Raw genomic sequence first — 144,179 nt, 5'->3', positions numbered from 1 at the left:
TATCAAATCAATATGGCATGTTAGAAGGAATACAGGAAAAGTAGCCACTGGTGTAGGCAGTATTACTATTAAAGTGAATGCGACAATCCCAACCAACAGTACACAAGTAGCTAATGTATTTAATAACCATTTCTTAAGTGTAGGAGAAAAAATTGGTGAAAATAGTTCAAAAGAAAAAGTCAGGCAGTACATAGAAGAGACAGTTTTGAGAAATTTTGGTGAGATTAAATTTCACCTAACAACCTCTTGTGAAATAAGTAAAATTATTAAATCTTTCAAAAGTAAATGTTCTGTTGGAGTAGATGACAGCTCTAATAAGATATTAAAACAATGTGGAGCCATTACAGCTGATGTTCTGAGTCACATATGTAATGCATCACTAACCCAAGGTATTTCCACAGGCAGGCTAAAACTTGCCATTGTCAGGCCTCTCTACAAGAAGGAGGACACCACAGACGTCAATAATTATCAGACAGTATCGTTACTTAGAGAATTTTCAAAAATCTTCGAGAAAACAATGTACTTGAGAGTGGTTAGCCATCTCAACAGTAATGGGATACTTAGTAAATCACAGTTCGGATTTCAAAAATGCTGCTCCACTGAGACAGCAATATACAATTTCACTGTCCACATAATACAGTCTTTAAATAGTAAAATGTCACCAATAGGAATATTCTGTGACTTGTCCAAAGCATTTGATGGTGTAAACCATGACATTATGTTACAGAAATTACAATTCTATGGTATAAATCGAATAGCATGTGAGTGGTTTGAGTCATACCTATAGAACAGGAAACAAAAAGTTTCTTTATATGGGTCAAGTGATTTATAGGTGTTCCACAGGGTTCAATCATGGGTCGCCTTCTGTTCTTGATGTGTATGACCGACCTCCCTTCTTATAAGAGACAAGAAGCTGAACTGGCATTGTTTGTTGATGATACAAGCATCATTATTAATCCAGTAGAGGAAACTCCTATTGAAAGTGATACAAATATGGGCTTTGGAAAAGTCATTAATTGGTTTTCAGCAAATGGGCTTGCTCCAAACTTAGAAAAAACACAGTAAATCCAATTTTCTGCTGCAAAAAGTACAGTTCCTTCAATACGTATAACATATCAACAGAAGTCAGTAGACAGGGTAGAGCATATTAAGTTTTTGGGTGTCCTTGTAGATGAGAATCTTAACTGGAAAATTCATATTTTGTCACTTCTAAAGAGACTGGGTTCAGCAACGTTTGCAATCAGAATTATCGCCAATTTTGAGAATATATAGAAGTTAGTAAGCTAACATACTTTACATACTTTCATTCTCTGACGTCATATGGAATAATATTTTTGGGTAACTCAACACTTAGACAAAAAGTATTCACTGTTCAAAAGAAAGTGTTTAGAATAGTGTGTGGGGTAAATAGTCGCTCGTCTTGTAGGCATCTTTTTAAAAGATTAGCAATTCTTACAATGGGCTCACAGTGCATTTACTCACTAATGATATTTGTTCTAAACAACATGGACAGGTTTAAAAACAACAGGGACATTCATGATTATAATACCAGAAAAAATTATGCTGCTATAAGAATTTTTGACAAATTACTAGATGAAATAAAAGGCAGTAATAGCTTCAAAAATAAACTGATATTATATCTCCTTGACGACTCTTTCTATACCATAGACGGATTCTTGAATAGGAATAAATAAATCTATTAATGTAGTACATGCATGTTGTGCCATTTAAGGGAATGGGGTAAATAATAGAAATATTAATCTTTAACACTACTGCAATATACATACATGAAAACATCTTGTATCATATGTGCATTTCTTGGCACTCGACACATTCCACATCATAATGGCTTCCGTGCCGTGCGATTGATCAATGGAACACGCAACCTATTAACTAACTCATGGATATGAAAAGTAGTTAATTTAGGACTCTGTGACATATTAAACCAAACAGAGTAAACTGAAGGAGCGATCATTGTTTGTACCAGTGCACACATCTGTTAGTGACATTATGAAACTCATGGTACAGCAAACAAACAATGGCAGTAAGAAACCCGTGGCGCAAAGACTGAAATATGCTCGTTTTCTATGATACAGCCATCTGTTGGTGACAGAACCAACCGGGATGTGAAAGAGGACTTGGTTTCATTTCGCGTTTTCCGAGTTTTCCATACATTATTTATGGTAAAACTCACGTTCAGCAAGTACAAATTCCTAATTTGGTATTTATGTCTTATAAGGCAGTGTCTGTTTTCAATTATTTACAGACAAATATGCTACCTACTAGTTGCAGTATTCCGTGGAATGATATAAAGTTTAATATGAATTTTACCTACATGACAGTCCGTCCCCTGTAGCTGAGTGGTCAGCGCGACAGACTGTCAGTCCAAAGGGCCCGGGTTCGATTCCCGGCTGGGTCGGAGATTTTCTCCGCTCAGGGAATGGGTGTTGTGTTGTCCTAATTATCATCATTTCATCCCCATCGACGCGCAAGTTGCCGAAGTAGCGTCAAATCGAAAGACTTGCACCAGGCGAACGGTCTACCCGACGGGAGGCCCTCGTCACACGACATTTCATTTTTACCTACATGACTGATGAGCCAGTTCGGAAACGAACTTTTGGAAGTCGGTGTGGCAAACGTAGTTGGCAGATTTTCAGTATTTTACGCTGTTCAGATACTTTACCATATTTTGTGACTATGTCAGCATTATGAGTTTTACATATTAAATTATTGTCTTAACGTCAGCAGATCACAGTTTCTCTACAATACAGTGGTAGGAAAAACGGTTTGCGTGTGAGGGTGAGGGGACCAAGGGGCAAGCTGAGTGGGGTTGCAGAGGGAAGGCTTTCAAAGTGCTAAGAAATGATGAAGCTAGGATTCCTAGAATGACCTTGATGATAAGGAAATGTTGATACTGATGTTAGAGAAATATAACACACGCAGTTGCCTGAGAATGGTAGGATACATGGAGTGGTCTTGAAGATAAGAAAGTGCTGATGCTGCCGGCAATGAAGGTGGTACATCGGCCGATGTTTAGTTTGGCGTGAAACCGCAGTGACCCATCACTTCTCTTGCTCAACGAAAAGTAGCACATTTTTCTTCTGTACTGGGTAAACAACAAAGCTGCAGATTTGCAGGCGAATATACTTAACATGGGTTTGTTGCAGAATTCTTCAACATATTTGCAGTCTGAATATAATAAGTTCCAATGAGACAGAAAAGCTACTGTCCACTAATCATTAAGGTTTTCGAAAGCATCGCTTCTACGAAACTCAGCTTGCCCTGTTCTCACATGACATCGTGTGAACCACGGATAGAGGATAACAGGAAGGTTCCATATTCCTAGATTTCCGGAAAGCATGTGACATGATTCGCAGCCATGTGTGAACCAAACGTTGAAATAACTTCAGCGGCTCTTCTGTGCAGTGTAGGATGTTGTTCTTCGGGTAATATCTTACAAAAGTCTTGTCAGTTCCAGGACTGGACAAACAGGTCGCTGAGCTTGGTACTAGCCAGTATGTCTGTCGTCTCAGGTTGTTTCTAATGAGGGAAAAAAGTAACAGCTAAAAGCGAGAACGGTCTAATAAGTAAATTGCAGTCCGTCTGCAGTCTTGCGATGTTTAGGAATGTCGTGGAGAACTCATGACGAAACGTTTCAATTGAAAAAACATAGTCAATAAAGTCAGGTCCACAAATGGCTGTTTTAACTTACGGAAATGTTCCATGTTATGAAGGTGAGGCTGATTTTTCCGTAGGATTAATTTTTGTTTGATAACATCAATATTTCCCGCCATATCTGTTACAAAAAAATTCTCTCTTTCCATTGAAATACTTAACAAATTTAAATAATGGATTTTATCATCACTCTGCTAACGCTTAACACAATTTTATTTCTCTAAAGGCCACCTTCAGTTCAGCTCACATTCACTGTCGTTCGTTAGCAGACAAGTGCATCACATCGTCTTTGTGGCTGTTGTCATGACGGTCCTATGAATATTTTTCGAGCACATAGTGATGCGATAGCATATTAAGCACTTTCTAAGGTATTTCAACGATACGAATAGTAAGGCAGTTCCCATTCGGCACTGAGACATGTGGCCTCTCCACGTTTTCTTTATCAGACTTGTGCGTTGACGTTGTTGTATTTCTAATGCACCACCTAAATTTAGCGCAGATAGTACTGTCGTCAAACTGCTTGGCGTCTGGCAACGCGAATGCTACACTCTAGCAGCGTCTGGCTGTGACCTTTCTCGTCTCCCCTCAGCCCCACTTGCTACTGCACTCGGAGTGTTCTTTGGCCTGGCCTTATCCGCCACAATAAGAAACAATCTTTTGGCAGTCATAAAAGTTTTGTTGAATATAAAACTAATAATATTGCATGAATAACGGCTTTTTATTTCGCTCCTTACAAAAAATCCTGGTACCTCTAATTAACTTATTGTATCATTAAATTGATGGACTTGGTTGGCTTGTTAACACATTAAGTCACTGACGTTCTGTTACAGGCGATGGGACTCCCAAAGCAGGGCAATAAATATTGCTTGATGGTTTTGTTAGGGATATTGGCGGTTGTAGTGGGTGACAAGGTCTGCTGCAGAAAGGCTTCTCTTGTGGGATATCGTCTTCTTGCAGGACGGTTAGGAGTTACTTCCTGTCTAGGTATCTATTGATCCACAGTATGCACTCCACTTGGTGTGGGAGCTGCTTATGATAAGTCTTGTATGTTGATTGGGATGGGGTGCATGGGGATCTCATAGCGTAGTAAATGGTTAGGAAAACCAGTACGTGGGTACTCCCAATTGGATTGAGGACTTCTGCTGTGAAGGGTCCACGAAGGGTGGGAGAAACTAGGACGATATCTAGAGTTGTGTTGGTTTCAGGACAAGTGTGCTGTCGGATGACAACAGTGTCACCTTGGTGAGAGTCTGCCTACTAATGCCACGGCTGTAGTTCTGTAGGTGTTCAATGGATGCTGAGGTAGGTGGCAGTAATAAAGGTGCAAAAGGTTTGGTTGGTGTGAATGAGAAAGACATAGGGAATGTGGTGATTAGGTTGGATGTAGATAGTGGCGGAGTTAATGGCACAGCTGTTGAAGTGAAGGGTAACTATAAGCTGGTTCGTGGGAGAATTACAGAAGGGTTGTGGTTGAACTGGGATACTCTTCTGATGACTGTTTGCAACCCAACCTCAGCCACAATTAGGGAATTATCCGTATATTGAAGCATGTATGGAGGGATTCGAATGATGTGATGTGATTGAGGGAGCGTTTCATGAACGACATAGATATCGACGATGTGTTGAGACAGGATAAGCATTAAAAAGGGCTTGTTTGCAGGTTGGTATGGGATTTTGTGGTAGGGGATGCTTTATTGCTGTTGGGCGCTGAAGATAGCCTATGGAGTGGGTTGCATGTGTGAGAGGAGAAAAGGTTTTTAACAAGTGCATCGAGATAGGTTAGTACTAAGCTGACTTGGTTTCCGGTGTAAGTGGCTTGGGTATTGGAGTAGAATATGTAATGGGCAACGAGGACAATTTTGTGAAGACTATACGGTCGTGAGAAGAGGTGGATATTTAGATGACAATGGTGAGGAAACTGATGATATCTTCAGCAGAGGTAGCTGGACGGAGGGGGTGATGAACAGGATTATTAATGGGTCGGAGGGGTATGGTTGATTATAGTATAACTGTGGTTTTGCATTTGGCAGAGTAGGATGAGTGGGTATCGTTGCAGGTGTTTCGTGTGGGAAAGGAGGCGACACTGGGAAATTGTTTGAGGATGTGGGAGGCCTTACAGTGAGGACAGCTGGATGTATTTTTGCAGTTGGGAGCGGGGTAGCTGTTGTAAAGGGTGCGCTTTTGACAACGATTGGATTGTGGTGGTGCTTGAAGGTTTTGACATTGTAGCGGTGAATCATGGTCCCTCTATAAGGAGGTGACCAAAGGTGGGAGCAGTTTCAGTGAAGACGTGCGTAAAGAACTTGAGACCGAAGTCAGTGTAGATGCAGAGGGCTGTGTGTACTTCTATGGGAGGGAACTAAGCAAGGAGACCGCCTCCTCTGCCATGATCTAAGGGCCAACCTTCGTGATCATGGCAGTGAGGGTGGGTGCAAGGTGAGGAGGCTGAGACTGTTTTGATCAGGAGGCGGTATTGAAGGGAGCATGAGGAGCGTGAGGGCCAAAGATGATGCGTGAGGATTTCAGTTACACATCTGAGTGGAAGGTCGGGTTCGTGTGTTTCATACGGGCAGAATCGTCGTGGGGTATGATTTGGGTGATGTTAATGTGAGGGATGTATTTCCTGATTTCGAGGGTTAGATATTTTGAATGTAGCAATTTTTCGTCATGGTAGTAAGGATGAAGGAGTGAAGCGCTAGCTGAGGAAGAGGTTATAAGTACGGTGTTGGAGGGGGGGGGGGGGGGGATGCAATACCCATGTATTCAGTGGGATCGGAATCAGTTTGGGTTTTTTGGTTATAGAGCTGGTTTAATTGTATCATGTTAGGATGTTTCTGTCGTTTTGATGAGAGTGGGATCAAGTTGGTGAAGGGGAATTGGAGGAGCTGGAATATGTAATGGTTTACGTCCTTCTATTTGACTTGAGTTAATTTGGTTGCTTGTTGATTTGGGGCTGATATTGTGGTTTCTGGTGATGCGACAATAGCACAGCGAGATGTTTTCCTTCCTGGTGTTGAAGCTGGGGAAATGACTGCTGTGGGACATGTTGGAAGCGGGTGAGAGGCAGAGAAAATGATAGAAGGCGAGGAAGAGATCGTGGGAAGGATTTGGCAGGTAAAGTAAGTGACTGTGTGTGGGTAAGAGACTGTGAGAAGGGGAGGTTAGACGCAGGGTGCTGGATTGGAGGGAAGTGCTAGATGTAGTGACAGCTGGAGTTGGGAAGGTCTGGTATAGATGACTGATGTAGTAGTAGTGTTCGCAGAGGGACAGGGTGACAGAGGACACCTTGCAGATGGTGATTACTGGGGAGGAAATGTCGCTAAAATCATGGGGAATAGTAGCTACACCAGGGGCGATGTGACGATAATGACACCAGCTGAAGGTCGCAGCTGTGTCGAAGAAGACGGTGGCGACGACGACTACGGTGGTGGCGACGTAGACTCAATCGATGACGAAGATGGGGGCCATGAGTGAAGGTGGTGGCTTAGAAAGTTGCTATATGACTGATGATGAGGCGACGAAAGGGCTGCAGTGAGAATTACAATGGTGTATGTGGAGAGATGAGGAGAATGATCAGCACACATTCACAGAAAAAGACTCGAACATACAGAACAGACACACACAACAGGCGCTGATACGAAGTGTAGGAGAATACTCCCCCTCCCGGCCTACACAGTACAGATCAGCGCAAAGTACTGATACAGCACTACACAGCACCCTAGTCAGTCTATTGTAGCAGCTGTTGGAGATGAAAGACTTCAGTCCTTGGAAGAAGGGAGCCATCATGCACACGAACTTATGTGCACCAGGCATACGTCATAGAAATTTGAGAATATTGATTTACATATGTGGCGTCTTTTATTTCGGATATTTCCGAAATAACAGACAGCTTGAGTGATCCAGTGACCATATAAATACGTATTTAATGATTTTCAGTGACTTTACCTCATTTTGGCAATGAAATGACTTGAGATGAATTCAGTGACAACCATAGACATGGGTGAGCCCTATCTACAGGCTGAATTCTGAACAAAGGAGTTCTCAATGCTACCTGTAGTTGACAATAACTCGCCCTTACATAAAAAAGTTCTGTAGTTACGACTCACGCGGCAAGGCAGACGCCACATAATCCCTGTGCCGGCTCTGCCCTCTCCTAGAGCGGCGGCGGCGGCCGCAGTACTCTCGATCTCTTAGAACTAAAGCGGTGTCCTTACTTACGCTAAATTATACACCCCTTGAAACGCCCGGGCGTTTAATTACTCTTTAACGCTACCTGGGAGTGTATTATAGCTTTGAAGCACGTAAAACTTTGACAGTACTGTTGTAATATAACATCATGATGTTTTTGCAATGAAAGTTATCGGAAAATGACAAAAATGTGATAGAGGCTACAGTTTTCTCCTCTACTAAAGTGTTAACATTACGTGATAGATTTTCCAACGAGCCAGTCGGACAAACCGAAAGCAACAAAACAATTGAAAGATGTGTACACGTTTATTTCATGAAATATGAATTATGGAACATTTTGTATACTGAAAAGGTATGACGTTTCTGGAGAAGGAAAATCTTCTCTATAAATATCGACATGGATTCCGCAAACAGAAATCTAGCTGAATCGGCTCGCTCTGCCTTTCTATGAGCGCTGTAGACAAGGCACTCAGTTTGATGCCGTATTCCACGACTATAGGAAGACATCTGACACCGCCCCTCACTGCCGTTTAGTGAATAAAAACACGAGCCTACCCAGATTGCACCAGATTTGCGACAGAAGCCAAGACGAGCAGGTAGATCTCGGAACGTCGCTCTTAACGAAATAAAATCGACAGGTAGAAGGTAATTTCCGAAGTATCGCAAGGAAGTGTGATAGGACGCTTACCGTTTAATTGCATAAAAATGGTCTATCAGAAAGTGACAGAAGCTCCTTCAAACTGTCTGAAGATGATGCGGTGGTCTATAAGAAAACTGCAATGCTAGAAGCCAGTATCGCCTGCAGAATGACCTACACGTGATTCATGAGTAGTGCATGCCCTGGCAGTAGACCCTGAACGTAAATAAATATGACTTACTGCGCGTACATAGGAAACGAAATACGCTCCTGGATAACTATAATGATTGTGATAAACTGCTGTAAACATTATCTGCCGTAAAATATCTAGGAGTAATTATGCAGATCGGCCTTAAATGAAATGACCAAATAAAACAAGTAGTAGGAAAAGCAGATGCCGGACTGAGATCCATGGGAAGAACCTTAAGGAATTGTAACTCATCTACGAAGGAAAAGGCTCAGAAGACACGTGTTCGACAGATTTTTGATTGTTGTTCATCAGTCTTGAATATTTAACCAGGACGGTGTGTTTCGTCAAGGGATCGTTCAGTCAGCGCGAGAGCGTTTCAGAGATGCTCAACAAACTCCAGTACCTGACGTTACAGGGTAAGCCTTGTGATACGCGAAGAGGTTTACTACTGAAATTTCGGGAGAGCACTTTCTGGACTGATTCGGTCAACATATTACTTCCTACTACATATATTCAGTGAGATGGCCACGGGAATTCGAGAAATTACAGTTAGTACAGAGGCCTACCGCCAATAGTTCTTCAATAGTTCTTCTTCCGCTCCGCTGCTGAGCGGAACAGGTGAGGAGGTATAAGGTAAAGGTGATCACTTAGTGGTATGAGAAGCACCCTCCGCCCAACACCTTTAGTTGGCTTGCGGAGTACGATGTAGTAGAAACATCAATACTTAACCTTACGGAACCTACAGTAGCGACAGGCGCCACAAATATTCACATTTGACGTAAGGACCACAATAAAGAACCGCTACTCGATGGTTTCATGTGTTTTACGCAAAAGATGGTATAAGTCGTATTCACTGGATTTGTTGGTCGGATGTCGAAATATCGCGAGCAAATCAATATGGTCTCTACAGAAATCGGAAAATATGAAATATTTACTGCCAGTTCTTAAAAAATTTGGCGTGGCTGCTGAACACCATCTTCGCATACATTACGTAATCGATTCTGAATCATACGAGACGAGAATGTGTTGTGTTTTAGAGAGCACAGAGACATTAGGCTACTGGCCTACTTTTGCTTCTATTCGTTTGATGTATGTTTATTTAATTTGTTTATGTGTTTAATAATGTGTGTTAGAGAGGGTTCATGGTCCAGCCGTAGGAATATTTATTTAATTTCAAGCTATTTAAACGTAAATCCAGTGTTTCGTATGTGTTTCAATATGTTTGTGAGTCTGCGTTGGCTTGGAGACATGGCGAGAGCGCTCTAGCCAATCACAGCGCTCGTTACTACGGTAGGCGACTACCGAAGTCAATGGAGAGACTGGAGGGAAGTGGGGAAGTAGCATCGTGTCGCACAGGTCATGAGAGTGCTCGACGGGGAGGCACGACGGACGGTCCCAGGGATTACTTGGAGAGTGTTGAGGAGGTTGCACGTGGTCACGGGAGATAGAACTACTTCGTAGTGCCGATTTGTGCACTTGTGATATTTCCGTGGCTTCTGCAGTGAAGATGTAGTATGTGTTTAGAAGTGAATATCTCGCTAATTATAATGTTGCCCATAACTAATTACGTGAAGTAGTAGTATATTGTTTCCCTGTTATTCAACTTATGTTTTATTTAGTTGCTGGACCATCGACACCAGTGTGTTCAGGAGTAATAAACAGCGTACTTAAAGGCACATTATAGTTGTTAAAAATAGTACAAACACATTTTATTTAATTGCAATATTTCATTTATAAATTTCAGTGTTACATTCAAAATTCGCAACTGACGAGCGATAGGAACCTTGGACCATTCGATTCATGTGTATATTCATATTTTATAAGGTAGACTCAGCAGTATATGGCTTGTAATGTGGAAACTACGTATTCTAGCCCCTTGACAACGAAACCAGCCAAAACTTTTAATATTTCAACTCTGAGGGTATGTAGCTGAGGGTTTTATTTTTATTGAAAAGCCAGCAATTTGGGGCTCGTCCGGGATTTGTGTCCTGCAAAGTGGTAATTCCTTTGCTCTCTGTTATACTGCGTACTATGTGAAGTGCAAAAACCTTTGCGAAACCAGCTGAGATTTCTGTAGAGTGAAACTGTCACAAAACACAGTGTGAGATCGGTTCTTTTATTTCGCAAGTAGGTTTCTGGATACAGTGACATTACGCAGTAATTTTCACAACTAACACATGCTATCGATAGAGGTCCTAATCTATCATGTTAAAGGCAGTTTGCATGAGTACTCAGAGTCTATGTAAGTTAAGTACAGGGAACGGTAACAGTTAGCGCATTTAACAGACAGCAATATCAGAGACAGTTGGATCACAGGGTAACTGGCAGCAGCTGCAGTTACATCAGGCGACTTCTCCAGTGGCGGATGCAGTTCAACAGCAGTATGACAGCAGCGTCTTCGAGTACTCCAGGACAGTCTTCAATGTCGACTTCCACTACAACCTACAGCATCACCATGGCAGAGGGAACCAAATCAGATCTGGTAAGTGCCTGCGCATATACTGAGATAGTGTTTAATTCTGAAGTTCATGGTCCACTTATAGATCTCGCTAATATAAAACAGTCACCCATTATGTGTAATTTTGAAAACGGAAGTGAGCCGGTCAGTCCGAAATCAGAGTGCGCATGTGGAACTAGTGGAATTCTGGCAAGGGGAATGAATGTGAGAGAGATATGAAGTCTCAGCTAATGCTAATGATCCAGGGAATAGTAAATAATATCAGTACAATTCAAACAGATATGTGTACATTGCCAACAGATATGGGCACACTGCGAACAGTTACGGATACAATTTGCACTGATATGCGTGCAATGCCAACTTAAATAGGTTCCGCTATGAAAGAGGAAGTAGAAAAAATTATGAGTAACCTTGAAAAAGCAATTGATGAAAAATTTAAATGGGTCGGAATGGATATGGTGAAAATTAGAGACGAAGTAGTAATAGTAAAATCCAAAATTGAATCAGTGGAAAAAGATCTTGGGGAAAATGGATAAGATACAGACGGAACTTGCGGGCAAGGTAAGCGACTGTATGAAAGCGCAAGATGCTCATAAAAGCAATATAAATTTATCAGTTAGTGACATTGACAATTGTGTAGGTGAGGGAAAACAGTTTTCAAGGAACGTATTCTACAATACCACCTGACAGGGAAAAATCATAAGAGCTACATAATTAATAAAGCTTACACACTGGGCAGCTTGCCGAAACTCGAATATTACTATACAGTTTGGGACCCGTGGGCAAAATTGATAGTTTCCTCCCCAGTTGGAGGATAGTCTCTTACCATGGCCTGATTTTGTATTGCACCTTCGGTCGCAAGGTTTAAAGAATGGGCCAAACAGTGAATATGGTGGAATCGTGGATCAATTTCTCTGATTTTTGCTTGTAATCCACTGACAACAATACTTCAGATGTTGTAGGTTCAACTTTACAGAAATCAAAAAATATTTCATTAACTTGAAAACTATTACCACTAACACATCGAAAGCGAACCGAAACTTGCTCTTGTTGACATAAGTCGCTAGTTTCATCCACAGTTATCGAATAACATTGGAAATAATCTTTACCAAATCCTGTCAGACGTCGTTAGCCATAATAGAACCGGCTCCATTTGTTATGTCATGCCAGATTCATCTGTACTTTGTACGCTGAAACAAGAGGAAAGATCGGAGTATCTTACGCATTTAACTGCTAGAATAAATTACAGTTATAATCTTCATTTGTGTGATCACGGATTGCTAATCCCTGGACCATGACATAACATGACAACAGTGAGGATAACATTTTCCCGCCTTACTCTTAGACGTTAAACACCGCACATTCAAACCTTTATCAACATTACCTTTCCTACTACAGCATGACATAAGATAATATGACTTTTGATGACAAGCAAACCTTTGTAACGCTGTATTCCAAGAAGAAAAACCGACTTCAACGAATGCTTTTATCACCCCTTTGTCTCGTTTAGGTTTCTACACAAAAAGCCCACTAGAGGAACACATGTCCTTATATACAAGAACAAAACACTTTACCAGACTTCTCATCTCATAACATCCACTTATATTCGTTTTTGCATTGTTTCTGGAAAGGACGGCCTAGGCCAGAAGTACCAGTTTTCTTTATTTTATTCGATACAGCAGGTGAACTGGAGCCATCTGAAGTAATATCTGCATATATCGAGCCGATTCAGTTTTCTTCATTGACAAGCGAACAATGAATTTAATCATTACAAATACTATCAATAACAAAGACATAAACAAAATAAATTACAACTATAAATAATTATGAATGATACTTTTATACGCAATAAAAAGAATAAACTAAACATTACTGTTACACAAAGGGCGATACTGAGTAACTGAATATCAGTCGACACTACGCACCTGTTTAAATCGTTGCCGACCGTTGCCCGATGGACAGAACGATCAAAACTTTCGTGACGTTCCCGCGAGAGAGTAGGAAGAGAACTTGTCAGTGGTTTCTGGAGGATTGAGAACCACTAGGCCGTGCTTGCATTGGCAAACGCGAGAGCGTGTTGTCAAAAATAGCATCACTGATAGCTTTGAGTTCTCCCCAATTTTTCTGTAATCGTTATTTATTATATTTCACTGTTCTTCCTTATTCGTACGGATGCTGAGCACCCCAGAAATTTCGGGGAAATGGGTTGGAAGGGGTTAAGAAAAATGGTTGAATTGGCTCTGAGCACTATGGGACTTAACATCTGAGGTCATCAGTCCTCTAGAACATAGAACTACTTAAACCTAACTATCCTAAGAACATCACACACATCCATGCCCGAGGCAGGATTCGAGCCTGCGACCGTAGCGGTCGCGCGGTTCCAGACTGAAGCGCCTAGAACCGCTCGGCCACACTGGCCGGTGGGAGGGGTTCCGCGAACACTGGAACACCCACAGACTCGGCGTCCCTTGTTTGAAGAGAGGTCGTAAATAGAAATCGAAGGTAAGGACCAAGGAGTAATGACAGTTCAAGCGGGTTTTTATTCATAAGGAAATGAAAGGGCTTTTACTGCTAAGTTTAGTTCTATTGACGCAAAATCATTTTACAAAAGATTATGGAAGCGAATGGAAGGTGGACTTTGAAGCTAAGAAGATGATATTACTTCATCCACTAAAGTACTGAATACTTCTCATTGGAATGACGATCCTACAGTAATTTTTGTTGAGGCATAAATTAGAAAAAATATGTCAGAGGTTCAGATATCCTGAAGCAAAAGTAATCAGAGGTTTTTGAGAGTTCATGAGAGAAGAAGTGGTTAGCTTCTCAGCTGCCTCTGATAAGCAAAGTTAATGGCATACAAATATCCACAAGTGAGTGTGAGGGAATTTTCACGAACGAGCCTTATTTTAAAACCAATAAGAGAGCTACAGCATCTGACGGATGTTGCCAACTATATGTTCAGCCAAGTGGTGGACTTCCTTTACAAATGTTCAGTTCATCTCTCATACGTAGACCTGGTTCCTGAAAGAAAGACACCTAACTACAGAATGTTAAAGGACTGACGGAAGTAGCAGAAATATGACAGTGATATTCTGACGCCAATTTGCAACCGTCTTTAAACAGGCAGGTTCATCTTCATAGTACTACTTTTAACTTTAGTACTAGATACCACACACTGAGACGACAAAAGTTGTGGGATATGTTCTACTATCTATTGCGCAGTTGGCCGGCGTAGTGCAGCAGCTCGACGTGGCATGGACTCAACAAGTCGTCGGAAGCCCCTGCAGAAGTAATGAACTATGCTGCCCCTACAGCAGCCCATAATTGCGAAAGTGGTTGGCGATGCAGGGTTTTGTGCACAAACTGATATCTCGATTGTTCCCCATGAATGCTCGATGGGACTGATGATCGGCAATGTGGGAGACCAAATCATTCGTTCGAATCGTCCACAATTTTGTAAAGCCTCGTCGCCAGTTTTGTAAAGGCCTCTTCGTTACCGCTGTGGAGGCCGAGTTGCCACTATTACGGTAGGCCAAGTTTATGAGTTCGTGAAACGGCTTCTGGTGCAGTACAGCGCTAAGACAGTTTATCCCTGCCACTATTACACAGCTATGCCCCAGGGTCAGGTAACAGGATAGGAGAACGGAGGTACTACAATACTCCAACAAATTAGTAACAAAGTAACACAAATGTGTTAAAAAGGTTTACTTACCTTTGTGACTTGCTCAGTGATTAAGTCTGCAACAATGCTTGTGATATACCACAAACAAGGCCCTCAATGGCTAGGTGCAAATAACCGTAGGTAAACGTCACAGTACATATAAAATGCATTTACAACTGTCTGTTCAATTTTAAGAGTTCCCTGAAAAACGTTCCCCGTAGACGTCAGCCCTGGACGATGATCTATAGCTAAGTGGGCAAGAGCTGCTCTTCCGTGTTCCGAGTAGGCTTCTGTCCGTTGTCGTCCGGTCATTGGCGTATTGTACTCAGCCGGCAATTGGCCGAGGCGAAGTCGATATCTTCATCCTCAGCGCCGCCCGTGGTACTGGTTTAACTCGTGAAAGTGGCGAGTCTCTATGCCACTGGCAGCAGTTCGTATCTTTGCGAATGTGGTGTATTTGCCCTGGCTGCGTCTTGTTCGGACAACAAAGCCCACAACGATCTTCAAACCAATTGGGAACAATTATGGCTCCGTGACATGGCACACTGTCATCCAAAAAAAATTCCATCGTTGTCTGTGAACATGAAGTATATGAATGGCAGCAAATGGTCTCCAAGTAACCGAACATAAAAATTTGTAGTCAATGATCGGTTTAGTTGAATCAGAGGACCTAGACCATTCCATCTAAAGAAGCCCACACCATTACGAAGACACCATGAGCTTAGGCAGTGACTTGTTGACAACCTGGGTCCACGGTTTTGTGGGCTGTATGCCACTCTCGAACCCTACCATGAGACGTTACCAACTGAAATTGGTTCTCGTCTGACCAGGCAACGGTTTTCCAGTCCTCTATGGTCCAACCGATACTGTCGCGATGCCAGGAGAGATGATGCGGGCGATGTCATGCTGTTAACAAAGGCACTTACATCGAACGCCGGCAGCCATAGCCCATTAAAGCCAGATTTCATCACACTGTCCTCGTATTACTATCCTTCACATCTGTCCACCTCAGTGTATATTAATCTGAATTATTTACTTACTTTAAGGTACGCGTTACAAGTATGTTATAACATCTTACAGCAATAATCTATAAACAACAAACATTGTCAACAAGTCACTCAGAGCACCACTTAACAATTTTCCATACGATCAGAACTGTGTTCATCATTTGAACGATTGTTTTATCGGAATGATGTGGAAAATTTCTTTTATATTATATGTACACATCATTAGTGTTACCATTAATGAACACATTATTCTAGACTAGAATACACTCTTCGAAATTCTGAAGTTCTCAGGGATAAAACACAGGGAGTAAAGAAATCTGTCACTTGTGTAGAAATGAGAATGCAGTTCTATGACAGGTGGAACATGGAAGGGATGCTGTAATTAAGAAGGCTGTAAGACATATGGCTAAAGTCTATCCTCCATGTTATTCAGTCTTTACACTGATGAAGCAGTAGAGAAAACTAAAAATCAAATGTAAGAAACAGAATTAAAAGTCAAGAAGAATAAATAAAAACACTGCGGCTTTCCGATGAAACTGCAGTTTTACGAGTATAAAACACGACGGTGGTGCTTTTCTCGGAACGGATAGCGTCTTGAAAACATATTAACAGAATTTTCCGTCGGTTCTTGGTAGAACAACATTATAATAAATGAAAAGCACCAGTTTGCTTTTGTTCTACAATATTACTTTTATTGTTAGAGGATGGTTGCTTGGTTGGTTGTGTCGGGGAAGGAGACCAGACAGCGAGGTCATCGGTCTTATCGGGTTAGGGAAGGACGGGGAAGGAAGTCGACCGTGCCCTTTGAAAGGAACCATCCCGGCATTTGCCTGGAGCGATTTAGGGAAATCACGGAAAACCTAAATCAGGACGGCCGGACGCGGAATTGAACCGTCGTCCTCTCGAATGCGAGTCCAGTGTCTAACTTTTATTGTTAACCGGCTTTTGGCTTACAAGGCCATCTTCAGGCATTTACTGAGTATCATCACCAAAGAAGTTAAATGTTACCGGAAAACATTGGAAGAGACGTAACACATTTAGAATGAAGTCGAAACATACAGTACGTAACATCTTTGCAATGAAAAAGTAAAAACTGAACAGTACATAAACAACAATGGAGTAGACAGGAAAACCTTTAGCACAAAATAGGAATATCATGACTACATAACAGTTTCTATTAATATACAAAACTGAAACTTCCTGGCAGATTAAAACTGTGTGCCCGACCGAGACTCGAACTCGGGACCTTTGCCTTTCGCGGGCAAGTGCTCTACCAACTGAGCTACCGAAGCACGACTCACGTCCGGTACTCACAGCTTTACTTCTGCCAGTACCTCGTCTCCTACCTTCCAAACTTTACAGAAGCTCTCCTGCGAACCTTGCAGAACTAGCACTCCCGAAAGAAAGGATATAGCGGAGACATGGCTTAGCCACAGCCTGGGGGATGTTTCCAGAATGAGATTTTCACTCTGCAGCGGAGTGTGCGCTGCTATGAAACTTCCTGGCAGATTAAAACTGTGTGCCCGACGGAGACTCGAACTCGGGACCTTTGCCTTTCGCGGGCAAGTGCTCTACCAACTGAGCTACCGAAGCACGACTCACGTCCGGTACTCACAGCTTTACTTCTGCCAGTACCTCGTCTCCTACCTTCCAAACTTTACAGAAGCTCTCCTGCGAACCTTGCAGAACTAGCACTCCCGAAAGAAAGGATATAGCGGAGACATGGCTTAGCCACAGCCTGGGGGATGTTTCCAGAATGAGATTTTCACTCTGCAGCGGAGTGTGCGCTGATATGAAACTTCCTGGCAGATTAAAACTGTGTGCCCGACCGAGACTCGAACTCGGGACCTTTGCCTTTCGCGGGCAAGTGCTCTACCAACTGAGCTACCGAAGCACGACTCACGTCCGGTACTCACAGCTTTACTTCTGCCAGTACCTCGTCTCCTACCTTCCAAACTTTACAGAAGCTCTCCTGCGAACCTTGCAGAACTAGCACTCCCGAAAGAAAGGATATAGCGGAGACATGGCTTAGCCACAGCCTGGGGGATGTTTCCAGAATGAGATTTTCACTCTGCAGCGGAGTGTGCGCTGATATGAAACTTCCTGGCAGATTAAAACTGTGTGCCCGACCGAGACTCGAACTCGGGACCTTTGCCTTTCGCGGGCAAGTGCTCTACCAACTGAGCTACCGAAGCACGACTCACGTCCGGTACTCACAGCTTTACTTCTGCCAGTACCTCGTCTCCTACCTTCCAAACTTTACAGAAGCTCTCCTGCGAACCTTGCAGAACTAGCACTCCCGAAAGAAAGGATATAGCGGAGACATGGCTTAGCCACAGCCTGGGGGATGTTTCCAGAATGAGATTTCACTCTGCAGCGGAGTGTGCGCTGATATGAAACTTCCTGGCAGATTAAAACTGTGTGCCCGACCGAGACTCGAACTCGGGACCTTTGCCTTTCGCGGGCAAGTGCTCTACCAACTGAGCTACCGAAGCACGACTTACGTCCGGTACTCACAGCTTTACTTCTGCCAGTACCTCGTCTCCTACCTTCCAAACTTTACAGAAGCTCTCCTGCGAACCTTGCAGAACTAGCACTCCCGAAAGAAAGGATATAGCGGAGACATGGCTTAGCCACAGCCTGGGGGATGTTTCCAGAATGAGATTTTCACTCTGCAGCGGAGTGTGCGCTGATATGAAACTTCCTGGCAGATTAAAACTGTGTGCCCGACCGAGACTCGAACTCGGGACCTTTGCCTTTCGCGGGCAAGTGCTCTACCAACTGAGCTACCGAAGCACGACTCACGTCCGGTACTCACAGCTTTACTTCTGCCAGTACCTCGTCTCCTACCTTCCAAACTTTACAGAAGCTCTCCTGCGAACCTTGCAGAACTAGCACTCCCGAAAGAAAGGATATAGCGGAGACATGGCTTAGCCACAGCCTGGGGGATGTTTCCAGAATGAGATTTTCACTCTGCAGCGGAGTGTGCGCTGATATGAAACTTCCTGGCAGATTAAAACTGTGTGCCCGACCGAGACTCGAACTCGGGACCTTTGCCTTTCGCGGGCAAGTGCTCTACCAACTGAGCTACCGAAGCACGACTCACGTCCGGTACTCACAGCTTTACTTCTGCCAGTACCTCGTCTCCTACCTTCCAAACTTTACAGAAGCTCTCCTGCGAAACTTGCAGAACTAGCACTCCCGAAAGAAAGGATATAGCGGAGACATGGCTTAGCCACAGCCTGGGGGATGTTTCCAGAATGAGATTTCACTCTGCAGCGGAGTGTGCGCTGATATGAAACTTCCTGGCAGATTAAAACTGTGTGCCCGACCGAGACTCGAACTCGGGACCTTTGCCTTTCGCGGGCAAGTGCTCTACCAACTGAGCTACCGAAGCACGACTTACGTCCGGTACTCACAGCTTTACTTCTGCCAGTACCTCGTCTCCTACCTTCCAAACTTTACAGAAGCTCTCCTGCGAACCTTGCAGAACTAGCACTCCCGAAAGAAAGGATATAGCGGAGACATGGCTTAGCCACAGCCTGGGGGATGTTTCCAGAATGAGATTTTCACTCTGCAGCGGAGTGTGCGCTGATATGAAACTTCCTGGCAGATTAAAACTGTGTGCCCGACCGAGACTCGAACTCGGGACCTTTGCCTTTCGCGGGCAAGTGCTCTACCAACTGAGCTACCGAAGCACGACTCACGTCCGGTACTCACAGCTTTACTTCTGCCAGTACCTCGTCTCCTACCTTCCAAACTTTACAGAAGCTCTCCTGCGAACCTTGCAGAACTAGCACTCCCGAAAGAAAGGATATAGCGGAGACATGGCTTAGCCACAGCCTGGGGGATGTTTCCAGAATGAGATTTTCACTCTGCAGCGGAGTGTGCGCTGATATGAAACTTCCTGGCAGATTAAAACTGTGTGCCCGACCTAGACTCGAACTCGGGACCTTTGCCTTTCGCGGGCAAGTGCTCTACCAACTGAGCTACCGAAGCACGACTCACGTCCGGTACTCACAGCTTTACTTCTGCCAGTACCTCGTCTCCTACCTTCCAAACTTTACAGAAGCTCTCCTGCGAACCTTGCAGAACTAGCACTCCCGAAAGAAAGGATATGGCGGAGACATGGCTTAGCCACAGCCTGGGGGATGTTTCCAGAATGAGATTTTCACTCTGCAGCCGAGTGTGCGCTGATATGAAACTTCCTGGCAGATTAAAACTGTGTGCCCGACCGAGACTCGAACTCGGGACCTTTGCCTTTCGCGGGCAAGTGCTCTACCAACTGAGCTACCGAAGCACGACTCACGTCCGGTACTCACAGCTTTACTTCTGCCAGTACCTCGTCTCCTACCTTCCAAACTTTACAGAAGCCCTCCTGCAAACCTTGCAGAACTAGCACTCCCGAAAGAAAGGATATAGCGGAGACATGGCTTAGCCACAGCTTGGGGGATGTTTCCAGAATGAGATTTTCACTCTGCAGCGGAGTGTGCGCTGATATGAAACTTCCTGGCAGATTAAAAGTGTGTGCCCGACCGAGACTCGAACTCGGGACCTTTGCCTTTCGCGGGCAAGTGCTCTACCAACTGAGCTACCGAAGCACGACTCACGTCCGGTAGTGCTAGTTCTGCAAGGTTCGCAGGAGAGCTTCTGTAAAGTTTGGAAGGTAGGAGACGAGGTACTGGCAGAAGTAAAGCTGTGAGTACCGGACGTGAGTCGTGCTTCGGTAGCTCAGTTGGTAGAGCACTTGCCCGCGAAAGGCAAAGGTCCCGAGTTCGAGTCTCGGTCGGGCACACAGTTTTAATCTGCCAGGAAGTTTCATATCAGCGCACACTCCGCTGCAGAGTGAAAATCTCATTCTGGAAACATCCCCCAGGCTGTGGCTAAGCCATGTCTCCGCTATATCCTTTCTTTCGGGAGTGCTAGTTCTGCAAGGTTCGCAGGAGAGCTTCTGTAAAGTTTGGAAGGTAGGAGACGAGGTACTGGCAGAAGTAAAGCTGTGAGTACCGGACGTGAGTCGTGCTTCGGTAGCTCAGTTGGTAGAGCACTTGCCCGCGAAAGGCAAAGGTCCCGAGGTCGAGTCTCGGTCGGGCACACAGTTTTAATCTGCCAGGAAGTTTCATATCAGCGCACACTCCGCTGCAGAGTGAAAATCTCATTCTGGAAACATCCCCCAGGCTGTGGCTAAGCCATGTCTCCGCTATATCCTTTCTTTCGGGAGTGCTAGTTCTGCAAGGTTCGCAGGAGAGCTTCTGTAAAGTTTGGAAAGTAGGAGACGAGGTACTGGCAGAAGTAAAGCTGTGAGTACCGTACGTGAGTCGTGCTTCGGTAGCTCAGTTGGTAGAGCACTTGCCCGCAAAAGGCAAAGGTCCCGAGTTCGAGTCTCGGTCGGGCACACAGTTTTAATCTGCCAGGAAGTTTCATATCAGCGCACACTCCGCTGCAGAGTGAAAATCTCATTCTGGAAACATCCCCCAGGCTGTGGCTAAGCCATGTCTCCGCTATATCCTTTCTTTCGGGAGTGCTAGTTCTGCAAGGTTCGCAGGAGAGCTTCTGTAAAGTTTGGAAGGTAGGAGACGAGGTACTGGCAGAAGTAAAGCTGTGAGTACCGGACGTGAGTCGTGCTTCGGTAGCTCAGTTGGTAGAGCACTTGCCCGCGAAAGGCAAAGGTCCCGAGTTCGAGTCTCGGTCGGGCACACAGTTTTAATCTGCCAGGAAGTTTCATATCAGCGCACACTCCGCTGCAGAGTGAAAATCTCATTCTGGAAACATCCCCCAGGCTGTGGCTAAGCCATGTCTCCGCTATATCCTTTCTTTCGGGAGTGCTAGTTCTGCAAGGTTCGCAGGAGAGCTTCTGTAAAGTTTGGAAGGTAGGAGACGAGGTACTGGCAGAAGTAAAGCTGTGAGTACCGGACGTGAGTCGTGCTTCGGTAGCTCAGTTGGTAGAGCACTTGCCCGCGAAAGGCAAAGGTCCCGAGTTCGAGTCTCCGTCGGGCACACAGTTTTAATCTGCCAGGAAGTTTCATATCAGCGCACACTCCGCTGCAGAGTGAAAATCTCATTCTGGAAACATCCCCCAGGCTGTGGCTAAGCCATGTCTCCGCTATATCCTTTCTTTCGGGAGTGCTAGTTCTGCAAGGTTCGCAGGAGAGCTTCTGTAAAGTTTGGAAGGTAGGAGACGAGGTACTGGCAGAAGTAAAGCTGTGAGTACCGGACGTGAGTCGTGCTTCGGTAGCTCAGTTGGTAGAGCACTTGCCCGCGAAAGGCAAAGGTCCCGAGTTCGAGTCTCGGTCGGGCACACAGTTTTAACTGCCAGGAAGTTTCATATCAGCGCACACTCCGCTGCAGAGTGAAAATCTCATTCTGGAAACATCCCCCAGGCTGTGGCTAAGCCATGTCTCCGCTATATCCTTTCTTTCGGGAGTGCTAGTTCTGCAAGGTTCGCAGGAGAGCTTCTGTAAAGTTTGGAAGGTAGGAGACGAGGTACTGGCAGAAGTAAAGCTGTGAGTACCGGACGTGAGTCGTGCTTCGGTAGCTCAGTTGGTAGAGCACTTGCCCGCGAAAGGCAAAGGTCCCGAGTTCGAGTCTCGGTCGGGCACACAGTTTTAATCTGCCAGGAAGTTTCATATCAGCGCACACTCCGCTGCAGAGTGAAAATCTCATTCTGGAAACATCCCCCAGGCTGTGGCTAAGCCATGTCTCCGCTATATCCTTTCTTTCGGGAGTGCTAGTTCTGCAAGGTTCGCAGGAGAGCTTCTGTAAAGTTTGGAAGGTAGGAGACGAGGTACTGGCAGAAGTAAAGCTGTGAGTACCGGACGTGAGTCGTGCTTCGGTAGCTCAGTTGGTAGAGCACTTGCCCGCGAAAGGCAAAAGTCCCGAGTTCGAGTCTCGGTCGGGCACACAGTTTTAATCTGCCAGGAAGTTTCATATCAGCGCACACTCCGCTGCAGAGTGAAAATCTCATTCTGGAAACATCCCCCAGGCTGTGGCTAAGCCATGTCTCCGCTATATCCTTTCTTTCGGGAGTGCTAGTTCTGCAAGGTTCGCAGGAGAGCTTCTGTAAAGTTTGGAAGGTAGGAGACGAGGTACTGGCAGAAGTAAAGCTGTGAGTACCGGACGTGAGTCGTGCTTCGGTAGCTCAGTTGGTAGAGCACTTGCCCGCGAAAGGCAAAGGTCCCGAGTTCGAGTCTCCGTCGGGCACACAGTTTTAATCTGCCAGGAAGTTTCATATCAGCGCACACTCCGCTGCAGAGTGAAAATCTCATTCTGGAAACATCCCCCAGGCTGTGGCTAAGCCATGTCTCCGCTATATCCTTTCTTTCGGGAGTGCTAGTTCTGCAAGGTTCGCAGGAGAGCTTCTGTAAAGTTTGGAAGGTAGGAGACGAGGTACTGGCAGAAGTAAAGCTGTGAGTAGCGGACGTGAGTCGTGCTTCGGTAGCTCAGTTGGTAGAGCACTTGCCCGCGAAAGGCAAAGGTCCCGAGTTCGAGTCTCGGTCGGGCACACAGTTTTAATCTGCCAGGAAGTTTCATATCAGCGCACACTCCGCTGCAGAGTGAAAATCTCATTCTGGTAACATCCCCCAGGCTGTGGCTAAGCCATGTCTCCGCCATATCCTTTCTTTCGGGAGTGCTAGTTCTGCAAGGTTCGCAGGAGAGCTTCTGTAAAGTTTGGAAGGTAGGAGACGAGGTACTGGCAGAAGTAAAGCTGTGAGTACCGGACGTGAGTCGTGCTTCGGTAGCTCAGTTGGTAGAGCACTTGCCCGCGAAAGGCAAAGGTCCCGAGTTCGAGTCTCGGTCGGGCACACAGTTTTAATCTGCCAGGAAGTTTCATATCAGCGCACACTCCGCTGCAGAGTGAAAATCTCATTCTGGAAACATCCCCCAGGCTGTGGCTAAGCCATGTCTCCGCTATCTCCTTTCTTTCGGGAGTGCTAGTTCTGCAAGGTTCGCAGGAGAGCTTCTGTAAAGTTTGGAAGGTAGGAGACGAGGTACTGGCAGAAGTAAAGCTGTGAGTACCGGACGTGAGTCGTGCTTCGGTAGCTCAGTTGGTAGAGCACTTGCCCGCGAAAGGCAAAGGTCCCGAGTTCGAGTCTCGGTCGGGCACACAGTTTTAATCTGCCAGGAAGTTTCATATCAGCGCACACTCCGCTGCAGAGCGAAAATCTCATTCTGAATAAACAAAACTAATAAAATGAAATAAAATTAGTACTAGACAAGGCTGCATCAGGAGGTATGAAACATGGAGAGTGATACACAACTAGTTAAAAGAAGAGACAGTTGTCAATGTAAATACAGAATACATAAGGAACTTAAGCAATATCAATAAGATAAACATAAATTAATTAATGCCGGAAAATGGAGGTGTCTGAGGAAACCTACAGTTTGAGAGTGTGGTGGTACTGCATTTTAACACTAACATTATAATCAAAGCAGTGGCTTTCTACCAGTTTTCATTAAATAAATGAGCAAAATAAAATATGAACAGTATTTGATGAGACAGGTACAAGGGGTGTTAAACATGGACAGTAATACAAGTACCAGTTATAAGAAAGCCTTAACTATTGAAACTACAGTCTATGTAGAATACAGAGACAACTGCAACAAATAAACCAACTTAATGAATACAGGAAAATGGGAATATGTAGGAAGAGAGAGTGTGGGAAGTAATGAACAACAAAGATGATTGCCGGCCGAAGTGGCTGTGCGGTTAAAAGCGCTGCAGTCTGGAACCGCAAGACCGCTACGGTCGCAGGTTCGAATCCTGCCTCGGGCATGGATGTTTGTGATGTCCTTAGGTTAGTTAGGTTTAACTAGTTCTAAGTTCTAGGGGACTAATGACCTCAGCAGTTGAGTCCCATAGTGCTCAGAGCCATTTGAACCATTTGAACAAAGATGATTATATGAAGTTTAGGAGAGGGGAAGTGTTGAGTTATGTCTGGTCATTTAGGATGAGATCTGGACTGTGAGAAAGATGTTTGTTAATATCCAGGGCTTCCAGCTGGCTGAGTTTATGGCCTTTGTTTGCTAAGTGAAGTACATGGGACACTGGCTGGTAATTGTGACCCTCACTCAGTACATGCTCAGCAAATGCAGAGTCTAAATTCTGCAACCTCCAGCTGCGTTCATGTTTAGCCAGCCTTGTTGATATGTCTCTGACTGACTGACCAATGTAACATTTGCCACAATCCGAACAGGTGATATATCCCACTGTTGGCTAATAACTGGATCTTGTCTTTGCTATTAAAAAAACACTGGGCTGTCGTGTTCCTGACATAGTAGGAAAGTCTATACTAGCAGGATTTCAGTGCTTTTGCTACAATCTGTGATACATGACCTAGGAATGGTAGTGTACACCATTTCTTGCAGACAGTGGATGGGGAAGGAGGTGGGGCATAGTGGAGGGGTATAATTATCCGGTTTTGTTTCCTGTGCAAGATGTGGTCAATAAGAACTGGATTGTAGCCACTGGCTGTGGCAATAAATTTTGTTGTATCTAACACTGCTTTAAAATCATCTCTCGACATGGGGATAGACATGAGACCGTGCACCATTGAGTGGAAAGCTACATGTTTGTGAACTATGGAGTGTTGTGAGCTAGAAGGTACTATTGTGTCTGTAGTTGTTGTTGTTCTGTAAATTTTGAAACAATGTGTGTGTGTACTGATGTCAATGGTGAGACCTAAGAAATTTATGGATTTGTTGCACGTTTCCATAGTGAACAGTATATTTTTATGTTGACTGTTTAGGTTTTTCAAGAATGTGCTGAGATGTCTTGTAGTACCAGTCCACATACACAGGACATCATCTACATATCTAAACCAGTATTTGATGTTTGCGCTCAAAGGTTCTGTTTTTAGAAAATTTTGTTCAAAATGGTCCATAAATATTTCAGCCAACAGTGGGCTAAGAGGGAAACCCATAGCTAAGCCATCTAATTGTTTATAAAGAGTCCCTTGGAACTGGAAATAAATCTGTGCGAGGCATGTCTGTGTGGCCAGTCTCAAGTCATTCAATTCCACAGGACTGACATCTGGAAATCTGTCTCGATACAAACGTACCGCGCCACGGCTATTGCCCCGTGCTAATCCATACATCAAATGGGCATCTGCCAACTCCGCATATGTAAACACTGCACTGACTGCAAAACCACGTTCGTGATGAACACTAACCTGTTGATGCTACGTACTGATGTGCTTGATGCTAGTAGTGTAGAGCAATGAGTCGCATGTCAACACAAGCACCGAAGTCAACATTACCTTCCTTCATTTGGGCCAACTGGCGGTGAATCGAGGCAGTACGTACTGACGAAAGTAAAATGAGCTGTAACATGGAAATTAAGCGTTTCCGGATACATGTACACATAACACATTTTCTTTATTTGTGTGTGAGTAATGTTTCCTGACAGTTTGGCCGTACCTTTTTGTAACACTCTGTATAATAACGGTCTGCTTCCCGTTATTGCCAAAGGTGCAGTACCGTGTATGTAAGAATGCCAGTAACAGAAATGTTATATTCTTTACACATATGTCTTTTGAAAAATGACAGTTAAATTGAAGCTACGGTAGATACTGGCTAATCCAGAAATAAATATTTAAGAATTGATTAGCACAGGTAAAACGCATAGCCACAATCACAGGCAAATGGTTACGACACTGGATAAATTCTGTCATATACGTTTCTCGTGCATTACCAGGAAAAAATCCTCTGTGCCAATTTGCATTTCCCACTGGAAATTACTGACCATCAGGCTTTAATCAAATTCAGAGCCCTGTTTCTAGAACGTAAGAACGTAGAATTCTCATTTATTTTAAGAGAAGAAAACAGTTACTTCTTGGTGGACATAACCATATGCTCCTTAAGACAGGGAGAAGTACAATGTAAGTCATTCATTTGCAAAACGCTTATTACACAGACTTTAAATTTTTGGTACGTATTTGGAATAATAACACGGAACTCATTGGTACGTAAGTTCACCTGTTACGAAATCAAAGAAAACAAATGAGGAGACGGTCGCGCAATCAGTAGATCGTTATCTTCCATCAGAAAATAGCTCTTCGTTGACATGGAATGGGGCTCTTGTAACTGTACTTGACAGAGAGTTACTTTGTTTGAGTGACAGGAACGGAGTGCCCCCTAGTTGTGCGCTGTCCTTGTGAAAATTAATTATGATTTTGATTAATTATTATAAGGCAATCGAATTCATACCTACCTCCCAAGATTTCTGGGTTGATTAATTAACAAGCTCAAGGTGGACAGGCGTTACAACTCACAATGAAGTAGGTTATGATCTAAATATTCATATACTAAAACAAATTATTTTCACATTGCCGAGATCACGTTTCAAAAAAGAAATGGACGGAGCCAAGAACTCACAGGCGACAAAGATAATCAAAGCACTGACTCTTAAAAGGAACTAGCATTTTTAATACTGATCACGTGGTAGTTATAGAGTGGTGGAAGATATGCAGTTATTCTGTGGACTAAATTTAACAGCTATACTGCAAACACTATTGGGGGTGAAATTTCGATATGAATCAGAGAGGTCCCCCACTCAACAGAGTCCAGGTGAGCAGGCATAGGGTGATTTTTGCCAAGTGTTTACACTACATGTTGAGGCTGACTTGTAGCATCCAACCTGACGTTACAAATCCTCAAAGACGTTCGCATCGTGTAAAAACAGCGATGCTTTCTATCTGGCGCCATTAGACGTCTCTGTCAAGGTAATAAACAATTAAATTTTGTTGAGGGTTTAGGTATAACGTGCCTGTTAGCCGAATGCGGTAACCGCTGGCGTCATCCGAAAGTGTAACCGCTGGTGTCCGATTAAGGAGAATGTGGCTAAGACGCCTGAATTACGGCGTTTAAGATTTCAGGGAGGCTGGTACTCAGTAAGCTTCCGATCTCAAAAACTAGGTGTCTTACCAACTGTTAAGAAAAGTAGCAATTACTGCATTAATTCCCCAGAGGCTTTCCATCTATATCTACACCCACATCGATACTCCACAGTCCATCTTACAGCATGGGGTGGAGGGTAACCCATACCAGTACTAGTCATTTCTTTTCCTTTTGTACTCGCAAATAAAACGATGGATAGACGACGGTCTACCTGCCTCAGTATGATCCCTAATTTTTCTTGTCTTATTTTCGCAGTGCTTAAGCGCAATGTATGCTGGAGGTAACAGAATCATTCTGCAGTCAGTTCGAAATGCCGGTTCTGTCAATTTTCTCAACAGTGTTCCTCGAAAAGAACGTCGCCTTTTCTGTAGGCATTCCCATTTGAGTTCCCGAATCATTCCCGTAACTCTCCCGTGTTCTTGGAACCCACCAGTAACAAATCTAGCAGCTCGCCTCTGAAATGCTGCTATGTATTCCCTTAACCCGACCTGCTGTGGATCACAAACACTCGAAGAGTACTCAAGAATAGGTCGCACAAGCGTCCCCTATGCTTTCTGCTTCACAGAAGAACCACACTTTCCTAGATTTCTCCCAATAAACCGAAGTCGACTATTCGTATCTCCTACTACAAGCCTCACATGTTCGTTCCATTTCGTATCGCTTTGCAACGTTACGCCCAGATATTTAAACGGGGTGACTGTGTCAAGTATGACGCTACTAATGCTGTATCCAAACATTATGGGTTTATTTTTCGTACTCATCATCATTAACTTACATTTTTCGACATTTAGGTATAGCTGCCATTCATCACACCGAAACGATATTTTGTGTAATTCGTCTTGTATCTCCGTACAGTCACTCAACCTCCAACTGCAGATTGCTGCCCACACTGTGCGCCAGATCATTTATGTATATAGAGAATATCAATGGTCCTATCAAACTTCCCTGGGTCACTCCTGACGATTCCCTTATCTCTGATGAACATTCGCTTTCGAGGACAACCTATTGGCTTATGTGATTTAAGTAACCTTCGAGCCACTCACATATCTGCGAACCTGTTCCACATGCTCGTACTTCCTTTAACAACCTGCAATGAGGCACCGTGCCAAACACTTCTCGGAAATATGGAACTCTGGAACCTGCCTGTGGTCCTTCATCCATAGTTCGCAGTGTATCATATGAAAAAAGGACAAGCTGAGTTTTTCACCATGCTGATTCGTGGGTATTAGCTTCTCGGTCTCACGAAAATTTATTATATTCGAACTGAGAAGATATTCAAGGATTCAGCAACATGCCGATGTTAGGGATAGTGGTCTGTAATTTTGCGCGTGCGTTCATTTGGCCTTCTTGTCAACAGAAGTCGCCTGTACATTTTGCTAGCCGCTTGAGATTTTGCTCTGGGCGAGAGAATCACGATAAATGCAAGCTAATTAAGGAGCCGATACAGTAGAGCGCTCTTTGAAAAACCGGAGCAGACTTGTTTGTTTTTAACTCTTTCAGTTGTTCTTCTATGCTTGGGATGCTTATTACTTTGTCGCCCTTACGGGAGTCAGTTAGATGGTCAAATAACTGTATGTTTGTACCATTCCCTACTTGAGTGATTCCTTGAACGTGAAACTTATAAGCTCGGCTTTCCTTATGCTATTGTCAACTGCAACACGAGAATGGTCAACAAGGAACAGAAAGGATGCTTTAGACCCTTTAGCGATTTTACATCGGATAAGAATTTTCTCGGGTTCTCTACCATATCTTTTGCTATGGTATGACGGTGGTAGTAGTGGTATTCTTCGCGCGTAGATCTTCTCGCAGACGCACGAACCTCTACTAACATTTGCGTGTCGTCATTTGCGGATTCTCTTTTAAACCGAGAGTGTAATAGCCTCTGCTTCCTCAGCAGTATCCGAATCTCGTTACGAAACCATGCTGAACCTTTCCTGTCCTTATCCACTTACTAGACACATAATTATGTAGACCATGGTTCATAATGTCCTTAAACTTTGCCCACAGTTCCTCTGCTCCCATCCTATTGAAACTAAGTGATGTCATTTCACTGCCTAAGTGAGACCATAACAACGGCGTATTTGCTCTTTCTAGCAGAAATACTCTCCTAGCCTTCTTGACTGATTTATTAGCTTTCGTAACCAAGTTGCTTTAATGACATCATGATCACTAATCCCCGTTCCTATACTGATGTTGTGAATTAGGTCCGGCCCATTTGTAGCTACGAGTTCTAAGATATTTCCATTGTGTGTAGGCTCCCGAACTATATGCTTAACACAGTTTCCAGAAACCGTATTCAAAAGTATTTCGCAAGACTGTCTGTCTGTAACTCCTCCAGTGAATCTATAGATATCCCAGTCTATACTCGGTACGTTAAAGGCGCCTCCTACGAGTATTACATGATCTGGGAATTTACGCGCTACTATCCATAGACATTCTTTTAACGACTGTAGAGCTGTCACAGCAGAATCTTGTGGCCGGTAAGAACATCCGACAATTAACTTGGTTTCACCTAGACTCGTCGTACGTGACCAGTTAATTGCACTGTCGCACTCAACTCCCACCTCAATAGAGACTATATTTTGTTAACTGCAGTGAACACTTCCCCCCCCCCACCCCCACTCTCCATCCCCCCACTCCGTCACGTCCCCCTCAGGCCTCTAATCTGTCTTTCCGGTATACGTTTCATGACTCGCTAAAGATATCAGACCTTTCCATTTCGGTTTTAAAATGGTTCAAATGGCTCAGAGCACTATGGGACTTAACTGCTGTGGTAATCAGTCCCCTAGAACTTAGAACTACTGAAACCTAACTAACCTAAGGACGTCACATACATCCATGCCCGAGGCAGGATTCGAACCTGCGACCGTAGCGGTCACGCGGTTCCAGACTGTAGTGCCTAGAACCGCACGGCCACTTCGGCCGGCCATTTCGGTTTTCAGCCAGCTTTCGTTCCCAACAATAATGTGAGCGCGAGAGATTTCCTGGAGAGCAAAAAATTCGGGAACATTGTTACGGATACTTAGACAGTTTACTGATAAAATTTTGGAAGTCTAAGTGTTATATTCTGAAGGTGGTTTAACTTCCCTTGCTGTTTATCGCCTGGCGAGTGTTCATCAGGGTACCTCAAACTACCGTACCACCTAGAAAAGGACCCCACGTGCACTCCATAAGTACTCTGGCACCCGAGTAGCTGCTTCCTTTATACAGTGTACCTCTGACCTATCAAGGGGAGCCCTACAAATCCCCACCCGATAACACACGTCTAGGAATCTGCAGCCAAGACCACGACAGTCAACAAATCCTTTGGTTGAAGCCCTTCACTCGGCTCCAAACTATAGGACCCCGATCAATTTTGTGAACAATAGTACAAATTGTGTGCTCTGCTTGCACCCCGTGCGTGAGGCCATAAATAATCTTCACCGTTTCCTCCAGCCGCCTTTATGAACTGAGAATGGCCTCACAACCCATACGACAGGCATCGTTGGTGCCGACTTGAGTCACAACTTGCAGACGACAGTCGCAGACAAGGCCGCCTCCACATCTCGGATGAGCTCCCCCCCCCCCCCCCCTCCCCCAGCAGACACAACGCGTCCACATTAGTTTTCATTCTAGTCCTGAACACTATCACGTTAAGGGGTTCCATAGCGTGCCTAATGTTGGATAACTAGTAATGCATGTCCCACCCTCCCCCAATAAGCTACTCTGACACTACTGAAAGATTGGTCACCCGTCCATTCACACGGTGAATGGGAGAGGCCAGACGATGAGTCCCCACATCGGTCCACCGCATCGAGCGACGCAGGACGCAGTCACACTACAACCCGCCACTCACTCTGCTGTGAGGCCGGGTCCACCGCGTTGGGTACACTAGGAGGTGCATCAGTAGCAGAGCGGGTGGACGAAACAAGCGCCGGCCGGAGTGGACGTGCGGTTCTAGGCGCTGCAGTCTGGAACCGAGCGACCGCTACGGTCGCAGGTTAGAATCCTGCCTCGGGCATGGATGTGTGTGATGTCCTTAGGTTAGTTAGGTTTAATTAGTTCTAAGTTCTAGGCGACTGATGATCTCAGAAGTTAAGTCGCATAGTGCTCAGAGCCATTTGAACCATTTTCGACGAAACAAGCGACACCTAATGTTTCCCAGGTGATGCGCGAGATTTTCCGCCTCTGATACACGCGAGGGGAGCAGTCTGAAAGACTATCCATAGCCAAGGAGCACTCAGATGTTCACGAACTGTGTCCAGCTCTTCTTGCGTCCGCGCACACCCCGAACACATCCCACCCAAACAAGGAAGACTGAAAAAGTAAACTAAGAGTAACTGAAAAACTAATCAACGAGTGCTACTCGGTAAGTAAGGTCCGATTGGTTGCGAAATGGAAATCACTGTGAAAAATCATAAATGTTTAATTTGCAACAGTTAGCTACACCTTAAAGCGTCTTCTCTACATAGTCACCGCTCCGACTTACGCATTTGTCGTAGCGTTGTGCTAGCTTTCCAACATCCCCGTGATAGAAGAGAGCCACCTGTACTTTCCTCCAATTCGCTACACTGGTCTGCAACTCGTTATCTGTGCCAAAAAGCTGTTTTCACAGCTAGTGGTTCAAGTGAGTGAAGTGATGCAAATCAGAGGGAGCCAAGTCCGGGCTGTATGGTGGGTGATCAAACAGTTCCCAATCAATATGCTGCATGAGTGTCTTCATTGCGCCTGCAGCGTGGCCGAGGAATGTCATGAAAAGGATACACATGACAATTACGTTAAGTGGGCTGCATGACATCAGGCGAAATCTCTAACCAGGCCCTCATACTTGGCGGCAGAAACTATTTTCTAGGCATTTTTACGTGCTCAGTGTGCGATCAAAGCGGAAAGACCAACCTGACGCAATCGACAGACATAATAGAGATACTTCCCAACACATCTGTGCAGAGCTTCATCAGATTTTTACTGTGGTTTATATTTCGCACCCAATCAGACCTTTCTTTCCGAATAGGCCTCGTATAAAAGCAGACAAATCCTAGATATGCAGTTTGCTAAGCTCCCGATATGTCGCCAATGGAGAGTGATGCCTCAGTGAGTTATAAAGCTGGCTGTTCAGAAGAAATGAAAACTCTGCTACAGACTGCCTGAGCCCGCATCTCGTGGTCGTGCGGTAGCGTTCTCGTTTCCCACGCCCGGGTTCCCGGGTTCGATTCCCGGCGGGGTCAGGGATTTTCTCTGCCTCGTGATGGCTGGGTGTTGTGTGCTGTCCTTAGGTTAGTTAGGTTTAAGTAGTTCTAAGTTCTAGGGGACTTATGACCACAGCAGTTGAGTCCCATAGTGCTCAGAGCCATTTTTGGACAGACTGCCTGAATTTACACTTTCAAAATGCGAGCTTACAACTTTTAAAAGGAAACACGCACGAAATTTGATATAATACGAAGGAGCGGCTCAAATTTTCAGCGGATGTTATCGGTTATCTAGTCTGTGGAGAAACTGTAAAGTTCTGTCATAATGATCTTATCATGGATCAGATTCATTGAAACTACTGTGCAATATGTAAGAAATTTGGTCGTGACTGTGACTTTACTCCGATGTTTCTTTGAGGGGGAAATCAGCATGAAATTGTACATTCATTGTAATAAAACTAATATTAAGAAATGAAATAAACCAGAGAATCAATACTAGTATGGGAGTAAGAATGCAACAGGCATTCTGGATAGAAATTGACCGTTGACAACTGTGTTTCCTATACGCAAGTGCCTATCAGCAGTGAGAAGACTGGCGAGAAATTAACACTTGTCCACACTGCGTGCGAGGCACACACAATAGCACAATTATAAACACACACACACGTAATTTTCTCTCCCAATCACAACACAGTATTTTAGAGCCATGAAGAAATGAACAGCCAATCATCATGTACCTAATACCCGCTTGCTATCTGCATCTACTAGTTCGTTCTCTGACCCCCAAAGACGTTACAAAGGTAGTTCGGATCACTGGCCCTCCGTTCCACCACCTTCATTCTCGTAGTTCGACCTCTGACTACCTGACCCTGCTGCCTCCCCATTACTGACATCCACACGGTTGGAGACAAAGCACTTGCGTCACACTTGAAACACTCTTCACAAAACCCACTCCAGAGTACGATGATCAAAGAGCAATGTATGATGCTATTGCAGCATGGTTCCTTCCTTCATTTTCTGTTTGCAATATAGCTACTGCGACCACTATGTATTTGATCTTATATGTTAACCTCGCAGGCGTCGCAAACAGATGACAGTTAATCTCATACTTTTACGAGAAGAATATTCTGAAGCTACAACCAATTCACAGAGCGAGGTGGTGCAGTGCTTAGCACACTGGACCCGCATTCGGGAGGACGACGGTTCAAACCCATCGGGCCATCCTGATTTAGGTTTTCTGTGATTTCCCTAAATCGCTTCTTGCAAATGCCGGGATAGTTCCTTCGAGGGGGCACGGCCAACCTCCTTCCACATCTTTCTATAATCATGTGGGACCAATGACCTCGCTGCTTAGTTGCTCTCGCAAATCTACCAACCCACCAACCCACCAATAGCGCACCAAAATAAATATCATATATTGGTTTTGCTGTATTTCTAAGTATTTGTGACCCAAGTGTTAAATCTGATTGTTTACTTGCTATATATTGTAATTTTACGCTACTACTTCACTACGGTCCAAGTAATAGCCGCGCAATTTTGTTCGTAGTCTTACCTGTGATATGTATCAACACGCTTTATTATCTCCATAGTGGATAGAACCGCTGTTTGCATCGAGCAGGCATTTCTTTTTTTGTGTTCTTCAAATGTGTGTGAATTTCTACGGGACCAAACTCCAAACTACTGAGGTCATCGGTGCCTAGACTTACACACTACATAAACTAACTTATGCTAAGAACAACACACACACACACATGCCCGAGGGAGGACTCGAACCTCCGGCGGGAGGGGCCTCGCAATCCGTGACATGGTGCCTCAAACCGCATGGCCATTCCGCGCGGCTTGTTTTGTGTCTCAAGAGTCACTTGAAGCACTTCGATCCTTCAAAAATGGTTCAAATGGCTCTGAGCACTATGGGACTTAACATCTATGGTCATCAGTCCCCTAGAACTTAGAACTACTTAAACCTAACTAACCTAAGGACATCACACAACACCCAGTCATCACGAGGCAGAGAAAATCCCTGACCCCGCCGGGAATCGAACCCGGGAACCCGGATGTGGGAAGCGAGAACGCTGCCGCACGACCACGAGCTGCGGACTCGATCCTTCAGACGAGTGGTAGCTCTCATAACAGCAGCAGCAACGCACCAAAGTACTGTGAGTTTCGCTGCTTCTCATATGAAGAGACTTACTTTAAATTTCATTAATGTTATTTAGCATCAACCCCTACACTGCCTATGTGTGTGGGTATTTTCAGTTCATCTTTTGTATCGACAGGAAGTGTGATTGCTGTGTTCAGATGTGAGCCGAGTTGGTGACCCGTCACTCACTGTTGCAGGCTGTGTTCCTTTGGTCACGCAGCTTACGGCTGTTGCCAGTGGGCATCACTGAGGGGGGCCAGATAGGGCGATCCAAGGGACCTTCAGTGTTATCCACGTCTCCCGATCGGTCCACTACTGTGGCCACTCTGGGTGCTGCCTGCTCTGAGGTTGATCCCTCACCTGTGATAGAGTGGATTGTCGTTCCAAGGTGTGGCCAGCAGCGAATGGCTTTCCGAGGGACAGATTGGAGGGCTTCCCCAGTTAGTCTGAAGAACAGGTTTCGGGCACTGTCTGTTGATGACGCAGTCCCTGAACCAGATGAAGTCCCCCACCCTGTTCCAGGGGACTCCTCTCAGCCTGCAAAGACCGGGCATTCATAGAGGGTGGGATTACTAGTAATCAGGAGCTCCAACGTTAGGCGTGTAATGGGGATCGTTAAAGATATGGCCGCAAATGAGGGGAAGGAATCCAATGCACACTTAGTGTACATACTGGGAGGAGTCATTCCAAATGTGGAATGGGTGCTTCCAGAGACAACGAAGAGTACAGGGTACATTCAAGTAACGATATGCGTGACCTTGGATTGGAAGTGATATTCTCTGGTTTCGGGTGACTAGCTGAATTAGTAAAGGAGGCCAGTCTTGCTTGCAAGATGAGGGTGCAGCTCACCGTCTGTAGCTTCGTCGACAGAACTGACTGTGGGTTTTTGCTACAGGGCCGTCGAAAGTCAGAATCAGAGGCTCAGACGGTTCAGCGACCGTGTAGGTTGCAGAATCCTCGATGTGCACCATAGTGTGGTGGGTTTACCCGGACCGCTAATTAGGTCAGGAGTCCACTGTACGCAAGAAGAGTATATGCGGTAGTGGGGGCTGTGTGGAGGGACTGGACGGTTTTTTAGATTAAGGGGTCCCAGTATAGTACAGATAGGGCCTGAGATTCAAAGGGTGTAGGACGAACGCAGGAATGGCTTAACCATAGGAACAGTCAATACTGTAGTAGTAAACTGTCCTAGCTGTGTTGCAAAAGAACCAGAATTCCAAGGGCAGATAGGAAGCACTGAATCTCGAATCGTTATACGAGGGTCCCCAGAAAATAATGCACCGCATTTTTTTCTCAGCCGAATACAATGCTACGTATCGGAAGACGTTACGTATGTATTATTTTAAGTGTCCTGAGTGAGCGCACCAACTTACCGTCACTTCCGACAAATGGCGTAGCAGCAGGAAAGTTTCAAAATGGCGTAGTAGGTGATGTACGTTACACGCAACTTGCGTCACTGAATTTTTCACTGCAGATAAGGAAACTGTGGGGAATATACAAAAACGCTTGTGCAAAGTCTATGGAGCATCAGCTGTCGACAGAAGTACAGTTAGGCGCTGGACACGGACGGTGAGGTCATCAGAAGGCGGTTAGCCGGAGCTCCACGATATATACGCCCTTGTTTCGCGCTGGAGGAAATCCGAGATCAAGATGGAGATTACTTGGAGAAATAGGGTGTTTTTATAAAACACCATTCCTTCGTGTGTGCAATTCTCTTTATGTTGAATCAGGAATTGTTGAAAACAAATGCGGTGCACTACTTTCTGGACAAACCTCGTAAGTACAGAAAGCTGACTGAAGCCGGAAATAAGTTCTGTGGAAATTTTTACGAAGTACCCAACTGTGTTCAGAAAGGATAGATTCAATACCGTTTGTACTGCAGTGTTTATTGCTGTCAGAAGTAATTTACCTTGTAGAGAAACTAAAGTAGATAACTTATTTGAGTCAGTATACTGTGGGCTTTCCAGTGAAAATGAAGATGGTGTGATGTGGCCCTCAACGACGTACCCTCAAACTCAAAGATGAAATATTAAAAGTTTTGGCTGGTTTCGTTGTCTGGGGGCTGGGATACGTAGTTGCCGCATTACAAGCTAAATACTGTTGAGTCTATAGTATACAATATGAATATACAGATGAATAGAATGGTCGAAGGTTCCTATCACACGGAAACTCCGAATTTTTATTGGAACATAGTAATTTATAAATGAAATATAGCAATTAAATAAAATCTGTAGGTACTATTTTAACTCCATTAAATGATGACTACGACAGCAAAAGTACCTTTAGGAATGCTTTTTATTACTGTAAAACACTTATTGGTGTCGATGGTCCCGCAATTAAATAAAATATAGGTAGAATAACAAGGAAACAATATATTCCTACTTCACGTAGTTAGTTGTGAGCAACAACATAGCTCACGAGATATTCACTTCTAAACGCGTAATACGTCTTCACAGCAGAAGAGACGGAAATCTCACAAGTGCACAAGCCGGCAATATTTCTATCTCTCGCGACCACGCGCGAACTGCTCCGCTGTCCAGGACTCTCCCCCTGTCCTGTGCGACTGTCCCTCGCGCCACACTGTTCCGCACTGCCTCGTGTCCTCTCCCGTAGCCCCTCACTTCCATACCGTCATTCCACGTGTCCTATTTTGAACGATCGCTATGAGTGGCTAGAGCGCTCCCACCCTATCTTCAAGCCAACGCACAAACATATTGAGCCGGCCGCGGTGGTCTGGCGGTTCTAGGCGCTCAGTCCGGAACCGCGCGACCGCTACGGTCGCAGGTTCGAATCCTGCTTCGGGCATGGATGTGTGTGATGTCCTTAGGTTAGTTAGGTTTAAGTAGTTCTAAGTTCTAGTGGACTGATTACCACAGATGATAAGTCCAATAGTGCTCAGAGCCATTTTTGAAACATATTGAAACACTTATAATTAAATGTTCCCCTGAGACATTTAAGTCTCTTTTTATTATCTCGAATAATGAACGAAACAGACTAAATGAATTAAAATTTGTTGTGCGGCCAAGACTCGAACCAGGGTCTCCTGGGTAGATAGACACAAATTTTAATCGTTACACCACCACAGTACTTGGCTTGCCATTTATACTAGCTGAGTGCTAATTTTAATTCATTTTGTCTGTTTCGATCATTGTCGGAAATAATAAAAAGAGACTTAAATGTCTCAGGGAAACATTTAATTATAAGATCTATAAGGTCACCAATGTTACAAGGACGTCCTATTACGTCCATTGCTGGGGTGCTTGCCAATATCGGAGACCCTTGGCAGCAGTGACAGTATGTAAGGGAAAAATCAACTGTATTTTGTGTTGGGGTGGTTACTCCTCTTATGTAGATAGTGCAGCAATGCTGCCCATCGTACTGCAGTGGTGTAATGGTTAGCATTTCTGGATAACAAGCAAGAAAACCGCGTTAAAATTTGGGCCGCAGCACTAATTTTATTTCATTTCGTCTGTTTTGATCAATATTGAAACACATTCCAGCTACTGGATTTACATTTCAGTAACTTGAAATTAAAGAAATATTCCTATGGCAGGACCATAAACACGCTGTAACACACATTATCAAACACATAAACAAATTAAATAAACATATATAAAAGGAATAGCAACAAAAGGTAGCCCAGCAGCCTAATGTCTCTGTGTATCCCAAAAGACATTCAACATTTAACCAATTTCTTCATGAATAGTATTTATATCAGATTTGAACAAAGACATAGATGAATAAATATATTTATAAGCATACTGCTACCGTTTCTTCGTGTAACTGTGGAGTGCTTATGGCCTGACACGATCGATAGTAATCGGCCACTTTGACCTCCAATAACTCATTAAGTATTCAAGTTACATGCCTGTAATTTATACCAGTTTAGGTTTACACTAATAGTTTTCTAAAGATATGTCGATCGACAAAATCGGATAAACCGTTTAGATTTTACATATTCCTTGCTGGGTGTTACTTGTCTAATTTATCGTCAGAAACTAAACTTTAAACCAATAAAGATACTGAAAATGTGATTACACCATCAGAATAGTCGTGAAAATGATGGTAATGTTCATGTTTCCTTTTAAGTTATCATGATTCCTCAGGCTATTATTAATTTCTAGATGAACTCCGAAATGTCAGTCGTTATGGTTTCACAAAATTCCACCATCTTTGGAACTCCCTGCATGTCTCCTCTGCCGACACAGCATCACCATGGAATTCCCAGCAACGCGGTTGGTGGACCCCGCTAAGGTTCGGCGCCACGTGGCCGCCGACGAGCTGCGGCTATCCCGCCGAGAGGTCCCAGCACAGCCACGCCAACTCCGAACTTAGAATATTTACAGGGCGCCACAACTCTCCTCTTACCTCACACACCTCCACTAATTAATATTCTGGCTTGCCAGAATGTTCAGAAGTAGCATCCTTCATTTCATACAAGTACATATAAAACAAATTTCAAAGAACAGAATTTAGTGATTAAAACGCCAGGCCAATAGTGTTTACAAGATTTTTGTAGTGGTGTGGGAGTAGCATGAATTTCGAAATAACTTAACGTAACACTTATTATGAACGAAACGGCATATTAAATAGATTCCAGCATTTCACTTATTCATAAACAATTTTTTGGACTAGAAATGAAATTTTTAAATGCACTTTTACTTACAAGGAGAGGCCGCCAATTGTGAAATTCAGATTCGATTCATACTGCGCATAATAAAAGCTCATGGCCAGAGGTGTAATGTGGCAAAGCACTAAGATGCACTTCTGAGCCGTTGTCGAGAAAACCGACAGTTAAAAAGAAACCGTTGCGGTGAAATACTCTCTACGATTTACAGTTTTCTACAGCGTTGTGGCGCAGCGGTAAACGCTCGGGTTCGCAATCCGAAAGTCGGCGGATCGAATCCCGCGCCATGCAACTCTCTTTTTTTTTTTAGTATTTGTTTTTTGTAATTCAAATGTGTATATATATATATATATACACACACACACACACACACACACACACACACATATATATATATATATATATATATATATATATATATATATATATATATATATATATATAATTCCCGGCAATCAGTTGCAACAATTATGCATATAATAGGTTGTTGAAAGTCGTTTGTCGTGGAAAAACTGGCAACGTCGAACATCATTATGTTTTCCGCAAACAAAGTAGTATTTCACAAATGTTATTAACTGTCTTCATAATTTTTACCACGTATAGTTAACGGAAGACGTAGAAACGATATTCCGAAACGAATACGTACAGCGTAAATCAAACGTTCGAATTAGATTAGAGACCCCACGAACACAAATTTGCTGTGGCAGGTATGAAATATAAACTCCGTTACACTTGATGGACAGATGTTGAATGGGCCGAAACGAGCCGCCGCATAACAGCGTAGTTGCCTGCTAACTTCGAAAGAAGGTAGATGCGGTCCCTAGCGCAACTTATAACATCGTCGAAAATCAGTGCGGGTGTGAGCGCTTTGGTACACCCTGTTAAACAAACGGAAAAATGGAGGCAGTACAATTGGAGAGCGATCCGCCTTCACCAACATGCATGAGCAATTCATTAATCCGCGGCATGCAACTTTTTTTTATTAAAAAAGTTGCATACCGCGGGATTCGATCCGGCGACCTTCGGATTACGAACCCGAGCGCTTACCGCTGCGCCACAACGCTGCAGAAAATTATAAATCGTAGAGAGTATTTCACGGCAACGGTTTCTTTTAACTGTCGATTCTCTCGACAACGGCTGAGAAGTGCATCTTGGTGCTTTGCCACATTACATCTCTGGCCATGAGCTTTTATTATGCGCAGTATGAATCGAATCTGAATTTCACAACTGGCGGCCTCCCCTTGTTAGTGCGATTCTGTAAGCACTTCTTGTGCCACTCACTCAGCGCTAAGGTTCGTTCATGCACTGATTTTTTCCGTCGCACTAAACACGCTCACCCGGATTTTAGCACGATGTATTGATCAACTCACATCAGTCTTTTGACCAAGTGCCTCGCAGAAATCGTGCCCGCCTCTGAATTCCAAGATCCACCGTTTATCGTGACAGATCTGTCTACAACGAAAACCAAAATAAGAAATCCGTCAACAAACCATTACCCAAAACCAATCAGGATCCTCGCAAAAGATTCCCTCCAGTGGGTAACGATACCTTAGGAACAAAGTCACAAGGCAAATGATTGAATCATAGTATGCACAAATTCCCATAAGTTCTATTTAATTGACTTGAATCGATCCTTCCTAACTCCAGGCACCAAATATTGCGTGCACACACAATTGCAATTTTAATACCCTTCAAATTGACCACTAAATTCTTTGCCCCACTCTTATACAAAGCATAAATCATTACATATTTTACTTAAATCCACTAGGTCACTGACCTCCAAGCACCCTCAATGCCTAAATGGTTCAAATGCCTCTAAGCAGTATGCGACTTAACATCTGAGGTCATCAGCCCCCTTGACTTACAACTACTTAAACCTAACTAACCTAAAGACATCACACACATCCAAACCAGAGGCAGATTTCCAACCTGCAACGGTAGCAGCAGCGCACAGTGCCTCAACTTCCCCCTTTTGCACACATACAGTAGCACAATAAACTAACAAATTACCAATCAATTCCCAATTAAATATGTAAAATTACCCCTCCAAAACTACTACCTCTAATTACATATTAGAACAGCTATTCATTTCTCCCCTCTCTCTTCCACTTCCAGGGGACACACAATGTGTTCTATCCATCCCTCAATCTCATCTTCATCCCAAAATAGTTCATTAAATACTCCCTTTGCTCCAAATTCAGTCCTTCCCTTTTTTAAACCTGTATCAATTTTAAACTTCTCTCGTTTCCACAGATGTGGCGGCAACGGCCGTAACATTCTACCGTACCGACGCCAATCAGTCACACTAAAATCACACCCCTCCTATATCTACCAATTCGTACGAACTTCGTTACATAAACTATCCTCATACACACTATTTTCTTCAGCCCTCTCTTAGTTTTCTGTTATTTCTTCAACACATTTCACCGATTCACTACCAACAGCGTGCACAACTTTACTGTTTTTCCCCTCCAAAATATCGACACTTGCAACTTCAACAGAATTACACATCAATTCACTGTTAAACACTTTATCTACCTGAAATAATAATATGCCTAAGCCATAATCACCATAAATATTCATCTCAGCATCCTTACCCGCTGGTACACCATATAAATCACTACATAAATTCACATCAGAAATCTGACATTTCCCCGTCGACAAATTAACTTTACGTGAATCGTACTCAACTTTATCCTCCGCCGCTACATTACACAAATTGCTGCTACCTTGTCGTATAATTTTGGGACTTCCAGCCTTCCTACATTCCGCTGTGATCGGACAAAAATCAGCGCACACTGCCACTTCTACACCCTTTTCATCCGGATTAAACCCCAATCTTACTTTACATACATTCTTACAGTAATACTTTGACAAACGCTTTAGATCCACCCATTTATTCATAAATTTCGTTTCGACTTCATTCGTGACTAGAAATGCGCAAATTCCTTCCTCCGAAGTATCAATACCAGTAGTTTTTACATCATTGCGTAAATTCCCATTACTTTGTTCCTTTAAACGGAAATCATCTACCTCCGTCGATACGTTTTTAACTTCAATTTATGGCAAGACCAACATTGAGCCTCGCTTAGTAATATCGACGCTTTCCGCTTAAACACAATCACCCTCACCTGCAGCTGGCGAGACCAAAGCTACGCTGCCTTCTTTAACATCGACGCTTTTCGCCGACTCACAAACACTTGCAACTACAACACCTTCCTTACTGCAATTGCTACTGTTTGCTAATATCTCTTCAGAACTCTCCACACAATTTGCTTTTACAAATTTCATCTCCTCTTTAACTTCTTTTTGAACAAGTGAATCTTTCCATTCATCACCATTCACACACTCATTCATTACACATTGATAACTTACATCAATTGGTTTTTCAAAGTTACCCACAATTTTCTCAACTTCTTGTCTCACAGTGGAACCTATTCAGTTCGCTTTGTACCCATAACTGCTTGAATTGTACTGATATAATTTGCCATTCCCTGCATCATTTGCATTAGCTGAGACATCATATCTCCCACACATTGATTCCCTTTGCCTGAATTCCTACTAGTTACGTTTTCGCGCTCTGATTTCGGATTAAGCAGCTAACTTCTGTTTTCAAAATTACACATAATAGCTGACTGTTTTATATTAGCGAGATCTATAAGTGGACATTGAACTTCAAAATTAAACACTATCTCAATATTTGCGCAGGCATTTACCTGATCTGAGATGGTTCCCTCTGCCATGGTGATGCTGTCAGTCGTAGTGGAAGTCGAAACTGAAGACTGTCCTGGAGTGCTCGAAGACGCTGCTGTCATACTGCTGTTGAACTGCATCCGCCACTGGAGAAGTCGCCTGATGTAACTGTAGCTGCTGCCAGTTACCATGTGTTCCAACCGTGTCTGATACCACTGTGTGTTAAATACGCCAACTGCTACCGTTCCCTGCACTAAACTTATACAGGCTCTGAGCCCCCACGCTAATTACCTTTAACGTGATAGATTAGGACCTCTATCGATAGGATGTGTTAATTGTGAAAATTACTGCGTAATTTCACAATATCCAGAAACCTAAATGCGGAAAGAAAACCGATCTCACAATGTGCTTTGTGAGAGGTGTACTCTACGGAAATCTCTACTGGTTTTGCAAAGGTTTTTTACACTTCACATAGTACGCTGCAAGAGGCCCCGGGCAGAAATCCCGGACGAGCCCCCAATTGTGTGCTTTCAAACAAGTGATGAAATGTTGGTGTGTGGCCCTCAACTACATACCCTCAGACTCAGAGTTGAAATATTAAAAGTGTTGGCGGGTTTCGTTGTCTGGGGGCTGGGATACGTAGTTGCCACATTACAAGCCAAATACTGCTGCGTTTACACTATACGATATGAATATACACATGAATCGAATGGTCGAAGGTTCCTGTCACTCGGAAACTGCTAACTTTTAATGGAACATAGTGCTGTATAATTCAAATATTGCAAGTTAATAAATTCTGCAGGTACTATTTTAATGACTTTAAATGATTAGTACGATAGCAGAAGTACCTTTAAGAATGCCCTTTATTGCTGTAAGACACTTATTGGTGTCGATGGTCCAGCAACTAAATAAAATATAAGTTGAATAACAGGGAAACAATAGATTCCCACTTCACGTAATTATTCATGAGCAACAAAATAGCTCGGGACATATTCACTTCTAAACGTTTACTACGTCTTCACTGCATAAGCCAGAGAAGTCACACAAGTGCACAAGTCGACACTACGAAATATTTGTATGTCTCGCGACTACGCGCAAACTGCTCTACTGTCCAGGCCTCTCCCCCTGTCCTGTGCGACTGTCCATCGCGCTGCACTGTTCCGCAGTGCCTTGTGTATTCTCCCGTAGCCCCTCACTTCCATACCGTCTCTCCATGTGTCGTTTTTTGAGCGATCGCTGTGATTGGCTAGAACTCTCCCGCCCTGTATTCAAGCCAATGCACACGCACAAACACATTCCAACTACGGGATTTACATTTAAATAACTTGTAATTAAATAGATATTCCTATGGCTGGACTATAAACACGCTCTAACACACATTATTAAATACATAAACAAATTAAATAAACATATATCAAAGGAATAGCAACAAAAGGTAGCCCATTAGCCTAATGTCTCTGTGTATTCTAAAATACAGTAAACATCTAATCAATTTCTTCATGAACGGTATATATCGGTTATAAACGAAGACATAGATGAATAAATATATTTATAATCATGCTGCTACCGTTTCTTCGTGTAACTGTGGAGTGCTTATGGCCTGACGCGATCGATAATAATCGGCCACTTTCACCTCGAATAACTCGTGTAGTATTCAAGTTACATGCCTGTAATTTATACCAATTTATGTTTACACTAATTGCTGAAAATCTGTTTACACCACCAGAATCCTAGTGCAAATAGTGGTAATGTACATGTTTCTTTTTAAGGTATCATGATTCTTCTGTCTATTTTTAATTTCTGTATGAACTGAGAAATATCTGCCATTATGGTTTCACAAAGTCCGCCATCTTTGGCATCCCTAGCATTTCTCCTTCATCGACACAGCATCACCATGGAATTCCCAGCCATTTGGTCGATGGACCCTGCAAACGTTTGGCACCACGTGGCTGCCGACGAGCCACGACCTGCCCGCCAAGAGGCCGCAGTGCGGCCACGCCAACTCCGAACTTACAATATTTCCAGGGTGCCACAACTCGTCCGTTACCTCACAATACATAGAAGTTATACTTGACAGCCGTAATAAATTAATAAGTGGTAGTTTCTACCGAACCCCAACACAGATGGTACAGTTCCCAAAGAGTACAAAGAAAACTTGAGTCTAATTTCAAATAGATGCAACAATCAAACAATTGTGTTTGGCAGTGGCTTCAATCGACTCTGGATATGGTGGCGAAAATACATGTTTAAAGTCGGTGGTTGGCACGAAACGTCGTCCGAAATCGTACTAGATGCCTCCTCAGAAAATTAATTTGAACAACTAGTTCAGATGCCTACTCAAAAGTGTAATTGGTTGCGAAAACATATCTGACGTCTTAGCAACAAGTAGTCCTGATGAAGTAGGGAGCATCATGACAAATATAGCGATAAGTAACCAAAAGGCTGTTGTATCTAGACTGAATACTGTAACATCGAAATCTACCAAAAACAGACGCAAAGTACTGCTACTTAAACGGCAGGCAAGATTTGCTTGACTCCTTCCTAAGAGACAATGTATGCATAAACCAGATGTGGTCTGCATTCAAAGAAATAGTATCGGCCGCAGTTGAGAGATACATACCAAATTTATTAGCAAAGAAACTAGCACGAAAAATTAAAACAGGAATCCACAAAATCTCTAAGACTGGCTTAGGTTTACAAATGCTCGAAATTCAGCACGAATTTCAACGCGATGTAAGATTTTTTTTTTTAAATTGTTCCATTCAGAGAGAGCTCTGTCTCGAAATCTGGCAGAAAACCAAAAGAGATTCTGGTCATATGTAAAGTACACCTGTGGCAAGACGTAATCAATACCTTTACTGCGCGATAACAATGGTGACGTTGCTGATGATATTGTTACTAAACACGGTTTTCCGAAATTCCTTCACAAAATACTAAGAAGGAAACATTTCAGAATTCGAATCAAGAACAATTGTCCACAAGATTATCTTAGAAGTAGATTTCCTCGGTGTAGCAAAGCAGCTTAAAACACTTAGAAAAGGCAAGGCTCCCAATCCAGATTTTGTACCAGTCAGGTTCCTTTAATTTATGCTGATACGTTAGCCCCATGCTTAGCAGTCCTATACAACCACTCGCTCCTAGAAAGATCCATACCGAAAGTCACACCAACGCCCAAGTAAGGAAATAGTAGTAAACCGCTGGATTACAGACACTAACTTGCAATGGAATGTTGTAACGTATTCTGTGCTCGAAAATTATGGATCACCGTGAAGAACATGCTTTATTGACAACTAGTCAAAACGAATCAGAAAATATCGTTCTTGTGAAACACAACTACCTCCTTATTCTCGCGAAATAATGAGTGCTATCGACAGGGGACGTCAGACTGAGTTTTATATTTCCTGAAGGCTTTCGACACTGTTCCTCACAAGCGTCTTGTAATCAAATTCCATGCCTGTGGCGTATCATCTCAGTTGTGTAACTGGATGCATGATTTCATGTCAGAAAGATCGCAGTTCATAAACACTGATGGGAAGTCATCGAGTGAAACGGAAGTAATATCTGGCATTTCTCGAGGAAGTGTTATAGTCTCTCTGTTGTTCCTGATCTAGATATAAGATTTAGGAGACAATCTAAGCAGCCATCATAGATTGTTTGCATATGATACTGTCATTTACCGTTTACCGTCGTGTACAGTTATCAGATGATCAAAACGAACTAATTAAAAAATTTTGACAAAGTATCTCTATGGTGCTAAAAGTGGCAATAGTTCTTAATCATGAAAAGTGTAAAATCATTCGCTTGAGCACTAAAAACAATGCGCTAAGTTTCAGTTCCACGATAAAACACAAAAACTTTAAGACTGTAAATTAAACTAAATACTTAAGTATAACAATTACGAGTAATTTAAACTGGAACCGTATATAGATAACTTTGTGGGGAAAGCAAACCAAAGACTGATTTACTGGCAGAACAATCAGAAACTGTAACAAGTCCACTAAATATACTACTTACACTACGCTTGCCCGCCCTCCTCTGTAGCACTGCCGTGTGATGTGGGATCCGCATCAGATAAGATTGACGGAAGTCATCGAAAAAGTTCAAAGAATGGCAGCTCGTTTTGCGTTATTGCGGCATAAGCGACAGAGAGCCACTATTGTGATACACGAATTGGGTTGGTTCAAATGGCTCTGAGCACTATGGAACTTAACAGCTGAGGTCATCAGTCCCCTAGAACCTACAACTACTTAAACCTAACTAACCTAAGGACCTCACACACATCCACGCCCGAGGCAGGATTCGAACCTGCGACCGCAGCGGTCGCGCGGTTCCAGACTGTAGCGCCTAGAACCGCTCGGCCACTCCGGCCGGCACACGAATTGGGGTTAAAGCCATTACATCAAAGGCGTTCTCCACTGCGACAGGGCCTTCTCGCGAAATTTCAATCATCAACTTTCTCCTCGAGTGAGTATGTTTTGTTGACACCCACCTATATAGGGATAAACGATCATTATTATAAAATAAGAGTAATCAGAGCTCTTACGGAAAAATTTAAGAGTTCGATTTCCTGGCGCTCTGTTCGAGAGTGGAACGGTAGAGAAGTAGTTTGAAGGTGGTTCGATGAACCCTCTGCCAGCTTAATTGTCAATTGCAGAGTAATCACGTAGACGCAGGTGTAGATGTAGAAGATGCACAAATTAAGTACTGCCGCATCTGCATACTAGTTAACCATAGGTTTTTTTGCAGATCCAGATGGGAATGGAAGCTTAAAACAGATTTTTGTACATCCTTTAATGTATAAAATATTCTGGTATTCATAATTTACTGTAAGCACTACACTGCGATTTACAAAAAATGTTTGTATCTGGCATTTGACGTGTGTTGCCATCTACTGTGTTTAAAGAAATCTGTACCTCTTGTTTACACGTCTGCAGTGACGTGTTCTTTTTCCAATAGCAGTTAACATTCTTCTTTCAGGGTAGCTGTTTTTGTCAAATACTCGAATTTGCATTTTATTACTTGAACATCTTCCATTTGCGGATTGCTATGCTTAGATGTAACACATTATCTGCACATAAAAAATCAATTTTTGTTATAGGGAAAGCTCACAGCCTCTATGCTACACTGCTTCCTTTTCTTAATACCTGCAACATAATATCGTTAGTCGGAACCAGTCCTAATTTGGCCATATTTGTATTTCACGGTGTGGTGGAGAACACTGTTTCGGAGTGAGACAAATACGTTTCTCCAGTTTTAATCTAACACGCATGTATAATAATAACGTGGTCATAGCTGGAGCCTGTGTTAACAGTTTTCATGCAGTTTACTGGTAAATAACTAAAATTAAAGGCATGCAGAATATGTTTTATAATATTTTCTTGATCCTGATTGTCTGGAAGGTATACGTGTAGACCAGTCAACTTTCATATATTTCTGTTATCCCAGTAGCAAAATTGTGGAACACCATTAAACACAACACAGCAGCTGTTCTGTAAACTGTCAAATAGTTCACTCTACTTAAAAACAATATACACAAAGTACATCACAGCACATTGTAAACACTATTTTCTTGGCGTGTAATACAACTAGACAGTTGTATTAGACGTTCTCGGACTTCTTGCAGTGTCAACTCAGGGCATAACCTGAGCTTCCGATCATTACCTCCAATGTCTTCGTCAGGAGCAAATGACTGTCACAGCTGCTCCTGTGCTACCGTTATACAGCCCAAAGATGGCTTCTTATTGGTCAATAATTACGTCATTCTGTCGCAGATGGTTTGAACGCCTGTATGGTGGCGCCACCGCTCCCGCCGTAGCGTAAAGATGGCGACAAATAACTCTGTCTCATGTCTGCATCAAGGGCTCGATTCTATGCACCACCAAAATTACATCTGGTATCACGGTTCTCTCGCACACTCTCATTTCTACAGCCTCCTAAATTACAGAGCCCTATAATTTGGGAGCCTAGGACAAAACTTTTGTTTTGTCAAGTAGTATTTGTTTGTGAGGCTGTGCTCAAATACTGCAGATGTCTCTACTTCGCGATTTTTAGTATGTCTTTGATGTTCTGCAAAGCGGTCTGACACGGCGTGGATGAATGACCTATGTAACTTCTTCCGCACAGAGAACGTATGTAGTAAATCCCAGGAATCCAGAGACCGAGGCTGTTCTTAACAGGGCGTAGACTCTACTTTATCTATTTCGGAGACTGGTAAATAGATCTGATACCTCGTCTTCCCAGTATTTTACCTATTTTTCTGCATGTAACACAGCAGAAAATAGTGAATGCAATCGTTGGCTCGTCACGTGACCGTTCAACATTTTTACATTTCCTACTCATGGAGAACACTGACTTCAAATCAAGTGAACCAAAACCGTCCTTTCGGAGCACATATTTCAGATTATTAATTTCGGAATCGTAGTGGTCCTCGTCTGAAACGGTTCTTGCTCTGTGTACCAGTGTATTTAAAGCTGCTCTCTTCTGGACTTGTCGGTGAGCACTCTGGGCACTGAGCTATTAATCATTCCACCTCGGCTTACGGTACACAGGGTGGGCGAGACGTCGATTCGACTTTCGTTACATCATACCTTCTAAAAATTTCAGCCTTCTCTCTTTCCCTGCCTCGTCGGTGATCTGGATGTTTGGGAGCATGCTGTTCCTCTGTTTCTGGAAGTGCTTAAGAGCTTCTACGTCACAACGTGGAACAAAGATGGACGAAGGGGAGCCGAATTAAATGCGCGTCCCTCAAAATGTTCCATAAAAAATCCACCACTACTGGAGACAACGGAGAGCCCACAGCCCTTTAGTCCATTTTTTCATAAAACCTACCGCAATGCAAGAAGTAGATGGGCGTCTTAACATGTCGGAACAACTTTACCGTTTCAGGAAGAAAATACTCTGCCAACAGTTTCAATGTGTCCTCCATAGGAACTTTATGTAAATAGTGAGACCACATCTAAGATGACTAAGATATCGTTTGGGGCAACTGTAATCTGTTTAATTTTCCAATGAACATCCGAGAGTTTTTGAAGTGTTGTTCACAGCGGTCTACTGTCGGAGTCATCAACTTAGTTACTTATTTGGCCTGCCTGTAGGTAGGAAAACGAATAGCGCCAGCAATTGGCGTCAGTGGAATGCCTTCCTTGTGAAATTCAGGTAACCCGTATACTTTAGGAGGTCTAGGAGCTCAGGCTATAAGACTTTTGATGGCATCTTCTAGTATACCAGAATTCTTCTGGAGCTCCACCGTTTTGCTGTATGACAGAGTTGCGTCCCGTTTTAGGCATTTGTGCTTGCCTTCTTTGAATAACAATGTCACTTTGCTGTGATATTCAGAGGTATTAAGAAATATCGTGACACTTTGCTTGTCGGCCGTAAGTACCACAAGATATTCATCTTTCCATATTGCAAGGAGTCCCCCTCTCTCTCTTCTCTGCTGATGAGGCTTCAATGGGACTGGTGTTACGTATGGCGTCGTCGGCGTTGTCTTGTGGAGGTGCAGTACCACCTCTTCCATTCCATTAATGAACTACACGCCAGCACGCCAGGTACCGTTGGAGGTGAAAGAGCGAACTTCAATCCTTTATTTAGGGCCAAGATGGCTCCTTCGTCCTGGGAGAGAGAGAGAGAGAGAGAGAGAGAGAGAGAGAGAGAGAGAGAGAGGGTCCACGCATTGCGGCAAGATGAAAATCTTGTGCCACACACGGCTGTCGAGGGAAACGCCATGGTTGTTCTAAATAACACTGAATATCACAGCATAGTGGCATCATTGTTGGAATATAGGACGTACAAATGCCTAGAACGGGATCCAACTCTGTCAACTCTGTCACACAGCGGCAACACAGTGGGACTCCCGAAGAATTCTGGTCTACCAGTTGATCTCATAAAAAATCTTAGAGCGCGACTCATACACCTCCTAATCTGTACGGATTAACTAAGGTCAACAAGGAAGTATTCCACTGCCTCCTATTGTTAGCGCATACCGTTCTCCTGCGTACAGGCTGGCCAAATATTTAACCAAGTTGATGACAACGATTTTTGGCCGCTATGAAAATGGCATGAAAAACTCTCAGATGTTCATTCAGAAAACTAAACTGATCAGAGTTGGCCCAAACGATGTTTAGTCAGCTCTGATGAGCTCTCATTATTTACAAAAGTTCCTGTGGAGGAGACATTTAAACCGTTGGCAGAGCACTTTCCTCCTAAAACAATAAAGTGCTTCCGACATATTATAGCGATCAACTATTTCTTGTACAGTGGTAAATTTCATGTAATGACGGACGGAATAGTTGCGGGGTCTCTGTGGTCTTCAGCACTGGTATTATTATTGAATATTTTGAGGAACGTTTATTAAATTCGGCTGGCCTTCGTCCATCTTCATTTGATGGCTATGATGAAGACTCGTTTATGGTGTGGCCACACGGCGCGGAACCCCTTGTGCACTTCTAAGAACATGCGAACAGCATGCACCGAAACATCCAGTTCACTGTCGAGACAGAGAAGGTGGGAAGGCTGTAGTTTTTAGATGTTCTGATGGACCTAAAGTAGGATGGACGTCTCGGGCACTCAGTGCACCGCAGGCCTGCGCACACTGACCTGTCCAGAAGAGAGCAGCTTTAAATACACTGTTACACAGAGCAAAACCACTCGCATTCCGAAATTAATCATCTGAAATACGAGTTCCAAAATAGCGGTTTTCAGTCACCTAATATGAAGTCAGTGTTCTCCATGAAAAGGAAACTTGAGAATAACAATCACGTGACGAGCAACCGATTGCTTTCAATCTCTTCTGCAGCGTTACACCCAGAAATAGGTAGAGTAGTGGGAAGACGTGGTCTCAGATCTATTTTCCGACCTAAGAGGATAAAGGAGACTCTACGCCGTGTTAAGAACCGTCTCGACCTTAGGATTCCTGGAATATACAACATTCTTTGTGAGTACGAAGCAATTACATCAGTCAGTCCATCAGCACCTCTTCCGATCGCTTTGAAGAACATCAAAGTCATATTAAAAAGCGTGAACTGGATAAATCTGCAGTTTCTGAGCACAGCGCCGCAAACAAACACAAAATACTATTTGACGAAACAAATGTTTTATTCCAGGCTCCCACATTCTAGGACTCTGGAATTAAAGAGGCTTTAGAAATAAGAACGTGTGAGAAAATCGTCAACCGTGATAACGGATACAAGTTTAGTGGTGATTGGAAGCGAGCTCTCCATGCAGAGAAGAGCCAGGGGTAGTCGTCGCAATGTTTACCCTATTGGGCAGCCGTCTCCCCTCCCCCACGCGAATCCTGTACATACTCATCCCCTTCCCCCACCTCCTCCTTTTCCTTGAAAGGATACAGATCTTGTACACCTCCCGCAAACTCGATCCTCCTCACCCGCTCGTCTCCCCGATCCTCTCCCACCCCCGCCCGCTGCCGCGCCTGTATTCGCACGTCCCACCCGGTCTCCATCTCTCCACCCTCCTTACCCTCTCCCAAGGTGGCTTCCGCCAGCTCCCCCTCCCTGATGATGTCCTCCTCCCCTGCATCTACCCCTCCTCTCAACTTCGATCCACCCCCCCACCTCCTGTGTCCTTTCCTTTCGGCACCCACCCTCCCTCCCTTCCCTTCCCGTCTCTTTCCTTTCCCCCCTCCCTCCTCCCCTCTCCCCTGGGCTTCCCCTCCCCCTTCCTCCCTCCCCCTCTCTCCTTTGCCCATGGCATCTCTGTTCTCCCCTCTCCCATTCCCCTTCCCCTTCCTCCTCCTCCACCTCCTCTCTTGGCAGGTCCCCAGACTCGTACACGCTCAGTGAACATTCGCGCGCCGGAGATCATCGCCGTCAGTGTTTCGTGTGTGTGCCTTCGTTTGTGTGTAGTGTTGTTCGCCGTCACGCCACCACCGTTCACGTGCTGTCGCCATCATCCATGTTATGTGCACCGTGTCGCCTCGTGTTAGTGATGTTTCTCGTCCAGCGTGAACGGCTCCATGTTTTTTCGATTTTTAGTGTCTACATTTTTTGCCCACCGTTTTTACTGTCTACTCTGTGCCACCTTTATGTACTACTTGTTGTCAAACTCAAGGCTGAAGAGCGGCGTATTGTGCTGCTGACAGCCCGCCTTTGTATAAGGTGTTTAAAATCACAATAAAGAAAAAAAAAATCTTTTTATAAATTGTAGCTTCCAGCCTAGTTATGCTAAATTCTTTCGCCAAGTAAGTTTTATAATTTTATGGTGGATGGATATCAGGGCATGATATTAAATCGATAACATTGTTCCAGTAGCTCGAGTCTCTCCTGGGCTTGTGAGTGGACTCATAAATCTGTCATATATTTTCATTCTACAGCTGGAGCTCACCCACATGGTACTGTTTATTCCAACTATCTTACCATTGTTCACAATGATGTGGTTGTTTCTTTGATGTTCTTCTTGTACACAGAATTCCTGGCTTCATGTTAGGTAGTCACACATCTCCATTTTATTAAGGCTCCCACAAAAATTTTGTGTTGTAATATTTGGTTTCATAGGTAACAGTCATCTGTACTGAAGTGCTGCAACATCGCAGGTAGCTTAACCATTACTACAGCCATTTTAACATCTACTGATTCCACTTTTATGGAACAACAACATGATTTTTATATTTGATGGAAATGATTTGCAGGGCGTCTTTGCTGATTTTTTCTAGTAATTCTTTCGGTGTCTCTTTGCTGTTCCTACACATTAGAAATCGTAGCTTCAACTTCATGCTTTGTCTCACACAGGTGAGCCTGGAAAATTTACTGAGTATATAATTGTGATATGTACTACACATTTTCTTCGTTAACATTTCTGGTAGTCCCTATTCTGATGGTTCTTGACACCCCAGCAGTGCTCACTTAGCCCTCTCTATAAGGAACGTGAGTCATGTGCAGCTGGCATCTGTGTAACGTGAGAAATCAGGCACGTGCAACTTTGAACACATCAGCAATTCTCGACATATCTGAGACTCTGCTGAATGACCATGTACACACATCTTAGCACTGTCCCAGTGACGTCACTTACATGCACCGGTGTGTGTGTGTTTAGAATTTCTAAATTGATTGGATACATAGAATGAAGTATAAGACAAAGATGGTGGATCAGGGGGTCAGAGATCGAATTACCATTGTGACAAATTTGTGAAGCACAGATCAAATTAGCTGAGCAAGGTGGATAGTTGACTGCTGATGGTTACAGATAAAACAGTGTGGATAAGATGATGTAGCATGTGTCAGTAATTGAAGAAAGAGTACAAAGATGGCGGAGAATGATATTAGACATCAAAACAGCGCAACAAGGTAACGGCTGTGAAGTACATAGAACAAGAGATCGCAGTGCAAAACGAAAGATAGCACAGGTCAGATATCGAACAAATTGAGCAAGATGGTGCGTCTGGATTACGGACAACGAAGTATAAGAACAAATACGTTGACGCAGTAGTCAAATATCGAATTTCTGTGATTTTGGTACCAAGTGCGGTACACAGAATGGGTCAGAGATCAGATAATCAGTTCAAAATGGTGGCTCAAGGGTACATTCTTATTGGCTGTTTCATTCTTCGTGGCAGTAGATTACTGGGTTGTGACTACGCGCGCGTGTGTGTGTGTGTGTTTGTGTGTTTGTGTGTGTGTGTGTGTGTGTGTGTGTGTGTGTGTGTGTGTGTGTGTGTGCGTGTGTGCTCAAAATATTATTTTAACCCTGTGCGAGTGTTCATATACGTGAAGCTGGCTTGTTTTATAGCGTCAGGAGCTGACAGTCAGGCAGTTAATGATGTGTGCAACGATGCTGAAGAAAATAGACCATTCAGGAAGGAATTACCTGCTGGGGTGGCCGAGCGTTTCTAGGCGCTACAGTCTGGAACCGCGCGGCCGCTGCGGTCGCAGGTTCGTATCATGCCTCGGGCATGGATGTGTGTGATATCCTTAGGTTAGTTAGGTTTAAGTAGTTCTAAGTTCTAGGGGACTGACGACCACAGAAGTTAAGTCCCATAGTGCTAAGAGCCATTTGAACCATTTGAACAGGAACAAATTATGACAATTTGTCATTCTTAAATTATTTTTTGAACACTGATCTGTACACGTCGAAATCTGTAACCAAAATCCCATTGTAGCTATACATTGAGGGAGTGACATTAAGACGTACCTACAATATTGTTCGAGATGATACTTATACATTACCGAAACTCAATCCACAAAGAAAACTGTATAGCAATTTAGTCACCTCAGAACGTGACATGCAATGTAGCGTACTGTACATTTAGGTGGTAGTGATTTGTGATGGAGAAGCTAAGCGTTTGAGCCTGAAACAGCACAGGAAAATATCCTCGATCTGCAATAATGTTTAGATTTGCGTCATTCTACTTGAATAAAGATGTCCTACATAATGAGCGATTTCACACGACATTGCTTCATGGATTTTCTGTTGATATTGTGGTTAGTCTGCAAAGTTTTGCTATCATATTTTTGTCGTTATACTGCTTTGAAATGGCTCTGAGTACTATGGGACTCAACAGCTGAGGTCATCAATCCCCTAGAACTTAGAACTACTTAAACCTAACTAACCTCAGGACATCACACACATCCATGCCCGAGGCAGGATTTGAACCTGCGACCGTAGTGGTCTCGCGGTTCCAGACTGAGGCGCCTAGAACCGTTCGGCCACTCCGGCCGGCTATTATTAGGTTTCTGTAAAACAGAAAAAAAGTGTGAGAAAGGGCCAAAGTATCAATACGGTGATAGCGACGTTAAAGTTCAATCAGCATCTTGAACAATATGTGTAAGCATTCACAGTGCATGGCAAGGATTACAAACTGCAGTAAAATCCGGGTGATATCTCTGTAGCATTGACTACTATCAAGGACCAGTCACCATTTACAGTAACTTTTGTGGACCTCTGATGAGAACAGGAATGCAATAGTCTCCGTTGGATATTTATTTTGTTTATGTACGGTGGACATGTGCATCGTTGTCACCGTCTCTTGCCATTGAGCCTCAGAAGTAGTGTTGTGTTCCGATTCGGTATTTTACAGTGGTTCTGTTTCCAATCCTGCTAACAACGAATTACGGGCAGGGGTTGTATGACAAAGCGGATCCTGTTTAGTGGATACCATTCGCTGTCTTTGCCAGTACAGTAAGTTATAATATCATGTATATGTAATTAAACGAAAGACCTTATTTGTTCAGTGACTCCCATGGGCTGAGCAATAACCTGACTCGAATGTAATTATGTTTGTATAGCCATCGACAGTAGTGGAATTAAGTTCTACGTATCACGATAAAAGTATAGAGAATTCTCTATAACTAACTCCAGCGGAGCATACACCCAAATAGCAGCTACACTGATGGAAAAAGTCGCAACATCAAAAAATAACTAACATGGAGTAACGAAATTTCTGGATTACGTTTTTCTAGGTAATATATTAAAATAATTAACATTGCAAGATCACAGGTTAATGTAAGTGCGAGGTAAGCCATCGTAAATGTGAAATGCCGGTACATTAATAACCGGTGTAACAGCCACAATGTTGAAAGCAAGCTTGCAGCCGTACATGCATTGTGGTTGTACAGGTGCAGGATGCCAGTTTAAGAGATGGAGTTCCATGCCTGTTGCAGTTGCTCTGTCAACACAGAGGCTGTTAACACTGTTGGTGGATAATGCTGGAGTTATGGTCCAATGACGTCACATATGTGTTCGACTGGAGACCGATCTGGTCATCGAGCAGGCCAAGGCAACATGTCGATACTCAGTAGGGCATGCTGGGTTACAACAGAAGTTTGTGGGCACTCGTTATCCTGTAACAAAACATCACCTTGAATCATGTTCATTAATACTAGGACAACAGGTCGACTGACGTACAGATCTGCAGTCAAAGTGCGTGGGATAACCGCGAGTGCCTCTGCTGTCATTCGAAATCTTACTCCATACCATACCTCCAGATTTAGGTACAGTGTCTAGTACGCAGACAGTTCTTTTCCAGGCCCTCAACTGGTCTCCTTCTACCAACTCACTGCCGTCATTGGCACTGAGACAGAAGCAATTTTCATCAGAAAACACAACGCAACTCGACTATGCCCTCCAATGAGCTCTCGCTTGGCACTCCTGAAGTCGTAGATGGTGGTGGTTTGGGATCAGTGGAATGCACGCTACAGGGTATGTGACTCTGGGCTGTCCATGAAGTAATCGATCTGTAACAATTCGTTGTGTCAATGTGGTGTCAACTGCTACTTATATGGCTGATGAAGTCGCAGTACAGTGCTCCCAGTCACAGCCATACGCAGAAGACAATGGTCTTCCCCTCCTGGTAGTACCACGGGACCGCCCACCGTTCTTGCGACCGTACATTCTCCTGACCACCGCTGCCAGCAATCATGTGCAGTGGCTGCAGTCCTGCTAAGTATTCCTGCAGAATCTCGGAAGGAAAATCCGGCTTCTCGTAGCCCCATTACACCGTTTTCTTCAAACCCAATGAGGTGTTGATAAAGGAGTCTTTGTTGCCTGAAAGGCATTCTTGGTTAATAACAACAAGCTACGTCCAAACTCAGAGGTAACTAACACTCACATTCGTTACAGTGTGTCTTTAAAGAGTACCTGATTTGCATTCTCAAAGTTTCGCCACTAGCTTTATTCTTATGTGACTGATGTGAAGTATGAATAGACATCGTCTTTCAGATGTAGAAACACGCCTACCAAGTTTCGTGTATGTCGCACAACTCCTTGTTGCTGCGAGTTTTTTTCCGTTAGTGTATATGCCTATTTAAAGACAATTCTAAATTATGATTACTTATTTCTCATGTCCTTCTGCATTTATACTGTCAGTGCAAACACAGTTACTCCAGACTGCGAAATTCCGTTGCTTCATTTTATGTTCTTGGTGAAACAACCGATGTAGAGGGTTACTGAAGAATTTCGTAAAGTAAGAGACAGGACTTAATGTCGCATCGACGACGAGGTTATTATACAGGGACAGTAACGTGATATATTTTCCTATAATAGAGTTTATGACTGTGATGGGGACATTTTTTCAGAAGTGTGTTGAGCAGCATTAGATGAGTTAGCTGTACGCATAATAAATCCACAATCGCTTTGTGGAGAAATCACACATCACATTTCCGTCGGGTTCTTTGGAGCTATAGACTTCTGCTGTAGCCGATATACTACCACACACTTATAGCACAAGGCGTTTCACGACACTAATAATTTGCAATCAGGTCCAGAGGAGCCAAAACGTCGTAGAACGTTACCGTTATATTATGCACATAGGATCACCACACTGCTTTCCTTGACGTTTCCACACACCTATACCTTCGAGCCAAAATGTCGCATTCAGGTATCCGTTCAGTTCCTATCATGAGCCTGAGTGGCGCCGTTCCAGTCTTCTCACCAGGTAAAAGTCCAAGGCAGTTTCGGTAATTGAACCTGGGTCCCTCCCATGGCAGTCACATATGCTTAACTCGTAGCTGCGATGTACTTGCCTGTCTTTAGTAGCTCCAACGTAGAGTCACTGGACATAGGTATATGACTGATTTAATGTTCGCTAACTTCGTGTTCCCCTCCATGAACCATTGGCGTTACCGTTGGGGCCGGCCGGTGTGGCCGTGCGGTTCTAAGCGCTTCAGTTTGGACCCGCGTGACCGCTACGGTCGCAGGTTCGAATCCTGCCTTGGGCATGGATGTGTGTGATGTCCTTAGGTTAGTTAGGTTTAAGAAGTTCTAAGTTCTAGGGGACTGATGACCTCAGTAGTTAAGTCCCATAGTGCTCAGAGCCATTTGAACCATTTTTGTTACCGTTGGTGGGGAGATTTGCGTGCTTCAGAGATACAAAAAGCTGTATCGTAGGTGCAGCCACATCGGAGGGGTATCTGTTGAGAGTCCAGAGAAACGTGTGGTTCATGAAGAGGGGCAGCAGCCTTTTCAGTAGTTGCAGGGGCAACAGTCTGCATGATTGACTGATCTGGCCTCCTAACACTAACCAGAACGGACTTGCTGTGGTGGTACTGCAAACGGCTGAAAGCAAGGGGAAACTACAACCGTAATTTTTTTCCGAGGACATGCAGCTTTACTGTATGGTTAAATGATGATGGCGTCCTCTTGGGTAAAATATTCCGGAGGTAAAACTGTCCCCCACTCGGATCTCAGGGCGGGGACAACTCAGGAGGACGTCGTTATCAGGAGAAAGAAAACTGGCGTTCTATGGATCGGAGCGTGGTATGACAGATCGCTTAATCGGGCAGGTGGGTTAGAAAATTTAAAAAGGGAAATGGATAGGTTAAAGTTAGATATAGTGGGAATTAGTGAAGTTCGCTGGCAGGAGGAACAAGACTTCTGGTCAGGTGAATACAGGGTTACAAATACAAAATCAAACAGGGGTAATACAGGAGTAGGTTTAATAATGAATAAAAAAGTATGAGTACGGGTTAGCCACTACAAACAGCATACTGAACCGCATTATTGTGGCCAAGCCCACGCCTACCACATAAGTACATGTTTATAGGACAAATAGCTCCGCACACGAAGAAGAGATTGATAAAATGTATGATGAGATAAAAAAAATTATTCAGATAGTGAAGGGAGTGAAGAGATACTGGGCCACTCGGAAGGGGAAAATACCAAAGAAGAGGACCAGAAATGATTGACTGAAGTGGTCCAATGAGGCCGTAAAAGCAGAAGAAGAAGAAGGGAGACGAAAATTTAACAGTCATGGGTGACTGGAATTCGATAGTAGGAGAAGCAAGAGAAGGAAACGTAAGGTGAATATGGCATTGGGGTAAGAAATGAAAGAGGAAGCCGCCTGGAAGAATGTTGCACAGAGCATAGCTTATTCGTAGCTAAAACTTGTTTCATGAAACATAATAGAAGGTCGTATACATGGAAGAGACTTGGAGATACTGGAAGGTTTCAGATAGACGATATAATGGTAAGACAGAGATTTAGAAACCGGGTTTTAAATTGTAAGACATTTCCAGGTGCAGATGTGGACACTGACTACAATCTATTGGTTATGAACTGTAGTTTAAAACTGAAGAAACTTCAAAAAGGTGGGAATTTAGGGAGATGGGACCTGGATAAACTGACTAAACCAGAGGTTGTACAGAGTTTCAGGGAGAGCGTAAGGCAACAAATGGCAGGAATGGGGGAAATCCTTGGGAAACAGAAGATATATTTAATTTAATTGATGAAAGGAGAAAATATAACAATGCAGTAAATGAAGCAGGCAAAAAGGAATACAAACGTCTCAAAAATTAGATCGACTGGGAGTACAAAATGGCTAAGCAGGGATGGCTAGAGGACAAATGCAAGGATGTAGAGGCATATCTCACTAAGGGTAAGAGAGATGCTGCCTACAGGAGAATGAAAGGTACCTTTGGAGAATAGAGAACAACTTGTATGAATATCAAGAGCTCAGATGGAAACCCAGTTCCAAGCAATGAATAGAAAGTAGAAAGGTGGAAGCAGTATATACAGGGTCTATACAAGGTCGATGTACTTAAGGACAATATTATGGGAATGGAAGAGGATGTAGATGAAGATGGAATGGGAGATACGATAGTGAGTGAAGAGTTTGACAGACCACATAAAGACCTAAGTCAAAACAGGGTCCCGGGAGTAGACAACCATCATTAGAGCTATTGACACCCCTGTCAGAGCCAGCCGTGACTAAAGTCTACCATCTGGTGAGCAGATGTATGAGACAGACGAAATTCACTCAGACTTCAAGAAGAATATAATCAATCCAATCCCAAACAACGCAGTTGTTGACAGATGTGAAAATTACCGAACTATCAGTTTAATATGTCATGGGCAGAATATACTAATGCAAATTCTTTACAGACCGAATGGAAAAAGTGGTAGAAGCCGACCTCGGGGAAGATCAATTTGGATTGCGTAGAAATGCTGGAACACGTGAGGCTATACTGACCCTACGAGTTATCTTAGAAGATTGATTAAGGAAACGCAAACCTACGTTTCTGGCATTTGTGGACTTGCAGAAAGCTTTTGACAATATTGATTGGAATACTCTCTTTCAAATTCTGAAGGTGACAGGGGTAAATACAGGGAGCGAAAGTTTATTTAAAATTTGTACAGAAACCTCATGGCAGTTATAATAGTCGAGGTGCATGAAAGGGAAGCAATGGTTGGGAAGGGAGTGGGACATGGTTGTAGCCTATCCTCGATGTTATTCAATCTGTACATTGAGCAAGCAGTAAAGGGAACAAAAGAAAAATTCGGAGTAGGAATTAAAATCCGTGGAGAAGAAATGAAAACTTTGAGGTGTGCCAATGACATTGTAATTCTGTCAGAAATATCAAAAGACCTGGAAGAGCAGTTGAAAGGAATGGACAGTGTCTTGGAAGGAGGATATAACACGAACATCGACAAAGGCAAAAGGAGGATAATGAAATGTAGTCGAATTAAATAGGGTGATGCTGAGGGAATTAGATTATGAAATGAGACACTTGAAGTAGTAAAGGAGTTTTGCTATTTGGGGAGCAAAGTAACTGATGATGGTCGAAGTAGAGAGGATGTAGAATGTAGACTGGCAATGGCAAGGAAAGGGTTTCTGAAGAAGAGAAATTTATTAACATCGTGTATAAATTTAAATGTCAGGAAGTCGTTTCTTGAAGTATTTTTATGGAATGTAGCCATGTATGGAGTGAAACGTGGACGATTAATAGTTTGGACAAGAAGAGAATAAAGGCTTTCGAAATGTGGTGGTACAGAAGAATTCTGGAAATTAAATGGGTAGATCACATAACTAACGAGGAGGTGTTGAATAGAACTAGGGAGAAGAGAAATTTGTGCCACAACTTGACTAGAAGAAGGGATCGGTTAGTAGGACATGTTCTGAAGCATCAAGGAATCACCAGTTTAATATTATAGGGCAGCGTGGAGGGCAAAAATCGTAGAGGGAGACCAAGAGATGAATACACTAAGCAGATTCAGAAAGATGTAGGTTGCAGTATGTACTGGTAGATGAAGAAGCTTGCACAGGATAGAGTAGCATGGAGACCTGCATCAAACCAGTATCTGGACTGAAGACCACAACAACAGCAACAACTTCGGATTGTCTAATGTACGTTACACACCTGTCGCATTGTCCCAAAAGTGGTTCTATTAAATTATTAACATTGATTAACTGCAAGGGAGAAGTGTGTTGACTATTGTACAAAATAAGGATGTTCTAAAAACCAAACGATTAGGGTTCTGAAATAAAACTGGTTATTTAACCTTCAATATAGTGAAAGAAACTCGACAGTCTGTCAGTATTACGGAAGCACTAAGTGCGGTACACCACATTACTGATCAGTGATAAAGATCCCACGGCTAACTGTCAAAAATTTACAAGTCCGGGTAAAATTTTACGTTTACAAATGCTTTTGCTCTAAAGTTAAAGCAACTGGGCTGGCTCGAGAAATATCTGGAAGTTCAACGTGTATCTGCTTAGATTTTGAGACCATGACTATCCATTCCAACTCTTGCAAGTTATCAGAACTCAGGCGAAAAATTTTACAAGTGCACGAAACCGTACAGCTACAGACACTTCCTGTGATAAATCTCAAAGCGAACTATCCTGTGAAAATATAGCCCTCACCCCTAAGGAGAAAATATCTGTTGTTCCAAAATTCTCAGCGTTGGCTTTAGCTTTCTGCTGCAATACATATTACGTGTTATTTAGGAGAAGAATTGCAACAAATTCCCCGTTTTGTCTGTAGACTAATCTGGGTAGCTTGTTTCCCTGTTATTGATATTTTATCAGTGAGACAATAAATTTATCCGCATGTGCTATTAATTATTATCAGAGATAGTAAAATTGACATGGTTATATATAGCAGTTGTAGTCTACTATCTCATAGTGGCTCTACCTTTACTAATTTGTAATTTATGTCAAAATATGTTTTTAATTCTCGCAATTAGTATACCGGGTCATAGTTAGTAATATATTATGTTAATACATCTTCTAAAACTCTATTTAGATACAGGTGATCAAATGGCTCTGAGAACTATGGAACTTAACTTCTGAGGTCATCAGTCCTATACAGGTGTTCAGGCGTTATCGCTGAGCACTTATGTCTTTAGATCCGCTGAAGTGGTTTAGGAGCTATCAATGTCTTAATTACCTAGATATTATCACACCTTTCATCTACGATATCCTAAGTAGTGTTCTGTCTAGCTAGAGGACATATAGACAAAATTTCTCGTCTCGTTTTTCTGTTTCATTGGGTGCTATTGCCTAACTCGTTACTGTATTAGTGTCGTTTTCATATATTTTGTGTCCATGAAATGAATTTACATCCGATGATTTCGCGCTACGGAGGCACCTTACACCGCCCGCTCCTGCAATGGCCAAGCGCATAGGTTTCCTCAGCTGGCGGCAGCACTCCAGGCCACCAATTGCCCTCCTGTTGGCTGGGTCACTTCCGATCTTTTGAGCCGTCAATTGCGGAGCCTACAAGTGTGGTTTTCTGCTAGCAGGAAGTTCATGTCATACTACCTCTCGAGTGATGCTCGTCTGTCTCAGAGCTCGCGTACCAAGGCGCCACCTCTCAAATCGACGCGCACCTAACCACGCCTATGTGTAATTTTCGAATCATCTTATTACGAGTTTTGAACATTTGTCCTTTATGTCTGTTGTTTTGTGATTAAGCTTTATATAACTGTGGAACACTGCTGACATTCCGTGCTGCTATGCAACACATTTACTTCGTCACCAGAGGTTTTGTTCTCTTGGTTCGGAATTGAGAGGCGCCTACTGCAGCGCAGCCGTCGTGGTTAGCAGGGATGCACACTGGGTTGTTGTGTGTTAGTCTTCGAAGGGGAAGTCGGCTCTTGTGAAGAAGGCACTGATTCCGGTAGGTGGTTAGTATGGAAAAGCATGGACAGCGCCATTTTACTGTATGCGAAGAACGTTGGCGTAGTGTGGTGTCATCTGCAATGTGTCATCGGAGCGGTGACTATATTACCAAAAGTTACCTTTCTCATCAGTTGTCGTGGAACTCGTTTGTACCGCTGTAAGCTGCGGCTAAACTACACGAATTTGTTATCAATGAAACCTTGGTGATCTGTACGATGGCAAATGAATTTGCATGAAGGAACACGTTTCATAGGAGATTCAATTTACTCAGCATATTACTCAATGCATTTTGTTCAGTACCTACATGTATGGTAATTGTATTACTAGAACTTGCGACTGTATATACAGGGTGTTTATAAATGAATATCGGAGTTTTAACGCTTTATAATATTTATTACATTAAACTTACAGTTATAAATGAAAGAGTAACTCAAACAGTTTTGCCAAGCACCTTATAAATGTTCAACGTGAGCACCATTTGTCACGCGGGACACATCAAGTCTATAGCCGAATTCTTCCCAAACGTTGATTAGTGTGTCTTCAGTGATTGCAGCAATAGCTGTTCCAATCTGGTTTCTTAATTCAGAGATTCCTGCTGATAGCGGAGGCACGTACACATGATCAAATGGTTCAAATGGCTCTGAGCACTATGGGACTTAATATCTGTGGTCATCAGTCCCCTAGAACTTAGAACTAATTAAACCTATCTAACCTAAGGACATCACACACATCCATGCCCGAGGCAGGATTCGAACCTGCGACCGTAGCAGTCGCGCGGTTCCGGACTGCGCGCCTAGAACCGATCCCGAGTTCTACTCCCGGTTGGGGCATACGTTTTCAACTGTCCCCGCTGACGTATATCAACGCCTGTATGCAGCTAAGGGTATTCATGTCATTGTATTAATTTAATTATAAATTCACTTGTGCCTGTGCCGAAGGTAGTAGTGAGGATCATTACGTCATCTTTGGACTGGGCTAAGACCAGCGATGTTTAGTGAAGCGGCGCTGCTTTGAAAAGAAAAGCAGTTGTTGGCTGGTACTGCATACATCACATGGCGCAACTTCTTGTCAATGAGTGTCGTTGTCAGTTGTACAATGTCCATTTACAAGTAGTTGTGTTATACTGCATATGTGCTATGTATGCTACTAATTGTGTTAACATTAGTTAAGGCTTTTAATTATAGACATGAGTAAGGAATGTTTATAGACCCCTTTGCAAGCTCACAGCTTGAGGAGGAATTTTGTTTTTGTTACTGTATTGCATATTAGATGTTGGTGTCTTGGGTTTTGAAATTTAAATTGCGCTGTACATGCAATGTCGTTTCATGATGTCACCATTTTCTACTTCTTGATTGGCATGAATGCCTAACTTTTTACCTCCGAATTTGAAGATACATTTTACAAAAAATTAATGTATCTTCAATTTAGAGGTAAAAAGAAAAGTATTTACCGAATCGTCCTTCAAAGGAGGTTATGTATAGGTACCTTAACTTTCCAACCTTAGACTCATTCTAATGTGGTAAGTTTTTCATATGAACTGAGGAGGCCACATGTGTTACGTATTTCAGTTGATGGTGAAGAAGCGTCATACGTAACTGAAGGCCTGTATGTTCCATATGAGGATTTATTACCAATGAATGAACGTAGCTGTTGATTGGATGAATTAAAATTTGTCAGTTACGCTGTGTAAATTAGGCTTAAGTACTAGCTGAGAAAACAATCAATGCCTGGGTATTTATTAAAAGCTGTGCCCGAGACTTCATACGGGTGGACTTCATTTTCGACTTAAAAAGCTTATTTGTATACGATTCTTGAAGTAGCAATATTGGGGACATGAGCGAAGAGCTTCTTTGCTTCACTAACACAGGAGATGGCCACGTAGAGCTGGCTATATGATAAGCAACTGATTGTGGTCATGGCATAACATAAACGGACTGGGACTTGTATACATCTAAGCGTTGGAGCCGCAGTTGTTTCTCACACAAACCACCACTGTATTAATTTTGTTTTGAAGTAACAACCGCTTAGCATAAACCCACCAGTGGTTCAAAAAATGTGTGTGAAATCTTATGGGACTTAACTGCAAAGGTCATCAGTCCCTAAGCTTACACACTACTTAACCTAAATTATCCTAAGTACAAACACACACACACCCATGCCCGAGAGAGGACTCGAACCTCCGGCGGGACCAGCCGCACAGTCCATGACTGCCGCGCCTTAGGCCACCCCACCAGTGGTCCGAAAGGCTTCAGTCAGGACTTTTATAACATCGACGGTTTCATGCTAAAGCACTGCAAGAGGCACTAAAGCTATGAACAAAATTATGGGTTGCTGATAAGGACATTGGAGCTCAAAGGGTTAAATCAAGAGAAATGATTAATTTTTGGGAGCAAGAGGGATTCACTTATAGAATCTCCCTTTCTTTCGCCACTTCACTTCAAATTTTCCGCTTCTGTTAAGCTACATTGGAGAAAAATACTGTAAATTGAGACTTCTGTGAGTGAAGAGTTCTGAAGAGCGAGATAATGCATGACCGCCTCTATCAGAGTTACGTCGCACCTCGCTTTCGGGAGAAGTTTCCGAAGAGGAAGTTAAGGTCTGATGTTTTCGAGCAGCAGTAAGTCTCGCGTCATGACCCTCATTTGATTTTTCTGGCGACATAGCCCTAAGGCTTCTAGCCATTATGGAGTAATCAGAAAGACGCATTTTTTAGTATTTTTATTCGTAAGCAAAATGCAGTCAAATGTAGTGAGTAGGCACGTAAATCACAAAGCACATTTAATAAATACGTTTCTTCAAGCAATAAATATATATAAAACCTATCGAAAGCAGTCATTCAAAGTTAGTTTATATTTGTAAAGAAATGACTGCGACTTTTAATTCTTTCACTGACGTACACTTCAGAAAATAGATCTGTCACTGAGTTAAAGGAAATTATCAAAACCGTCTACTGGATCTTTTATGAACTACTAAAGTAGCAGCGCTGTCCATTGATTTGTTAGTTCAGTGCGCCGTGATGATTAAACATCCGAACTATTAAGCAGAAAAGATAGATGTTTTCGTGTTCTGATTTTTTCATTTTGATGAAATAACGCCTATATGTTGCCTGAAGGCAGACTCAAATTACCTGTGAAAACCGTACGAAAATTCGTCTAATATGTTTGGGGATTAACGTGTTCAAGCAGACACATGCGAGTGCTTTACAGTTGTATTGTTAGTATAGATTATGTTGTTGCATGTAAATGTAAGGTGCTGGTTCTCAGAATTTCTGATACTGAGGTAATAAACTTTATCAAGTAATTTTTCTCAATAATCATCCATTTTATAGCTCCCACTGGCAATCTGTACAACAATACTCTGGGGACGATTCTCTTATTTGTGGTGCAAAAATATAAAGAAAGAAGTGGGACCAACCGTTTGGTAGTTAATGTCCCAGTAACACATGCAATGCTCTTGCAGTGAATGCCATTATGCACACAACTTTTAAATACATATCGCTGCAGAAAAATTTATTGATTGTGCTACACTGCTTTTTCATTTGTTTAAATTCATACCTAAAATTATAAATGAGTTGTATTATTAGCATTTTCCCCGTCGATGTATTACAACGATGTCCAACATCGTAATTCATTAATTTCTAATAATATGATACTGTACAAAGCCAATTTAAGACACAAGAAACATGTGCTCGTTCATCGTCTCGTCAGTGAGTATCAAGTTTGTATACATCAGTATCTATTATAACTTAATGATTATTATTACCTTTACAGATAAACAGCATTATTTTTTACCAGTTACAGAATAAGAAAAATGATTCTGGGATACTCATGTATCAGTGAAGTATATATCTGGATCATGGGAGGGATGCTACAGACTGCGAATTACAAATGTTTCCTTACGATTCTTTATGTTGTTAAACTGCACTTCTATCCCTGACGATGTGATGAAGTTTCCGGTTAGAGGTGTTAAAACTTGAACTACACTTGAAGATGAGCGTCTGCGTGCTAAGGAAACCTGAAAAAAATTGTAAAAATATACATTACAGTTGACATGTCTTATGACATGATTCTAATTTCACTTTTTGTGAATAAAAGCTTTAAAATATATCAGTTGTAAATATCTGTGCTTAATGTTTCTGAGCCTTGAACTAAAGGTGTATTCCCCACCGGAGGTAGCGTTAAATGTGTAAATAAGGCCAGAACTGCTAAAATTTACTGTATGTCTAAGCAATCAAAATTCGATGGGCTAAATATTATTATTTAGTTCCCTAAAGATTAAATACGTATTGCTTAGGACACTGCATTAATTATTCAGTCACTTTAAACTGTTACTACCTTAATAACCTGTCCTTCCCGTCAGTCTACTTCATCACTGAGATAAGCCATAGATTTTCCTTGTCTTAAATGTTTAATTATCGGCAGTTTCTGGAATCATTGTTCCGGTGCGTGTTAAAACTTTACTTCGCGCTCTTACGCCACTTGGCTGCAACGATTAACTTCCGATCGTGCTCGTGTCTACTCAACATCGTAATATTACTTTAATTAACTTTCCCTTCATGCAAATTAGCTTCCAGCCGAGTCTCTGATCTTAAATTCTTAACAGGTCTCCACAATGAGGTCTACTACATTTACTTGCCCTATCGTTCCTTCCGTGTTACTTTGACAAATTCACACTCTAAGACGGATTGTTTGCAGGTTCCTCACTCGCTCCTGTACGGCAGTATTTCATTGCCGAGCCACACGCAATAACGCCGAAATTTGTAAGACAAAGCTGTTTACAGCTAGATGATTTGTTTGGGCACACGTCTCCGTTACTATAAACTGCTTTTTGAGGTGATACGCCCTTACTTAGCTTCGTCCGAGCCCTGTATTGATATGAGCAGCTAAGTGTTGGCAGACTTACAGTTTAACGTGGACTACCAAACAATTGTGTACCTTTGCTGTTTTGACTTTTGCACATCATTATCTGGGGTGACAGAAGCAATAAACGGCAGACAGAAATTTAGGAACGACTGAAGACTAAACACTGAAATACTGGATTATTATTCGGACATCTACCCTTTTACTCCTTGCTTTTACGTAGAACATCATGGGACGAAACATATACGATGTTAATGAAATAGCTCCAGCCGTCGCGGCGTATTTTAATGCAATCACGCGTTTTGCTTAAGCCTAATAAGATTCCGGTCCCAATACGAAACTCGTCATCCCTCCTTTACTACTGCCTCGGAATCACAACATACTTCTTTAAGTGAGCAAGTTACTGCTTTCTAGTTTTATCAAAATGTTCTTAATACCATTTCAACCCCTTCATGATAGAACGTTTGAGATTAAATTGTTTGATTACGGAGCCATGTGGGCTTTGGACATGGTTCACAGGAAGTAGTTCAGATGTTCACTAGATAAAACGGGTTTTACAAAGATTAATTCTCGGCGTTGGCCACTTACTTAGCTCGCTTCTATCATGAATTTCTTGCTAAGTGGGAGTCCCACGCGACTAGGAAAACGCGCAGGCAACTCCTGTTATAAAAAGAGTAGAAAAACAGACCATCCATATTAAGGAAAAATACCCTTAACGCCAGTTTACTGCAGAGTTATTAATAATTTTCTAAGTTCGAATATAGTAAGGCGTCGCCCATACGAAACTCAACTTGCACTTCCCTCGCACTGTTCCAGTGAGCCATCGATAAAGGGTAACGTTTCCGGAAAGCGATTTTTCTTTTACACCAGGTAAAGATTTGGAAAAGTGCCCACTGCAGTCTATTAATGTAGGTCAGAGCGTACGGAATGGGTTCTCAGATATGCAAGTAGCTCGAAGACTGTCCCGATCGTCGTGTTTTCACAGGAGAGACGAGTATCACCAGGAGTGTCCCAAGGAGATGTGATATGGATGCTCTTGTCCTCCATTCACATAAACGATCTAACGGATAGGGTGAGCAGCAATCTGCGTCTCCTTGATGTGATGAATACCAGCTTGTTCTAAACATGGGAAATTACCAGTTAATGCAAGTCAGTAGAAAAACCATTCCTGTAACTTCCAAGTACAGTGTTAATCATGTGCGAACTGACACAGCAATGTCGATTAAATATCTGGACGTAATGTTGCAAAGTGACTTGAAATGAAGCAAGCATGCAATTTCTGCCTTACGGAGAGTAAATTATCGACTCGATTTGTTAGGAGATTTCTAGGACTTTGTAGTTCATCAATGAACGAGAATGATTACACAATACTTGTTCGTCCCATTACTGAGTACTGCTCTAGTGTTTGGGATCCCCACCAAGTCGGATTAAAGGAGGCTATTTAAGCGATTCAGAGGTGTGCTGCTCTGTTTGTTAACGGTCCGTTCAATTAGTGAGCAAATATTACGGAAATGGTGCATAAGATGAAACAGTAATCCCTGGAAGGAAGAACACGCTCATTTCGCGAAACATGATGTGAAAGTTTAGAGAAGCGAGTCTTGCGACTGACTGCAGAGCAATCATACTGCTACCTACTTAAGTCTAGCAGAAGGACCGCGAAGACAGGATAAGAGAAGTCAGCAGGAAAAGAGATTGCTTTCGCTCGTCCTATTTGCGAGCAGGAATAGTAACCAGCTGACTAGCAGTGTAGCAAATTGTACAAATATTTTGTTGTAAAATATGCTTCAAATGGCTCTGAGCACTATGGGACTTAACATCTGAGGTCATCAGTCCCCTAGAACTTAGAACCACTTAAACCTCACTAATCTGAGGACATCACACACATCCATGCCCGGGGCAGGATTCGAACCTGCGACCGTAGCGGTGCCTAACTGAAGTGCCTAGAACCACTCGGCCACAGCGGTCGGCTACTTTGTTGTAGTTTATTTATAAAATGGTTACTATAACGAGTTCTGCCTCAAACGTGGACATTCAACAGGCTTTTAAAAACAAGGAAACTTCGTATCTCATGACGGAAAATCAGTCATCATATTGGATTTATTGTGCCTCACATTCACTTGCCCAGTCTAGGAATTGCAGCTCTTTCTCTATTCATTTGTGAAATTACTTTAGGGTTCTATACGTGAAAAAAAGTAGTTGTCTCGTCTTAGAACGATTGGGATATTATATATTCTAGCATACCAAATAAAACAGATCGATATATAAGAAGCACTGACAGTACGGATGTATCCTTGACTAGATATTTACGTTTACTTGTACAGTATTGTGCGCCGAACGTATTAACTACTTTTTTCCCTAAGCAGGTGTAGAGCGGTTCGACATGCTTCGTAGAATATCATAGTTTATTACTATGCAGCTTATTCTGACATATCGACTGTTAGTTCACGTTGCTCTACCAACCTGTGAAACATTCGGTTAGTTCCTGTTGATGTGTCTAATGTGATCGTAAGGAGTGTGAAAAGAAAGTGAACACATGTTTTCCCGAAATATTCCCACTGTCAGGGATTGTTGTCGGCGTGCAGTACAGCTCAGACAATAAGCCGAGTAACACCTATTTGTTCACTTTGGTGTTAGTGCAGCGTTCTAGCTCTGTGTCAAGTAGAGCTCATTATAATAGGCGAATTTATGTTGAAATTGGGTACCAGTCTAAAGGCTTTATATGCAAACGTTCCAGTGGTTGTTTGTCATTACTGTGGGGGATCTTCCAGATGTGAAAATGGATGGACCAGTCAAACTGATCATAGAACTCTGTTCAACGAGAAGAAGTTAGTTAAATAATGTATATACGTCTCCTCACACAACAATATATTGCAAATATAACACATTGTGATGTCTCTCATATGGCTGCTACAGGGTATTTCAAAAATGACCGGTATATTTGAAACGGCAATAAAAACTAAACGAGCAGCGATAGAAATACACCGTTTGTTGCAATATGCTTGGGACAACAGTACATTTTCAGGCAGACAAACTTTCGAAATTACAGTAGTTACAATTTTCAACAACAGATGGCGCTGCGGTCTGGGAAACCCTATAGTACGATATTTTCCACATATCCACCATGCGTAGCAATAATATGGCGTAGTCTCTGAATGAAATTACCCGAAACCTTTGACAACGTGTCTGGCGGAATGGCTTCACATACAGATGAGATGCACTGCTTCAGCTGTTCAATTGTTTCTGGATTCTGGTCTTTCAAGTGTCCCCACAGAAAGAAGTCACAGGGGTTCATGTCTGGCGAATAGGGAGGCCAATCCACGCCGCCTCCTGTATGTTTCGGATAGCCCAAAGCAATCACACGATCATCGAAATATTCATTCAGGAAATTAAAGACGTCGGCCGTGCGATGTGGCCGGGCACCATCTTGCATAAACCACGAGGTGTTCGCAGTGTCGTCTAAGGCAGTTTGTACCGCCACAAATTCACGAAGAATGTCCAGATAGCGTGATGCAGTAATCGTTTCGGATCTGAAAAATGGGCCAATGATTCCTTTGGAAGAAATGGCGGCCCAGACCCGCCGGTTCCCCATATGCGCCAGTTCTGTTTATTGACGAAGCCGTCCAGGTAAAAATAAGCTTCGTCAGTAAACCAAATGCTGCCCACATGCATATCGCCGTCATCATTCCTGTTCACTATATCGTTAGCGAATGCCTCTCGTGCAGCAATGGTAGTGGCGCTGAGGGGTTGCCGCGTTTGAATTTTGTATGGATAGAGGTGTAAACTCTGGCGCATGAGACGATACGTGGACGTTGGCGTCATTTGGACCGCAGCTGCAACACAGCGAACGGAAACCCGAGGTCGCTGTTGGATCACCTGCTGCACTAGCTGCGCGTTGCCCTCTGTGGTTGCCGTACGCGGTCGCCCTACCTTTCCAGCACGTTCATCCGTCACGTTCCCAGTCCGTTGAAATTTTTCAAACTGATCCTTTATTGTATCGCTTTGCGGTCCTTTGGTTACATTAAACCTCCGTTGAAAACTTGGTCTTGTTGCAACAACACTGTGTTCTAGGCGGTGGAATTCCAACACCAGAAAAATCCTGTGTTCTAAGGAATAAACCATGTTGTCTACAGCACACTTGCACCTTGTGAACAGCACACGCTTACAGCAGAAAGACGACGTACAGAATGGCGCACCCACAGACTGCGTTGTCTTCTATATCTTTCACATCACTTGCAGCGCTATCTGTTGTTGAAAATTGTAACTACTGTAATTTCGAAATTTTGTCCGCCTGAAAATGTACTGTTGTCCCAAGCATATTGCAACAAACGGTGTATTTGTATCGCTGCTCGTTTAGTTTTTATTGCCGTTTCAAATATACCGGTCATTTTTGAAACACCCTGTATTTACATTCGGCAGCCTTAGAGAAAAAGAAAAAGTGTACTTTTGCAGTACTGACTACACAGCGATGGTTCTAGTAATTTCAAAATCCAGAAGTGGTGCCAATAAGAGATTCTGTTGAATAGGTTGGTAACGGCTCTATGTGTAAATTGTCTTCTTTCAACGAACATGCACCACAAGAATTTTCACTACGGAAACTTCACGTGATGCAAAATAGCTCACCCTTCTGTAGTGCGAACGGACGAAGATGTCGAGTCAGAGGCTGTAAAGAGGTTTAGTTCCATCACCACATACGCTTGCTGGACGATGGTGGTCCATTCTTTGTCTAGTACAGATATTTAAATAAGGAAAATACTAGGTGAACATTGACGTAAAGAGAGGATTCCCACCTACTGTTCTCACAAGTTCTACTGGGTAATCCCAGCAGTATCCGTTGTTATGCAGAGCTAGGTAAACATTATCCTAATTGATATGTCATGATGAACAAACGTCCAGTGTCATATAATGATCTGAAATTTTTAAGTAATGAATGCCTGTGACTGTGGTACGAGGTATTTCTCACCAGTCAAATAACTGCAATTACGTCTCTACTATAAGTAATCCATAAGCTCGATAGACGTTCATTATACATTTGCTTATTAGGTGATATTTACTCGATGGATGTACAATAATATCGAAGGAAGTTTTCACAGAATTATCTCTCTTCTGTGAAAATACAAATTGTGGGGAGACTGTCAAGGCGTTTACGATCAAATGCACTGCATATAACGAAGAGTCTGATAAGTTTTTAACGCTAGCTTTTTTTAAAGAAAGAACTGAATTATGGTAGTAAAGTATAACTCGTTGTTGCTACTACAACAATCCTCTATGGCAATAACGTTCTGCAATGGGCAGTGTAGGCTAAACATATGAAATGAATTAGCTAATTTCAAATAGGGTAATAGTTTACTGAAGAGTGTACTAAATATATTTAGAGAGCTTAAAAAAAGAAATCATATAGACAGAGAATATTCTTAGGTGTACGGTGGCACAACGTGATCATAAAACGGTCATAGCCAGGGCAGTAGCCACTCTCGCCCAACCTCTGTTATTTACTCGTAGCTATCAGTCGCCTCATACTAATGGAAATGTAAGGGCAGCAATTGTCATCTACCAGCGTGACTAAACTTTTGTCCATCCCGGAGACTGCTAAGCTTGGCGAGACACTGAAAGTGCTGCCAATCTGGAGTGCATTACTGCGCAATGCCAGCACCACTTAGTAATTAAAGAGTCATTTATGCTGTCGGCATTTTTCTACAAGGATTTACATGGCAAGAATCTCTACCCTGTGTAAATTGCTACGTGTTTTGGGGCCGGTACCGGCATTGGTAAAACTTAAATTTTTCACAAATCCTCTGAAATGAAAATTAGGCGGACTTTAAACTGTTGTTGTTGTTGTGATCTTCAGTCCAGAGACTGGTTGGGTGCAGTTCTCCATCGTACTCTACCCTGTGCAAGCTTCTTCATCTCCCAGTACCTACTGCAACCTACATCTTTCTGAATCTGCTTAGTGTATTCATCTCTTGGTCTCCCTCTACGATTTTCACCCTCCACGCTACCCTTCAATACTAAATTGGTGATCCCTTGACGCCTCAGAACATGTCCTACCAACCGATCCCTTCTTCTAGTCAAGTTGTGCCACAAAGTTCTTCTCCCCCCAATTCTATTCAATACCTCCTCATTAGTTATGTGATCTACCCATCTAATCTTCAGCATTCTTCTGTAGCACCACATTTCGAAAGCTTCTGTTCTCTTCTTGTCCAAACTATTAATCGTCCACGTTTCACTTCCATACATGGCTGCACTCCATACAAATACTTTCAGAAACGACTTCCTGACACTTAAATCTATATTCGATGTTAACAAATTTCTCTCCTTTATTTCTTTAAATTATGAGTATTAAAAATCTTACTTTTAGCAAATTTGATCATAAGTATTTATGAACACTATGCAATACGAGTTTGATCATCTAAGAAGTACGATTTATCGAAATTATGATATATCTCCTGTTCATTTCATCTTCCTTGCAGTCAATCAAAGTGCTGTCAACATAGTTCATTTCAGTCTTCAGTTTCCGCTGCAATAACATACTTCGTTACAGACAACTTATGCACTCGCGAAGTTTAAAGAGGCAACCCGTTCACTGAAATAATTAGTGTGATTCTTGGAATCGCATGGTGTTGAATCTTAGAATTTTGCGTACCGTATCAGCGAATGAGGAAATGCGAGTCAGTGCAAGTTATTTGCTTGTTTTTCGACGGTCCTGTCATCATTAGGGCCTGATTGGTACATTCACACCAATATGCCCAACTTAACGGAATCAGTATATAACTACTTAACCATGTTTTTCGCAACGTCACTCATGATATAGTTACAGACCTTCAGATATGCAGAAATATTTGTGTAGGGTGAGCCCGTTTCGTTCCCGCAGACGAGCACTAAAAGATGAGTAGGAACGTATCGCATACTGTTACTATTGATGAATTCTGAATTTTTCAAGACATATAGAAAACTTCTGTTAGTAATGTCGGCTAACAAACCAGACCAAGAGAAGTCAAAGACACAATAGTAAATTCGAGTACTCGTGACGTCCCTCTTATGAGACAGAAAAGTTTACGTCTTAATGTTTTTATGACACGAGCCACCGTTACACTGACACATATTATGAAACTCTAAACAAATTTCTACCGACGTTTCAGTATCTGTGAAGGTGTAACCATGTGCTGGTATCGTGTTCCACAATGACATTATCAGTCCTCATGCGGCTAACCGAGCGTATCAATTAGTTCAACTGTTTCACTGGAACGAACAGCCCACTTTCCTATGTCATGGCAGGTAAGTAAGAAGCAGAGATAAAAATGCGTTACTTAGGTGTTACATTGTAAATGGGGAATGGCTAACGACAGAAAAAAAGTGTGAGGCTCCGAATGGCATATAACATTTAGTTCAAAATACATTTACCGAATGCGGGCAAAGGGATATAAATCGGAAGGAACAGAACTTTAGGACGGCCACATGATCCGGTAACACAACTCCACAGCGCTGCACATTGGCTGTAGGTAATACCAAAGGTAAAAATTTTAAAAACAGGTGCAATTCATACAAATTAGATTTATGGATTGATGACGATGTCATAAAAATGCCAAAACTAATATCAAAATACGTATAAATAAATAACGCTACTCTAGCCAAAATGGTAGTTCAAGACAAGCAACTGTTAGCTAGAACAGAGATGAATCTACGACATGAGCTTCGCTTGCTTGTGAAAGTAGCAAACGAATTTAATCAAAAAAACCTCCGCGACAGAAGAAATAGTGATTGTAAATAATAACTAAGTAATAAAGCAAATTAACAAAACATCTTACTCTCGGACGTGATATTATTTTAACATCAAATGATGATGTCCGTATAATCCTATGGAAATCCTAATATTATCTGCCACAAGTACGCTGAATTTTAAAAGCAACAGGACGGATACATTGCTTGCACTATACAGGGTGATTTCTTGCAGATGTTACACACTTTCAAGGATGATGAAGAAAGGTGAATGGATCAATGTTAGGTAAGGCGCCCTATTCCGGGAAAGACCATGTCTCAAGTTGTAAGCTAAAATCGCTCTTACTCCTCTGACAGTGTAGTACATATGCCTGTACTGTAGTATAGGATACTTTCAGAGATGGTACTAAGAACCAAAACAAGAGCCAAAGTCTAGTAAACATGGGCCCCAAAATGTATAAAAAATGTTCAAATGTGTGTGAATTCCTAACGGACTAAACTGCTTAATTCATCGGTCCCTAGACTTACACACTACTTAAAGTAACTTACGCTAAGAACAACACACACCCATGCCCGAGGGAGGACTCGAACCTCCGGCGGGAGGGGCCGCGCAGTCCGTTGCATGACACCTCAAACAGCGCGGCCACTCTGCGCGGCCCAAAATGTATACCTTACGGGGTATGAACACTTAATAATCTTCACCACTACAAAATATGTTTATTCTACTGAAAAAATGCCCGTAGATCTTAACGTATCCATTGTAGAGCCCATTTTTACTGGACATTTTTCTTGTTTTGATCCATACTACCAGGCATGAAAGTGGCTTACGCTACAGTCTTAGCAACACCAGTACAGGTACATGTATTCCTCTGTCAGATGCATCACAACGACTTTTACTTATAACTTTCGACTCTGTCGTTTCCGGACAATATTCGCATAACTCTTTATAATCCTTGAAGGTTTGTATAGTCGTCACGGAATCACCCTGTAAAGAAGGAATGCCTCCGAGAGTTGGAAGTTTTCTAAGCGGCACATAAAATGAACAGACTGTCAAGATTAGCTTTCTCGGAGCAGCAGCGAGATACATGATCATATAGAGGACATCCTAGCAGATAGACTCAACACGTCATTCTCAATGGGACGTGTCGCCCGGTTCAAAGATGATACCGGCAGTATCCAGCGGGAGCGTTATAGTACCGATTCTGAATACAGTACACAGGGTGCTCGGAAATGCCAGTTACAAACTTCTAGGACATGTAGAGGGAGTATATAGATAATATTTTTAACTGGGACACTGTCCGGAAACGGCTGCATTTTGAAACGTGTTAGTAGCGTGATCACTTTTACTGGTAATTCATTAGGCGTGACCCAGTTCACCACTTGTTTGACAGTTACACTCATTAATAGCCAAAATATTGCTCGTGTACTCGTTGGCATGTTCTCCACGACGTGATGTACGGCCTCTTCCAGTTGGGGTGAGCACAATCTCCTTGGAGCACTATATTCACGCCTGCCGACGGTGAAGGTACCATTTCTCGAAAAAGATGCGTAATTGCGGCGAAAAGGATATGAGATGGAGTGGGACGTTGTGGAGAACGATCTTGATGAATGTGACGATCACCTCTTCCGTTATCCTGAGCAATGTCGTTCAGAGGTATCTTACATGTGTATTCTGCAAACGAATACTCAACCGTGTTGCTCTAACACTTACCGAGACGTGAATGAGGCTCGAACCAGGTCAGAGATGTAGGACAGACGCCAAATAACATCAGCCGATTCGAGTTAACCACTTCCCAACATGACTCCCCTATTGCATACTTACCTAGCAAACATGTTTTCAAACGACTGTAGCACGGAAACGGTACGTTGCCGGACATGGTTCCTATTCAAGACGTTATGTACTTACTCACCTCTACAAATGGATCAAATGGCTCTGAGCACTACGGGACTTAACTTCTGACGTCATCAGTCCCCTAGAACTTAGAACTACTTAAACGTAACTAACCTAAGGACATCACACACATCCATGCCCGAGGCAGGATTCGAACCTGCGACCGTAGCGGTCACGCGGTTTCAGACTGTAGCGCTCACCTCTACAAGCCCTAGAAGTTAGTAACGCGAGATATCGTTGCGTGCTCAGCTTGGATTTCCCACACGCCGCCGTTGTTTATAGGAAGAGTATAACGAAGTGTAACAAGAACTGCAGAGGATCGTCGATGGTGCAATCAGTGGAATTTGAGCCTGGACGTAAATTCATGTAGCATACTGCTCATACATAAGCGAAAAGATTCAATAACCTTTCATTACACTACTGACGATAAATCATTGCATACATTAAGTACCGTAAAATACCTAAAAGAACGTTAAATAAATTTAATTCATCCTCGAAGGCAGCGGCATATAAGACACTGGTTATACCGGTTGAATACCACTCATTGTTGTATTAATAGTATATATATAAAAGCTACAAAGAAAAGAGAACACTTTTCATAGCGGGATCGTTTAAAACGAGCAAGAGAGTTTCGGAAATGCTCACAAACCTTCACTGGCAGATTTAGCAAGGGAGGCGTTGTGTACCACGAAAAGTATACTGTTCAAGTTTCGTGAGCGTACTTTACAAGAAGATCTTGGCACCATATTTCATCCTCCGTAAAAGTCCCGCGAAATAATGATGACGAGAAGAATTAGAGAAATTAGAGCGCGTTCACAGGTTTACAGAAAATAATTACTCCCACGCACAATTTACGAAGGGAACAGGTTCAAATGGTTCAAATGGCTCTGAGCACGATGGGACTTAACATCTGAGGTCATCAGTCCCCTAGAACTTAGAACTACTCAAACCTAACTAACCTAAGGACATCAGTCACATCCATGCCCAAGGCAGGATTCGAACGGAACAGGAAAACCGGCTAAATTAAGTGGTAACGTTAAGTATCCTTCGTCACACATCTAACAGCGCCTGAACATCGCCTGATGCGGAAAGATATGAAGATATCAGGAAAAAAAATTAACGTATACAATTTAGTGAAGGTGCAGTGAAGTGCCGGAACAAATGTGAAGAAAATATGAGAAGAGTGCAAGAAACAGTAACATGAGATTCATTGCTGAGATATAATCAAAAACAGCAAAAAAGACGATCGGCCGGCCAAAGGAAATATGGGCAGAGTAAAATACTTTAGGTAGGATAAATGACACTGATGGTTTAATCGATGATGGCACTAATATTGTTGAGTGTGCTCCCTGCCGCCGTTGGATAAGCAGCTGCAGCAGCAAGTCGTATACTCCTAGCTCACTCATTTGTTACATAGTTTAATTCTTAATTTCTTTGCGTGTTTTTGGTACTTGCATTGTTTAACTCATTAATTTCGGGCGTATTATAGTATTTGAGAGTTGTAGCATCGCGTTTTAGTACCTGAATAGTGTAAATTCGCGTAGTCTCCTTCCGCCGCCGAGCAATGTCAGCAGTGCGCAAGTAGCAGCATTACTGCATTTACTAGGCAATCTTGTATTTTAATAACCGTTTAAATTTTGTCGATTTGTTTGCGCCCTCTGTAGATTAGTTCAGACGTTCTTTGCAAAACAGTTTTTAGCATGGATAGGGACTGCAACTGCTGTGTTCGGATGCAGGCTGAGTTGGCATCCCTTCGCTCCCAGCTTCAGGCAGTGTTGGCTTCGGTCACACAGCTTGAGGCTGTTGTAAATGGGCATCACTGTGGGGGTCCGGATGGGGGTTTGTCGGGGACGGCCAGCTCGTCCCACGCATCCCCCGATCGGACTACGACTGTGGTTGCCCGGGATACTGCCCGCATTGAGGCTGATCCCTCACCTGTGGTAGAGTGGGAGGTCGTCTCAAGGTGTGGCAGGGGGCGAAAGACATTCTGGAGGGCTGAACCAAGGCCTCTCCAGTTTGTCTGACGAACCGGTTTCAGGCTCTGTCTCAGGCTGATACTGATCTTCAGCCTGACATGGCGGCTTGTCCTGTTCCAGAGGTTGCCCCTCAGTCTGCAAGATCCGGGCGGTCGCAGAGGGTGGGCTTACTGGTAGTTGGGAGCTCCAACGTCAGGCGCGTAATGGGGCCCCTTAGGGAAATGGCAGCAAGAGAGGGGAAGAAACCCAATGTGCACTCCGTGTGCATACCGGGGGGAGTCATTCCAGATGTGGAAAGGGTCCTTCCGGATGCCATGAAGGGTACAGGGTGCACCCATCTGCAGGTGGTCGCTCATCTCGGCACCAATGATGTGTGTCGCTATGGATCGGAGGAAATCCTCTCTGGCTTCCGGCGGCTATCTGATTTGGTGAAGACTGCCAGTCTCGCTAGCGGGATGAAAGCAGAGCTCACCATCTGCAGCATCGTCGACAGGACTGACTGCGGACCTTTGGTACAGAGCCGAGTGGAGGGTCTGAATCAGAGGCTGAGACGGTTCTGCGACCGTGTGGGCTGCAGATTCCTCGACTTGCGCCATGGGGTGGTGGGGTTTCGGGTTCCGCTGGATAGGTCAGGAGTCCACTACACGCAACAAGCGGCTACACGGGTAGCAGGGGTTGTGTGGCGTGGGCTGGGCGGTTTTTTAGGTTAGATGGCCTTGGGCAAGTACAGCAAGGGCAACAGCCTCAACGGGTGCGGGGCAAAGTCAGGACGTGCGGGGACCAAGCAGCAATCGGTATTGTAATTGTCAACTGTCGAAGCTGCGTTGGTAAAGTACCAGAACTTCAAGCGCTGATAGAAAGCACCGAAGCTGAAATCGTTATAGGTACAGAAAGCTGGCTTAAGCCAGAGATAAATTCTGCCGAAATTTTTACAAAGGTACAGACGGTGTTTAGAAAAGATAGATTGCATGCAACCGGTGGTGGAGTCTTCGTCGCTGGAAAAAGTTCAAGGCAATCGTAAAATGCGTTTTAGACAGGTACGTGCCGAGTAAAACTGTGAGGGACGGGAAAAACCCACCGTGGTACAACAACGAAGTTAGGAAACTACTGCGAAAGCAAAGAGAGCTTCACTCCAAGTTTAAACGCAGCCAAAACCTCTCAGACAAACAGAAGCTAAACGATGTCAAAGTTGGCGTAAGGAGGGCTATGCGTGAAGCGTTCAGTGAATTCTAAAGTAAAATTCTATGTACCGACTTGACAGAAAATCCTAGGAAGTTCTGGTCTTACGTTAAATCAGTAAGTGGCTCGAAACAGCATATCCAGACACTCCGGGATGATGATGGCATTGAAACAGAGGATGACACGCGTAAAGCTGAAATACTAAACACCTTTTTCGAAAGCTGTTTTACAGAGGAAGACCGCACTGCAGTTCCTTCTCTAAATCCTCGCACAAACGAAAAAATGGCTGACATCGAAATAAGTGTCCAAGGAATAGAAAAGCAACTGGAATCACTCAATAGAGGAAAGTCCACTGGACCTGACGGGATAACAATTCGATTGTACACAGAGTACGCGAAAGAACTTGCCCCCCTTCTAACAGCCGTGTACCGCAAGTCTCTAGAGGAACGGAGGCTTCCAAATGATTGGAAAAGAGCACAGGTAGTCCCAGTCTTCAAGAAGGGTCGTCGAGCAGATGCGCAAAACTATAGACCTATATCTCTGACGTCGATCTGTTGTAGAATTTTAGAACATGTTTTTTGCTCGAGTATCATGTCGTTTTTGGAAACCCAGAATCTACTATGTAGGAATCAACATGGATTCCGGAAACAGCGATCGTGTGAGACCCAACTTGCTTTATTTGTTCATGAGACCCAGAAAATATTAGATACAGGCTCCCAGGTAGATGCTATTTTTTTGACTTCCGGAAGGCGTTTGATACAGTTCCGCACTGTCGCCTGATAAACAAAGTAAGAGCCTACGGAATATCAGACCAGCTGTGTGGCTGGATTGAAGAGTTTTTAGCAAACAGAACATAGCATGTTGTTATCAATGGAGAGACGTCTACAGACGTTAAAGTAACCTCTGGCGTGCTACAGGGGAGTGTTATGGGACCATTGCTTTTCACAATATATATAAATGACCTAGTAGATAGTGTCGGAAGTTCCATGCGGCTTTTCGCGGATGAAGCTGTAGTATACAGAGAAGTTGCAGCATTAGAAAATTGTAGCGAAATGCAGGAAGATCTGCAGCGGATAGGCACTTGGTGCAGGGAACGGCAACTGTCCCTTAACATAGACAAATGTAATGTATTGCGAATACATAGAAAGAAGGATCCTTTATTGTATGATTATATGATAGCGGAACAAACACTGGTAGCAGTTACTTCTGTAAAATATCTGGGAGTATGCGTGCGGAACGATTTGAAGTGGAATGATCATATAAAATTAATTGTTAGTAAGGCGGGTACCAGGTTGAGATTCATTGGGAGAGTGCTTAGAAAATGTAGTCCATCAACAAAGGAGGTGGGTTACAAAACACTCGTTCGACCTATACTTGAGTATTGCTCATCAGTGTGGGATCCGTACCAGATCGGTTTGACGGAGGAGATAGAGAAGATACAAAGAAGAGCGGCGCGTTTCGTCACAGGGTTATTTGGTAACCGTGATAGCGTTACGGAGATGTTTAATAAACTCAAGTGGCAGACTCTGCAAGAGAGGCGCTCTGCATCGCGATGTAGATTGCTCGCCAGGTTTCGAGAGGGTGCGTTTCTAGATGAGGTATCGAATATATTGCTTCCCCCTACTTATACCTCCCGAGGAGATCACGAATGTAAAATTAGAGAGATTAGAGCGCACACGGAGGCTTTCAGACAGTCGTTCTTCCCGCGAACCATACGCGACTGTAACAGGAAAGGGAGGTAATGACAGTGGCACGTAAAGTGCCCTCCGCCACACACCGTTGGGTGGCTTGCGGAGTATAAATGTAGATGTAGATGTAGACTTACGACAGAATAACTGCATGCATTGATAATAAGCCATCGTATTAAAATGAAGTTTACCGTACTTTCGAAGAAAATAGCACTTTCTAATACATAGCACCATGAACTCACTTCTCAGTTTCTTAATTTTAGCATAGAATTTTCATATACATTTCGGGTACTATTACAGAAAATCACGCTGACCAAATATTCAACGACTGCAACGCCGCCTAAGGTGAAACTATTATGGTTATCTTTTGACGCTTTGCGTTCGCAGCAAGCTTTATCGGAACTAATTTGCTTTGTGGATATATACATTCTCGACATACTATATTAGTCCTCACAGAGACTCCATGCATCCCCCCCCCCTCCCTCATTACCTCTCCAATAGTTCCCAAATTAAGGCCACAACTCACAATTACACGAGCCCTCTTCATATCATCCTGATAGTGTAGAATGTACATCAGATCACTTAAAACATGGTCACATAAGTTAAATTCTTAAATTGTGTAATATTTAGGTTGAAAAGCATTTTACCCAAAGGCTGAAGAGCTGCAGTGTTGCTGCTGTCAACACGCTGTCAGTATGATGACGCAAGTAACCGTCAAATTAGAAAAAAAAAGAACGTGTATACGTAATTAAAAAGAGCGACAACTCCTCCTCTAGGTGGAAACTTGAGCAGGGAGTGAGCGTCGGCAGCTGGTAAGGGGAGGTTTAGCAGGGACATGTGTAGGGGTAGCGATGTTTGTACGGCGCGGGAGGGTGGGCGTGCGGGGGCGGGGCTGGCAATGCGTCAGCGCGGCCACACCCTGGCCGCACGCAGCGCGCTACGCGCCACGCGCCTCGCGCCACGCACGCGCGCTGCACAGCCCGCGCGGCGCCGCGCGTCGAATCGAGTCACTTGGCCGCCGTTTAATGTCGCCGCCAACGGCTCGAATTTCCATTTTTTTGCTCTCTTTCGCCGTCCCTGGTGACCGAGGGCTGAGTGCGACTCGGACGCGGGCCACTGTCGGGATCGATCGAAACTGGCCGAGCGAACCCCGCCCGGCGGCGCGCTTGCGGCAGGCAGCGGCCGTTCCTAACTCGTCTGCTCCCCTCTCCTCTCCAATCCCAACGCGTTGCACGTCGCACTCTCACTACCGGCTCGTTAGTGCCAACTTAGCACTCCGCCCACCTGCCTGCCGTCACAGAGAGGCTGCCTGGCCTTCCATTAGAGCTACAACACACAGCTGCCTGCAACATCGATTTATGTTTCGTATTAATAACAACGAAATATTCAACGATAGCACCTGACACCACGACACTGCATCGACGCTGATATATATCTACAGTCATGCATCAGCTGAAATTTATTTTTTCTTTTTTATCGATATATTTTACAAGAAATACTGCAGACAGTACGCAGATGACGGCCATATCGCTTCCTTCATAGTTCGTAATATTAAAATTATGTACTTAGAATTCTGCTATCTGTTCCGCTATGGGCATATAAGTACTAGCCGAGGTATCTCTGAGCAGTCGCTAAACAACGGTAATCCATAGAAATACAGAATTAATGACACTAATCCTACATAAAGTAACGAAAGTACTTGGAGAAATAACCAGTAATGAGGTATCATCTGCCATAGATTCACCTGATGTGAATTGACACACTTCAGGAACTTTAGGAACTAGTCGTGTGGTCTATTTCAACAAAAATGTCGTATGGAGGGCCTTTGAGGTTTGTTGACACGGAAATAGACTGTGATTGTATCCCTACCTGACCTTAAGATTCTTATCACTTACCGCTTATTCTACCTCTGACAATGTTTATGATGTGTAATATATCGAGTTGTACTGTGGTTTTGCCGGCCGGAGTGGCCGAGCGGTTAAAGGCGCTACAGTCTGGAACCGCACGACCGCTACGGTCGCAGGTTCGAATCCTGCCTCGGGCATGGATGTGTGTGATGTCCTTAGGTTAGTTAGGTTTAAGTAGTTCTAAGTTCTAGGGGACTTATGACCACAGCAGTTGAGTCCCATAGTGCTCAGAGCCATTGTACTGTGGTTTGGAGATCACGTTAAACTGTAGGTCCCAAATATCTGGATCTAAGGTCTGAGTGTCAGCTACATCAGTATTCCACATGTCTCATATATACATAAACCACCTGAGTACACGATATTGTCCAGTCATCTATTTATTCCACCCTTCTGCCGGTCCATCTGCTTACTCCCCCCACCCCCCTCTGTCAATGGTCTCCAAACCCACTCTCTGTCCTCTCCCACCACTTCCCCCCTCCCCCCCCCCCCAGGTCTCTGTCCATCTTCTCCTGGTGCCCCTCTCTCTGTCCATTTCCTCCAGAACATCTCTCTGCCTATCTGCTGCTTCCCATCTGTTCATCTCATTCATCCCATTCTTTTCAACTCCTCCTTCCCCCATCTCCTCTTCCCCCCCTCTTCCTGTCTATCTCCACCTCACCTCCCACTTTTCACCTGAACCTCCCTCATCTGTCCGTCCATCCTCTTTCCGTTCCTGCACCATCACCTCCTCATCCTTCTCTCTGTTTATCTTCTCCTCTGCCTTTCTCTGTCCACTTCCTCCTTCACCATACACTGTCCATCTCTTCCCCGCTGGCCCTCTGCTCATCTCTTCAACCCTACTGTCTCTGTCCATCTATATCTCTTGCTGTGTGTGTCCATCTTCTCATCTCTCCTCTTACTGACCATGTTCTCCTGTCCCTCTCTCCATCCATCTCCTCCCCTGCCTAACACCAATATGAGGCTGATTATTTTTTACAGGTGCTAATATGTGCATCAAATTTAATTGAAATCGTTCCTGAGGTTTACGAAGAGCTTCTTACCGTCATACGCACATGTCGAATATATTTCACATGTATTTCTACAGATATTGCCCCAGAATCTCTAGCGAATTTCGCCCAATGGTTTCATTTTCACCAGCTGAGTATTTATAATGTAATACCTGCTGTACTATGTGCTGTACAATGATATAGTTTTGCAGATAAATTCAGTGGTGCATGTGGCTACTGTCTGCGAAATGTGTTGTGAATATCGGTAGTATAAAACAAGTAAGAAACTAATATATCATGCACGATGCTTCAATATTTTACGACTCTCAGTGATTATGACGTCACATCTCTTGTACTGTGTGTTGTAAAATGTTATAATTTTCTGGTACATTCAGTGGCATACAGTGATCAGCTAGAACATTATGACCACCGACCTACTGTCGATACAAACCCGTCCAGGTAATAGCACCGTCGCCTGATGTGGAACGACTGCTAGTCAGACACACGCACCGTGTATGTAGTATCAGAGAGTGTGCCGTCCGTCTGTAGAATTAGGAAGGCAAGTGCTCCATCTTCGTTTGACTGGCGGCAGACTGTGATGGCCTGGAGGCACCACATGATCACTGCTGAAACTGCATGACTTGTCGAGGGTTCGAGAAGTGCTGTGTAGAATGTCTTCAACAAGTGGCGAAACCAAGGTGAAAGCGAGTCCAGAGGCCATGTGGTTGGGCGGCCACTCCCCATTACAGATTTCGGTCATCGTAGGCCATGGAGCCTGGTAATGTAAGACAGGCGGCGAACTGTGGCGGAACTAACATCAGACTTTAATGCTGGGCAGAGTACAATTGTGTCTGAGCACACACTGCATCGAACACTCTTAACAATGGGCCTCCGAAGCCAACGACCCATACCACCCGTACCATACCACCATGATGTCGGCAGCAACGACTGAAATAAGCACGTGACCATCGGTACTGGACGTTATCGCAGTGGCAGAGAGTTGCGTGGCCTGATGAAACACTATACCTTCTAGATCATTTCCATGGGAGGGTGCGAATCCGGCATCTAGTGAAAAGGAGACTCGAGATTTAATAGCAGTCTGGCACATGTTTCTTAACCTCCCCCATTGATCTAAGTCAACGCCCATTTGCAGCTGGTGTTTATAATTCCTTTTTTTCTCCTCTTTTTGCTTACAAAATTTATTTAGTAACGAAAACGTAGGTTATCTACTTGTAACGACGCTATTCTGAATCTTATGCGTGTTAACTTATGACGAAGAATGGTAGAGTTTTTGTTGTACTGTACTTTACAACAAATCAGCGGAACTTTAATACCAGTAAAGAAACTAATAAATCTTACAACAACATAAACACAAAGTTGTGTAACGCAGCGACAAAAATACTGCTTGTGAGACACAAGACTCGAACCCAGAGCCCCATGTGCTAAAGTCGCTTACGTGAGCCCAGAGTCACACCGACAAGAACTTTGACTTGCGTTAGGATGATCGGGTGTGACAGACCGATTAGCTCAACCGCTGCACGTACGGTGGTGTACGTCATCTTGTGACGTCACACGTTCAACATCTGGCTTCCACTTTTACGATATTTCCCGACTTTTCTATCCCAAGTATCTTATATTAAATTAATCGCCTTAGTCTCATCTATGTCACTTAGGGTTTTTTTAACCATAATAAGAATCACCTTGTATGCCACACATGTATACTTTTTTACCATATGTCTGGATTTCTTGCATAATTTTAGTATGTATGTAAAATATTGATCGATTTACCAGACATATTTTGTAGTATAACTATAAGAATGCATTACTATTGGTTTTTGGCCTGAACAGTAGGCCTCGTTTGGTGTGTAACAATGACACGCCAACGAAAATTGTGTTGGAATATATTGGGAAAGTGGGGGGGGGGGGGGGGGGGAGGGGTGAGGTAGAGAAAGCAGGTGTCGTGATTCGTGTATAAAAGGTGGTTCACGCTTGGTAGCAGATGTAATGGTCTGCCGCTTTATCGTGTGTAGGAGGTTTTAGTACGATTTGGCCGGCCGCGGTGGTCTCGTGGTTCCAGGCGCGCAGTCGGGAACCGTGCGACTGCTACGGTCGCAGGTTCGAATCCTGCCTCCGGCATGGATGTGTGTGATGTCCTTCCTTAGGTTAGTTAGGTTTAAGTAGTTCTAAGTTCTAGGGGACTGATGATCACAGCAGTTGAGTCCCATAGTGCTAAAAAAAAAAAAAAAAAAAAAAAAAAAAAAAAGTACGATTTGTGTTACATTTACGGCTGTCAGTATATACAAGATGTATAGGTACAGATATTGTGACCATCGCAGCTTAATACGTATCAAATTTAGTTCGCAAGGCCCTTTTCCTCTGCGCCTAACAGACTCCCCGCAAATACCTCGCCTAATTTATTTCCTAGTGTTGTTTGCACGATGTTAAATGCACCTCGAAATGGAGTATTCCTGTCCGTATAGACAATTCTTCGGCTCCACGCATCCGCACTTCAGTACAAAACCTGCTGCCCAGGAGAAAATAGCCGACCGGTGTGGCCGTGCGGTTCTGGGCGTTTCAGGCTGGAACCACGTGACCGCTACGGTCGCAGGTTCGAATCCTGCCTCGGGCATGGATGTGTGTGATGTCCTTAGGTTGTTGTTGTTGTTGTTGTTGTGGTCTTCAGTCCTGAGACTGGTTTGATGCAGCTCTCCATGCTACTCTATCCTGTGCAAGCTTCTACATCTCCCACTACCTACTGCAATCTACATCCTTCTGAATCTGCTTAGTGTACTCATCTCTTGGTCTCCCTCTAAGATTTTTACGCTCCACGCTGCCCTCCAATGCTAAATTTGTGATTCCTTGATGCCTCAGAAGATGTCCTACCAACCGATCCCTTCTTCTAGTCACGTTGCGCCACAAACTTCTCTTCTCCCCAATCGTATTCAATACCTCCTCATTAGTTACATGATCTACCCACCTAATCTTCAACATTCTTCTGTAGCATCACATTTCGAAAGCTTCTATTCTCTTCATGTCCAACTATTTATTGTCCATGTTTCACTTCCATACATTGCTACACTCTACACAAATACTTTCAGAAACGACTTCCTGACACTTAAATCTATACCCGATGTTAACAAATTTCTCTTCTTCAGAAACGCTTTTCTTGCCATTACCAGTCTACATTTTATATCCTCTCTACTTCGACTATCATCAGTTATTTTGCTCCCTAAATAGCAAAAGCTTTCTCTAAGTCTACAAATGCTAGAAACGTAGGTTTGCCTTTTCTTAATCTTCCTTCTAAGATAAGTCGTAAGGTCAGTATTGCCTCACGTGTTCCAACAATTCTACGGAAATCAAACTGATCTTCCCCGAGGTCGGCTTCTACCAGTTTTTCCATTAGTCTGTAAGTAATTCGCGTTAGTATTTTGCAGCTGTGACTTATTAAACTGATAGTTCGGTAATTTTCACATCTGTCAACACCTGCTTACTTTGGGATTGGAATTATGATATTCTTCTTGAAGTCTGAGGGTATATCGCCTGTCTCGTACATCTTGCTCACCAGATGGTAGAGGTTTGTCAGGACTGGCTCTCCCTAGGCCGTCAGTAGTTCTAATGGAATGTTGTCTACTCCCGGGGCCTTGTTTCGACTCAGGTCTTTCAGTGCTCTGTCAAACTCTTCACGCAGTATCGTATCTCCCATTTCGTTTTCATCTACATCCTCTTCCATTCCCATAAAATTGGTACATCGCCCTTGTATAGACCCTCTATATACTCCTTCCATCTTTCTGCTTTCCGTTCTTTGCTTAGAACTGGGTTTCCATCTGAGCTCTTGATATTCATATAAGTGGCTCTCTTTTCTCCAAAGGTCTGTTTAATTTTCCTGAAGGCAGTATCTATCTTATTCCTAGTGAGATAAGCCTCTACATCCTTACATTTGTCCTCTAGCCATTGCTGCCTAGCCATTTTTCACTTCCTGTCGATCTCATTTTGGAGACGTTTCTATTCCTCTTTGCCTGCTTCATTTACTGCATTTTAATATTTTCTCCTTTCATCGATTAAATTCAATATATCTTCTGCTACCCAAGGATTTCTGCTAGCCCTCGTCTTTTTACCTACTTGATCTTCTGCTGTCTTCACTATTTCATCCCTCAAAGCTACCCATTCTTCATCAACTTTATTTCTTTCGCTCATTCTCGTCAATCGTTCCCTATGGTCTTCTGAAACTCTCTACAATCTCTGGTTCCGCCAGTTTACCCAGGTCTCATATCCTTAAATTCCTATCGTTTTGCAGTTTCTTCAGTTTTAATCTGCAGTTCATAACCAATAGATTGTGATCAGAGTCCACACTTGCCCCTGGAAATGTCTTATAATTTAAAACCTGATTCCTAAATCTCTTTCTTACAATTATATAATCTATCTGAAACCTTCCCGTATCTCCAGGCCTCTTTCATGTATACAACCTTCTTTTATGATTCTTGAAACAAGTGTTAGGCACGATTAAGTTATGCTCTGTGCAGAATTCTACCAGGCGGCTTCCTCTTTCATTCCTTACCCTCATTCCATATTCACCTACTACGCTTCCTTCTCTTCCTTTTCCTACTACCAAATTCCAGTGACCCATGACTATTAAATTTTCGTCTCCTTGTTCACGGAAGCCTCAACAATACTATCAGGCCATGTCCTCCCCTTTCCTTCCTTCCTACCGACTGCTAGTTCCTAAACACATCACTGTCTTCATTCTTTCTTACCAGTTCTTTCCTACCTTTTCCCCTCTTTGCCTGCCATTTAACTTTCGGCTCACGCGCAATAAGGACGTGCAATTCGATATGGTAGTATGAATTATTTCCAGGTTCCGTTTTCGGCCTGGCGCACAGTCCTAATCTGCCAGGAATCTTATATTCAGTGTGCTCCAGCAGGTCGCGTGTTAATCACTACCAGCGACGGATTGCGCCTTTCATTTTCGTTGAAATACGTTTAGCAGTGTGTTAAGCAGAAAGCGCAGCAGACCTACCTGTCACAGGTCAAGTTATAATACCAGCGACAGAGGACCGTTTCCAGTCCCCTCTGCAACAAGCTGCCCTACAGCAGAATGTAGGAATGCGACAGCAAAAACCGACATCACAACCGTTTCTACAACAGCAGCAACAACAGGAGCTCCATCAGCACGGGGAACAGTGTCAGCAACACTGGAAACAGCAGATTCTTTAGCAACAACAACAGGAGGTACATCCGCAAATGCAACTACGTAAAAAACAGGAGCAACAGTGCTTTCTACTACAAGAGCAACAACAGCACTTGCCACAAGAACAACAGATACAGATAACACAGCAGTATTTACAAGAAGTCGGTCCAGAACACCTTAACAACCCAGAAAACAAACCATGCTTATTTACAAGATACTGAATTATCGCGCAAATGTACTGAATATGACACAGAATCTATGTAAATGATGATATGGTAGGGTAATTGTACCGGGGTTGCGGAGTCAAACAACAGTACTCGCAAGAGACCATTTCTGTTCCACAGTGGCATGTGTTGGATCTGTGTGATGGCATCTTGCAATACTGCAATGAGCTAAAGTCAAAAATGCTACCAGGATAGGTGGTGCAGTGGTTAACACAGTGAACTCACATTCGATAGGACGACGGTGCAAGGTATGGTCGATTTTCTTTTGCATTCTTGAAACAGTCCGAGCTTGTGCTCTGTCGCTAGTGACCTAGGTGTAGACGAGACGTTAAACCATAATCTTCAACCCTTCTTCAAAAATGCTTACCCGGTAACAAAATCCTTTATTACATACTTCTTCCATGAAGGACTCGATGACTGAGGCCAGCAGCTGGGTGGTAGGTGCGGGTACTAAAGCAACGCGTGCCTCCTGAAAATAATAGTGGGTTGCAGCGTGCGTAGCATTGCTGATGCAAGGAATCAGCTCGGCAGTCTGTGAGCTCACAGCTGGACTCGGACGTAGTACAGGCAGCCGGCAAGGGTGTGAAGATGCCCAGGGCTGAACGCTGGGTGCTACAAAACTGGCTGGAGGTTCAGGCGATTGTACCCATGGTCTGGCCACACCGCGATGGTGTCGGTTCAAGACTCAGAGCCATTACGTCTAGCTGGTGTCTCGTAAAGCAGTGGCTTCGCCTAGCTGATGAAGCAACTCGATGCGGCTGTAGCTGCCTGTCCAGGCATTCGACCAATGTCGGCGGGATATGTTGGTTGCGTTGGTCGGGGGAAGGGGGAGCGGTAGAGACTGTTACGGCGCTAGTAGATGTTGGAGGTCCAGGAAAAAGTGCTGCTAATGGCAGAGCGGGAAGTGTTTATACACTCTCTGGGTGGCAGCAGCGGAGAAACTGCTTTATGCCACAGCACGTAGTAACCCAGCCGACCTCCACGGTAAACCGCTGTGTCGCAGCTTTATCTTAGCACCTAGCTAGATCCGAAGATGGCGGGTTGTCATAACACTCCGCTGGCTGCAAAATTATGTCTGTGGCTGATTACGTAATAGTTCCTTTCGCCTTGTGAGAATTTGGTTCTTCAAATTTCACGCTGCTGCTATACGTCGTGCAAACTACCCGACCCACATTGTACCGTCTTGTCTACATTATTTCCGCCGCACTCACTGTGCATTCTCTCTCACATCACCATTTACGCTTTTCACATCGTCTTTCGTTCTTCCCAACACACTCCATCACTTGCAGTATGGCGATTGGTACACCCAGTCCATTAGGATGATAGCCAATGGAGTGGGAGATTGCTGATGTTGGAGACAAACCACCCAACCGACGATGAGGTTTAGGAAAATTCCCATTGACGAAATCCTCATTAACATTACCTAGCGCCGGTACACGCTGCAGTGTTGCTGAATATGCTGGAACATCAGTTCTGCCCTGAGTCACCCACTCTGTGCAGCTATAACCCTGTCAGGAGGTTCAAATGGTTCAAATGGCTCTGAGCAGTATGCGACTCAACATCTGTGGTCATCTGTCCCCTAGAACTTAGAACTACTTAAACCTAACTAACCTAAGGACATCACAAACATCCATGCCCGAGGCAGGATGCGAACCTGCGACCGTAGCGGTCACGCGGTTCTAGACTGACGCGCCTAGAACCGCACGGCTACACCGGCTGGCCTTTGTCAGGAGGATTAAAGATGGTTCTGTCAAGGATATTATTCAGATAGTCTACTGTTACAAAAGCAACGAAAAATGCATGCGAAATTTAAAGGAATGCAACATCTCCAATATTTGCTTCTATTCTACTGAAGTTCGAAACATAGAGAGGACTTCAATGCAGTATGTTTCTAATAGCTTCCACAACGAGACTCTGTCTCGATATCTGACAGAAAACTGAAACAGATTCTGATCGTACGTAAAGTACTCCAGCGGCAATACACAGTCCATACCTTCCTTGTTGGATGCCAATGGTAATGCCCCTAAAGCAAAGTGACCAAATACAGTTTTCCGAAATTCCTTCACCAAAGAAGTCTAATTAACTATTCCAGGATTGGTATCAAGAACAGCTGCCAACATGAGAAATTCGAAGGTATATATCCTCCGTGCTGCGAATCAGCTTAAAGCACTTAATAAAGGCAATGTCCATTGGTCCAGACAGCATACCAGTTAGGGTCCTTTCAGAGTATGCTAATACAATACCCCAAATTTAGCTCTCTAATTCGCTCCTCGCAAGATTCGAACCAAAAGATTGGAAAGTTATCTGGGTCACACAAGTACTAAAGAGAGGAAATAGGAGTAATTCACTGAATTACCTACCGGTATCACTAATGTCACCAGTAGGAGTTTGGAACATATAGTGTGTTCGAACATTATGAATTCCCGTGAAGTAACGGTCATTTGACAAATAGTTTGCACACTATAGGAAATATGGATCTTGTGAAGTACAACTACCACATTATTCACACGAAGTAATTAGCGCCATAGACTGTGTATCTCCAATTTATTCCATATTTCTAAATTTCCAGAAGAGCTTTTCGTTCTTGAGAAGAGACTTCTAATCAAAATGCGTGCCTTTCTTTATACGATTGCTTCAGTTGTGCGACTAGATTCTGGGCTTCCTGTCACAAACGTCACACTAAGCAGTAACCGGCTGAAAGTCATGGAGTAAAACAAGCGTTTCCCAAGAAAATGGCGAGAAGTGACTGACTGCTGTTCTCGATCTGCACAGAAAAAAATCTCAACACCAGAAAATAATTAATATACAGTACTGAAATTTTTGTAATACATTTGTCTACGTTACATATTTAAGTGATTAACATTATAGGATCACAGGTTAATGTGTGCGTGAGATAAGCTGTTGCAAATGAGAAATGTTCCTACATTAACCGGTGGGACAGTTAAAATGTTAACTGCAAGCTATATTGTGCTGTACAGGTACCGGGTGAGCTGTCTGAGTGATGGGGTTCCATCCCCCTTGCACCTTGTGGGTCAATGCAGGGACGGTGAATACTGTTGTGGTTCACGCTGGAGCGGTCGTCCGGTGAGGTTCCTGTATGCTCGACTGCAGACAGATTTGGCAATCAAGCAGGCCAAGGCAACATGCCGACACTCTGTAGAGCATCTTCGGTTACAATATCGGCATGTGAGCGAGCGTTATCCTCTGGGAAATCACCTCCATGAATGGCAGCAGAAGAGGTCGAATCGCCAGAATGAGATACAAATTCGTAGTCAGTGTGCGTGGGGTAACGACGAGAGTTTTCCAGTTGCCATACGAAATAGCAACCCAGACCATTACTCCAGGGTAACTCCTGTGTGCCGAGGAGGTTACAGGCTCTTAAGTAGCATCCGTCTAGTCAACACACAGTCGTCACTGGCACTGAGACAGAACCAGCTGTCATCAGAAAACCTCCACCCCGTCTTCAAAAGAGATCTCGTTTGAAACCACTGACGTCGCATATGGCGATGGTTTGGGAGCAGTTGATTGTGCGCTACAGGGCGTCTAAGACAGAGTCTCTCCTTGAAGTAACCGTCCTGTAACAGTTTGTTGTGCCACTGTGGTTCGAGCTGCTGTTCAGATTGCTGCTGCAAATCGAACACGTTCCGCCAAAGCCATACGCCGAACCCGACCGTGTTCCCCTCGACAGTGCCACGGGGCCATACGGGCCCAGTCGTCTTGTAACCCTACATTCTTGTGACCACCGCTCCTAGGAACAACATACAGTGGCTACAGCCCTGCCAAGTCTTCCTGCAAAATTGGAGAACGAACATCCAGCTTGTCGCAGCCCTATTAGACGGACTCGTTCAAACTCAGTGAGGTCTTGAAAATGGCTTCGCTGCCGCCATAAAGACATTCTTGACTAACATCATCTTACCATGTCGAATCTCAAAGGTAGCAAACGCTCACGATCGTTACAGTGTTTATTTAAAGCAAACGTAATTTACAGCCTCATGGTAGCGCTCTTAGCACACTCTTAAGCCACTAGCGAGAAATCTGAATAGATAGTATCTTTCACATGTAGAAACATGCCTAAGGTCTTTCGTTTATGTAGCATACCTCCGTCTTGGTGTTGCATTTTCTAACCGCCAGTATATATTTATGATTTACGAGTAAATCTTAGAAGCCTTGTTACATTTTTTGCAGACATAGCTACCAGTTACAGTCTAGTAAAGTGATCGCAAGTTCTATATGGTGGGAGAAAGGTACATTTCCTCAGGATAAGGATAATATTGTGGTAATCCACGTCGGTTGGAGTGGCCATGTGGTTCTAGGCGCTACAGTCTGGAGCCGAGCGACCGCTACGGTCGCAGGTTCGAATCCTGCCTCGGGCATGGATGTGTGTGATGTCCCTAGGTTAGTTAGGTTTAACTAGTTCTAAGTTTTAGGGGACTGATGACCTCAGAAGTTGAGTCCCATAGTGCTCAGAGCCATTTGAACCATTTTTGGTAATCCACAATGAAGAGTATGAAGATAAATCCGTTAATTTTCGGTTATACAACGAATTAAGGAAATTTAAATACTGCCAGTACAGCTAAATACTGTAAGGAATTAGATAGATGCTACCTCTAGCGTGACTGTAGAAATGTGTAGCTGAGGTCAGCTGATGGGGTCATTCAGTGAACAGTTATTTATTTTCGATAGTTTAACAATCCATCTCTATTCTTGCTGGTGCGACCTGGCGGTGGCCGTGCTGAGTACGTGGTACACAGAGTCGCAGGTGAGCACCTCAGGGCACCACAGGAAATTCTCTAGAGTATGGCCCTGGCGTTATCTTAGGTTGTAGGAGTGTACGGCAGCTGTCAAAAAAAAAGGATAGCACAGCCTGCAGATCTGCTCGCAAAATAATGCAACAGACAAGTAAACAAAGTGCGCAGGCATCTATAAGGAGTGCTACCCCCCTCAACATGAGCACATATCAAGAAGTCTTGCTCTTGGATGGGTGAGGACTCCGGAAGCTCCATTCACGAGACGTGGAATGTAGCGGTCTTCTTCTGGTCGGTTGCAGATTAAATCGGTAACGGTGCTGCAGGGTGGTTTGGTCAATGACAGTGTGAGGGGATCTTTCAGTCTCCTTACTCTAAGACTGGGAGAATGCTCTGTGATTCCCATCAGCATAGAGATAGATCGTGATTTAACCCCTATGCTTGAGGGATTAGAAATATGCAGAGTGCTTTCTGATATACTTTGATGATGTATGTGTTCGAGAATTAACAATGAATGGACATACTGCATAGTTATCTATCCACATTCGCAATGATACTCGCAAAGTGGAGAAGGGGTGGTTTAGCTATGACACTGAAATTGGTAAAAATGCTGTCCCATCATTTGTTGGCGTGGAAATTTGTGTAAAATTGCTAAAATAGTTCACAGTATCAACTGTGACGCTTATTATTTCAGTACATCGGCAGTGTCTTTTCCATCCCATCCGTCCACTGACACGCTGCTGGTTATGACATAAAGATTGACTGACAACACTTATTGAGTTGGTGAAACAGTATTGTGGAGGGGTGACACCTTCTGGGGACAGCTAGCACCGAAACAGTGATAGCGTACATGACTGTAATATGAGGAATCAGGCAAATGGAAAGCAGAGCCATCAGCTATTCTCTCAGTGTGACAGATGAGTTTAAATGTAAGTTGGAAATCCACCCCAACGCCGTAAAACTCTTCCCATTTCCTTATGTTGTAAATCACTTTTATTTAAATACATCCAGCGTGTGTCATGTTTTATGGTAGCAGCATTAACAGTATGATTTGCACTGTGCGATGTCTAGAGGTAGCCCAGTTGACCAATCTTCCCTCCAAAATTCAAACTTCCCGCCAGGGGGGGCTTGGCAGGGCGGGGTTGTGGCACTTTCCAGCCAATTCGAGTAGCAGTATTCGCGTCATCAGCTGTCGTCACGGCAACCATGCTGAATGACGTCAATCAAATCATCATCTGACATCACAGCAGCCATCTTGAATGACGTCAATTGCGTCGCAGTGCGACGTCTTGGATGACGGTACTTTGGGTTGATGTCCATGTTGTATGTGAGGGGCCATGGATCAGAACATCTTAATGAATTACATCAATCGTGTCATCAGCAGAAGTCACAGCAGCCATCTTCAATTATGTCAATCACGTCACTGTGCGACATCTTCGATAACGGTACTTTGGGGTGATGTCTTGGTTGTCTGTGAGGGGCCAGATATCAGAACATCTTAATGAATGACATCAATTGCGTCGTCAGCTGACGTCACAGCAGCCATCTTCAATAACATCAATCGCGTCACAGTGCGACGTCTTGGATAATGGTACTTTGGGGTGATGTCCTTGTTGTCTGGGAGAGACAGTGGATCAGAACGTCTTAATGTCAGTTTAGAACCTCACACAGACCTGGAAGTCATTGCAGAAAAATAAAATGTTTGGCAGTGCACAAAGTCTGTTAGAGCAGAAAAAAAAACTAAACAATGTTCCAAACAACGAGACAGGGCCACAGGGGGCGTCTCTTGCGACTTACAGTATAGTCCGCAGGGTACGGTCATCCTCCTAGGGTACAAGTGATGTAAATTTAAACTCATCTGTGCAGTTGATCAGTACCTGTATATTTAATAGGATCGTCATATGTGCTCAGTGCCCGCATGCATGCGGTATTTGTTTTCGATATGTGGTAGGAGGGAGATGCGGTAAAAATCTTATCTAGTTCTGTATGGGATGAAGTTATTTGAGCTTTTATAAAAAATAGTTTAAATGGCTCTAAGCGCTATGGAACTTAACATCTGAGATCATCAGTCCCCTAGACTTAGAACAACTTAGACTAACCTAAGGACATCACACACAGCCATGCCCGAGACAGGATTCGAAACTGCGACTGGAGCAGAAGCGAGCTTCCGGACTGAAGCGCCTAGAACTGCTCATCCACAGTGGCTGTCTGAGCTTTTATGATTCGTAGTTTTTCTCTGATGGATGGTATAGAATAACTAAGACAGCATGTTGGGGAGGTAGATGTGAATGGACGTGGATCTGTAGGACTTGTATGTAGTTTGGGGGTGCACCACAGTGCAGTAGCAAAAATCCTTGTCTTTCTCTCAGTTCCTGTTTCCGTCGAATGGTAAAAACACTGTCCTGTCGCAGCTTAGCCTGTTTTTACATGGTATGCAGAAGGTTGTAGGTATAGTTTCCTCCGACTTCTACTCAATTCCGACTTACATTGGAACGATCACATTCGTAAAGCTGCAGGGATGGTGGCATAGAGTCTGAGAGGGCTGCTTCAGGATGCATAGGGACCACCTAAAACGATACTGGAATTTTACTGTAGAGATAGGTTCGAGAGACGTGACTCATTTTAAGACATGAGAGTGCCAGAAATGTGATTCACTAGTGGCTGTAATCATTAAGCAACTCCTCCATAGGCTCCAATGCAGGTATGTGCTTGAATGAAGAGACTTGATTCCAGGTCCCAGACAGCATTTCTAGCGGATAGCATAGCATTAGAAAGTTAGTCTACATTTCTTATGACCTCAGTCAGCACACCATCTACTGTTTGTGATCCTTCTCAATCGACCATCACCTGTAGCCCCGTGGATATATCACAGAACCTCTCTGATGGCATTGATGCAGAATTCGTTACAAATACTGTAGAAATATCTAGCTGTGGTGGCGTGAGGGAGTCGCAAATACCGGTTTCATACCAAGTTCCTTAGCCGAATCACTTTCTATATTGGGTAAGTTTATTACGAGGTTGCACTGTCAGCGATGTGTAAGCGCACTGTTGCTCTGATAATACATTCTACAACGATCATTGTCACGGTATTTGTCTGGACAAGAAACCACCTCATTCAGAGGTAACGTCTTACCTCGATTTATAAAGCCAGTATAGCCTTTAACATGAATACTTGTGTGTACCTGTATAACCAAGACCGCTTGTGACAATAGCATACAGTAGTTGCTGCGATTGGGTTTTTTAACATCTCGCCGTTTGTAAGATGCTTACGCCTCTCTTTCTGAGACACAGTGGTACCAGACGCAAGAAAAACTTATGAGACATGTCCTCCATCGGTGATTTTCTCTCAGTGTTATTTTGTATCGTCTGCAATCATTTATTGACGGAGTATTATACCTAGTAGTAGGGGGAGCGTGACAGGTTTGCCTTCAGCATCAAGCTTATAAAGTATGTGTTTGTGTTCCGATATGTGCAAAGGAAATGACTATGTCCAGTCGTAAGAAAGGTATGGATTTGATATGGAGTACTGTGATAGCAAAGGGAAGAGTATGTCTACTCATAAGAATGGTACCGATATTTCTATTTCCAGAGCCGCAGCAATCAGCAGATTGTATTTCCGATAATTTTCTCATTATCAAATGTCGTTCTACTGAGACCACATTCATAACATTTAGTTGTAAGTACGGGGATAAAATATACATAAAGTCGATTTTTTTCTAGGACAATTCTGTCTATGCGTGTTGGCTTGCATGGATGGTGAACTGTGTGGGAATGATACATGTTTCCCGTTAATGGTAGGAGCTGTCCGAATGGAGAGGTCTGTTGGAGTGTAGGAATGTAGCTGATGTGTTGTTCTCTAGATGGCCTAATAGCGAACTAGTACTTAGTATGTGTTGGTTAGTTTTCATGATCGTGTGGAAATTCGAGATGATTGAATAGGGACATGTGTTCGCATTGGACCATTATTCATTTCCATGTAAATTGTTTGGTTGACTGCTTCTGCATGTTTCACACCTTTATTTAGTTGAGGGAACATCGATTGTGGTGTGTGCATCTAGCAGGTAAAAGACACGTTTGCTGGTTCTCTAGCCACAAAAATTACCTTCGTCGGCTTTGTAAATTATAGGGATGATTTGGAATCTGTTACATCAATGACATCGGTATTCCATGAATGAAAATACCGTTTTCTACTATTTCTTTCGAATTCTCACATAAAGGTCTTCACAGACGGGACAAGTTTCTAGTTACTCAGTGGTCTAGAGCCACCTCGCAAAAGTCTGGTGTTTGTAGATAATTTCCAATCTATATCTTCGAAATTATGTTGCGCTAGCAGTCGGTAGGATAATGCCGTGTGCTTGATATCGTGAAGTACCGCGGAAATGGTATAATATTATGGCAAACCATGGGGAAATACATGTGTTCTTGTAATCCCAGAGTCTGGAGATGGGTGTAGAAAAGCAAGCAAGGAAGCAGGTTCGGACCAAAAACAGTAATGCGATTGTGATGAGCGGGAAAGAATCTGAATTTGTAGAACAGTTGTGAGAGTGATTTCGGTCTGCTGAGGGTTCTGTGGTCATCTGTCGGGGGTGGATGACCGCCGACCTCGCAGGGAAATATCTACTACTGGAGGAGTATATAAGGTGCTATCTGTTTTCGTGGTATATGTACGAATAATGTAAAAGGCTGGTGTTGTGTGGCTTGGGATACGAACTGTATGTTTACTACATCGACATGATACACAGTGATATATTGCCGGGTTCGAGATCAGTTTCGCCCTCTAATATTCAAGCTCCTGTCCTCAGTGGGAGAGCAGTGTAATTGAGTAAGAGTACTTCAGTATTTGCCGAAATGCAGGGGCACTTTGCTCGGTTGAATTGTCAGACCAATATGGCGATGTGCACAAATTATATTTTTTTGCCACTGAAAGCCACGTCTGCAGAAAGAAAAAAAAGGTGGATGGTTCTTCCACACTGGCAGCATCAGTAATTCGGTGGGCCAATTGGTTAAAAGCCAATCATAATGAGCAATTAATTCACAACACATCCTTTGTGCTATGATATAGGAGTCTCCACATAGCAGTGAGAACGTTCGTGTATGTTGAAAGCAGGAAGGGTAATACATGATGGATGGGGTGCCACGTTAGGATCGCGAGGAAGAATACATTCCACTTTAATCTGCGCTATTTTCGTAAACATGTTCTGTTAGGGGAAGAATTTCTGTACATACAAGCCGAGACATCACGAAACCACCTGCAAAACTTCAAGTTAAATATTTCTCAGGCACTATACAATTTCCGAGAGTTCGACTTGGTTCTTATTTTAGATAGCCATGTGGCTTCAGTATAACATTGATGTTGCTAGATGTGCTTTCGATGGTTTGTAGCTACACGCAGTGATGCATCAGCCACACGTTGTGGTGTCACCGCCAGACGCCACACTTGCTAGGTAGTAGCCTTTAAATCGGCCGCGGTCCGTTAGTATACGTCGGACCCGCGTGTCGCCACTATCAGTGATTGCAGACCGAGCGCCGCCACACGGCAGGTCTAGAGAGACTTCCTAGCACTCGCCCCAGTTGTACAGCCGACTTTGCTAGCGATGGTTCACTGACAAATTACGCTCTCATTTGCCGAGGCGATAGTTAGCATAGCCTTCAGCTACGTCATTTGCTACGACCTAGCAAAGCGCCATTACCAGTTACTATTGATGCTGTAAAACATGTACCGTCAAGAGCGATGTTCACCAATTACGGATTAAAGTTAAGTATTCCAGCAGCTACGTACGTTTTTTTTTAGTCTCATTTCCTTGACCTGTTCCAGACCTCACGCCAGCCTGCGTGAGCTAAAACGCGTGCCTTTCGGCTTCCTCTCATACTGGGTTGGCTGTCTTGCGAATCCACAACACACGTCACGCATGTCTCTTTAGTATCGATAGGGAGAAAGGAGCCTCTTCTATTCTGGAACAGATTTCTGCAGAGTCTGTGAGGGTGAGTCGCTCGACAATTAAGTCTTTACTGGACCACAGGTAGAGAGAGGGATCACACCAGCAATGGTGAACACACCTCTGATAATTGCTCTGATTCCACACTTCGTCAAAATTTACTTTACGCTGTTTTCCGCTCTCTCCAACATACATTGACGGAAAAAATAATCACAGCACCAAGAAGGAGTTGTGCGACATAAACGAAGGTTGGCAGTTACATTTCCACATCTGAAAGGTAATGTCTATTCAGATTTTGTGCCAGTTGCATAAAAATGATGCAAATTAGGTTTGCTTTAGAGGAAGGCTGTAACGGTCGTCAGCGTTAGACATCTTTGAGATCGGACGTGGTGAGGTGATGTTAGTCAAGAATGACTTCATGGCGACAAACAGAACTCTTTTGAGGGCAGGGTGATTGTTCTCTGATGAAAGCTGGTTCTTCCTCAGTGTCAGTGATGGCTGTGTGTTGGTTAGAAGGAGGTCAGTGCAGAGCCTGCAACCAACCTGTCTCCACAGTAGGCACACTGGACTTACACCTGGAGTTATTTTCTCGCATGCGATTTCGCGTGGAAGCAGGAGCACTCTCGTGATTATCTCATGCAGACTCACTGCAAATTTGTACGTCTTTCTGATGATTCGACCTGTTGTGCAGCCATTCATGAACAGTGCACCGGAGGGGGGATTTTCAACGGAAAAACACTCGACCACATACCACTGAGATGCTGAAATGAGTGTCGACGTGTTGCCTTGACCCATTCATTCAAAAGATTTTTCTCCACTCAGCACATATGGTATATTCTCGGACGACAAGTCCAGCGTGATCCACAAGAAGCTTTAACCGTCACTCTATTTACCGTCCAAGCGCTGCAATGATGGAACTCCATCCCACAAACTGAAATCCTGCACCTGTACAACACAACGCGTGAGCATTTGCGTGCTTGCATTCAACATTGTCGTGGTTGCAGTCATTAATGTACCAGTATTCCACATTTGCAGTGGCTTAATTCGGGCTTACGTTAATCTGTGATCGTGCAATATTAATCACTGAAAAATGTTATCTGGAGAAAAGTAGTTCGGAAATTTCATTACTCTGCATTAATTATTTTATGATGTTTAGATTTCTTGCCGTCAGTGTATTTTATATACTCTAAACTACTAGTACTGCCTGGTGCCGTCTGTGAATGGTTACTGGTGTTGACTTCATATATAAGTGGTGGTAACATTAATGTGTGTAGACCACGTATTAGAGCATCGCTAGTACGTACTAGTACCCGTTTCCCTACGGTGCCCGATTTCATTGGATAAAAGTGTAGAGTGACACACTGATGCCCGGCATTCAAGCCTACTACGGGAAAACAGAATAGCACCTGTAGTCTTGCACCGAGTGTCCTGACATCGACTAGCGAAATGTGATAAAAGAATGTCCACATCTATTTCTCTCATAGCCAGTAACTCAGCTATAAAATCCTTCTGTGCCTCTCACAGTGCATCTAAGAACCACTGTTGTGGCAGTAGTGTAGCACTTAGTTGCCCGTGAATGACATGGAAAACGGATTCACGTAACGTTAGCTGTTTCTGTCGAAATCCGCAGCAGCCTAGCTACACGTAAGTGCCCATACTTTGCATTATTTGGTTGTATACCCAGTTAAGATCATCTTTAATGTTAGGGGTGGTGCTTTTATATATTGCATTGATCCCATTGCTGATTCATTTACCATCCTTATGTTATTCAGCATAGCCTCTACCTTAGACTCTATAGCATCCACTACTGCTTGTACCGGGCCTAGTGTACTGTTAAATTCTGATTATCTTCGTCATCTGCTATCCCTAACACTGTCTTCAACAGTCTCCCACCTGCATTTATACACCATAACCCTCTCTGCAAGTCAGTATTCGAGGCATCAGATGGATAACTTTTTTCAACTGCTCCTTTAGATTCACGCAGGTAAACCACAGTCCACTGTACTTCACCAGAAGTTCCGCCAGAAATCCTTCCTTCGGCTATTCCCCAAAGTTGTCTCCTAAGCTATGAATCTCATTTCCCATCTCCCACACATTCAGAGTCAATTCAGGTGTCCACCGATGACTAGTTAACAGGACACCAGTCGGTCTTCAGAAAACCACCCCAGATTCAAGAAGCTGGTTCCGTAATTCACCACCATGTCTTCTCTCGATGAGGAGTAGGAACAACAAGATTACCATATTCTACCTAGATGCCCTTTGACACACACCACATGAGAGGGAGGAGTTCCCATCACTTTTCTTCTTCCTTCCACAAGCGTCGGTGGATTATAAAATACTGTCGAATACTACCTACTACGTACTGTAGACAAAAAGTAAACCCGCAAAACAAAGCAGTACGAAAATCAATGATACAAAATATCAATTCAGAATGTACACAATGAACAAAATTAAACTAATCATGCTGTCTTGTTGCATACCGTATCTTGCCTGAACTGTGACTATTTAAAACTTATGCATTATTTACCATCTTGAAAATGTTTATTTCATACCCTTTATGGTGTCGGAATTAGTGGAATTGCAGATACCACTCCACCGAAGGCCTTGACTCACCTCACAGGAATGTTCAATGTCTTTGTTGGTAGCTGGAAGTTGTTTACGGCAATGCGATCTCAATCACTTGGTATGGGATCTGGTACTTAATTAAAAATTGTTATGTTCTTCCATTTGGTGTATAACGGTTCGTTAACACCAAAAAACTGACCCACTCGATATTGTGACAAGAACCTGTACGTTACACGGTCTGTTCCTAACGTGCAATTGTCTTTGTACACATATAAAAAGAAGTTTTGCATCTCCTCGGATTCGAGAGTCCAGGAACTTGTACAGAAATTTGGAATAGAGATCAAAATTAACATCTTTTCCGCTCTTTTTATCGTTTTATTGCTCATGAAAACCACACATTGCATGTTGTACCACCATACAGAAAGACCTTCAGAGGTGGTGGTCCAGATTGCTGTCTACAGCGGTAGTACATCTAATACCCAGTAGCACGTCTTCTAGCATTGATACATGCCTCTATTCGTCGTGGCATACTATCCACAAGTTCATCAAGGCACTGTTGACCTAGATTGTCCCACTTCTCAACGGCGATTCGGCGTAGATCCCTCAGAGTGGTTGGTGCGTCACGTCGTCCATAAACAGCCCTTTTCAATCTATCCCACGGATGTTCGACAGTGTTCATGTCTGGAGAACATGCTGGCCACTGTAGTCGAGCGATGTCGTTATCCTGAAGGCAGTCATTCACAAAATGTGCAAGATGGGAGCGCGAATTTTCGTCCATGAAGACGAATTCCTCCCCAATATGCTGCCGATATGGTTGCACTATAGCTCGGAGGATGGCATCCTACAGTAGTTACAGTAGTTACGGCGCCTTCCATGACCACCAGCGGCTTATGTCGGCCCCACATAATGCCACACCAAGACATCAAGGAACCTCCACTTTGCTGCACTCGCTGGACAGTGTGTCTACGGCATTCAGCCTGGCCGGTTCCCTCCCAACACGTCTCCGACGATTGTCTAATTGACGGCATATGCGACACTCATCGGTGAAGAGAACGTGATGCCAATCCTGAGCGGTCCACTCGGCATGTTGTTGAGCCATCTGTACCGCGCTGCATGGTGTCATGTTTGCAAAGATGGACTTCGCCATGGACATCGGGAGTGAAGTTGCGCATCATGCAGCCTATTGCGCACAGTCTGGGTCGTAACACGACGTCCTGTGGCTGCACGAAAAGCATTATTCAACATGGTGGCGCTGCTGTCAGGGTTCCTCCGAGCCATAAGCCGCAGGTAGCGGTCATTCAATGGAGTAGTAGCCCTTGGGCGGCCTGAACGAGGAAGGTCACCGACAGTTCCTGTCTCTCTGTATGTCCTCCATGTCCGAACAACATCCCTTTGGTTTACTCCGAGACGCCTGGACACTTCTCTTGTTTAGAACCCTTCCTGGCACAAAGTAACAATGCGGACGCCATCGAACCACGGTATTGACCGTCTGAACTACAGACAATACTAGCCGTGTACGTCGTTCCTGGTGGAATCAATGGAACTGATCGTCTGTCGGACCCCCTCCGTCTAATAGGTGCTGCTCATGCTCGGTAGTTTACAGCATTGGGCGGGTTTAGTGACATCTCTGAACAGTCAAAGGAAATGTGTCTGTAATACATCATCCACAGTCAACGTCTAACTTCAGGAGTAGTGGGAACCGGGGTGATGCTAAACGTTTTTTAATGTGTATATACACATCTTCGACCTTCTGCTAAATTCTCTTAATCGTTTCGTGAAATTTTTCAGTGACTCCACATTAACACCTAATTTGCGTTTCAGAACCGCGAAAGGAGGTGGCATCTTTCTACCGTATACCATTTCATACTGTGAAAGACCTGTACTAGTGTGTACTTTAAAATTATGCGCTAAGACGACGTATTAAAGGTAAGTGTGCCTGTTTTGGGCTGACTACTCACATAGTTGCTTAACATTGTCGAAATTGTACAGTGAAGCTTTAGGAATAGCCATTTACTTGTGGATGGAAGGGAATAGTGCTTTTTGTATATCAGGCGACACAACTGCTCGCAGTGGACAATCATAAAATTTGTGCTCTTATCAGTAATTACCGTATGAGGAACATGAAATGTTAGTATTCATTTATAAACCAGCGAGCTAGCGATTGTGTTCACACGATGGTCCGGAATCCTTATCAGTGCCACTAACCGGAAAAAATCATCAGTTAGGATATTCTTATTTCCAGCTTCTCCCCTATTAAATAATCCTATAATATTGAAGCGAAACGTTTCTAAAGGTTTTGTCGCTTCTGGCAATTTTTGTAACGGTGTGCACTGGTGACTAAGATTTCCTCTTTGCGCACAAAAAAATGGTTCAAATGGCTCTGAGCACTATGAGACTTAACATCTGTGGTCATCAGTCCCCTAGAACTTAGAACTACTTAAACCTAACTAACCTAACGACATCACACACATCCATGCCCGAGGCAGGATTCGAACCTGCGACCGTAGCAATCGCGCGGATCCGGACTGAGCGTCTAGAACCGCTAGACCACCGCAGCCGGCTTTGCGCACATGGTACACAGTCTATCACATAATGTTCAACCTCTTACTCTCTGGTTCTTTACCAAAATGTGTCAACCACATCTCTATCTGTCACTCTGTGTCCACCATGACTGGCCAACAGGTGGTCATGAGCCTGTTGCAATATTTTATTTCTCAGTGATGTGAAACGACCACTCATGATCCGTACTATATAGTTTTGCTTAGCACGTAATCGTGTGTCAGAAACAGTGGCTGCAACCTGAAAGCCCGCCAGTTTATATCAGGTACATGTGCCTTCTGCCTCTCTGACAAGTTCTTGCTTAGTTTCATAGCTTACCATGTTAATCTACTGGAAGCGTCTTTCAATCCAAATGGTCACTTCAGGGATACATGATCTGTAATTATCTTAAATATTTGTCGGCAGAAATAATAGTGAAAGTAGTTAATACCATGAATAACAGCTATCATTTCTTTTTCTGTCACTGAGTAGTAGTGTTCCAGCTTGCTCACTTGTCTAGAGGCATACGCCACTTTATGTTCCCTGTTATCCATGATTGGCTCTAAATGCAGCTGACTTACTTATTGCTTGCGTCACAGGATAGGATAAAATCTTGATAAAAGTTAGGAAATACCAACACTGGACTCGATAAATGAAAACATGTTTTAATTTCTCAGATGCAGCTTGATGCTCCGCTCAGCACTCAGATTGCACTCTTTTTCTTAATAGATTATTCAAGGTCTCGACAGTTGATGCCTAAGAACGGCTGTGACTGCTTTGTAGTCTGCGGGCTAATGGCATACCACTGATAATTCACTTCTGTTTGAGAGAAATGGCACTTATTGGCACTGAGTGTTAGGCATGCTGCCGGTAGTCATTTAGAAACTTCTTCCAATTGATTCATGTGTTCTTCCAAATCCACTGAAAATACAATTATGTAATGAAGAAGCACCATGTATTTTTTAGGTTTAAATTTCTCAGCACTCTATCCACGAGTCTCAGAAATGTAACCAATGTGTTTTTCAGTGCTAATGGCATGTTACAGTACTGGTAATATCCCCATAGCGTGCAAAGAGTTGTCTTCGGCTGATCTTCTGGAAATACTTTGAGCTAGTGGCAGCTACCTATCTAACCCACAACATCGAGTGTGTCCGTAATGTTTGGGATGCGATATGCATCAGTGACAGTCTTTGCTTTTAGGAAGCAATAATCACAACAAGATCTGTCTCTTTTGGAATCGTCCAACGACTTTTTTGAGCGCAAGGCCAATGTTTACACGTCTGGGCCTTTCACTATCCCAGCAGATTCCATCAATAAATTGCTGGTCAATGAAAGGCTGTAAACGCTTTGGGACTTTGTAAGTCTTCATATATACTGCAGCATCGGTTTCTGTTGCTATCCTATGCTGTGTTATAGCCGTCAGCGGTAATGGACTCCCTGGACTGGACAAATCCGTTAATCTAGGCAGTGAAGCTTCCAAATCTTCACTATATTTACCTTGCAAGTGTTTGAGTTTGCCATGTAGTGCAGAGTGGCTAACGGTATGCTGGTTGCTGACATCGTCCCCCGACACATCAGTATCGTCTTCTTCGAAGTCACTAAAACTGACAACCATTACTCCATTTGGCAGAATAACCTCGACCTTTCCAGACTGCCCAAACTCATGTGAACCATACGCTCCTGTGCACCATACACATACTTATCTAACTCTACATTGCAGGTCTATAGTTCTATCAAACATAACACCCCCGTTGAAAGTCCGGACGTATACTAACCGATATCAATTTTCTTGCACTTATCAATAATTTATCCTACGAAGTAATCTTTAGTGTGGAAGTAAGCAGTATAACTGCTAACACCTTCTTGACTGGCACACCTTGTGACTTTGATTCACTAGCAGATCTCATCCATAGTAGGAACAGTCCCACCAAGTACAACCTGTGCCGCGAAAGACCAAGTATAGCACGATCGTTATTCAGAAAATCGAGTCCGCAAATTGCACAGTACCTCGCACCAACGTCTGGCGACTTCTCCATACGCTCCTTAAGCCTCTCGACCCAAATGGTAAATGTGAGCATTGTTGTCGTCAATGATTCCACCTCACTGTTACCCACCTGCATAAATTATACCACTGAGAATGAAATATTTTTCTACCTAAGGGGTTCAGCCCAACAACTAACAAATAATGTCACTTATTATTCACCACGCCAATGAAGCAGCCGTCCGTCTCAGCAATCGTCATTGCAGCATACTCGTTTATTGGTTATAATCTCCGAAAGCGAAGGCACTCCCGTTCTCGTTTAACGGAAGTTTCTCCTTAATACACTTTCCTGCTTTCTGTGTTTGCAGTCACGCGACATACGCCCAACACAATCACATTCAAAGCACAGTGGCGGGCTACGATGCTTCTTCACGTGACCTCCTCGTACGCATCTGTATCATTTGACGTCAGAGAAGAAGACACCACGGTTCCGCCGTTTCTGGGTCACAATTTCTATCTCCTCTAGCTGTGTGGCTATTCTGACAGCTGAGGACAAATCATGGGATTTAGTATCCGCACCTGTTGCGGCATATCCGATGATATAACCTTCTCGACTACACCTAAGGTGCTATTGTCTGCCTCCCGCAAAGGGACTATATCGGCCTCTACATTGAGTGCCAGTAATTCGGCGAGTTCACCCTGCAAATTATTTCAGAAAATACGTCGCTGACTTACGGGGCTTTTGCATCAATCCCATAAGCCTTTCCCTGAAAAATCTGGCACTATTTTGCTAGTGATAGCGTTGGGTAAGCCATTCGGCCAGATGGTCCAATGTCTATATCTTATTAAGGATCCCATGGTATGTAAGATACGTTTCATCGTCAGCCGTTAGTCGTAACGTCGCCACAGACAAACAAGTCACATCAGAATAATTCACTAACCGAGCTGTTTCCCTCACATCGCCCAGTAAGGCTGATAAATCATCGGAATGTGTCCCAGACAAAGGCGTAATGAGACTATCTGCCAAATGATCACTGCATTGGACAATTATGTTAGTATTCCCCTATTGCGATTGCGCCAACCCAACTGTGGAATGCACTGCTCATGCTTCCCTCTGCATCTCTTCACCAGCCTGTTTTATTCTGGAGTATCGCGGTTACCTAATGTTTCAAAACCTCAGTGGTCTCAATTAATGTTGCTGCACACGTTTCTGTTCGTCGTATAACTTCCATTTCCCAATATAATATGGAACAGGTAGGAATCTCGTGTACCGACAGAGTATCAAAAAGCAGAAATCATTGCATTAATCATTCCCACGCGTCGTTACCCAGCGGGACTCGCTACACATCACGCTTAGTGACCACAACTTCCACAAGTTTCACACGTTACTGGCACTGCCTTAGTATACGGTAATTCGTGCCCTGATAATTTACAATACTGATATATAGTCGGCCGTAAGTACACTTCCCTACAGTTACCCCGGAACTGTGATAGATCTGCAGGTTCTCGTGGTCTAAACAATGTCACTTTCCAGTGCCTATCAACACCCTTCCGACTCAACATCATGTTTCATGTTGTCTAGAAGCAAGTAGCAACGCCACAAGATAATATAGATTTGCAGAATGACCGGCAGAGAACTGATGAACGGTGCAGGCTGTGGCAGTTGACCATGCATTGCAATGCAACATATTTGGCATACATAGAAAAATAAATCCACTATTTTACAAGTGTGCTATTCATGAAAAATTTGCAGGAAACAGTATCTACTGTAAAATATGTAGGATTAACTATCCAGATCGACCCGAACCGGAATAGCCACATGAAACAAATAGTAGGAAAACCAAATGCCAGATAGATTCATAGGAATAATCTAAAGGAAATGTACCTCATCCACGAAGGAAATGGATTACAAGGCGTCTGGTTCACCGATTCTTCAGTATTGTTCATCAGTCTGGGACCGTCACTAGGTAGGAATGATAGGAGACATAGAGATGATACAAGTAAGAGCGGTACGTTTCGTCATGGGTTCATTACTTCGTTACACAAATTTTCAACAAACTCCAGCGGCAGACGTTGCAAGAGAAACGGCCTGCATCACGGAAAAGCTTACTAACGAAATTTTGAGTGAGCACTTTCCGCGATGGGTCGGACAGTTTATTAATTCCTCGCACATACATCTCACGAAACGACCAAGACGAGAAAATTCGAGATATTATAGCTAATACCGAGGCTCACCGACAGTCACCTTTCCCACGCGTCATTCGCGAGTGGAATGGGTAAGTGGGGATAAGTTAGCGGTACCACAAGTACCCTCCACCGCACACCTTTAGATAGCATGCGAATTATGAAGTAGACGCAAATGTAGAGATTCGGAGGCATCAGAACCTTTCCAACTGTTATATAATCTTAAGACCGTGGCTTCGGAACCAGATTTCAAAAGTAAGACATTATTATGGCAGATGTGAACTCTGACCACAATATGAACTGCAGATTAAGACAGAAGATACAGGAAAACTCTATCATTAAGGACATGTATCCTAGATAAACTGAAGGCATTAGAGCTTGGTGAGGGTTTGAAGGGAACAATATGCAACGATTGGCTGCAACAGTAGAAGTTGAAGGGCAGGCTATGAGGGATGAAATACTGAAGGCAAGAGAGGATCATGTAGGTAAAAGGACCAGACCCAGTAAAAATAGTTCGTTATTACAGGAGGTACTGAATGTAATTTATAAAATGAGAAAATATAAAAATGCAGCAAATGAAGCCGATGAAACGGAATACAAACGTCTAAAAATAAGACTTACCGGAAATGCGTAATTGCTAAGCATGAATTGCTAGTGGACACTATAACGATACACAAGCAAATTTAGTTCGGAGGAAGATAAATACCATACACAGGAAAGTTAAAGAGACGTCTGAAAAAAATACAGCAGTTCCATGGATTTGAAAAGCTCAAGACGAAAACGAGGACTAAGCAATGAAGGAAAAGCTAAGTGGAGGAAAGGTATGTAAGAGGGTAAAACAAGAGAAATTTGCTTAAAGGGTTTACTATACAAAGAGGTGAGGAAGTGAATAAAGATGAGAATGGTGATATGATAGTATGCTAAGAATTTGACAGAGATCTGTAAGACTTTAGTCGTAACAAGGCCTCCAGAGTACATGACGTTCCCTCAGAAGTACTGATATCTTTACGAGAGCCAGCCATAAGAAAACTGTTCCGCTGATATGTATTACATAAGAAGCCGAAATACCCTCATCTTTCAAGAAGAATGTAATAATTCCAATTCCAAAGATAGGAGATGTAATATATTATGAAAGCCGACATCGAGGAGAATCAGTTTGGATTCCGAATAAATGTAGGAACACGCGAAACAGTACTAATCCTACGACTTATCTTCGAATATAGGTTAAGTATAGGCAAACCTATGAGTAAATCTCTCCGTCAGAACAGACCTCGGAGGGACCAACGGTTTCGTCCGACCACCGTATCATCCTCTACCGATATCTGTCACTGTATGCCGCTAGAGAAGGGCATGTGTCTAGCACACCTCTTTCGCGGCCGTTCTCAGTTTTCCTGATCTAAGCCGCCATTTGTTAACGCAGTAGCTCCTCAATTGGCCTCATAAGGACTGTGTGGACCCCTCTTGCCAACAGCGCTCGGCAGACATGGACTGTCATCCATTCAGCTGCTAGCCAAGCTCGAGAGCGCTTAATTTCGGTGAGCTCACTACAACCGGCGTTACCACTGCGGCAAGGCCGTTTGCAAACATACTTGTAGAGCTTTTGTAGATTCGGAGAAGCTTTTGATAGTGTTCACTGGAATAAAGGTAAATGAAGTCCCATGCTACTTGAGAAAGCGTAGGGGAACTGTGCGGGAGAGCCACACCGCCTACGCAAGGCCCTAAAAGAGGTGGTTTGCCGTTGCCTTCCTCCGACGTAATGGGGATGAACGATGATGATGAAGACGACAGAACAACATCCAGTCATCTCGGGGCAGGTGAAAATCCCTGACACGCCGGGAATTGAACCCGGGACCCCATGCACGGGAAGCGAAAGACTACGAGCTGCGGACTCACTGGAATAAACTATTCAAAATTCTGCAGGTAACAGGAGCAAATGGTCTGTATAGAAATCAGACGGCAGCTTTAAGAGTAGAAAGGCATGAACGGAAAGCTGTGGTTGAGAAGGGAGTGAGACAAATGGTTCAAATGGCTCTGAGCACTATGGGACTCAACTGCTGAGGTCATTAGTCCCCTAGAACTTAGAACTAGTTAAACCTAACTAACCTAAGGACATCACAAACATCCTTGCCCGAGGCAGGATTCGAACCTGCGACCGTAGCGGTCTTGCGGTTCCAGACTGCAGCGCCTTTAACCGCACGGCCACTTCGGCCGGCCGGAGTGAGACAGAGTTGTAGCCTATCCCCTACGTTATTCAATCTGTTCAGAAAGCGAGCAGTAAAGGAAACCAAAGAAAAAATTGCAGAAGAAATTAGAATTCAGGTTGAGGCAATAAGAAATTTGTCACAGACAGTAACTGACTTTGAAAACCAATTGAACGCAATGCCCAGTGTACTGATTGGAGGGTATAACATGAACATCAACAAAATCAAAATAATGGTTAACGAATGTAGTCGAACTAAATCATGCGCTGCTGAAGGAATTAAATGAGGAAACAAGATACTTAAAGCAGTACAAGGGGTTTGCTATTTGGGCCGTGAAGTAACTGATGATGGTCGAAATAGAGAGAATATAAAATGAAGACTGCAATGGTGAGGAAAGTATTTCTGAAGAAGAGAAATATGCTAACGGCGAATAGAAATTAAAGCGTTAGAAATTCTTTCCTGAAGGTATTTGTCTGTAATGTAGCCCTGTACACAAGTTAAATATGGACGATGAAACTTTCGGACAAGAAGAGAGTCGAAGCATTTTAAAAGTAGTAATAAAGAATAATATTGAAGATTAAATGGGTAGATCAAGTAACTAATGAGGAGGCGCTAAACAGAACTGGAGAGAAGAGAAATTTGTGGCTTAACTTGACCAAAACATGTAATCGGTTGACAGGACACTTTCTGAGACATCTATGGATCGCCAGTTTAGTACAGGAGGGAAGTGTGGGCGGGATAATATAACAGAGCGAGACCAGGAGGGGAATACAGTAAGCAGGTTCAAAATTATGTAAGTTGGCAATAGCTATTGCAAGATGAAGAGACTTGCACAGAATAGAATAGTGTGGAGAGCTCCATCAAACCAGTCTTCAGACTGAAGACTGCAACAACAGCAGGAACAAATGTGAGCTGTAAGGATGTACTGTATCCTCCTGGTCCCTAAGAAATACTTCTATCTCGCGCGTCCCCTTGGCGGTTTGGTCCACCAAGGACGGACATACAGTAACCTGTTCCCTCTGACATCGGCGCAACTCCTCTCCTGCATCACACGCTACGTTACCTGCCAAGAATGAGTTACTTTTTCACCCAGATTTCTGTCCAAATCTGTATCCTGCATGACTATCCTGTGATACATGGAACAAGGTAAACATTAGTATTTTTAATGGAAAATGTATTCCATTCATTGACGTCAACTTCACTAAGTACATCCGTGTCACTCCCCTCAGAAATCTATTCTATAGTTTCCCAAGAATTAGTTACATTGACAGAATTCAGTAACTGATAATAAACTTGTTTTCCACTGGTTGGGCTATTACGACGCAGAGCCTACGTCTATACCTTCAGCCTTTGTTTAAACTTTTTAATATAGTTTATTTCTTTCCTGAACCCTCCACGATTACAATAATTAAGTTCTGTAGACCCCTCTACCACTCTTTTTTACATCTTATCTCATGGTCTTAATGCGTATGGAAACGTAGGCAAAAATTGTGCAGCAGCGCGTTGCTCACTTTCTTGTGCGATTTTCCCTTCTTCCTCCTCTTTTTCTGTTTTTGGACTGACGCCAATAATGGTGTAAAGCTTTCGGCATGCCATGAAAGATTCGAATATTCCCGTTATGGATGGCAGTCGTTCGAGTCAGAAATTGTAGTTTCGTATGCGGGGTGACCCAAAGACAAAAAAAAAAAAGAAAAAAACATCGCCAAAACTTAGCATGTTGTGGACGAAGGCAAACTCATCGATTTTCGAACAGGAAGGCATATCTGCAAATACGTGACTTGCGTGCTAGAGAGCGTCGAAGTCTGAAATGGGTTAGTGCGTTCCGCATTACGTCAATAAAACTAGCAGGAGCGGCACATTGCTCTGCATACACTTGAAACGAGCCTGGAACTGTATACCTCCTATATCACTGCAGAACCCACATCGGCGGTGCTGAGCCTCAACCACATGAGATAATATCAGAGGCTGTCTCTAAAATATTTCAGTCGCTCCGTGGACTCGAGCAGTAAGGTAATCTGCGAATGCTCGAACTTGCATGCTATGCATGTTTAATATGAAGGCTCTGGTGAATGTGAATCGATAAGCGAATAGCACTACGCTTGTAATTGTGGCTGCAGTATCCATTGTTGTGAATACCACTGCTCAAACTGTACGCTTCGTGGGTAGTCCTTCCGCCGTTATGCCTCTGCTGTCTGCAGAATGTATGGATGCAGCCGATGCTCATCGACAACGCGCCACACGGCATTTCCACCCGTTGGCAGCGCCTTTGTCGCCTGCAGAACTCTGGTGACTGGATACTCTTTGAGCATTGTCAGCAAGACTTTCTCCTACTGTAGTGCTCGAGCCAAGGGTTGACGACCCGCATCACGTGCACGAAGTGCTTTGCAATCCGCTTTGCCATAGGCAAGCACCATGTCGACCATTTTCGCAGCTGTGTGCTGGTACATGTCACACTGCCTCGAACAATGTTACTGCACTGGCAGACCACACAAGGTCCACAGTAAGACGCACACATGGGCTGTGTAGGGGAATGTAGCGCATGCGCAGGAATGGTATTAGGTTCAGGTCGTCCATCCAAAGTACACACATGGCTAAAGGGTAGCACACTGTAAGTAATCAGACACCAAAACAAACTGTCGGAAGCGTTTGCTCTCAGATTTCGACGCTCTCCAGCGCCCAAGCCCTGAATTTCCGAAAAAGTGTTCCTTTTTAAAACCGATCAGTTTTCCTCCTAGCACAACATACTAAGCGTTGTCGACGTTTTTGGGTCAACCTGCATACAGGCGATGGCATCTCGAGCACTTACTACAGACCTTTGCACTCTGATGACATTGAAGTTTCACTTCAATCTTCTATAGATACGTGAGTGGTTGTGTCATGTATGCCAGCTTCTGAAAAGACTTCTGATGGTATTTTGATAGACCTAGAAAACACCGAAAATCCATGTTCATATAGGCTATTTGCAGCTATATTTAATCTGTGGTCAATCTCGACGCAGTTGTGACTAAGTGAATGTCCTAGATACTGTAACGTCTGTAGCATGATGTGACGCTCGTCAACACTAAGTGTTAGGTGAACAATGTGCACTGCGATAAACACTTCTTTTTGTCGTAACTGAAGCTCTTCCATGCCTAACATATAATCGCTATAAAGCTGAATCAACGCGGCACTGAAATGTTTTGGTGCACTTCTAATTCACATGCCATGCCCCGGTACTGATAATGTCTTGGAGGGACTGTAAATGCTCTCTTTGGTTGATACTCTGGCGCTACTTTCTGATGAAGAGAAACACTCCGCAGATCCATTGTAGAAAAATATCTACAATAACCATTATTATCCCATGTTTCCTTTACATTTGGTGCTGAATAATCTTCTGTAATGGTGCAATTAATAAGCTACCTATAACCACAAAATACCATATTCTATCATCCCATTAGAACTTATTTTTGCAATGATAAGCACTGACGTTCCCCAGAGACTGGTATCTTCCTCAACAATACTGTCTCGTGACTGATAATTAATAAATTATTCCATTACCGGTAGGAGGAGATGTGGTATTCTGTGTAGTTTATAACACACATGTAACTCATAGTCCCTTGAGATTTTATGCTATATCATATGAGTTGCTGTAAAGACTCATGAGTTTCAAACAAACCCCGTACTGTAGCAACTGCCACAATGTTAACTTACCTGCTCCTTCCATGTGTGCTAACTTCTTCATCTAACGCTGCATACATAATCCGTAAGCTACCATACATTCCATGGCGCATGGTCTCTTATACCAATACTGGTCATCCCTTTTCCTGTTACACTCGTAACTGGAGTGGGGAAAAAACCACTATCTATATGTCTGCGTATGAGACAAATTTTCTCTTATCTGGTCTTCGCAAATCTTACGCAATCTGATGGCTGGCGCTGCAAAATCGTTGTGCAGTCAGCTGAAAAGCCGGTTCTCTAAATGTTCGCAGTAGCGTTTCGCAGAAAGAACATCATCCTCCCTCCGTGGATTCCGATTTGCGTTGTCTAAGGATTTCTATAATATTAGTGTGTTGATCCAGCCTACTGGTAACATGTCTTGCAGCACACCTCTGAATTGCTTTCACATCTTCCATAAATTTGACCTGATTAGGATCCCAAATGCTCGGGCGGTACACGAGAATGTGTCACACTTGTGTTGTGTAGGTAATCTCCGTTATAGCTGAGCCACACTTTCCCAGATTTCTCCCTATAGACAGGTCACTCGTTTGCCTTAGCTACTACCGGCGATAGGTGCTCGTTCCATTTGATATCGATCCTAGCTTCAAATTTTAAATCTCTAAAAAAATTCTTATTCTTATAAACTAAAATTACAAATTTCGTACCCCGGACTTGGAAGCCTACATCTAACCTAGCCTAATCTTTCAATTTCTTTTAGGAAATTATTTTTTACTTGACAAAATTGATGCAAATTTTAAAAACAAATTTTCAACATTTTAATAACTATTTCAACGTTTTCAAATACAGGTTTCATGAAAATCTTTTGAAGTTATTTTTTCGCTTATTTTATTAAAAGGTACTGCGATTGGTGTCCTTCCATTTAATAATGGTATTTTATCCTGCGTTAGCCCAAGCACATCACTATAGCCGTCACATACATTTCCCTGGTTTTTGATTATGGCACCTTTGCATACCTCCGTTCTCCAAGTATCTGTCCTTCTAGGGTTTACTAGTTACGTTGTCCCTGAAACCATACTTCTGTCTAAGACTACTTTCTATACATACATTCTGACACACAATCAGTTATTATTACAAGGAATTATATAAAAATTTTGTATTTCGTTTAACTTGATTTCAAATAAAAGTAAGTGAACAGAGTATTGCCTTTTTCCAGCTACATCACATGTACTAGAAAGTTTTTTCAAGAATTTATTTCCTTTAGAAGACTTACCGAGTTTTCTTTTTTTCTTTAAAAAAAAAAGTACACGCCATTGAAAGCAAAACTTAAACTGTTTCTTTACTTTGGATCAACTCGAGAAAATTTAATTGTGAAAAACAAATTTCACAGAAAACTATCATTTACAAACAATATATAATACATAGTTACTACTTTTATGCAGTGCCTCTTTGCATCACTTCTTCTCCATATTCTTTTTTTACCACTATTGAACAGAAATCAAAAGTTTTTATTTAAGATTATATATATATATATATAGTCTCCACGATACAAGCCTGGAGAAAGTTAAACAGCCATAGAACACAAGGAAAATGGGAAGAATTCAGCAATATACAGAAAAAAACTTAAAAAATGATCGGTCGAGAAAAAAGAGGTTACGAAAACAGTAACTGAAGGAGACAAAAGAGGACTTCACCAGAATCAACACACGGAATATTCCGAGATAATTTTACAGGATATCAACCTCCAAGCTTACGCTTCAAAAGACAAGATGGAATACTGGAGACAAATCCGAAGAAAAACTGTGAAATATTAGCTCGATACGTTGACACATTACTGAACTGTGATGAACCAAACCAGAGATTACAGTTTACAAAACAGAACCTAACCAAGACTCAGAACTCCCAACACACGAAAAAATAATGAATATAATAAAATCATTGAAAAATAAAAGAGCACAAGGAGACGAAGGACTGATTGCAGAAAAATGGAAATCAGACCATGTAAACATTACACCCAATATACACAGAGTAATCAAAAACAATACTGACCCTGCGACATATCTTAGAAGATAGATCGAGGAAAGGCAAACCTACATTTCTAGCATTTGTAGACTTAGAGAAAGCTTTTGACACTGTTGACTGGAATATTCTCTTTCAAATTCTGGAGGTGGCAGGGGTAAAATACAGGGAGCGAAAGGCGCTTTACAATTTGTACAGAAAGCAGATGCCAGTTATAAGAGTCAAGGGACATGAAACGGAAGCAGTGGTAGGGAAGGGAGTCAGAAAGGGTTGTGGCTTCTCCCTGATGTTATTAAATCTGTATATTGAGGAAGCGGTAAAGGAAACAATAGAACAATTCGGAATAGAACTTGGAAGAGCAGTTGAACGGAATGGATAGTGTCTTGAAAGAAGGACATAAGATGAACATCAAAAAAAAAAAAGAAAAAAGAAAAACGAGGATTATGGAATGTAGTCGAATTTAGTCGGGTGATACGGAGAGAATTAGATTAGGAAATGAGACACTTAAAGTAGTAAAGGAGTTTTGCTATTTCGGGAGCAAAATAACTAATGATGGTCGAAGTAGAGAGGATATAAAATGTAGAGTGGCAATGGCGTTTCTGAAGAAGAGAAATTTGTTAACATCGAGTATAGACTTAAGTGTCAGGAAGTCGTTCCTGAAATTATTTGTGTGGAGTGTAGCCATGTATGGAAGTGAAACATGGACGATAAATAGTTTTAACAAGAAGAGAATAGAAGCTTTCGAAATGTGGTGCTACAGAAGAATGCTGAAGATTAGATGGGTAGATGACATAACTAATTAGGAGGTATTGAATAGATTTGGGAAGAAGAGGAGTTTGTGGCACAACTTGACTAGAAGAAGGGATCGGTTGGTAGGACATGTTCTGAGGCATCAAGGGATCACCAGTTTAGTATTGGAGGGCAGCGTGGAGGGTAATAATCGTAGAGGGAGACCAAGAGATGAATACACTAAGCAGATTCAGAAGGATGTAGGTTCCAGTAGGTAGTGGGAGATGAAGAAGCTTGCACACGATAGAGTAGCATGGAGAGCTGCATCAAACCAGTCTCAGGACAGAAGACTACAACAACAACAATCAAAAACATCTGGGAAACAGAAGGGTGCCAGAAGAATGGAAGTCAGCCAATATACACCCCCTCCAGAAGAAAGGATACAATATCGATCCCAATAAGTATAGAGGAATTTCGTTACTGCCTGTGACATACACAATGCTATCCAATGCTCTGTTAAATCGCCTACATACTCAGATAGATCGACATATCGGAGAGTACCAAGCAGGGTTCAGGAAGGGAAGATCGTGCAGTGAACATATCTGGTGCCCGAGAACAATATTAACAACGAGAAAGTCCAGAAACACCACAATGGCATTTTTTGATCTCAAGAAGGCCTTCGATTCCATAGACAGAGAAACACTTTTCAGTACACTGGAAGAAATTAAGGTAAACAACAAGACCAGGAGACTAATCCAGCAAACATTAGCAAATAAAGAATCCAAAGTGAAGTTCATGGGAGAGTTCTCGGAACCGTTCGAAATCAAGACAGGAGTGAGAAAGGAAAATGGCCCTTCACCTATTTTATTTAATGAAGTTTTAGTGAAAATAATCAGGACATGGGGCAAAGGAGTCAATGGGGTAAAGACGGGGAGACACAAAAATAGAACCACCAACGTAAAATGTCTGCCCTTTGCCGATGATATAGCCATCATAACAAACAATAGAAAAGAAGCCAAAGAAGCCCTAGAGGCACTACATTAAATCAAAGCCAGAACAGGTCTACAAATTTCGTATGGTAAAACCCTGTACATGGACACAAAATCCACAGACAGAAACTCATTGGAAATAAAGTATGGAAAGATAGCATAAGTAGCAAGTTTCAAATACCTGGGAGAGAATATACAGAAAAAAGGACTAAATTCGACAGCCAATGAAGAAAGAGTTGCAAAGTTACAAAAAGCCTACAGACTTACGTGGAACCATCACAACAAAAGAACTATTTCCGTTAATGCCAAATTAAGACGTAAAAAACAGTAGTTTTACCTGAAGCCTTGTATGCCTCAGCAACGACAGTAATCAGGAAAGAACGAAAATCAAGGAGATGGAAGAGCAAGAGAGAAATATTCTGAGAAAGATCTGTGGGTCGGTTCAGAGACAGGAGATCTGGATAAAAAGACCGACAAAAGAACTGTAAAAATAGTCAGAGGAAATTACAGACAACATCAGAAATGGAAGGGCTAAATTCAATAGGCACATTTATAGGATGGACGAAAATAGGCTTATCAAGAAGTAACTGGGCAAAGGAAACCATGGAAGACCTCAAGAAACTAAATATCTCCACAGAAGAAATAAGGAAAAGTGAAAAATACACAGAAAAAAATCAGGAAACAGAAATTCGAGGAAACACCGAAAGAGAAGAAACCAGGAAAGAAGTGGACAGAAGAGAGGAAGAAGAAACACAGTGAATATATGAGAGGTTTTTGGGAACAGAAAAGAAGGAGACAAAAAAATATGCTATGGAAATTAATTGTGTTGTAATGCTCCCCTAAATGGGGAATTAACGATAACAATTACAATAATATAGTCTCCACATTCATTCATATTCCTTTCATTAATAAAAGTTCTTCAGCTTTATCGAAGTATATTTTTCGTCATATTTGTTAAACTTCCTTTCACCTATGTGGACACTGTGTATCCCATTCATCATTACAACATGCCTTTTCCTGACACTACACTTTAATGTTCATTATCGGAATTTCCTTTATTAACTGCACTTGTCACATCCGGTTACTTTCATTTCCCTACATTTCACTCAACCTCCAATTTATTTTTACATATTAAAAAAAATGGTTCAAATGGCTCTGAGCACTATGGGACTTAACATCTGAGGTAATCAGTCCCCTAGAAATTAAAACTAGTTAAACCTAACTAACCTAAGGACATCACACACATATATGCCCGAAGCAGGATACGAATCTGCGACCGTAGCGGTCGCGCAGTCCCAGACTGAAGCGCCTAGAAGCGCTAGGCCATACCGCCCGGCTTTTACATATTCCAACGGGATATTTCTTCTTATCTACTGTTATTTTAATTGATACATTCGTGCTTCGTGCATTTCCAAATACCATGGAATGTTTTCTCATATTAATAAATTCAATCCTTACTGTCAGCCTTCAGCAGGATAATACACCCTTTTCCTACTTTCCCTTTCCGTCAACACCTTCGTACCTTAATTATTTTCCTACGTCAACATACCTATGTCGTCACTTGACTCCATTACAATTTGACCCCCATTTCTCTCACCATAAAGCTTATTTCGTCATAGGACACCATAACACCCTCTGATGCTCTCAAACACTTTACCTTCACTGATGGAGAAGAAAATTAAAGATGATAGATTCTCCTCAGAGTGACAGAAGACGAAGATTGATAATACGAGATGAAACTGAAATAGCATTTTCAATAACTCGAGCACCTGGTGTTCATTAAACACGTGACATTGCATTGGTTGCAACACCTTTTGAGACTCTCAAGCTTAGTTCACATCTAACCTCGGACTAAGCTATCTTTCCAAATCGACTTTTTCTTTTACTACCTTCATTTCCTCAGGGTCCGCCACCACATTATCTCCATAGTCATAGTAGCCCTCTTAAATATTCCATCCCTCTACAATACCTAATTGATATACTGCCTACTTCTCCTTTGGACAAATTATTTTTTCGAAAAAATGGTACAACTACATCTTACCCATTTATTTTAAAAATTACCACATTGTCATTAAAATTTAGTCTCCCCTTGTTCTAGTGAAAGTAGTCTACGCCAATTAGCATTTTTATTCATAAATAAGGGATTATAAGGAAGTTGTGGAGTACTACAACACCATTTATTTTTAATAGCAACAGAACTTCGTGTTTAACAGGTTTTTTTTTCTTTTCCTGTAGCTACAATTATCTGCATCCCCGTTACTGGTAACATCACAAGTTCGTTCTTATTTGGCAACGATTCTAACCAACTCTTGCTCAGAGCACATAAATCACTGCCACTATCTGCTAAACACTGTACTTCTTCGTTACACACTTGCAGACTAATTACAGGATGGCCCAACACCTTTCTCTCATTGCTAGTGTCGGAACAGTCCTCCAACAAATCGTCCACAACCTCCCTTCTATCGAAACCTTCCCTGTTTCCTGAAATTACACAGATTTTTGCAGAATTGCCCTCATCAGTATTCTCCCCCATACTAACTATTCTGTCCATCAACGACAGCTCAAAATTTTATTCCGGCTTTTCTCCATTCTTTTTTCCTCTCTCTCTTCCTTTTCTCCACAATTAGTTGACTGAGCCCCATTTTGGTCACCATTTTCCTGCCTCTCCCTTATAGCATCACAAATGTCGTCATTCATAGACGCTAATACTTCCTTTACACTGCCATCACTAATCTCCCGTAATTTAGTAGCTTCTGTACTTTCTTCTTCCCCAGAACATGACTCGACTTCAACGTGGTTGCTAAAGACTTTGTGCCAGTCTGGTTCTCTTACATTTTCCGCTAACACATCACCCATTTCCTCAGCGATACAGTGCTTATTTTGCTTATGTCTGTCCAAAATATCCCCTACACCTCCGTTAAATGTAAGGTTCTTATGTAGCTTGTTTCGTCTGTTGTTACTACCTTCTTCTGCTCCTCACTTATAATCCCTGCCTGTTTAGTGCTAACATGTACAAAGGGTTTTCTCAGTGGGTTCAAATTACTACTTACCGTCTTGTAAACGCTAGCCCCTTCACAGACGGCCTTTAGTTTAACAGATTCTGAGATTTTGTCCCATTTCTTAGTTTTACCCCCATTTGCTGCCGCCTTGGTGCAACCTCATCTTCTCGCGCCGGAGAATACGGCCGATAACTGGGCACCTGCTCCCCATTATTTCGGCTATCATTTGTTGGTTAGCGTCACCTCCCGGCACATCTCCTCTTGCTGTTTCCACGGTATACGCCAGTTCTGTTAACGTTTATATTCTACCGCGGTTCTACATTATTTGGTTGTTTAACATTACGATTTGCATGCACAACAACTTCTCAACTCTCTCCAAATAAATAATGAATTTATGGCTTGGAGCAGTAATATATTTTTTTTCGCCAGGCCATGGTCAGTTTACCTTCCAGACCCGTAATAATTTGTTCTGGCTCGACTTTATTGTTTAAAAATGACAAATTTGTCATCCACATTAGTGCAAACTTTCTTAGGCTTTCGTTTCTGGGATTAAATTTTTCCCCAGCCCAGAAGCTATTTAGCAACTCCATTTGGTTTTGCTTGCCTCAATATTCCTTAAATAGGTCTCTTTCAATTTATCTAGAGTATCATACTCTTCAGTAGCGATAATCCCCCAAATTCTAGGCTCTCCTAAGAATTTAGAAGTAATAAACCCTACGTTTTGTCTGCCTGGCGATAAACTACGTAGAAGCCCTTCAAAGTCATTTCTTTTGGTTGTACGTTTCCTGTTCGATCAAAATGTAAAAATCGCCTGCTAGCGACATATGATATTTCAGACGATTCTGCTACAAAAGTTCACCCACTACTGTTAGTTCCATGTCAGAGGTTAGTTTCAACTTGGCATAATCTACTGCTACGCTCATCCAACTTATTTTCAACCTCTTCTACCTGGTCAGTTAGCTGAAGAACATTTTCTTCAGACACACCCACTCAGTCAGACACACTTCTTACTTTATTCGTACATTTGGCGTATTCAGAACTGATTTTACTCTGTAACAATTTGTGATCATTTACACATATACACTCTACCGCCCCTATTTTGACCTCTGCTTTCTGAACACTTTCTTTTATCAGATTTACCTTTTGTTTGTTTCCAATAGCAACTTATTTCAAGGGGTCTGTTAATTGACTCTTTACAGTCTTAATGGATTGTTGGCAATTATTCTCAACTTGAGTAATTTTGCATCCACTTTACCTTCTAACGACTTCAAATCATTCTTTCAAAACCGCAGTCTGCTTTTCAAGTTTTTCAGTAAAATCACTAGTTTCGTTTTCAATTTTTTTCATTAAAATCACAAGGATTATTCGAGTTTTTTATCAAATTTACAGATTTTCTTACCACTTGTGCCACCAAAGTTAGTATGTCCATCTTTTATAGAACCCATAATGCTGCAAACATTTCATGCATGCTTCCAGGTTCTATTTTCTGCATTACTGTCTCCTGTTCAACTTGTTCCACAAGTACTTTACCAAATTTGGTATCCGCATTTAACACACTTCATTCAGTAACAATACCAACATTGTCAGCACACAACTTGTTGTTTCTGGTTTCACGCTTGATGTCACTTTCACGATCTACATTATCTTCACTACTTACATTAATTGACATACCTGAAGCAGATTCTACTCCACTGTCGGTGAATAACAAAGAAATATCGTGAAAAACCTCCTCTTTTACTTTAACATCTACTCCTTCTCTCTGTTCAGACGTGCCAGTTTGTGAAGCACTTACCCTGAATGAGAGTCCCTCCTCTTTTATAGCACTTACAAAATCTTTATCACTTAGCATGTTACTCAGTCTTTCAGCACACATACACAAAAAATGCAGCAAGCTCGGCGTGCAGAAACTGCGAGTCCGACCTGCTTCATCTGCCGTACCAGTTTCAGGGTCCCCGCTCGTTGTACAAGACGGCAGCGCTGCCCTGCCATACTGCTGCTCGTAGATACCGCTATGACGCCGTCTGCTGCTTCTATGCGCCTACGTTATTATAATGGCTGTTTAACATCTTGTTCTTTCTTGTATCTCCGGCAATTCAAAATGGTTTCCTTTCAAAATTCCGCCTGTTCCGATTTACAAAATTTTTCACTGTCGGTCACTATACGGTCTTTCACAAAATCTCTCTCACCACGGATTCAATGTATTACGGCTTTTTTAATGTTTTCTCGGCACAGATGCACCACATACGGCGCCGCGGTTATTTCCGTCCTTTTTACCAGCACCTATCTGTGAACTGATCCCCAGTGGGAAAGCCGAGCAGAAACCTACCGTACTGCGACTCGCGCCAGGCTACCTACAACGTTACTATTCTATGTTTCGGGAAAAGGCTTTAATTTTGGATGAAAGGTGAAAATACTGGCAAAATTTCTGTATATTCTGAAGTCTAGAATTACAAGTTCACTGCCAAGCTCGTGTTATTCCTGACATAGGCATGCACAAACCCTTTCATTCACATTAGCAAGTATTAGTAATGTATGTCCCAAAATCTGAACAGTTACTAAGCACGGATTGTACTTAAATTAAAATACCCGCTACACTATTAAGTTTATCAGTGTCTAATGCACTCAAGTTTTTCGTCACTGGTCTGCACAATATGCCACGCGGAATTACTGTCTTTTCTCATACACAAAATTGCTTAAAAAATCTGTACTTTCAAAAAAACCACACCGGAATAAATATGTCTTCACTTTAAAGAACTTTTGAGGCATGTAGCACAACTAAAACCGGCGAACTATAATTTCCTTTAAGACTAAAGCTGTCATTTCGCTGTCTTCCATTGCCAGACTAGACCATTCGACGAATGACTCGTTGTGTTCGCAGGAAGAGCGTTCGCTAGGTGGAACGTAATCTAAATTTATGTTCAGAATGTTTCACGTTAAAAAAATTACGAGGAATTTCTTCTACCAGCTGTATGCCTGTCACGCTACATATCTGAATGAAGATATTTAATGCAATAATTGTTAATACTTTTAAGCTGATTCATAATTGCCATGTTGTGAAAAACACTGAGTGACGCCATCTCAGGTTTAACAGTTGTCTTCCAGTAAAATAATGTAAATGAAGTTATGAATGGGATCCACTTTGTGTTTTCCTTTCGTTGGACAAAGTGACGTTGCAACGTCGAGCCATGTGCAAACAGTGAAAAGCACAGTTACGGATGGGTAAGAAGTGGATGCGGACGCGAGTCGATTTCCTCCTCACATTTTTAATGTTGAGATTCCACAACTAGTGCGAGCAGATATAATACAGGAAGTGGCAGCAGCAGATGGTGGGAAAAAGTCGTCACTATTATTTAAGACACGCAACGCAAGATTTTCCGAACTAACATACACTTCTTTTTAAAATTAGAGCAACGAACGGAAATTTTGCAAGGTTGTGTTTATTTTGTCACAAAACAGTATAAACAGGCGACAGCAAACTAGAAACAATGTAAAGAAGACAGAACATGAACAGCTGCAACATGGGTAACAGTAGATGAAAATCTTCTTCGTTTTTCCTAACTTAACAGATTTGCACAAACATTCCGACAACAGCTTAATGGGCTCACTGTGGGGTGTGAGCACCTCTGGCAGCAATACAGGCCTGACAACGACGGAGCATGCTGTAAATAACGTTATTAATATCATGTTGAGGAAATAATGCCCATTCTTACTGTGGAGCTGCTCGCAAGTCTTAGAGAGAGATTAGTGAATGCTTACGTGATGCAACCCGTCTCCCTAGTGCATTCCACACATGTTCTAGGGGATTCAAATCGATAGAACGAGCAGGCCACGCTATGTGTGCAGCATCTCTAGTTTCCAAGAAGCCATCAACCACTCGTGCTCTATGAGGTCGAGCGTTATCATCCACCAGTACGAAGTCTGGGAGCACAGCACCTCGCAACAACCGTACATGAGGCCCAAGACCTCGTCACGATACTTGTCAGCAGTAAAACCTTTCTCAATTTCATGAAGAGATGTTGCAATGATGCGAATCGGTCGTGAACCACTCTCCTGACCAAATTGGGACTCATCTGTTGAATGAACATTGGACCGATTTTCGACTTTGGCATGTTGATGAATCTAATCTAGAATTCCACTTTTGTGAAAACACGTCGGAGGCTTACATACAGCAGGTCTCCGACAATATGGACCACTCTGTCGAATCCTTCTCTGCACCGTTTGCCTCGATACAACACGTCCAGTGGATGCTGCTAGGAGAGATGCAAGTAGCTGCGCAGTACTAAGGCGATACCGTCGTGACTTTACAGCCATATAACGGTCCTCTCTTTCTGATGTCACACGTGGTCAGCATTGTCCTGGTCTTCGTGATAAAGTTTCGGTCTCTATAAACTATCGCCAGATCCGAGAAACAACAGAACGATTCACGTTAAGCCATCGGGCCACATGAGTTTGCGATTGTCCTGCTTCCATTACTCCTATGGCCCTCCACCACAAAAAATCTAGTAGAGGTCTTCGCTGTGCCATACTGCACTGTCTGTGACGGTGTAGACAGAAACTGTGGATATTGGACTACCCATCAAACGGTATTCCGTTTGATAGATGCCCTGACGTCAACGCTGACGCGGTTTTCCGTTGACCGAAATGCCATCTTCCGTGCAGAACATGATCGTACGGACATATGTTGACAGTTTGTATAATTGTATCGTGAATTAGACGCAGGAGGGGGAAATAGCGGTCTGTTGCTGTAATTTTGGACAGCAGTGTACAGAGCAATGCCACTATAAAGATCACAATGACGTCAACTAGCACAAGGTGTTGTTGTAATAACGGTCACCTGTACCAAGACGAGAAGACATCATTCTTCAGCAACCTCATCGGAACAGCAGCATCTCAACATTTACGTACTCAATAGAAGGCAGTTCTAGCATTTGTTACAACTCTTCTTGTTCCTGTATTCAATAAATTTTGAATTATATGGTCGAGTGTATAAATGTTTATCAGATGATAACGATTACGACAAAAACTTGTCATCATAAACATAGTGAGAATACGATGATGAACATTCCCTCAGAGCTGTAGAGCAGTTACTCAATTCTATGGGCACTTTTCTTAATTCGATTTGCTGAGAATACTTTTCATTTAAAGTAAATTCTTTGACTGAAGTTTCTAAGGTAATTATTAACACGGTAACATATCTACTGATATTGGGAATGGAGTTATGCACTGGTGGCGATTCTGCTACAGTTAAATTAAAGTCAACATATCCATCTGGTGTTTGAATTTGCACAAAGTCTTAACCTAGAGTAGGTAAATAATACAGTTTAATAGTTTATTTTAAATAATGGTTTGAGTTAATTCAAGTTTCGAAATTTAACAGCAGTCACATTTTCTTCAGAAACGATGAATACAATCTGTTCCTTCAAAGCTGCAAACCAGTCTTCACAGTTTTAGTTCGATTTTTCTGGGTGCGCCTTCCACCAAGTGACCACTGCTCTCGTCAAGTCTCACTGCGGCTAACTGCTGATGCAGAAGCTGAGTGGAATAACAAACTCACAGAAGTTGTGCGCAATGGTAGGCGGTGAGTTATTTCACGTGATTATTAAGGCATCGAACTATAAAGTCAATTTTGCACTTTGGTGATCAAGTTCGATAGTGCAAAGAGTCTTATCAGACTTGGCACATATTAGCAACACCGGAAAAATATTCAGTACGTATTTTGTAACTTGAAAGCCGAGAAAGATTTAGTTTTGTCAATTACAGAAATACGTAGGAGTCAAACTGAGCGAATGCAGGTAAATGCGCGCAGAGTAGGCACACACAAAAGTAGGCCAGGTAGATATTTTCTGTGACCAAGGGTTGAGTGGCTGGTTTCCGTAGCAAAAACAGCCATACGCACAGGCAAAGTTTACAGTGCGTGACCGTATATTCTGTTGATTTCCTCCAACGCAGAGAAAAATACGTCACTCAGTACAATTCTATCAATAACTGTAACAATAAGTGCACAGGCGCACGAGCTACTATTTATCAAATTTAAAATTAAACTACAGTACTACAAAAAGAAATAGGGGATCACAGTTTTTTAACTTAAATTGCGAACCCATCAGGCATGGATTCGAATGAGATTTGCTGGAAGGTGCGATGAACAGTTTCGTTACACGTGGCGTTGCGTAACATGACTTAGTTTTGTGTGTCGCCATAACAAAATTTTCATTCACGTAACCTTCAGTTTCGTAAACTTTGCGTTGTAAACTGTATACCAAAATGCATAATTTTACGATGACAACCTGTAAAACAGTAGATACAAGACGAATGACAACAATAGCTGACTCCGTAAAATTTTTATTTAGACAGGAACTATAGCAGTAGAAATGGTGTCACGTCATAATGTACAAGATAAGACATTACCCATGGACCATGCGATGGCTAATAATAAAGTACGACAGAACGACATTCTAGCTGACAAATCCAGTTTGCCCCAAAAAGCATCAGAAACAGAGAACACGTCGTTCTCGTCAGTAACAAATTTAGATAGTGCAAGTGGCTTGTATGACCAGTTGAGACAATCTACCCAGATTCTAAACGTTGAGCAGGACATGATTCCGGTAGCAACTAAAGGTGAACTGAATCTAGCAGTAGAGGCAGTACGGCTTGCTGGATACTGGTGTTAATTTAGTGAGTAACACCAGTATGGTGCCATATATGAACATTAATTTGATCCATATGGGTATAGGTATTACCACACAGGAGGAAACAAAAACGAATCGATTGGAAACGAGCATTCAAGTATGGCCTTGGAAACTGAAAAATTAAATCAAGACTCAGATGAAGACTGTGAATATTAAATTGTAATCCATGATATCCGACTTCGATGCAATTCATTCGAGAAAAACCGATGCTAAATTAGCCGTTTCGAGAATGCAAAGTCAAAGAATCAGAGAATTAAGTAAATCAGTGGGTAATGCAAAAGCCCCAGTAATCAAAATTGAAACAAAATTCAAGTACCGAAACTGAGGAAAGGTTCAATTCTGAAATTCAGAGCATAGAGGAAACGGCGGGACGTGCAGTTGACTGTAAATCATAGGTTATAATACCCGCAGTTGTGGCAGAACGTTCGGAAGAGACTGCATCTATATATGACGAGTTGTGTAACAATCCAATGAGTGAGCAACAAAACGCAGTTTCTTACATACAGAAGCAAGAGGTGACGACAGTACGTTAAGAGATGGAACTGTTACGATTGCAGGTCCATAGTGAGACACATAATAATTGTATACCGATGGTGATAAAAACTTAAATCTTGGGTAAAAAGGATCAGTTTGATCCGCAGAAGAAAAATCCAAAATAGCCCGGATCTTCCTATCCACACCCTGAGTAATGGAATTGAGCAAAATAGATTGAAATCCAGACATCCCCTCTCGCAAGTGCCAAAGATCTGGTAAAGAACGCTTTTTTTCTTGAGGACCGCTGGAGAGAAGAATGGGAGGAAAAGACACCGCCTCAGGTTAACACCTTATTGGGAACATCTAACAGACCTTGGGGCTTTGACTTGCCCCGCAAAATCTGGTCTACCCTTAACAGGATCAGGACGAGCCACGGCCGTTGTGCGGACTCCGTGTACAAATGGAGCATAGTGCCATCACCACAGTGCGACTGCGACGCTGACAGGCAGACAATTCACCATATCGTGGTAGAATGCCCTCTGAGGGCCTACCCTGGGCCAACATGGGACTTCATGGATGCGACTAACAGTGCAATCGATTATATTTCTAACCTAGATGTTTGTTTGTGACATTGTAACTGTTTTGTGTGTTATGTACTTTTAGATTTTTCATACGTGATTTGTACTTGCCATACGCTAAATAAATAAATAGAGGGTTTGGCATTAAACCGCCTTCATAAAGAACTGTGAGCGTGTTTTACCCAAAGAAATGCTAGACAATCGCACATTCAAACTGTGGAGTTATTTACTAGTAGGGAAAGCTGAGCATTGCATACAAAATTTGGGTGTTGGTAAATTGAAACTATCAGGTTTAAGAATAGATTTCTGGATGATTTTTGGTGGATTCAGAAGCAGCCCAGTTTGTGGCAAGAACTTGTCGTCACAAATGTGACAGAATGAACGTGGATCCATGAAAGAGAGTTGTGAATAGTGGTTCAAGAGACTGGAGTAATTGAGGAGTAGAAGGTCTGAACCAGAAATCACATGGAAGACCTGGAAAAAGCTGCCTAATCATTCTAAGATATATGTAGGGAGTATTCATGCTACATTTAAACTGATCTATTTACCTTAGATCCTGTAACAATGGTCCATGACTCGAAGTGGTATATGATATATAGCTGAAATAAAACAACTGATGGTTGTAATGCATTTTCAAAAGCAGTTGCCACAGCAAGGGACTTCGACCACTTAAAAACTTCCAATGGCGAAAGAAGATGACCATCACATACTGACCATATGGCTTTGACATTCCCATAGGGCTGAGCCTGCACAAATTCGATGTGGAAAGCAGATATTTGAAGAACTAAATGTCTTACCAAGACTGTCAGAATGCTGTGAAGCTTTAGAAAGACTAAGAGATAGTGATGGTACATCCAGTCATATTTAAAAAATTTATATATATATATATATATATATATATATATATATATATATATATATATATATCTGTGTGTTTGTGGGGGACGGGGTTGCTATTACTGTACCAGGCGCCTCTCCATGCTGCGGAGAGGGGAACTCCCATCAGATATGAAGGGTACGGAGGAAATAAATACTCGGGGCTGGCCAAAAATAGCACAGCAAATCCAGGCGTGAAGGCATCCAGAGTGGGCGGCGTCCAGGTCAGCGTCTGTCCACCCAGAGGGTGCGACTGCTAATGAATGCTCCAGGAACTGGCCATCCCTGCTTCCATCCTCCCAGTGGAAACACTGGACCAACAAGATTACAAGCAACCATTACTCGTGGAAGGTTCAAATGGCTCTGAGCACTGTGGGACTTAACATCTATGGTCATCAGTCCCCTAGAACTTAGAACTACTTAAACCTACCTAACCTAAGGACATCACACACATCCATGCCCGAGGCAGGATTCGAACCTGCGACCGTAGCGGTCACGTGGTTCCAGACTGAAGCGCCTAGAACCACACGGCCACAGCGGCCGACACTCGTGCAAGGAATGCCAAGAATACCCCAGGTGATAACCAATCGACCCGTCAACAAACGGCAACCAGGAACTCGGATTCTAGGGCACCTGGAATTACACTATCACAGAGAAAGTTATGGTTCTCTGGCTAACTTCCACAAAAAACATTGACATTTCTTGGGTACTTAGTGCGGCTGGTCCCGGCGGAGGTTCGAGTCCTCCCTCGGGCATGGGTGTGTGTGTTTGTCCTTAGGATAATTTAGGTTAAGTAGTGTGTAAGCTTAGGGACTGATGACCTTAGCAGTAAAGTCCCATAAGATTTTACACACATTTGAACACTTTCTTGGGTACTTCGATATAACTGATCCAACCAGGTAACAAGCAGAGCCTAACATTAGAGCTCAACAAGCAGAAGATAATGATACTTGCTCTTCAGGAAACGCGCATGACAGACAAAGACACAATAGATTATGGAGAATATTGTATCTTCAGGAGCAAGACTGACAAACGAGTCGCCAACGGTGCTCCGTTCCTTGGCATGGCCTTCATAGTACGTAAGAAGATAATCAGTTCAATTACAGAAGTCAGTCCAATAAAGAACGGGTTAATAAATGTAAATACCGTGTGGCTAGGGCCTCCCATCGGGTAGACCGTTTGTCTGGTGCAAGTCCTTCGAGTTGACGCCACTTCGACTAGCGTGTCGATGGGGATGAAATGATGATGATAAGGACTACACAACACCCAGTCTCTCAGTGGAGAAAATCTCCGACCCAGCCGGGAATCGAACCCGGGCCGTTAGGCATGACATTCCATCGCGCTGACCACTCAGCTACCAGGGGCGGACGCCAGGATAATGGCAATGCCCTTACAGTGTGCAAACAAGAAATACACCATGAGCAATGTAGATGCCCCCGCAAACGGGAATAACAAAAAAGACCCTGTATCAACAGAGAAATTCTGGTCTTCTCTAGAGACAGTGACGGCCAAGATCCCCAAAAACGATATACAAATTTTGTTAGGTGATTTCAACCCATAAACAGGCTGAGAAAAATGTCATCAAAGAACTGTGGGAAAGTTTCAGACGCACAAATATACAAACATAAATGCCATGAGACTCACTGAACTATGCCTGCAGAATAACGTAAAGATTATATCAACATACTACAGGAAGTCTCCGCAGAAACAGAAAACATGGAGGTCACCTAAACAAGAGATGGGAGAATTCCTAATAGACCATGTGTCGATTTCCTACCCACTCCTGAAGGAGATCCATGACGTTCAAGTACGCAGAGGTGCCAATATTGATTCAGACCTTTATCTAACTCAAATCAAGAAAATATTTACACCGAGGAAAATCCATCAGATATCAATACACATAGAAAATTTTATCGATGTTACTCCAAACGTGCTGTGATTTATATGTTTCTATTTAGCATTGGCCGCCAGTCAACATTGGCGACGACTCGTTCATCGTCGTCATAACAATTGGCGACGAGGTTAAAGGTACAAATGTTTTGGAAAGCGAAGCAGTGAAAGCAGAGCTATTTGTATGTGTTTGTAGACTATATACCCAGCTGCGCCACCCACCATATGCGCATGGTGTGATTGACGAGTGCGTGACATTTTTTCCTACTCCCATTTGTGATTATTTGATTTCGTTGTGATGGCAAATCCGGAGTAACAAAATGTACTGGCAGAACTGTTACCACTAGAGAATGAACAGTACAATGCACTTCTGCACGCCTTGGGACAGCTCGTCCAGGGCAACAACGAGCTATGCCCCAAGTACCGGCTGCACAGGAGCCGTCCGTATAGATGGCCACAGCCCCACCTTTCCGCGCGGTCGAAGCCAGCGTAGAAATCTGGCAGGAGCGGCGCGTGCGGTTTTCACACTACCTTGCTGCATATGACATCCAAGATAAAACACGGCTGCATGCGCTTTTATCTTGTGTCGGCGTTGCATCGTACCACATTCTCCTGAAACTTTTCCCGAGAAGTTCTCCAGATCACCACTGTTTCGAAGAACTTGTTCAGTCATTAACTGATTATTACACGGAAGGTGTGAATGTTGTCGCTCAGCCGTACAAATTCTTCCGCACAAAACGTGCACCTCAGCAGAATTACCGTGAGTGGGCAGCCACTTTGCAAGGGCTCACTCGCGACTGTGAATTTTCAAGTTCTCGTGGCATTTCATATTCTGACAGAATGATAGGGGGCGCTATTACGCAAAACCTGTCAGACACACGCATTAGAGAGCAAGTTCTTCAAACTTTAGAAGAAGTGTTGGTCATTTTGGACAAACAGGACACTTTGGACTTTGCTGCAAATTCTTTTGAATCGCCTCCCACCGTCTGTCAGGTCAGCAAGCCAGCTGCGCGCGCATCACAGATGCATGATGCTGTTTAGATTAGATTAGATTTATTTTCATTCCAATTGATCCGTAGTGAGGAGGTCCTCCAGGATGTTGAACATGTCAGAAAAACAACAATACATGGAAAATATTTACAACTAAAACAAATAAGCTAATGTACCATTCCACAGGTCTCAAGTGGAATGCTCGTCATTTTTTAATAAACACTGTGTGAAAGAGTCATTTTACAAATACTAATGCACTGAATTTAAAATAAAAAAGTTTATGTATTTATGTATAAGGTAAGAAACATGTAATACAACTACTATACTACTTATTTACAATGAACACATTACTGCACTGAAATTGTTCAGAAGTTATATATATATATATATATATATATATATATATATATATATATATATATATATGAGTTGGTTTTAGTGAGAAATTCATCAATGGAGTAGAAGGAGTTGGCCACCAATAAATCCTTTAGGCTTCTCTTAAACTGAATTTCATTGGTTGTTAAGCTTTTTATGGCTGCTGGCAAGTTATTGAAATTGTGTGTTCCTGAATAATGCACACCTTTTCGTACAAGACTAAGTGACTTTAAATGCTTGTGAAGATTATTCTTATTTCTAGTACTGATTCCATGAATTGAGCTGTTGGTTTGAAAAAGTGATGTATTTTTAATGACAAATTTCATTAAGGAATAAATATTTTGGGAAGCAGTTGTTAGTATTCCTAGTTCCCTAAACAGGCTTCTGCAAGATGTTCTTGAGTTCACACCCCATATAACCCTTACTATACGTTTCTGTACCCGGGAAAACTTGAGCTTGGCTCGATGAATTACCCCAAAAAATAATCCCATATGACATTATGGAATGAAAGTAAGCATAGTTTGCCATCTTTTTCATTTTTATATCCCCTATGTCTGACACAATTCGCATTGCAAATAGAGATTTGTTAAGACACTTCAGCAGTTCTGTGGTGTGCTCCTCCCAGTTGAATTTATTATCTAGCTGTAATCCCAAGAATTTAACACTGTCCACTTCTTCTATCTTCTTGTCATCGTATGTTAGACATATACTCGTGGGACACCCATTACAAGTTCTAAACTGCATGTAGTGTGTTTTTTCAAAGTTTAGTGACAAAGAATTGGCTAGGAACCAGTGATTAATGTCCACAAATATTTTATTAGCTGATCTTTCTAAGACTACACTTGATTTGCTATTTCTTGCAATGTTTGTATCATTGGCAAACAAAACGAACTTACTGATGAAAGGTCATTGATATACACAAGAAAAAGTAATGGACCCAAAATGGAACCTTGTGGGACCCCACATGTAATTAGTTCCCAGTTGGATGATACCCGATAGCTTGACACATGTCTCTTTCCTAATAACACCCTTTGTTTCCTGCCAGAGATATAGGATTTGAAACATTTTGCAGCATTTCCTGTTACACTATAATATTCTAATTTTACTTAAAAGGATATTGTGATTTATGCAGTCAAATGCCTTTGACAGATCACAGAATATACCAGTTGCCTGCAATTTTTTGTCTAATAAAATTAAGCACATTTTCTCTGTAAGTGTAGATAGCCTTCTCAATATCAGAACCCTTTAGAAATCCAAACAGTGACTTTGACAGTATGTTATTTGAGATAAGATGGTTATAAAGCCGACTGTACATTACTTTTTCTAAAATTTTATAGAATGCTGGCAACAGTGAAACTGGACGGAAATTTGATGCTATTTCTTTATCTCCCTTCTTAAACAGTGGCTTAACTTGAGCATATTTCAACCATTCAGGATATATTCCACTGATAAACGACTGGTTACACAGATAGCTTAATATGTTACTTAGCTCAGAATCACATTCTTTAATTAACTTTGTTGATATTTTATTATACCCACTAGATGTTTTTGATTTTAAAGATTTTATGATGGAAATTATTTCTGCTGGGGTAGCGAGGATCAAATTCATATTATGGAAGTTACTTGAAATGTCTGGTCTGAGGTATTCCATAGCAGCATCTACCGAACCTGACAACCCCATCTTTTCAGTAACAGTTATAAAATGTTTGTTAAAAAGTTCAGCAACACTATACACATCTGTCACCATGTAACACCATAACTCTAGTACTCTATTGATTTATTTTGCTTTTGTTTATTTAATGTTACTTCGTTGAGCTTCTGTAAATGTGTTTGATTGAATCGATAACACAGAATTGTATACTCCTTTCTTTGTTAAAACTTTGTTCTCATGATTTGATTCTATGCAATGTAGTGTATTTGTTATTTAAATTCTTTGTCCCATTTGGAGGGAACGAAACTTACTCTATATAATTGTAATTTCTGTGTGAATAATTTTTTGTAGAAATGTCGATATGTGCAAATGTTCTGTTTTCTTTCATGTGTTTGGTTGCTGTTATGTAATCTGCTGATCCTCACTTAGGGTTATTAGTTAGTTTGTATGTAAAATGTGTAGTGGTTCCCCTCAGGAACACAACTGTGTAGCGCGCGCAAATTGTGGTTGGCCTAAGTAGAAAAGGTGGAACAAGAGTCAGTCAGGGACGAGCTACGAGTCAGGGAGGAGCCTCGAGTCGGGGACGAGCTACCAAACTGTGCACTGTCATGTAAAGGATGCATATTGTGCTGGTTCTGAGAGAGGCTTTTTCTGCTACTTCCCAATGCCTCGGATGGATGGATAAATAGCTGAAACTATTCTGCAATTTGTATCTATCATCGCCACCGAGAACTGACAGAGTCCAGCAATTCTACCTGCAATTCCACCTCCTAAGATGTAGTTGCCACTACATTGCGCAGTCATTGCATCGGAATGCTATAATGATGTACGGTGAAAGATCAGCTTAATGGATGTGTCAGTGTGCTCAAATATAAGGTAATTTATATCTGAATTTATGTACCTACCTTGATTTTTCTCCTCATCATAACACCTCTCAGGTTCCTCTCCGTTTGAACTAAAGTGATTTCCGAGTGTCCTTACTGAAAGTACATTAAAGCCCAGTGTTTTGCTAATTGATGCCTCTTGAACATAGTTAAAAGAAAGTTAAAATTAATGTGGCAAGAGAGTGAGTTACAGTTAATGATGCTTGATAAAAATAATTTTCCTAGTAAAACTGCTTATTAATGTGTTGTTGCCAACTTCAAATTAAAAGTTCTTAAGAATGAGGATTATAAAGTTTTGCTTAATAAATGATCACATTACTGCCTGTTGTAAATCGCAGAAGGTGAGTCAGTTTCTTACATATATGTTAATTTTGTGTCTCACGGTAGTAAAAGTGGAAAACCGCAGTTGTGAAACGTTATATACTCATGTTTTGCTAAGTGTTTGTCTCCCTTGTGTATTAGAAGTGCATATTAATAGTATAACAGGATCCACAGTTTGTCTATTGTGTTAATGCTCGGTAACAAGTAACAGAATGACCACTAATTAGGAAAACCATAATATCTTTATTCAAATGATAGTGAGAAGCAACCTGTTAGTGGATTCCAAATAACTTTCGTTTTAAATAGTAAAGTATTTAACTGAGAGAGAGGCTTAACCTATATCCAATTAATGATTCTGCAGTAAATAGTAATAATAACGTTATAGAGACCATTCAGTTTGTGTAAGCCCTGAAAGTAATAGTGTGTTTCGGTACCTGTTATAATTTTGCAAATAGTTTGTGCTCCTCTAACTGTTAGTTTCAATCTTACCGTAAACATATGTGTGTGTCAGAGCTCATTGCACTCGCGTGTGACAAAGTATAGGTTGTGTTTATCCGTTAAAATTACTAATAACTATTTTCTTGAACGAGAATGTTAATCATTCTCTTGCCTAGTTATGCTGGCGACCGTTTTCTTTATACGTTAAACAGTGCAGATAGGCAAAATTTTGCTTGTTACTGTTCAAATATTTACGTAATTCTGACTTTCATTTCCGATAAGCCACCTCCGTTAGGTACAACACGGTCAACATAGCAAAATTCCTTTCAGAGGGTAACACTGCTCTGTTGCTTTATACCATAATTGCTTTAATAAGACAGTTTTATTTCACAACCTGCCTCCAGCTTCGAGGTTATGGTATAGCAGTAGTGGACAGGAGTATTATAACCAATGTACCATTTACGCTTAATGATATTTGTTTCTCTTCATGCCTGGTTCTACCAGTCTCCTCCTTCCCCATATCTCATATTGTCTTTATTTTGTTATCTGATATGACTATCTTTTCCTTGTAATATATTTGCTTTGACGTCCATATTACAGTCTTTAATATTTTGCAGTATTTCTTATAATGTGTTATAGCAACAACATCGGAACTGTTTCGGATTGACAGATACATTTTTCTTTTTGTTTTACAAGGTACCCCTGTTCCTTGAGTAATTGATGGCTTCTTTGTAGACTTTGCTCTAACCTTGGTGAGTTTTGGGGTAAAACAATGTTCGCATAAGGTACGGACTTTATTAGCAAAAGTGTTATATCTTTCATTCATGCCATGATCACTGTTGTAAGTAGGCTGTTTATGTTTTCTTATTGGCAACGTTACGTAGCGCTCAATATGAAAATCACTGGCTGTGCTGTGTGGAGTCTGTGGCTGCTTTGCATTGTTGTAATACTCGCCATTGTAGTGTTAGGCAGCTGGCTGTGAACAGCGCGTAGCGTTGCGCAGTTGGAGGTGAGCCGCCAGCAGTGGTGGATGTGGGGAGAGAGATGGCGGAGTTTTGAAATTTGTCATAAACTGCTATATTTATATATGATGATATCAAGGTAAATACATTGTTTGTTCTCTTTTAATATCTTTCATTTGCTAACTATCCCTATCAGTAGTTAGTGCCTTCCATAGTTTGAATCTTTTATTTAGCTGCCAGTAGTGGCGCTCGCTGTATTGCAGTAGCTTGAGCAGCGAAGATTTTTGTGAGGTAAGTGATTTGTGAAAGGTATAGTTTAATGTTAGTCAGGGCCATTCTTTTGTAGGGAATTTTGAAAGTCAGATTGCGTTGCGCTAACAAAATATCGTGTGTCAGTTTAAGCACAGCCATATATAAATTGTTCAAAAGGGACGTTTCATGGTTCTAACGACAATTTCAAAAACTTTGTGAGTGCACAAGTGGTGGTTTATGGACTTGCTATATTCTCTGCAAGACTCTTCAATGGTGATTGTGCACCTGCACAGTCACAACAGATGGCTGCTGGCTATCTCTACAAGGACTGCAGTGGGTCTGCATCTTTGATGACCCACCAGTACCATTATCTCTACAAGGACTACAGCGGGTCTACATCTTTGATGATCCATCAATACCATTATTTCTACAAGGACTGCAGTGGGTCTGCACCTCTGGTGGCCCATCAATACCGTAATCTCTACCAGGACTCCAGTGGGTCTGCTCTGTGATGACCTACCTACCAATATTCTTCAAAACTTCGAATGACTCTGCTGTGGGTTTGCTCCATTGTGGCCCATTACCTGTCTGCATGTCGAGAGTCAGCACTGTCTTTCCGTTGGAAGGTCAACACTACTTCTTCAAGACTGCATGGAAATCCACTACTTCTGTGTGCATTTTCTTTTACTGCTCAGACTTTGAGAAAAACTCTGCATTTTTACTGTGATGAACAATCCGGACTGTCTTTATGGACTGTGAGAAATTTTTAGCTTTTGACCAACATTGTATCAATAAGTGTGTGCATTAGATTGCTTTGTTATTGTAATTATGAAAAATTTTTTTCTAATCTGTATTGGCCACTGCCCAATCCAATTTGTAAAAATTTTTGTGGGGAGCATGTGGGCTATGTAAGTAGGCTGTTTATGTCTTCTTATTGGCAACGTTACGTAGCGCTCAATATGAAAATCACTGGCTGTGCTGTGTGGAGTCTGTGGCTGCTTTGCATTGTTGTAATACTCGCCATTGTAGTGTTAGGCAGCTGGCTGTGAACAGCGCGTAGCGTTGCGCAGTTGGAGGTGAGCCGCCAGCAGTGGTGGATGTGGGGAGAGAGATGGCGGAGTTTTGAAATTTGTCATGAACTGCTATATTTATATATGATGATATCAAGGTAAATACATTGTTTGTTCTCTATTAATATCTTTCATTTGCTAACTATCCCTATCAGTAGTTAGTGCCTTCCATAGTTTGAATCTTTTATTTAGCTGCCAGTAGTGGCGCTCGCTGTATTGCAGTAGCTTGAGCAGCGAAGATTTTTGTGAGGTAAGTGATTTGTGAAAGGTATAGTTTAATGTTAGTCAGGGCCATTCTTTTGTAGGGAATTTTGAAAGTCAGATTGCGTTGCGCTAACAAAATATCGTGTGTCAGTTTAAGCACAGCCATATATAAATTGTTCAAAAGGGACGTTTCATGGTTCTAACGACAATTTCAAAAACTTTGTGAGTGCACAAGTGGTGGTTTATGGACTTGCTATATTCTCTGCAAGACTCTTCAATGGTGATTGTGCACCTGCACAGTCACAACAGATGGCTGCTGGCTATCTCTACAAGGACTGCAGTGGGTCTGCATCTTTGATGACCCACCAGTACCATTATCTCTACAAGGACTACAGCGGGTCTACATCTTTGATGATCCATCAATACCATTATTTCTACAAGGACTGCAGTGGGTCTGCACCTCTGGTGGCCCATCAATACCGTAATCTCTACCAGGACTCCAGTGGGTCTGCTCTGTGATGACCTACCTACCAATATGCTTCAAAACTTCGAATGACTCTGCTGTGGGTTTGCTCCATTGTGGCCCATTACCTGTCTGCATGTCGAGAGTCAGCACTGTCTTTCCGTTGGAAGGTCAACACTACTTCTTCAAGACTGCATGGAAATCCACTACTTCTGTGTGCATTTTCTTTTACTGCTCAGACTTTGAGAAAAACTCTGCATTTTTACTGTGATGAACAATCCGGACTGTCTTTATGGACTGTGAGAAATTTTTAGCTTTTGACCAACATTGTATCAATAAGTGTGTGCATTTGATTGCTTTGTTATTGTAATTATGAAAAATTTTTTTCTAATCTGTATTGGCCACTGCCCAATCCAATTTGTAAAAATTTTTGTGGGGAGCATGTGGGCTATGTAAGTAGGCTGTTTATGTCTTCTTATTGGCAACGTTACGTAGCGCTCAATATGAAAATCACTGGCTGTGCTGTGTGGAGTCTGTGGCTGCTTTGCATTGTTGTAATACTCGCCATTGTAGTGTTAGGCAGCTGGCTGTGAACAGCGCGTAGCGTTGCGCAGTTGGAGGTGAGCCGCCAGCAGTGGTGGATGTGGGGAGAGAGATGGCGGAGTTTTGAAATTTGTCATGAACTGCTATATTTATATATGATGATATCAAGGTAAATACATTGTTTGTTCTCTATTAATATCTTTCATTTGCTAACTATCCCTATCAGTAGTTAGTGCCTTCCATAGTTTGAATCTTTTATTTAGCTACCAGTAGTGGCGCTCGCTGTATTGCAGTAGCTTGAGCAGCGAAGATTTTTGTGAGGTAAGTGATTTGTGAAAGGTATAGTTTAATGTTAGTCAGGGCCATTCTTTTGTAGGGAATTTTGAAAGTCAGATTGCGTTGCGCTAACAAAATATTGTGTGTCAGTTTAAGCACAGTCATATATAAAATTGTTTAAAGGGGACGTTTCACTGTAAACATCAGTCCACTGAATGTCTCTGCGGAGTGTCCTGTACAGGCTCTGCGCGCGCCTGCCCAGTTCACTCCCAGGAAACACACATCTGTTATGCGCCGGCATAAGTCGCCTGCTTTGCGCTCATGCGCGCAACGTAATTCAAAGCACTCGCGCGAGAACTGCCCATCGTGCAAAGCTGTGTGCCATTTTTGCAACAAGAAGGGACATGTCCAGACAGTGTGCCTCAAAAGACAAAAATCTGATCCTCCGTATCACTTTTCCGGACAAAGTAGATTCCGACGGAACGGTTTCCGAAATAAGGCATCCTATCACAACGAGCCACAAGCAATGGAAATAAATGTTGTAAATTCGCCTCCAGTACCTGTGACATTGCCCGAGTGTAACAATTTTGCTTGTGCACGCCGACGTAAGAAGTCCCGCTACGCACGATCTGCCCGTCAACATTTGCCAGTGAACATTGCTTTCCATAATGATATTTTTCGCCGACGGCAGAACTAAGTTTTTGTAGACTTGAACATTCAGAATCATACGATTCCTTTTCAGTTGGACACTGGAGTCTCTGTTTCACTCATAAATCGTAAAATTTACGAATTGCTTGGTTCACCTCCACAGCGTAACGCAAATGTTACGTTAGCTACCTACAGTGGTCAAAGTATCCAGGTTTTAGGACTGTGCAGTTTGCCAGCGACGTACCGTGGACAAACTCAAGTGGTTT

At 42.8% G+C, this 144,179-nt stretch overlaps 1 non-coding gene across 1 annotated transcript; it reads left to right on the top strand.

Annotated features, from left to right (window-relative positions):
- The first annotated feature begins 21,137 nt into the window (after positions 1-21,137).
- On the top strand, positions 21,138-21,212 carry Trnal-caa (transfer RNA leucine (anticodon CAA)). Its single transcript has one exon. It is a non-coding gene; the product is annotated as a tRNA-Leu (tRNA).
- Positions 21,213-144,179: the final 122,967 nt, after the last annotated feature.

This window comes from Schistocerca serialis, chromosome 3, assembly GCF_023864345.2.
Source record: "Schistocerca serialis cubense isolate TAMUIC-IGC-003099 chromosome 3, iqSchSeri2.2, whole genome shotgun sequence".
Classification (NCBI taxonomy): Eukaryota; Metazoa; Arthropoda; class Insecta; order Orthoptera; family Acrididae; genus Schistocerca; species Schistocerca serialis.
Note: the sequence above shows the minus strand (reverse complement) of the source record. Positions and strands in the feature narration are given on the sequence as shown.